The 144,179-nt window shown below is 43.1% G+C and overlaps 1 non-coding gene across 1 annotated transcript; it reads left to right on the top strand.

Annotated features, from left to right (window-relative positions):
* The first annotated feature begins 4,896 nt into the window (after positions 1-4,896).
* Trnat-ugu (transfer RNA threonine (anticodon UGU)) lies at positions 4,897-4,971 on the top strand. Its single transcript has one exon. It is a non-coding gene; the product is annotated as a tRNA-Thr (tRNA).
* The last annotated feature ends 139,208 nt before the right edge of the window (positions 4,972-144,179 follow it).

Raw genomic sequence — 144,179 nt, 5'->3', positions numbered from 1 at the left:
CGAGAACAAAAGCAAGCGCAATATGTGACTCTGGTTTACTTAACTTGATGTTCCGCAAGTTCAGATAAAGTCCAACTGTTCTGTGAGACAGGTATGTTATTAACATCAGAGGCTAACTAGTAAGGCTTCCAATGCACTGACAAAACTCCAGAAACAAATTGGTCTGACGTTGGTGCAGCGTCTTCTTAATTCGGCTCCGCGCGTGCTACAGAGGGTGTGTCTCGGAGACGCACGCGGACTGGCGGGGCGGTGACATAAGTTACTGCCGGCTTCTTGACGTGAGCAGCCTGGTGCGGCATCGATAGCATAGGACACCACACGTTGCTGTCAGCGTCGTAGTCCAATTGTTTGGAACGTACGAAAGGGCAAGTGGGTAGTACACTATGAAGCAGCTGACAAAGAAACGTTACTCTACATTGAGTTCAGAGAAATAGAGAAAGGCTATAAAAACTTGGCGCGGTTTTCTGAAAAGGCAACAGCTATTCGATACCACACTCAGGCACGCTACAAGGTGGACGGGGAAGGTAGTCCAATAGTGGGACGAATAATGACAAGCAGCGATTGTAGAAGGGAAAGACGTGCCACGAATCTACAAACGAGCGGAAAAAACATCATTCGGCTTAATGCATGAGAGGAGGCAGTATGTCACACTTCCACGGTGTTGGCATGCGGTCTATGCCACGATTTGGCAGTTAACTGCTTTTAAATTTTACCGATACAGCTTGATCGCCCAGCCTTTGGTGATGGAAAATGCTTACTTTCATCTTTACTCTTTTACCCAATGCAGTCCGTGTTCCTTCCTTCAATTCCCTCCTTTATGAGGCTGAATTGAATACCCAATTTTTTAAATACACTTAGGTAGCAAATGTCATGTGATTCCACCTTTTACCTGGCATAGAGCAGGAACTCGACGTGGCATGGTGACAACAAGTCGTCAAGTCGTTGGAGGCCCCCTTTACAAATATTGAGCCATGTTGCCTGTATATCCATAACTGCGAAAGTACTGCCGCTGCAGGATTTTGTGCATCAACTGATCTTTCGATTATGTTCCATAAATGTTCGATCGGATTCATGTCGGGCGATCTGGGTGCCCAAATCATTTGTTCAAATTGTACAGAATGTTCTTCAGACCAATCGTGAACAATTGTGCCCTCGTGATATGGCACATTGCCATCCATAACTATTCTCTAGTTGCTTGGGAACATGAAGTCCATTTGTAAATGGTCTCCAGGTAGCCGAAAAATAAACATTTGCAGTCAGTGATTTGTTCAGTTGGACTAGAGAATGTAGTTTGTTCCATATAACCACAAACCAAACCATTATGAAACCACAACCAGCTTGCAGAGAGCTTTGTTGAAAATTGGGGTAAATGATTTCGTGGAATCTGTGCCACATTTGAAACCTACCGCCATCTCTTACGAAGTGAAATCTTTACTCATCCGACCAGGCTACGGTTTTCCAGCGATCTATGGCCCAACGAATAATGGCACGAGTTCAGGAGAGGCGATGTGACCTCGAGATACAGGTTGAAGGAATCACATGGAAGGGAGAGTCCAGAAGTCTTGCATCTTTTTCCGTTGAATTATCACATTTATTTACATTGCGCATGATAGCACAAAATAAAGAACAGTGTTGTTGTTGTGGTCTTCAGAGACTGGTTTAATGCTACTCTAGCCTGTGCGAGCGTCTTCATCTCTCAGTACCTACTGCAACCTACATTCTTCTGAATCTGTTTAGTGTATTCATCTTTAGGTCTCCCTCTACTATTTTTACCCTTCGCACTGCCTCCAATACTAAATTGGTGATCCCTTGATGTCTCAGAGTATGTCCTACCAACCGATCCCTTCTTCTATTCAAATTGTGCCACAAACTTCACTTCTCCACAATTTTAGTCAGTACCTTCTCAATAGTTATGTGATCTACCCGACTAATCTTCAGCATTCTTCTGTAGCACTACTTTTCGAAAGCTTCTATTCTCTTTTTGTCTAATCTATCGTCCACGTTTCATTTCCATACATGGCTATCCTCCATACAAATACTTTTGAAAGAGACTTCCTGACACTTAAATCTATACTCGATGATGATGATGATGATGTTTGGTTTGTGGGGCGCTCAACTGCGTGGTTATCAGCGCCCGTACAATTTCTCAACCTTTGCTCAGTCCAATTTCGCCACTTTCCTGGATGATGATGAAATGATGAGGACAACACAAACACCCAATCATCTCGAGGCAGGTGAAAATCCCTGACCCCGCCGGGAATCGAACCCGGGACCCCGTGCTCGGGAAGCGAGAACGCTACCGCGAGACCACGAGCGGCGGGCAGTCTCTATACTCGTTGTTAACTAATTTCTCATCTTCAGAAACGCTTTCCTTGGCATTGCCAGTCTACATTTTAATCCTCTCTTCTTCGACCATCATCAGTTATTTTGCTCCCCCAAAAAGCAAAACTCATTTACTACTTTAAACGTCTCATGTCCTAATCTAATACCCTCAGAATCACCCGATTTAATTCGACTACATTCCATTATCATCGTTTTGCTTTTGTTGATGTTCATCTTATATGCTGCTTTCAAGACACTGTCCATTCAGTTCAGCTGCTCTTCCAGGCCCGGTGCTCTCTCTGACAGAATTACAATGTCATCGGCAAACCTCAAACTTTTTATCTCTTCTCCATGGATTTTAATTCCTACTCCGAAGTTTTCTTTTGTTGCCTTTACTGCTTGCTGAATATACAGATTGAATAACGTCGGGAATAGGCTACAACCCTATCCCGGTCCCTTCCCAACCACTGCTTCCCTGTCATGCCCCTTGTGTCTTATAACTGCCATTTGGTTTCTGTACTAATTGTAAACAGCCTTTCGCTCCCTGTATTTTACGTCTGCCACCTTCAGAATTTGAAAGAGAATATTCCAGTTAACATTGTCAAAAGCTTTCTCTAAGTCTACAAATGCTAGAAGCGTAGGTTTGCCTTTTTTTAATCTATGTTCTAAGATAAGTCGTAGTGTCCGTATTGCCTCACGTGTTTCAACATTTCTACGGAATCCAAACTGATTTTCCCCGAGGTCAGCTTCTTCCAGTTTTTCCATTCGTCACTAAAGAATTCGTGTTAGTATTTTGCAGCCGTAACTTATTAAACTGATAGTTCGGTAGTTTCACATCTGCCAACACCTGCTTTCTTTGGGATTGGAATTATTATATTCTTCTTGAAGTCTGAAGGTATTTCGCCTGTCTCATACATCTTGCTCACATGATGGTAGAGTTTTGTCAGGGCTGACTCTCCCAAGGCTGTCAGTAGTTCTGATGGAATGTTGCCTACTACCAGGGCCTTGTTTCGACTTAGGTCTTTCAGTGCTCTGTCAGACTCTTCACGCACTATCATATCTCCCCTTTCATCTTCATCTACATCATCTACAACTTCCGCCTTTCTGCTTTCCCTTTTTTTTCCTAGAACTGGGTTTCCATCTGAGCTCTTGATATTCATACAAGTGGTTCTCTTTACTCCAAAGGTCTCTTTAATTTTCGTGTAGGCAGGATCTATCTTACCCCTAGTGATATACGCCTCTACATTCTTACATTTGTCCTGTAGCCATCCTAATATCTACCCCAAGGAATCAGTGCCAGCAACTAATAATAATACCTCCCTTAAAAGACATTGAAGTAAAAGAGAACTTTTGGACGATCTCCTCAAACAGTCACTTTTATTAAGTTAAGAACTGCCAATTTAGAATAAACACCCAAATGTAGCATGTGACAAACTTTGTTACTCCATAGAACGGAAAAATGACAAATTAAGTTCAAGCAAAGAACAGTGGGCTATAATTAATCAAATGGTGCAAATGGCTCTGACCACGATGGGACTTAACATCTGTCATCAGTCCCCTAGAACTTAGAACTACGTAAACCTAACTAACCTAAGGACATCATACACATCCATTCCCGAGGCAGGATTAGAACCTCCGACCGTAGCAGTCGCGCGGTTCCGGACTGAAGCGCCTAGAACCGCGCGGCCACCACGGCCAGCTTTCCTCAACACACCAAATCTATACGCAAGTATTTTAACAAAGGAGGCACTGAAAATTTTAGCTCACATATAAGCTTTTAGGCAGATGATTTAGAAGGCAAAGGAAATACATCACAGTCGTAAGAAGCTAAAGCCGAAGCATAAAGGGGCACACCACCAAGGTGAAGAGCTCCATCCTAGAAATAGCGGGCATGCCTCAAACACAGCCGGAACGCACGTGCAGCGGCATAACAACATGCCCTCGCATCCGATAGCCACCGAAATGTCTGGCTCGCGTTTCCCAATGATATGAGGCGCTGCTAACTAACACCATGTAGGTTGAATATAGGCTATAGAAATACAAGCTACATGAGCAACAATAGCCACTTTCTTAAGAGATCACGACCTTAAGTCCCAAACTTCTGTCGTAAAATTATGTAGCAAATATCACTCCCAAAAACCTGCCTGAAGGATGTGCCCGCGGTGGCTCAGATGGATAGACCATCTGCCATGTAAGCAGGAAATCCCGGGTTCGAGTCCCGGTCGGGGCACACATTTTCAAAACGCCTGCTTGGAGCTAGGGTGTCTATTTAATTATCATTTTATTTCTAGCAAAGCTGCATGGTCATCCACGGTAACTGTTCTTTCGGGAACAGATACTACCGTCATATATAGTTTAAAATATGGCTTCCCGGCCATTGACCTTCTTGCGCGAACGCACACGCTATGCCCGAACTCGTACGGGACGTGGTAGATTAATCTGCCACGAGTAATGAGTATGATGGGCAAACATTTATTAGGCGCACTACGAATGTAGTGGTGTGGACATGTTGGGAATGTGGATCTCACGGGGAGCGTGCAAGGGATAAGTCCCTGCAGACGCACTACCCTCTCTGCCCGCGGTGGCTCAGATGGATAGAGCATCTGCCATGTAAGCAGGAGATCCCGGGTTCGAGTCCCGGTCGGGGCACACATTTTCAAGTTGTCCCCAATGAAGTATATCAACGCCCGCTTGCAGCTAGGGTGTCCATTTAATTATCATTTCATTTCTAGCAAGGCTGCATGGTCATCCACGGTAACTGTTCTTTCGGGAACAGATACTACCGTCATATATATTTTAGGATGTGCTTAATTTTAATTGCCGATGGTGAATTCGGCCGTGAGCTAAGTAAAATCGGCCTCTAAGATTATTTGCAGAGGTGTAAACAGCGCGGGACTGGAGGATGTGAAGGAGGGAACGTATTATTGTTTTAGAAATTTGTAATTATTAGAGTAGCCGAGATCTCAGTGAAAAATTAAAAGTTAAGACATTCTTCGTCGCATGAAACCGTTATTACAAAGGTGACGCGTTTCACTGCATTTGCAGACCTTCTTCAGAACATTCTCGATAGGTGGCAGATAACGTCAACTACGTCTTTCAACAGACGGTACTTGCTCCGTTGAAGACCTCAGCGTGCCACCATTGTAGAAGTCGCATTACAGAGACGCTCATCTTCAGATGCGGTACTGAGTTAACCCTTTAATGCACTGTATAGCTGATGAGCTACAGAGTTCATTTCTTCAATGTATCCTATACTGAGAAAAATTTTGTAACAAATTCGTTATGTAGTTAAGTGTATACACTCTACTGCTGCTGCTAAGCTGCTAGTGGTTCTTCATAGGGATCGTAAGTGGCAGGATTAACTGAACCAGTTCGACAATCAGCTGTCTGGATGTACTTCCGCACGTTTGTTTTGGTGGTTGTGCACTGATTTGTGATTTTGAAAACTACTTTTTTATTTTGAAAACGTAAGTAGATATGGTGTAGACAGTTAACTCGAGTGTCTTTACGATAGATTTGAAATTAGGTCTTTGTGTTTGTAGCGATTGTCAACAGTAATGCTTTGTTAATTTAATTAAAAAATTAATTCAATATTTTTTTCGTAATGTAGGCACTATAAGCTAAACGTGGTAATTTTCACAGCTTCAAATAAAAAAATCATGCATTTAAGGGTAAAGACTTTTTTCTTTGGAGCCAGAGGCATAATATATGCCGGATAGCGATATTGTTATTAAAAAGGTGCACCAGAGAATCTGCTCATAATAATTAATCTCTATTAACGAGACACTGTATCGGTATTTATCATCATTGTCAAGCACCTCCAGAATAAATAGTTAATGTCATTTATGTTAAAGTGACTATATTTTTCTCATGTCTAGAATTATGTGACTTCCATATCCGTCGTTAATGGACTGCTTCACAACAGCCAATGTTTAAATTAGATGGTAAATGACGCAAATTCAATGATGACGGAAACTGAAATTGGAATTTCTGGAGGGAAGGCGGCGCTATTTTCGGGAAACGGTATTGAGAAAATTTAGAGAACGGTCATTTGAAGCTGACTGCCGAACGATTCTACTGCCACGAACATATATTGTTTGTAAAAAGGAGATAACGTACAGGAAATTAGGGCTCATGCGGAGGCTTTTGGACAACTGTTTTTCCCTCGCTCTATTTGGAAGTAGAAAAAGAAAGGAACTAACTAGTTGTGGTAAAGTGTTCCCTCCACCAACCACTGTACAGTGACTTGCGGAGTGTCTATGTCGATATGGACGTAGATGTACAAAATAATACGTTAATTTTTATCTGCCTTTTGTTTGACATATCTACTCTCATGACGTTATACATTTACAAATATCTTACAGATGAACAGAAATACTCATTAATTAACTAAATTTTGTCGTTATTATCTTTAATTTTTACATATGTCACTTCCGAATTATCCTTTTTCATGTTTTAAAAAGCTCAATAAAATATTTGAGCTTTGTCGCATCTGTGTCTAAACTCTGTATGCTCGTTTAATACTGGACATTTATACACATACACGACAAAGTACCCAAAAGAAATATTAATCTAGCATACAGAATTCAGACACAAATTGGCCTACTACCTGAAATACTTTAGATAACTTTTAGAATATGAAAATGGATGTCGGAAATAACATAATCATACAACAACCAAAGATAATCGTGACAAAAGTTAATTCATTAAATAGTATCGCTGTTCATCTATATAATCTTTGTAAGCATATAACGTTGCAAGTTGTTATTAGTAATCAATATGTTATCCGCTCCCAGAGACAACACCAGCAACAACAACTGCAGCAAAAATAACACGACAGGCAATTACAGCATCTCAACATTAGTGTTTCATATGTTGCTGACTTATAACTATCAGTTCTTAGGATTCGGCAGCCACATTATCGCGTACTTACTGTATCTGGTCTATTGGGGGCTCATAACACAGTAATTTATGTAGGTCACAAATTAATAATAAGATCGGTACACAGGAGGCACAGAGGTGCCGCCCCAAAAGTGTTAGTACTGGCTCTGGAGTAAAACAGTTCCAACATCACTGGTCTAGCCACTTCCACAATTACTAAATTAACATTTCTGCACTGCACACGACGCTGGCTTGAAGATTCACTCGCATGCGGACCATATTAGATACCTGCATTCGGAAGACGTTATCTACTGCGCGACATTTATTTTGTTGATTATTTCTATCACCATCAGTGATACTTTTGTTTGAATAACCGTACGCCGTAAGGGCAACCCACTTGTCGTAACACTAAGCTCTGATCACTGTGGTTAATCTCATATAGATCGCAAAGCTAAAGGAGAAGTCGTGGACGATATCTAATAAGATAGATGTCAGAAGGGAGGAGGGTTAGCTATTAGAGTGTGTCAGGTACTGGTGAAAAGGCAGTTTACATAGAAAAAAAGATACAAATTGACTAATTGCTACAACATGTGGCGACGACCAGGAAACAAATTCGGCGTTTCTTTAAAGCTTTGGTTGCGCGGCTCGCCACACTGACGAAATGCCTAGTAATGGAAGAAATCCTTTCGGCTCCCACCTCGCCAACCGTTGACAACATGATTGACACTGACCAATTCGAAAGTGATGGCCCTCACTTCATGCAATCTTTCATAAATTTTGGAAATTTGTGGTAAGGTCTTATGGGACCAAACAGCTGACGTCATCGGTCCCTAAGCTTACGCACTTCTTAATGTAACTTACACTAACTTACCCTAAGGACAACACACGCCCATGCCCGATGGAAGACTCGAACCTCCGACGGGGGGAGCCTCGCGGGCCGTGACAAGACGGCCAAGACCGCGCAGTTACACCGCGCGGCCAACCTTTCATATTAACTGAGCTGGAAATAGCCATTATGTCACCCAAAAGTTAGCATCCAAACTGAACAACCATCTTACGCTCAATTTCTTCCCCTCGCGGTGCAAACAAATATTATTACGCACTTAAACGCCATGAGGAAGTATCAAATTAGGATAACAGATGTGAACTCGATAAGCATCGCGCTCATATTAAAGAAATGGAAAAACGCATTGCAAGGGATATTATATCGACCGATGTCCTTATCAGTATTAAATTCTGGAACTTATGTCTATGGAAGGGTATATCCAGTTTTTTGAAGTAGTACCCACTTGTCAACTAGGTTTCCGATGTAGGCAGCACACGACGAATTTGTTATCGCACCTGATAGTGGACATTGTTATGTGTTACTCCACGAATAAATATTTAACAGCTAGTTTCCTGATATAATGGATTTGTACAGTAACGTTACCTTACCTATCCCTGCTTAGAATCTGAGACGCAACTACCAAAAAGTTTCGTCTACATCTTCGGTCCTTCTTACAATAAAGAAAGTTTGTAATGTTTAGGCAACAGGGTTCTATTGGACCGATGTTCACCAAAACGCGGTTGACGCAAGGAACAGTTGCTGAATGAATATATCAGAGATCTCTGCTGTATCCCGTTAGACACGGTGTGAATATTTCAAGATGCAGGCGATATGTGCACGTAAACTGCTGATGATGCCTTGGAGACAGTTAAAATAATTTCGATGAAACAACACACCACTTCGTACACTTGCTACAGGCGAACGGACTTATCATTACACACTTTACAAATTGCCAGAATTTACTCACCATTCGACTAGGTGGTTACCAGATTCCCTTCAGAAGATGCGTTAAATATCTAGGCCTCTATACCGGGTGTCGCAGAAGGAATGGCCAATATTCGGGGATATGGCAGGAACTATGAAACGAAGTAAAAATTCTAGCAGTCATGGGCTCTAAAATGCATAACTTAAGATCTGTGACCACTTCTTCATCTTCGGTAATGTGAACTCCAAACTCTTTGCTTTGCTCTTTTTGAGATGCTGCATTATGGATCAAAACAAAACAAGAAAAAATTGTCTAGTAGACGTGGTCTCCAAAATAATTGCCTTACAAGCCATGAGCACTTGTTCGGTAGATTATATTACTTTCACAGTATAGAAGATGAACAAGAGTCCATAACTCTTAGGATATGCACTTCAGCGCCCAGATTTACTGGACATTATGTATTCGTTTTGGTGCATATTAACAGCTCTCAGAATTTGGAACACAAAGAGCTTGATATGGAAGAGGTTTGTTTCACAACATAGAAGATGGAAAAGTGCCCATACCTCTTAAGGTACGCAGTTTAGAACCCATGTTGAACAGCCCTTTTTTAACTTCCAATGATCGTTCCTGTCATATATCTAACTGTTGAATATACACCTAGTATAGACAATAAACTTCGACTGTGCTGCCATACAGACAGCATTAAAGCTTAGCGTTAAAGCGATCTGAACATACTTCTTGCTATGGCGGTGTATCGATCCTTTAATAGCTTTACGTATGTATGGTGCGCTGCTACCACCCTCGCCTCTGTTACGCCTGCATGTTGTATGGCACCGCCTCCAAGCAACTGCGGAAGTTAGTCGATTGGCGTCAGTACAAAGCACTATGTATAGGAGCTGCCGGATTCACACCGAGGAACTCCCTGTTAGGCGAAACAGTGACCGCACACTTGTCAGTATGTAGAAAATAGCAGAAAATTTATCCTGTAAAACCGCACACCCCTTGAGGATGAAATGGCGAATAAAATTTGTTACTTATCAGCGCGGTGCTACATCGATCGCTTTTGAACTAATAAACCAACATCTACACTCTTGGGAGACTTTTCAACGCTATCATACCAGCACCTAATTTGAAGAACCAGATGTTACCGTACTTTGAATAAGATCACGACCTTGTCAATGTGGCACTGGGTGTCTGTATCCCCCTGTTCTACTCCGCGAGCCTGATAATGAATAACAGCAATTTAGAAAATCTTCTAGAGCAATGGCCAAGTGCTTTGCGTATAAATACCGGCGAGTCTAAATATAATTAGTTTGTCGGCTGTGTCTATGTCAAAGTTAAAAACAACAAGAGTAGATTATTTCATCAACCGAAGGTGGAGTCATTTTACACGGCTGAACTCCTTGCTACCGACATTGTTACAGTAAGACCACAGAGCCTTGTCATACTGACGAATTCGCTCTCCGTGATGAAAGCGCTGGTAAGTGCAAAGGTAGGTGTTAGTAACCGCACCGTACAGCAGCTGCTGCATCGGAGCTGCCCAGAACAGGTACCGGGTACTGTTTGTGTGGATCAGGAGCCTTGCTGGAATTGTGGGGAATGAAATAGCCGACAAATTGGCTAAGAACGTGGCGGCAAATGGCACTAAAAAGCAATGAATGCCAGCGGATGATCTCAGTGTTGTAGTTAGAGACAAAAAGTGAATGGAACAAGGTTTTGAGCACCGAAGAACTGCTTAATTCTAACGAATTTAACGAAGCACCGTTGGTATGTTGAAAAGAGGGCTCTGAAACAGCTCTCAGCTCGCACAGGAAACGAGAGAGTTTGCGAGGCTCACAGCCAGGTCGAAATTCAACCATGGTTGAATAAAACAACATGTCTATATACTCCATCTCATATCGTCGTGATATTGCAACTATGGGGAGGTCCAGGACACCAATCACATCTTCTTCGGCTGACCTGGGTACAGAAGAGAATCCGACTGGCTAGTTAAAGTGTTAGTCCGCATGGGCCTATCACTTCCTTCACATGTGTAAATCCTGCTGCGCATTGAGTTGCATCAACTACTATACAAATAAACTGATGGCTTTTCGACCGACTTAGTGTGATCCTCTTCAGGGCGGTTGATTTAGAAAGAGAAGCGCAGCAAGTCGGTCGAATTGTCGGCAGTTAAGTTGTATAGTAGTTTACAATCACGCAACCCAATACCTAAAATTATTCTGTACAAAATGACACCACTAGGCCGGGTAAGTCTACGAGCTGGTTGCGTTTGGGTTTGTGTAGTGTGTGTGCTTGTGTTCTTATGTATTTTTTCGAACAGTTTTAAATCTGATTTTTAACACGCGAATGTATTTATATCTATATTCTCTCTGTATTATTCACAATGTAATATTACTATGCTTCAGCTTTCTAAGAAGTTGTAGGGGAGAGTTGTCCAAATTGTTCTTTTGAGATGTTATTTGTTGTAGCCGAAACAGTTAGTTGCAAAAATTTTGTTAAACAGCGCCGTCACCATCTGCAAGGTACTGTAGTTAAACGATTTATAGAACGGAAATTATTAGAAAAAACACACTCCACTTAGTTTTCTAAATGTCTGCAAGTGTTACAAAATAGGAATGTTGTTTCCTAATTTGCACAAGTAGGCCCGTAAATTGTACTACCCTTATAAACTACCTTGCTAATACTGAAAATATATTTCGGGAAGTTTAGGGAAATGTTCCTCATATTAGTTCTTACATCAGTATTTACAGGTATAGAAACATAAACTTTGCTTCCTTGCCGGCCCGAGTGGTGGAGCGGTTCTAGGCGCTACAGTCTGGAACCGCGCGACCGCTACGGTCGCAAGTTCGAATCCTGCCTCGGGAATGGATGTGTGTGATGTCCTTAGCTTGGTTAAGTTTATGTAGTTCTAAGTTCTAGGGGACTGATGACCGCAGTTAAGTCCCATAGTGGTCCGAGCCATTTGAACCATTTTTTGCTTCCTTTTCCCACCTCTACACACTTGACATTAATACACATTTAGCACTTCAGGCCCCTGATCATTTCTTCCATTAGACCTTTCTCAAACAACTCTCTATACCATTCCTTTATTTTACGAAAGAGTTTCTGTGGTAGCTTCCTCGCAAATTCTCCAAATACTTCCTTTTGACAGGTTGACGTATACCTGAAGATTTCTTCTACTTTGCGTCTTTTTCTTTCTTTTTTTTTTTTTTGTTTGGTGTTATTTCTTGAACTGACGCCATCAGTCCAGTTACTGTCTGTCATGGCTCCTACTGAGTTGAAACTTTGGGACAATCCGTTTCCTTCTACGGATTCGGACGCCAGTTTTCTTATGTTTGACATGTTTAAATTGAGCCAGACTTTACATGGGCCGATAACTTTAAATGCCAGTTTAAAGTTTCTTATTATTTACAGGATACCTTTTGTGTATACACATTTAATATATGATCCCCATTTAGGTAACAGCAAATTGCAATTCATCTATGCTTCATTTTCGATAACGCCTTTCTATTACTTTACTGAAATACAGAAAAATTATTTACTTAATATCTCAGGCTAAAGAACACATTAGAAACCCACCATATCATCATTAAACCCTAATAATTAAACTATACGCTTAAGTTTCACAAATTGTACCGGCACAATATCGGAAACGTACATTGCAGGTAACATCGCTATTTTCTGTCTCTCAGTTTCCTACAAATGAAAGGAAACGCATACAGATTCCTGATAGTATAAAAACTATGATCATTTCATGTGGATTCAGCCGCAAATGAAACCTTATGATTTTCTTCGCCATGTACACTAAAAGTTAGACCAAAACTGCAACAAAATCAACGCCGTCTTCATATTACCTATTACTCAACACACCCGAGCTCGTAGTTGATAATAAGGCTCCAAGAAGCACGTAGTTCATCGTACTGAAATGTCGGTTAGTTTTATAGGAGCAGTACAAATTAGTAGCCGGTAGCAAGACTTGCAGGAAAACCTCAATATGTCGCTCTCAACGGAGCAAAATCGAAAGATGTAAGGGTGATGTCCGGAGTACTCCAAGGAAGTGTAACAGGAACATTATTGTTTACGGTGTGTACAAACGATCTAGTAAAAAGCGTCGGGTGTCTTTAAGACTGTTCGCAGATGATGCCGTTATTTACAGAGAAGTACCAACGTCATAAGGCAGAGTCTATCTGCAGAACGACCTGCGGAGGACTCATGAATTGCGCATGCTCTGACAGTCGACACTGAACGTAAGTAAATGTAACATGTTGCACATTTATTTAAAAAGAAAGCCACTACTGTACAACTACACTGTTGATGACAAACTGCTGGAAATTGTATCTACCGTAAGATATCTAGAACCAACTATCCAGGAGTGGAGTAGCCATAGAAAACGAATGTGGGAAGGGTAGATAACAGACAGACTCATGGCAAGACTCTTAAGGAGATGTAATTCATCCATGACAGAAGTGGCTTATAAGGCACTTGTTCGTCCGATTCTTGAGCGTTGTCCATCTATATGGAATCCTTACCAGGTAGGACCGGTAGAAGAGAAAGAAAATTCAACGAAGCGCCCCGCGTTTCGTCACGGGATAATTTAGTCGACGTGAGAGCGTTACCGATATCCTGAACAGATTCCATTGCTAGTCGTTATAAGAGGAGCGTTGAGCAACCTGCAGCAGTTTACTATCCGTCCGCTTACATCTCGCTCAACGACCACGAAGAGAAAATTTCCACGTACTTTTCACTTAATGAGCAAGGAGAGAAATTTAGAAAAATTAGAGCCAATACAGAGGCTTACCGACAATCGTTCTTCCCAGGCACCATTCATGAATGGAACAGGGATGGGTGGCTCAGATAGTGGCACCAGATGTACCCTCCAGCATACACCATTAGGTGGCTTGAGGAATATGACGTAGATGTACAATGTAGGCGACTCACTTATACAATTGGTTTTCCAAGATGTATGGCTGGCTGTATGGGTGCAGCAGAAGGCCAATAACAAAATACCATGGGCTCGGGTGAGACGAGAACTACGCGAACAGTTCGGCTGCAGTGACGCACAGCCTGCCGTTCCCGGAGCGGCAGCGTTGTGAATGTTTCAGTCCCTATTGCCGCCCTCGACTGCTAGTGACTCGGCCGTTCATAATTCAAGTGCAGCTCGCAGCCCCGAACACGGTATTTCCTGCAGTGCTCTCGTGCCGCATCACGCTCTAGCGGAAGCGGCCCTTCCCCTTCAGCAAATCTCGCTTAATACGCGCGTAACGAGGAAAACTTGAGCCTTGTTAGGCGCCCGGCGTCCTACTCTGAGCTCGCGTCGTTTGACGCGAAACCGTCGAACGTGGCAGAGACGCTTTAACTGCGTTACCTGCCAGAGACGAACTTTGGGAAGCGTGTAAGAGTTCCCTGCCGCCTTCCACGTAGCGTCACCAAACCGGGTTGTTACGACAAGTTGTAATTGCAGTACGTAACAACGGTTAACACAGAACTGAAAGAAAATTAAGTTTGAAGTTGACAAAGTGAGGAAGCCACTCGATAGCAGACTGGCGAGAAGAACTATACTCTCTGCGGCGCCCTCGATCACTGAACAACTCAGGTGTGAGGAAAATTCTGAGAGGCCTTCACCAACTCGAATCAATATAACCCAACCTGGGAGTATCTATCGATAATTACCAACCTATTTTCAGACGTTCCTCCCCATATTCGTAACTGTAATAGAAACCAACGAAAAACAACTTATTATTAGAGAAGAGGAAACCTTATAATGCAGTCAGAGTATATGGCTGATTATTGGTTATCAGAGCGGATAAACAGAATCGTACTGTCGTTTTGTACACAGTGGAATACTGCAGGTAGTTGGAACAACTGTTGGCAGAGACAGTATACCAAGAGCTCAAATCTGATCCGACGAACAGGATCGTAATAAAACAGGAATATCTGTTATCGGGCGCCTGAATGGATAGTCTGAAGCCACGTTCACCTGTTTCCACTAGAATACACAGTCCTCAGCAGGTTCACAATGAAATACTTCCGCTAACCTTTACTCAAAAAAAAAAAAAAGAAAAAAAAAGATACAAATGGCTGTGAGCACTATGGGACTTAACTACTGAGGTCATCAGTCCCCTAGAACTTAGAACTACTAACTAACTAACTAACCTAAGGACATCACACACATCCATGCCCGAGACACGATTCGAACCTGCGACCGTAGCGGCCACGCAGTTCCAGACTGTAGCGCCTAGAACCGCTCGGCCACCCCGGCCGGCTAACAGCTTTACTCAACGTGATTAATTATCCTATGTACTTTCTAGCTACTTATTTTGTGAAGGATTCAAACACTCGCAAGAAGGGTTACACACAGACATCAAATCTTTATTTACTAACATCCCACTATGGAGATTATTGCCAGTAACATTTTTCCAGATACGTGTGATCTGGTCGAAACCATCTTGTTGGCTCCACTATGAGGATGACATTTTTGTTGTATGGCCAGTCAGTAGAGAAGGGCTACAAGAATATTCATCTGGAAATCTGTTTCACTGTGGAAATGGAGAGTGAGGTCGGCTTGTCGTTGTTACATGCGTTCATCTAAGGAAGACATGGCAATACTCCGGAGCCAGAGTTTATAGGGAGCCCACCACTACCGATCCCAGAAGCACAGCACTCTGAACACCCCGTCTTCGAGTGCATTACACATCAGTGACAGAGGTTGCTATCGGAGCTAGATTTCCCGAGGGATAAGCTGATGGTCAACGACCGTACAAGCTTAAGCTTACCGTTTCATACCACAGCAACCGATCACATGGGTAAAATCCTTCAGAAGAATGGTGTAAGGACAACATTTTTAGTCAACACGAAACTTTCGGTCTACAGCGGCCGTGCCTGACTATTTGCACTCTGCCGGAGTACGTCTCATCCAAATTGGAAGGACTGTAAGACCGCGAGCACGAGTCCAATCCACGTTAAACACACAAAACACAGTACAAAACCAGCTATAGTAGAGCACTAGTTTTGTAACGGCGACCGGAACGGTCGCGGGGTAGTAGTGACGGAAACGCGGCGGGACCAGCGGAGCGGCCCGCGAACAACAACACAACGGGAGAGGACGGACACGACTAATTGAGGACCTTAGAACACAGCAAGAACAGACAACAGAGTAACGAACCAAACAAGACAACCACGTCCACTGCAATAGAAACACGAAAGTCAATACGCTGTCTGACGCGATATGTCCTGAGACGCACGCTATGTTAGACTGCTGGCTGAGTTTTTTTTTCCCCTTTATTGTGATTTTAAAACCCGTTGAACAGATAGGCTGGCAGCAGCACAATACGCCGCGGTTCAGCCAAAGATAGTACGATGATAAAAACAGAGAAGATACATGACTTGGAACAAAACGGCGGGAAAAAAACAGGAGACACATGAACATAGAAAAACATGAAGCCGTTCACACTCGATGAAAATCCACACTTCAAACTGTTGACACGAGACACAAACACTGAAGATGACGATGACACTGGTGAACGATGGAGTGTGACGATGAACACTGAACACGACGGCACTCACGAGACACTGATGGCGATGATCTCCGGCGCGCGAATGTCCACTTAGCATGTGGGAGTCCGGGGACCTGCCAAGAGGGGAATAAGGGTGAGGGGGGAGGGAGAGGGGAGAACAAGGATGCCAATGGGTGAGGTGATGGGGGGAGGAGGAGAGGGACAGGGGAGGGGAAGCCCGGGGGAGGAGTGGGGAGAAATGGAGGAGGGAGGGAAGAGGGAGAGAAAGGAGGGAGGGTGCCCAGAGGAGCAAACACAGGAGGAGGGTGGGAGGCTCAAAGTTGGTAGGAGGGGTAAATGGAGGGGAGGAGGGCATCATCAGGGCGAGGGAGCTGGCGGAAGCCACCTTGGGAGAGGGTAAGGAGGGTGGTGAGATGGAGACTGGGTGGGACGTGGGAATACAGGCGCGGCAGCTGGCGGGGGGGGGGGGAGAGGATGGGGGAGACTAGCAGGTGAGGAGGATCGAGTTTGCGGGAGGTGTACAGGATCCGTATCCTTTCAAGGAAAAGGAGGAGGTGGGGGAAGGGGATGAGATCGTACAGTATACGGAGGGATTTATGAAAGGTAGAGGGGGGGCGGAGATCCTAGCCGGATGGGCGTAACAAAGGATAGGGCGGATGAGTGATTTATAGGTGTGGAGGATGGTGGAGGGGTCCATACCCCACGTACGGCCTGAAAAGAGCTTGAGGAGACGGAGTCGGGAGCGTGCCTTGGCTTGGATTGTCCGGAGAGGGGGAGTCCAGGAGAGGCGACGGTCGAGGCTGGCTGAGCGCGAGGCAGGCGCTTAAGTATGCTATTGGGGGCGCCGCCAGTGGCCGCTGGGACCACGTGTTCCACTGTGGCACCCTCACACTAAAAGCAGGCCAGGAGGCGCGCGCCACCACAGCTTACGGCGCGATGGTGCAGAGATCTCTAGGGTCTTGGACGTCCATGACGTCTGCCGCGGATTCAAATTCCGCGGCGCGCGGTACCAAAACTAGGAAGAATGTGACCAAGCTACGGATTTTGAGAACGCACGAGTATAAACCACAGAAAAAGATATTTGAAGAAATAATGTCGATGAAGCACTTGAAAATTCGTAAGCCGAGTAAAATTTCATTACAGATTACGGCTGCTGGCTTCTGTAGCAATTCGTTATCATGGAAGTAAACACACGCAGCCACAGCGAACGAGGACCATGAGTGATCAGGAAGCAACCGAGACACACAATAACTACATCTGGAATTCTCTGTCTCTTTTAGTATCTGCTTACAATGATGAGGATCCAATGATAGTTGCCTGAAGATTTTTGCATGGTAACTCCACCTTTCCGGAAAACAAGAGACCAACCTTCTATAAATGAGTACAGCACTGTTGTTCGACAGTGTTCAGCCTTCCATGGCCGCCAGTGGAATCGAGGTGGAGATCCCATTTACTGTAAAGATCATTGGGTAGAGGAAGTTCTCAGAGGATGTATTGGACGCGTAGTTAGAGGCAATAAGTTCTTAACAGGCATTCGGGAACGAGGTATTGTGGGAAAGGGAACCATGTGTAGCACAGAAATAAGTAGTTGATATGCTGGAAGTAGAAATTGCTAAAAAGGTACGCAATGAGGAGTAACCAAAAAGAAAAGCTCTCTCTACTGATAAAGTCCACCACTCCTCAATGTAATTTTCCTACCAAGCAACATCAATTCTTTGAGAAAGCAGTAAACACAATAAGCATTCATTTCAACAACATGGAATTAAATTTGCAAAAAATTTGGGGCTTAAATATAACATTGCCATAAAACTTGATGGAAACAATGTAAAAGACATAATCTTGAACACCAAAATAGCCTGTATGTCTGCAGAATGTAGAAAAAATTATTAAAGTGCTCTAGTCCATGAAGCAAACAAAATAATAATGAAGAACTTAAAAACAGAGAGACTCCACAGTAATGTTCATGATGAATCTGTAACACTGATCCAAATTAATAAATGACTAACAAATACACTCCTGGAAATTGAAATAAGAACACCGTGAATTCATTGTCCCAGGAAGGGGAAACTTTATTGACACATTCCTGGGGTCAGATACATCACATGATCACACTGACAGAACCACAGGCACATAGACACAGGCAACAGAGCATGCACAATGTCGGCACTAGTACAGTGTATATCCATCTTTCGCAGCAATGCAGGCTGCTATTCTCCCATGGAGACGATCGTAGAGATGCTGGATGTAGTCCTGTGGAACGGTTTGCCATGCCATTTCCACCTGGCGCCTCAGTTGGACCAGCGTTCGTGCTGGACGTGCAGACCGCGTGAGACGACGCTTCATCCAGTCCCAAACATGCTCAATGGGGGTCAGATCCGGAGACCTTGCTGGCCAGGGTAGTTGACTTACACCTTCTAGAGCACGTTGGGTGGCACGGGATACATGCGGACGTGCATTGTCCTGTTGGAACAGCAAGTTCCCTTGCCGGTCTAGGAATGGTAGAACGATGGGTTCGATGACGGTTTGGATGTACCGTGCACTATTCAGTGTCCCCTCGACGATCACCAGTGGTGTACGGCCAGTGTAGGAGATCGCTCCCCACACCATGATGCCGGGTGTTGGCCCTGTGTGCCTCGGTCGTATGCAGTCCTGATTGTGGCGCTCACCTGCACGGCGCCAAACACGCATACGACCATCATTGGCACCAAGGCAGAAGCGACTCTCATCGCTGAAGACGACACGTCTCCATTCGTCCCTCCATTCACGCCTGTCGCGACACCACTGGAGGCGGGCTGCACGATGTTGGGGCGTGAGCGGAAGACGGCCTAACGGTGTGCGGGACCGTAGCCCAGCTTCATGGAGACGGTTGCGAATGGTCCTCGCCGATACCCCAGGAGCAATAGTGTCCCTAATTTGCTGGGAAGTGGCGGTGCGGTCCCCTACGGCACCGCGTAGGATCCTACGGTCTTGGCGTGCATCCGTGCGTCGCTGCGGTCCGGTCCCAGGTCGACGGGCACGTGCACCTTCCGCCGACCACTGGCGACAACATCGATGTACTGTGGAGACCTCACGCCCCACGTGTTGAGCAATTCGGCGGTACGTCCACCCGGCCTCCCGCATGCCCACTATACGCCCTCGCTCAAAGTCCGTCAACTGCACATACGGTTCACGTCCACGCTGTCGCGGCATGCTACCAGTGTTAAAGACTGCGATGGAGCTCCGTATGCCACGGCAAACTGGCTGACACTGACGGCGGCGGTGCACAAATGCTGCGCAGCTAGCGCCATTCGACGGCCAACACCGCGGTTCCTGGTGTGTCCGCTGTGCCGTGCGTGTGATCATTGCTTGTACAGCCCTCTCGCAGTGTCCGGAGCAAGTATGGTGGGTCTGACACACCGGTGTCAATGTGTTCTTTTTTCAATTTCCAGGAGTGTAGTAATGCCCTTGTTGTTAAATCTGACAAAGGCAACACATCTGTGATAATGTATGAATCAGAATACATTAATAAAACTTTACAATTTCATAACAGTAACAACATAACTGGTTTGAATTCTGCCCACTCACAAATACCAAGCTAACATAAAAAAAGATGTATTAAAGAACTGCAACTTTCTGCTAACATCCACTGAAGACAAACAATATGTAATAATGAACCCTACAGTTCAAAGACCCAGATACAACCCAAAATCCATAGCACTGGACACCAAATATACCAAGTTGTAAATTCAATAAATAGTCCTGGCTACAAATTCACCAAAAAGCTGCATTGAGTACTCTAGAGAAACTATACCTTCCAAACCAATTACTCCATCAAGAACACTAATGAGATGATCAACAGCATCAGAGACACCACGATAACCAGTTCACCAACTTTTCATCCCTCAACATAATGAAGCTGTACACCAACGTACCTATAGTAGACACTTCGAATAATAAAAAAAATTATGCATCATAAATAGCCACGTTATTTAGTAGTCTATGAGCTAATGTAGTTGCTTGAGTCAGTGCTGTCACACTCTTACTTAACCTTCCGAAACAAAATATATATTCAATATGATGGTCTAGTAATGGGCAGTACGTTGCTGATATTTGCTGACACTTATTTCAATGAACTAGAAAACAAATGCTTTAAAGCAAGAAAAAGATAAAATCATTTACTATAAACAGTATGTCTATGAGGTACTGTTGCTATTTGACGGGACAACCAATTATATTGACACATCAGCTGCTACACTTAATAATGTTATCCCAAAATACAGATTACAGTAGAATATCAAATTCAGTCTGGAATCAAGTTCCATGAGTTTAGAATAACAAACCACAACAAGAAACATAGATTCAAAATGAATAGGAAACTACATCAGATGTCATAATTAACTTCATGACACCCAAATCAGCATAAACTAGACATATATAAGTCATCACTCAGGCGAATATACAAAATTCAAGCTGAACCTGCCATAAAAATTAATGAAATAAATATTTTAAGAACAATGGCATCGATCAGAAGGCCTACATATGATCAACCATAGTATATAAGTTGGATGCAAATTAAATCCAATGAAACAACATCAACAAGCTAACCCACAGCAGGAGAAGAAACCAAATATGTCTTTATCCATTTTTTTCACAATATCTCGCACGAACTTGATAAGTTGTTCAAACAACACAATTTTAAAATAAATTTCGCACAAACAACAAAATACAAAACGAGACAGTCCATAATACTAAAAGAGCCATCACACTTTTCACGAATCTGTCATATGTAAATTAACATTTGATAGCTGGTCCTGCTGTTACATAGGGGAAATAGGAAGAATCTTTGAAACATGATACAAAGACCACACTGATGTACTCTGTCGAAACAAATAGATCCATGTTTGCCACCTATACCGCAGGAAACAAACACTCTATTACAGACCTAAAAACCAACCTCTATATCCTACACACTAAAGATAAAGAAATAAAGATGGACCTTCTCGGTCAGTTAGAGATTTTCACCCACAAACACAAATCGCCCCACAATATTTTAAATTAACAGACAGACACAAATAGCAAATAACCCCTTCTTTCTGAATTTGAAAGACTCATTAAACTTGAAGAACTAAACTGTCATTCAGAAACAAAAACGCCCACACACACACACACACACACACACACACACACACACACATACGCACACACACTCAATCCACCATCCCCTCTGCCAATCTCTCTCCCTCTCTCTCTCTCTCTCTCTCTCTCTCTCTCTCTCTCTCTCTCTGACTCTCTTCCTCCCTCCCCCTCCTCCCTCCACCACCGCCTCACTGTCGCACTAACAATGTCTCTCCTTGTCATTCAGCCTTTTACCACTCCCTACCAAATGCGCACATTACTTATTAATTTTAAATTAACCACTAACCTGCTAATCCCAAGTACTGTATGTCTAATTTAGCCGACATGTCAAGCAATAAAATAGCTGTTCAAAATAGTCGCAGCACCAATACTCTTAATTGTAATAGAAATACTATCTATATATCTAGTTTTATACACTTTGTAAGATGCACATATTAATTTGCACTATAATTTTTACTAATTTAAGTTAATTTGACATTTATATTTCTTATAAGAGAGATATAGTCTTCATTAAAGAGATAAAAATTACTAATTTAAGTTAACGTGGCAATTATATTTCATGTAAGATATGACTTTCATAACTGTGAGTGTTAATCAATAATGTCTTTGCTTCAACATGAAATCTTTGAGCCGGTAGTTCAATGATATTCTTTGTTTGATTTACAATTTATAAAATGTGGACGTTGGTACTTGTTGCAAAGTCTGTAGTTTGTAGTGAGTAAAAGCAATTCGAAAACTTGAATCATGTTTTCCAAAGTGCTACATGAAACAAATATATATCTGCAGAATCTATTAACTGTAATACCTTTAAGTAGAACTCGCATAGTAAATATTTCGTTAAATTGTACTACATGTAGCGCTTATTTCCTGTCTTTTCTATCTTGCTACAGATATGCAATAAGGCTCACAAAGCTACCACAAAACAGCGCAGAATGTGTATATATACGATGTGATGATAGGCTGCTAAGCAGCTCGAAACCGGTCATGGTTTACTGAAATGCTTCTATTTAAAAAGGAGACTGACTCTGGTAATTTCGGTAAACATTTTCCTATTGCAGTCGTAGTGTTCCACATCTCACTATGGATAAAAGTTTGCTTAGGTTCCCGTGGAGCCTCTCAGGTTTTGTCAGATTAAAATGTCTGTGTCGTAGGACGTCAGCCTTCTGGCCTGCCCGCCGCATCACCAGACTTGTCGTCAGTCGAATAAGTGTGAGATATGGTGAAACGAATGGTGCAGCGCTGTGACATAATGCCAACCTTCACAGCATGGATGGATGTATCACAGGACGCCATACGCGCCATATACGCATCGATGCCATCACGCAGGGACAAGTTTTCAGAGCCCATGGAGGACCCTGTGCCTACCAGACAACAGGACTCATCCAGAAACCAGGTGACTGAAATTCTAATCATTTCAGCAGAACGTACTAATGTACGCTTCCTGTGAATAAGAACGTCCTACCTCTAGTCATTGAACGGGTTCTGTTTTTTTCTGAATATGAGTGCATTAGCGTACATTAGTAGTACGATCAAAAGGTGTTTCAGTAACTACCGGTTGGTTACAACTAAAATGCAGCTACTTACGAAGGTCCAGTGTGGGACGTGATTATCATACGGCTGCGAAACTTGGTAGATATGCTAATGTGTTAAGGGGAAACCGATGTACCGTGGAACAAAATTAGTTCCTACTTTTGCTACCAGGTGCAAATCTGGTGCTGTACACTTGGCGTGACGGTATGACATCACGCCGTCATTTGAGACCCCAGAACGTGAGTGAACAGTATGGATATCGGGAAGAGAGACTTGCGCTGTTAGTGAAACAGTTTCGTGTGAAGGGCAGCAATTGCACTGCTGCATTGAGAGGGTACCGTTGACGGAAACGTTTGAGAAGATGCCCGATGTCACAAAAACAGCTTAAACAAGATGAAAGTGAAATTCGAATATATAATATAGAAAAGGAAAGCATCCTGTCCCAGTGGAAGGTACTGACGATCTTGCTGTTGCTGTAACTCAGCATGTAGCACGTGCCCCGGATAGTGCTAGTGTTCGTGCAGTCTCACGAGAATTCTCCATCCCACAGTCAACAGCACGGAAGTTTTGTGGACCGTTTTAGACTGTTGCCCATACCAGACTATGCAGCAACTTAAACCTCATGATCCGCAACAACGTTCTGAATTGGCTTTCCGATTTCTGGCACGGATCGACGTCGATGACATGTGGTCAGACAATATTCTATGGAGTGGCGAGGCAAATTTTCCACTACATTATGCATTAAATACTCAGAACTCCTGAATTCTGGGTACCGGTACTTTTAAACAGCATATTGTGCACGATGAGCCATTGTACTCGCAATAAATGAGTAAGTGGTGTGGATTCAAAAACACCTTTATTCACGATCCGGTCTTCTTTGAACAGTATATACCCAGACGACCTGCCATGTGCACCGTGTCGTATGTACGTTATAGAAACGTCCTTGTACAGCAAGCGATTCTTTCTTTCGAACAGCGCAACTGTGTGGAAATGATTGTTTTCATGCAAGACGTAACATCTCATGCTGCTCGCCTAGTAAATGATCCGCTTCATGCAACGTTCCACGAATGAGCTGTTTCAGAGTTTTTCCAGATACATGACCAGCAAGATCACCTCATCTGTACCCATGCGACTTTTGGCTTGGGCAATATCTAAAAGAATCCGTTTACAAGGGACAGGTTCGGTCTCTGTCTGATCTGAAGACTAGTATACAACAACACGTTCCTCAGATTTCATCGGAACTACTGAGAACAACTGTTGATGACTTCGTTTTAAGAATACAGCATCTCAGCGACGTCTCATATTTAACAAACTGTATAAGCGGTGGCCAATAATATATGCAAGTGGCCCTTCTCACTTATTTAACCGTTTCTACCCACGTTCCTCTCCTAATCCATCACATATGGAAACATTTCTTTACGTCTTTCTTGCAGCTTCAGATCAGAGCCTGGTAGGCAAAATTGGAACTAATCTTTTTCAGCGTTTAGTCCTTTCTGCATTAACATATTAGAAGTCCACCAAGTTTCGCTGCCATGCTATAATTACCCACCTTGGACCTCTGTGACTATCTACACTTTAATTATAACCACTCGGTACAAATGAGAGCAGAAAATTCATGTGTGAATTTTCTTGGGAGTAATATTAGTTTCACATCATATCGACTCCATAAGTAAGTGGATAATATCACTGCTTTACTCCAGTAATATAAGTATTCCAGTAAGAGATCAAATAAGTTCGATAGTAAGTCTAATTCCAAACAACGTTAACAACAGAGAGAGGTAGACAAAGAATCTGTCGAGCCGAAGAAAAATAAGTTAATGCTAATGACAGAAGGAGAGATCAACCACGCAAAATGCCGATTGATATGTAGGGTATATTCTGGGTTAACACGTGTAAAAGATCAATTCATATATTCCTTAACAGAAGTTACGTAAAATAGTATTTGAAGTCTACTGTCTGGCCTGTTGGGTAGGTGGCATATATCAGCGATGGAGAGTCACATTACAACCTGGTACATGTTCTACAGGATGTACTACAGTCCAATGTAACTAGAGTGCTCTTTAAAACGAGCTTTGTGTGGTGAACGTTTGACATGGTCATTTGTGTAGTTAATTCAGGTATACAACTATCAGCGGGAAAATGCTCCGGCCGGAATGGCCGAGCGGTTCTAGGCGCTACCGTCTGGAACCGCGCGACCGCTACGGTCGCAGGTTCGAATTCTGCCTCGGGCATGGATGTGTGTGATGTCCTTAGGTTAGTTAGGTTTAAGTAGTTCTAAGTTCTAGGGGACTGATGACCTCAGAAGTTAAGTCCCATAGTGCTCAGAGCCATTTGAACGATTTTTTTGAAATTGCTCCTATCGGAGCAGAAACAAAGGCGAGTCTGCATCTCTTTATCAAAAGAATGAGTGAAAAGTGGAGTACCAGCTATCTCATTCAACCTCCTCAGCACCTTTAAAATGTTTCGCAAAAATGTTGGCATGTGAACATTTTCGCTCTTTCTTATCCTGGGAGTGCAGACAACAGCCAGCGGAAAAGAGACGGAAAAGTCATAGATACTGGAATACAGTAGATAGGGGTTGTGGTAGAACGAGAGAGAGAATCGCAGTGTGAGGGAAAGAGAGGGACACCACGGCAATGGAGCATAGCAGACAGTGGGAGAACAGTGCTACGAAAAGAGCGAAGGAGACAGTGCAAGTGGGAGAGGAATGAGGGAGAAAGTGGTACTGGTTGAGAACTAGTGATAATGAGAGACAGAGTCTATGACAGAGACCACGAAGAAGAAACAGATAGTGACACTGATAAAAGGCACCAGCAAAGAGAAGGAATGAATGAGGCAGTATCAGAACAAATTTTACACCTCAGATCGGATTTTACATCACAAAAAGTATGCATGTGCTTCAGCGCTACAACGTAAAGTTTCCGGAACCGTTATGATGATAATGGAGACTCTTTACATCGTGTTTCTCCGTGCCACGTAATTTTATCAAAAAATGTTTCCACTTCACACGGCATCTTACCTGCGTAATTTACGTGCACAAGTAGGATAACCTTGAACCTCTGTATCTCGGAAACGAATAAAGATATCTAGAAAATTTTCAAGCTTCTTACAGACCAGCATCGTAGAACTACATCGTAAAAATTGCAGACGATGCTGTGCATAGCCGTATTGGAGTTTGAGACTGGGATTTGGCCCTCTGCTGATGGCGAAAAAATGGTGAAAAACCTTTTCTCGACTTTTGTCAGGAACCTCCACGAATTAACGATATTGCCTCATTCGTTCATTCAATCATTAACTCATTCATTCATTCACGGTTATACCCGTCAGTTCAATTAAATCATGGGTTTATCACGGCCACAACCGTCATCAATCATTTAATTTTTTTGTGACTTTTAATTTTTACTTGCATACTTTACGTACACGAGAAGGGCAACTTTGAATCTCCGAACCTGCGAAAGGGATGAACGTAACAAGAAAACGTATAAGATTGTTCGAGATCCGGACCTTACGAACATATCGTATAAAGTTAAGCTGTCTGTTGTCATACCCATCTTGGAATCTTGGGCTGGGTTTTGCCGGCTGCTGACGGCGAAAATATTGTAAAGAATTCTTTTTTGGGGTTTTCTGAGGAACCACCCATGAACAAATAAAAAGTAGCGCCTCCATAATTCCCATAAAGCTCAAAGTAGAAAGAGAACCATCCGATATTCTCCATCTCTCTAAGCAGGAGCAAATTTAACCACGTACCGTAGGAGAGCAAAACTAAGATGTTCCTTCCGTTGGGTATACAAATGGTCCCTAACTCAAGGACTATCCAGAAGACTGGGTCCTACGTTTTTATCAGAAATAGAACCGGAGGTATGAGCACCGAAAAATCACGTTATCACGGGCAGCATTTTGGAACAAATTGCTACACATGCTAGCACAAGCCTACCGATTCCGTGTAATGACTGAGACGCTTAAGCCATTTGCCTTGGGCTACTTACGAGAGAGTGTGTATCGTCAAAGAAGAAGAGGATAGTATACCCAGGAAAAAGGGAGATTCGCCGATAGCGTGAATTTAGCACCCGGAGTAGCCAATTTTAACAGGAGTACGAGATTAGCAGAATCTTATCGAGAAGCAACGCGGGTAAACCGCAACGAATGCTATTAACGTAGCATCTGTCCAGTGAGGCCATTATGGAAATGTGATCACGCCGGTGGGTGCCAACGAGCCGTGTTTAATCAACGGCCGAAGGCTGCGGCTGGACCAGACTGTACCGGCCGGGGTGTCTGGGCAACGCAAAAAGCGCCGCGAAGCAACGCCGCGCCGGTAGCTGTGCGCGGCTCAGCAAAGCACAAAGGGAGGCAGGCAGGGGCCCGTGCCGCCCACCGGCGCCCCTCTGTGGGCGGCGCGCAATTAAAGGCGCTCCTCTGGCAGCGGCTGCACCCCGTCTGGATCCGCTGCTCTGGCAGTCGCTCACTCTACTGAGCGTGATATCCATTGTGGGCGGAAAAGACTTTTCGGGTTATTTGAAACGTTGCCAATCACTGGGAGGCCACATGAAGAGAAAAATATCATGGGTAGTTGAAACATGCCTGTTAATAGAGGGAGAATGTGTTAAATTAACTGAAGTGACGAATATTGTGTCGGAGCTTTCTCGCCCGGCGTAGTGTAGCAACTCGACGTGACATGGATTCGACAAGTCGTTGAAAGTCCGCTGCAGAAATACTGAGACATGCTGCCGCTATAGCCGTCTGTAATTGCGAAAGTGATGCCCAGTGCAGGATTTAGTGCACGACATGACCTCTCGATTACATTCGAGAAATGTTCGATGTAAGTCACGTCGGGCCCCAAGCGGGATAGTGTGGTGGTTAGCGCACTGGACTCATATCTGGGAGAACGACGGTTGAAACCCCATCCTGATAAAGGTTTTCCGTGATTTCCTTTTATCACTTAAGCCAAATGCCAGGATGTTTCCTTCGAATGGGCACGGCCGTTTTCCTTCTCCATCCTTCGCTAATCCAAGTTTGTGCTCCAATGACCTCATTGTCAACAGGACACTAACTACAAAACTGCGTCGCCTCCTCTTCAAGTCGGGCTATGTGGGTGGCAAAATAATTCACTCGAACTGTCCAGAAATGTTCTTCAAACCTGTCACGAACAACTGTGGCCCTGGGTCATGGCGTATTGTTATCCAATATGAACTCAATGAATGGTTGCAAATGGCGTGAAAGTAGCCAAAAATTCGGGCGACTCAGTCTGCTTGTAGGGAAGCAGCCTAATCATGCCATATAGGGTCATATGCTTTCCATTGTGTGACAGCCTAGTCCGCTGTAACTAGCTATGACGTCACGAATGTTGCACAATACCTCAAATACAAAGTAAATAATCTGAAAAGTTAATAGCATGTCAAGAGTGATGCTAAAATAATAATGTGTTTGGTAACTTTAACAGTTTTCGAAATTTGGACATTTTACATAAAAATTATCGGCGCAACAGGAAGGAGCTAGAAACTTAAAAATTTATATTGAGATTACTTTTTCATTGTAATTTAATGGAAACAGCATGCTGGATCTCACAAAGTATAATTTTGGTTGAAATTCATGATTTTCTGTTTTTGTGTCCTAAAAGTTCGGATGCAAGATAGATTAAGTAAGTGATTAGATAAAGATAGGATGTTTATATTTAGGTATAATGGAGATACGCTATGTAAAAAGGATGGGAGAAGTTTCAAAAAGGTAGCTATAAAACTATAGCTGTAGCGGCTCTCCAAAGGGCAAGTTCAGAGCTCATCTACTGCGTGCAGTACAACTAAAATAATTCTTTCGCCAAACGTATTTAACCTAGCCACATCAGAATTTTACTGTAGATACTTACCTGTGTGCTGATTGCACAATTAAATCAAGAGCTTCATTGGCCTTCAGTAACTTGAAATGGTGTTTTGCTAGCCCAGCGGCTAGTCGGTAAGGAAAATGTTGTCGGCTGCGCCTTCGGCGGTCCGCACCATGACTATATAAATAAAAGCGTGCGAGCTAGATTAAGGCTTCAGTATTCTTCTAGATTCATATCAGCGCGCACTCCGTGTCGGAAGCCGCTTCGCATTTGTACAGTTGCCAGGAACAGCCTTGGATGCCGTAGTACGTAACTCGGTATGCACGTAACAATGAGTTCGCATTGGGGTAAAAAGATAATAGTGACTTAGTCTCAGTTTGCGTATGTCGTATTTTCACGTGTCGCCGCAGGACAGAGCTTCTATCATTAGTAGCGTGACGTTTGATGAGTATTAACATCAAATTATGGCAATCATTAACTTTGAACATTTACATTGATAACAGTTATTGAACAGTTTCGTTATCTATGGATAATAGGATACGAGCAATAGACTCTGAACAGCTCTGGTAGTACAATAGCTTATATAGGTACGCATTTGTCTGGAATTTTATGCTCTATCGTTTTCAGAATACAGTGAAAATTGTTATAACAAACTGTATTTTCTATGAATCCCAGACATCATCCTAAATCCTCAGAGTAATGAACTTCAATAATCAATGTTTTTTATTCTCCATCAGAGTGGGCACAGTGAACTCTAATTACAGGCATCAAGTTTTTGCCAATCACTTTCTGGTTGCCAACATTGTGGTTAGAGAGCCTGTGCTGAGAATGGCAACTTATATATAATAATAATTCTTAATTTCACACCCGCCGCCTCACATTTTCCATGGAAACACAGCTCACACTATTATAGCGCCACCACCAGCTTGCACAATGCCTTGTCAACGCCACACTCGAACCATATCATTAGCTCTTACCAACTGAAATCATGACCCATATGACCAGGCCACGATGTTTCAGCTATCTAAAAAGATGTGGTCAAGAGCCGAAGAGAGGCGCTGCACGCGATGTCGTGCTGTTAGCAAAAGGACTCACGTCAGTCGTCTACTTCCATAGCCCATTAACGACAAATTTCGCCACACTGTTTACACAAACGCCGCTGCTATCGGTCGTCAAGTGAAGGCCGTCGGCCACTGAACTGTCCGTGCTGACAGGTAATGCCTGAAATGTGGTATTCTCGAACCGCTCTCGACACGGTGACCGCGGATTATTGAATTCCATAACGATTTCGGAAATGAAATCCCCATGCACCTAGATCTAACTACCATCCACGTCCAAAGTCCGTTAACTCTCGTCTTGCGGCGATGACCATGTCGGAAAGCATTTCACACGAACCACAAATGACCACTCCGATATTGCACTACCCCTTCATACCTTGTCTATATGATACTACCATCATCTCTGTGAATATTGCCATCCCATGACTTTCGTCACCTCAGCTGATCTATCTTTGTAGCGTAAGCTGAAAAAAGTTGGTAGAGCACTTGCCCGCGAAAGGCAAAGGTCCCGAGTTCGAGTCTCGGTCCGGCACAAAGTTTTAAACTGGCAGGAAGTTTCATATCAGCGCAAACTCCGCTGCAGAGTGAAAATCTCATTCTGGAAACATCCCCCAGGCTGTGGCTAAGCCATGTCTCCGCAGTATCCTTTCTCCGCAGTGCTAGTTCTGCAAGGTTCTCAGGAGAGCTTCTGCAAAGTTTGGAAGGTAGGAGACGAGGTACCGGCAGAAGTGAAGCTGTGAGGACGGGGCGTGAGGCGTGCTTGGGTAGCTCAGTTGGTAGAGCACTTGCCCGCGAAAGGCAAAGGTCCCGAGTTCGAGTCTCGGTCCGGCACACAGTTTTAATCTGCCAGGAAGTTTCATATCAGCGCACACTCCGCTGCAGAGTGAAAATCTCATGCTGAAAAAATGTTATCCTTTTTGTGGGTACACAAGACAACCGTCAATTTATGCTATGGATATGTTCAAAGTAAAGTGGCTAATGTAAGTATGTGTAGTGTATCGACTGTATTCGGTCGAAAAGTATGGCAGAACGGGAGAGAGTTGCTACAGACTCAGCCACAGGGAGGCAAGATTTATACGCGCTGCGAAGCAAAGCGTGGCTGACAGGTGCTGTGAAGCAGAGCCGCTTGAGTGCAGTACAGCAGCAGAAACTGCAGTCTTCTAGCAGAAGGATGGAAGTCTTTCTTCACTTGCCATCACAGAACTGTTTAGAGTACGTGCCTTACGCTCTAAGTAAACACAATCTGGTGCTCATTCGTCTACTAAAATATTTTTGCTTCAGTATCACAGCCTACGCTACGAGCCTGTGACACCCTCAACAACATCCCAGAGCGCAGAACAGAACCCAATGTTCGACCACAGGATGGGGCATCCTGCATTCAATCATGAGAGCATCTGCCGCTAGAGCAGAGAGCTCTTCGGTGGAGAGAGGTCATCATGGTCGCAGACAGAGATATTGCCAATAGTGGCATTCAAGTGACGTCAAGGTCGGCCAAGCCCACTGCACTGTCAGCTGTGTCAGAAATCTATTGTTTCAGATGAGAGGCAACTGGACGTCTCCATCAAGCTGTTCCTGATGTATTACAACCGAAAGCCAGAATAAAAAAAGTTAATTAAACAAATCTATCGTCGTCATGAAATCTTATTTCACTCTACATGGGTAGCAACCATTGATCTGGTGTGAGATCGTTGATATCACCCTCTTAGAGCAACGTCTGAACCTACAGTCTATAGTACGGTGAGTCCAAAAAATTTTCAGACCTGCGTCCGGCCATCCTGATTTAGTTTTTCCGTGATTTTCCTACATCGCTTCAGGCAAATCTCGGGATGGTTCCTTTGAAAGGAGATGGCCAACATCCCTCCGCATCGTCCCCTAATCCGATGAGGCCGATGACCTAGCTGTATGGTCCCCTCCCCCAAAATCAATCAGTCCAAAACATTTTGATTGTGCTTTGGTCGTGCAGGAAAGGTTTGACGGTCGTGCGTTTTGGAAAGTAGATTTTATTGCGAGTAGAGAACCTGTGGATTAGTCTAGTTTTAGAGGTAACGAAAGTGTCTGTTAGATGTGCGCAGTGTAATCTTGCCCATACAGCGCCATGTACAGAATCAGTTCCAGTAAAATGTTACACATGTAATCGTTAAGGGCATATGGCTAGTCAATGCTCATGATTAGACGTAAAAAAATGATTTATTTTGTTTTCTTGCCTTGTGAATGGTAGTTCTCTAAGTAAGTGCTGTGAAGGAAAAAGATTCCACAGGACCTGACAAACAACGTGGGTCAGAGCTGGAAACAGTGCGTATATTATTAGAAAAGTTAGCACAATTAAGAGCCGATAATATAGAACTGCACAGGATGGTAGAATCGCAGTCGTCAAATCGGGATGTAGATCTGTCAGTCGCAAGTTTAATTGCTCCTCTTTCATGTCAGGCAATCGAGTATGTGCAGGCCTTTGTGGGAGACCTTTAGAATCTGGATAAGGTGGAAGGTTGGTCTGATAAGGAGTTACTGAGTGTTGCCAATCTGAGACTAACAGGTGAAGCTAAAACTTATGTAGGATACACAGAAACTATTAACGGAGCCAGAATATTCGGAGAATTTAAAGAAGTGTTCATTCAGAGATATACGAAACGGAATAGTGCCGACTATAGGGAACAATAGGGGAAATAATTAAGAGAAATACATGAACTGTGAATCAGTTTGCGAATAAGGTAAGGACAATTAATGATGTACATATGAATTATGACAGGATACTGCAGTCAATGAAATTGTTTTGCAGAACCTGAGCAGAGGATGCTCGATGCTTTTTTCAAGAGGGTTGCATTGGCCGATATTCGCACAGCAGTTAGGTTAGCTATAGAGTTGAAAGAGATCGATTTGTTGACTGTAATTTAAGGTGAACGGATAGTGTTTGCTGCTAATATAAAATGTTTAAGGTGTGGACGAACGGGGCATGTGAGGAGGCAGTGTCGCCAGACTTAGACTTTTAGAAGTACACGACCGGGGAAGAATAAGTTGTTAATGGCCAACGGCAAAGCCAGGTCCTCCTATGGTCATTCCCAGAAAGATTGGATGCTGCAACGTGGTATGCAGAGGTAGACTGTGTGATAAGAGGAATAGTAGGAAAAGACAGTTGCAGGATATTATTGGACGCAGGAACGCATGTGTTAGTCACCAACAGTTAGCAGTGTGTAGTGTGGATAAAGATGTCACTACATTAGGATTGGTGAACATAGACTATTGTCTGGATTCTATTCAATTTAAACAATGTGTACAACTTGTGCCACATGTGAGTGAGGGCTGCAACATGATTCTAGGATTCCTTACATCGGCATTGTGCCATAATCGATCTCGGCAACGTAGGAAGGAACTTGACCGAAAAATGCTTTAGGTGGGTGAAGCTATTGTCAGTGTAGCGATGTGGATAGAGGAGCCTGTCGCGAAAGACTTGATTCACGCGACTATATACACTCCTGGAAATTGAAATAAGAACACCGTGAATTCATTGTCCCAGGAAGGGGAAACTTTATTGACACATTCCTGGGGTCAGATACATCACATGATCACACTGACAGAACCACAGGCACATAGACACAGGCAACAGAGCATGCACAATGTCGGCACTAGTACAGTGTATATCCACCTTTCGCAGCAATGCAGGCTGCTATTCTCCCATGGAGACGATCGTAGAGATGCTGGATGTAGTCCTGTGGAACGGCTTGCCATGCCATTTCCACCTGGCGCCTCAGTTGGACCAGCGTTCGTGCTGGCCGTGCAGACCGCGTGAGACGACGCTTCATCCAGTCCCAAACATGCTCAATAGGGGACAGATCCGGAGATCTTGCTGGCCAGGGTAGTTGACTTACACCTTCTAGAGCACGTTGGGTGGCACGGGATACATGCGGACGTGCATTGTCCTGTTGGAACAGCAAGTTCCCTTGCCGGTCTAGGAATGGTAGAACGATGGGTTCGATGACGGTTTGGATGTACCGTGCACTATTCAGTGTCCCCTCGACGATCACCAGTGGTGTACGGCCAGTGTAGGAGATCGCTCCCCACACCATGATGCCGGGTGTTGGCCCTGTGTGCCTCGGTCGTATGCAGTCCTGATTGTGGCGCTCACCTGCACGGCGCCAAACACGCATACAACCATCATTGGCACCAAGGCAGAAGCGACTCTCATCGCTGAAGACGACACGTCTCCACTCGTCCCTCCATTCACGCCTGTCGCGACACCACTGGAGGCGGGCTGCACGATGTTGGGGCGTGAGAGGAAGACGGTGTGCGGGACCGTAGCCCAGCTTCATGGAGACGGTTGCGAATGGTCCTCGCCGATACCCCAGGAGCAACAGTGTCCCTAATTTGCTGGGAAGTGGCGGTGCGGTCGCCTTCGGCACTGCGTAGGATCCTACGGTCTTGGCGTGCATCCGTGCGTCGCTGCGGTCCGGTCCCAGGTCGACGGGCACGTGCACCTTCCGCCGACCACTGGCGACAACATCGATGTACTGTGGAGACCTCACGCCCCACGTGTTGAGCAATTCGGCGGTACGTCCACCCGGCCTCCCGCATGCCCACTATACGCCCTCGCTCAAAGTCCGTCAACTGCACATACGGTTCACGTCCACGCTGTCGCGGCATGCTACCAGTGTTAAAGACTGCGATGGAGCTCCGTATGCCACGGCAAACTGGCTGACACTTACGGCGGCGGTGCACAAATGCTGCGCAGCTAGCGCCATTCGACGGCCAACACCGCGGTTCCTGGTGTGTCCGCTGTGCCGTGCGTGTGCTCATTGCTTGTACAGCCCTCTCGCAGTGTCCGGAGCAAGTACGGTGGGTCTGTCAATGTGTTCTTTTTTCCATTTCAAGGAGTGTAGGTAAGGGTACTGGGATAGTGTTGAGTCTAACTTGCCAGTTGGATGTTCGTAAGTGGTATAACCATGAGAAGAGAGCTTAGTTAAAAGAGGTATTGTACACATACAAGAAATAAAGAGTGAAAAGAAGGTACCTGCTTCTATAGATAATTTTGCGCAGAGGACATACGATTAACAAGAGATTTGTTAATCACTAATATGTATATCACGGAGAACGAAGAATGGGACATGGTGGGTGTCAGCCAAGGATATCCCCTGAAACAGCATTACGAGGAAAGGTGTAACAACTAGAAGGGAAAAAGGGAAGAATGGGACATGATGGGTGTCAGCCAAGGATAACCTCTGAAGCTGCATTACGAGGAGAGGTGAAACAATTTGAGGGAAAAACAGATAACACATGGAAAAAGTCCTTTCGGAATATAAGGATTTATTTTTTCCAAAAGAAGCATTACCAGCTACGCATGTTACACAGCACGAGATACCAATGGGAAATGACTCTCCAGTTTACCGCAAACAGAATTCCTAGGTACTTACAGCCAATTTTGGAGAAATTTATCGATCAACAGCTAAAAGATGAAATAACTGCGGCAAGTAACAGTGCATGGGACGCAGAATATTTATTGTGGCAAGGAAATCAACGAATGGAACGCGAAAATAGAAATAAGATTTTGTTGTGATTACATGTATCCAAATGCGAAACCCATAAAGGACCCAACCGTTAGCCAAACATAACAGAAACCTTGGGCCATTTAGGGCAATGCAAATATTTTCAACATTTGAAGAGCGGTCATCATAAGATAGAGATTACACCGCAGAATCGACACAAAACAGCGTATTCTGCACCCTGGGTACACTTCCAAGACAGAAAAATGGCATTTGGATTAAAAAATGCACTTGCAACGTTTCAGAGATCGTTTAACGGAGTACTCAGAGGTTTCAAATGCCATGCTTAGTGTGTCTCGATGATATTATCGTCTATGGTAATGATGTGGAACAACATATGGAGAAACAGAGGGAAGCATTCCTAAGGTTAAAGGCAGCGATGTTAACACTGAATACAAAAAAGTGTAATTTTGTAATGGAAGAGGTAGCATACCTAGGTCATACCATAAGGCCGTTAAGACAGACACAAGATTAATTAGAGCTGTAGGGGGATTTCCTGTATCAGATTCTGGAAAGAAGTTGGAATCGTTCTTAGTAGCCACAAATTGTTACCGCCGGTTTGTAAAAGGATTGGCGGGTATTGACAGTCCTTTGACGCGGTTGTTAAAAAAGGGTAATAAGTTTGTGTAGTCAGAAGATTACAGTGTGCTTTTGAGGAGCTAAAAGAAGCTTTAACATTGAGTCCGATATTGTTATTTCCCGATTTTAATAGAGAACATGTTTTGTCATGTGATGCATCAAACCATGAACTCGGCTGTGTGTTGTCACAAGAGCTAGAAGGTGTAGAACGTTCGGTAGCTTAAGCATCTAGACAACTAAAGAAATTAATTCACAACAGAGAAAGACATGTTAAGTCTTATTCAAATGTTATCCGTACAATAAAAAGTTTAGAGCAACAAAACAGATCATGTGCCATTACAATGGTTGTTGGGGGTTAAAACATCTTTCTAAAACGTTGACTCGATGGGCAGTAAGACTAAATGAATTTGATTTCGAAGAAACGTATAAATCTGGGAAGAAGCACGAAAATGCCAATAGATTAAGTAGAAAAGTAGCAGTATTACGTATTGGGGGTAGTGAGCATTAAGAATTGCAAACTGTCCAGAGAGCGGATGACGGATCTAACCATTATTTCAAGCAATCATGGTTTTGTATGCAGGATTGGTTGCTATGCAGAGAAACCAAGTTGGGACTGCAGATACTGATAAGAGGGAAGCTAAGGAATAGAGTGCTACAAGAAGCCTATGATACATTGGTGGATCATGGAGCTTGAAGATCCACCAAGAGAAGATGAGGAGATCTACGAAAACAAGTACATCTACAGGATTATTCTGCAATTCACATTTAAGTGCTTGGCAGAGGGTTCATCGAACCACAATCATACTATCTCTCTACCATTCCACTCCCGAACAGTGCGCGGGAAAAACGAACACCTAAGCCTTTCTGTTCGAGCTCTGATTTCTCTTATTTTATTTTGATGATCATTCCTACCTATATAGGTTGTGCTCAACAAAATATTTTCGCATTCGGAAGAGAAAGTTGGTGACTGAAATTTCTTAAATAGATCTCGCCGCGACGAAAAACGTACTTGCTTTAATGACTTCCATCCACACTCGCGTATCATATCTGCCACGCTCTCTCCCCTATTACGTGATAATACAAAACGAGCTGCCCTTTATTGCACCCTTTCGATGTCCTCCGTCAATCCCACCTGGTAAGGATCCCACACCGCGCAGCAATATTCTAACACAGGACGTACGAGTGTAGTGTAAGCTGTCTCTTTAGTGGAATTGTTACATCTTCTAAGTGTTCTGTCAATGAAACGCAATCTTTGGCTCGCCTTCACCACAATATTATCTATGTGGTCTTTCCAACTGATGTTGTTCGTAGTTCTAACACCCAGGTACTTAGTTGAATTGACAGCCTTGAGAATTGTACTATTTGTCGAGTAATCGAATTCCAACGGATTTCTTTTGGAACTCATGATACTGGTCATCGGATGACCTTAGTAGACGGTAAATTACAACATCACCTGCGAACAGCCTAAGAAAACTGCTGAGATTGTCACCCAGGTCATTTATATAGATCAGGAACAGCAGAGGTCCCAGGACGCTTCCCTGGGGAACACCTGATATCACTTCAGTTTTACTCGATGATTTGCCGTCTATTACTACGAACTGCGACCTTCCTGACAGGAAATCACGAATCCAGTCGCACAACTGACACGATACCCCATAGGCTCGCAGTTTGATTAGAAGTCGCTTCTGAGGAACGGTGTCAAAAGCTTTCCGGAAATCAAGATATACGGAATCAACCTGAGATCCCCTGTCAATAGCGGCCATTACTTCGTGCGAATAAAGAGCTAGCTGCGTTGCACAAGAGCGATGTTTTCTGAAACCATTCTGATTACGTATCAATAGATCGTTCCCTTCGAGGTGATTCATAATGTTCGAATACAGTATATGCTCCAAAACCCTACTGCAAACCGACGTCAATGAAATAGGTCTGTAGTTAGATGTATTACTCCTACTACCCTTCTTAAACACTGGTGCAAACTGCGCAATTTTCCAATCTGTAGGTACAGATCTATCGGTGAGCGAGCGGTTTTATATGATTGTTAAATAGGGAGCTATTGTATCAGCGTAATCTGAAAGGAACCTAATCGGTATACAATCTGGACCTGAAGACTTGCCCGTATCAAGCGATTTGAGTTACTTCGCAACCCCTAAGCTATCTACTACTAAGAAACTCATGCTAGCAGCTGATCGTGTTTCAAATTCTGGAATATTCCATTCGTCTTCCCGGGTTAAGGAAATTCGGAAAACTGCGTTCAATAACTCCGCTTTAGCGGTACAGTCGTCGGTAACAGTACCATCGGCACTGCGCATCGAAGGTATTGACTGCGTCTTGCCGCTTGTGTACTTTACATACGAACATAATTTCTTCGGATTTTCTACCAAATTTCGAGACAATATTTCGTTGTGGAACCTATTAAAGGCATCTCGCATTGAAGTCCGTGCCAAATTTCACGCGTCTGTAAATTTTAGCCAGTCTTCTGGATTTCGCGTTCTTCTGAACTTCGCATGCTTTTTCCGTTGCCTCTGCAACAGCGTTCGGACCTGTTTTGTGTACCATGGGGGATCAGTTCCATCTCTTACCAATTTATGAGGTATGAATCTCTCAATTGCTGTTGCTACTATGTCTTTGAATTTGAGCCACATCTCGTCTACATTTGCATAGTCAGTTCGGAAGGAATGGAGATTGTCTCTTAGGAAGGCTTCTAGTGAGACCTTTATCCGCTTTTTTCAATAAAATTATTTCGCGTTTGTTTCTGGTGGATTTGGAAGAAACGGTATTGAGCCTAGTTACAACGACCTTGTGATCACTAATCCCTGTATCAGTCATGATGCTCTCTATTAGCTCTGGATTGTTTGTGGCTAAGAGGTCAAGTGTGTTTTCGCAATCGTTTACAATTCGTGTGGGTTCGTGGACTAACTGTTCGAAATAATTTTCGGAGAAAGCATTTACGACAATCTCGGAAGATATTTTATGCCTACCACCGGTTTTGAACAAGTATTTTTGCCAACATATCGAGGGAAGGTTGAAGTCCCCACCAACTATAGCCGTATGAGTGGGGTATTTATTTGTTACGAGACTCAAATTTTCTCTGAACTGTTCAGCAACTATGTCATCGAGGTCTGGGGGTTGGTAGAAGGAGCCAATTATTGACTTTGTTCGGCTGTTAAGTATAACCTCCACCCACATCAATTCGCACGGAGTATCTACTTCGACTTCACTACAACATAAACCACTACTGACAGACACAAACACTCCACCACCAATTCTGCCTAATCTATTGCTGGAGCAATAGGCAGACGGATGTAAACCAGTATGTGCGGAATTGCATACAGTGTGCACAGAGAGTGAATTTGTGTCGAATAGGAGAACCATTACCGAGATTACGTGAAGCATTAGCACCATTCTAATATCTAGGAATAGACGTTTAGGTGAACTCAATAAAACACCTACAGGGAATCAGTATGTACTCATAATTATACATCCTTTTTCAAGGTATGTAGAAATAGTCGAGATTTCAAACCAGCGTGGAGCAACAGCAGCATAAGCACTTGTGAATATGTGGATACTGAAGATTGGAGTACTTGAAACAGCAGTGACACACCAGGAACGAACTTCACATCAGATATACTCAAAGAATAGTGTATGTTATTAAATGTGAAGAAGGACGAAGCATCTCCATCCACAAGCCAATGGAAGAACTGAAAGAGTGCATAGGACAACTGTAACGTTGCTTGAATACTACGTTCACTTAAATCGCACCATCTGTGATGTCTCTTTCAAGTATGTTGTCTCTGCCTGCAACTAAGAATAGCGTATGAACAAAGGGTTTTCGCCATATGAAACAGTATACTGTCGTAAAATGCCATGACCGTTCAATATACTGAAAATGAAGAAAGAGGAGACAGGAGAGTCTGTTAAGAAATTTGCCAGAGTGATCAGGGAAATTTGGAATAGAGTGTGCAGGGCAAGAATATGAGCACTGGACAAAAAGGAAGAAGCAAAAAAAAAATGGTTCAAATGGCTCTGAGCACTATGCGACTTAACTTCTGAGGTCATCAGTCCCCTAGAACTTAGAACTACTTAAACCTAACTAACCTAAGGACTTCACACACATCCATGCCCGAGGCAGGATTCGAACCTGCGACCGTAGCGGTCACGCGGTTCCAAACTGACGCGCTTAGAACCGCACGGCCACACCGGCCGGCAAGGAAGAAGCAGTGAGCCATAGTATAAGGCTGGTCAGTGAGTGATGCTATCAACAAAACACCGAGGGGTGGCATACCAAGTGATAGAGATGTCACCAGTAAATGTCAAGATTCAGTTCCAACGAGAACGACAATTGGCGTGTAGAGCAGTTGAAACCGAACAGAGTCTTAAGTTATTCCAGCGATAGGAGATGTGGACTGGAAAGGATGAGTGAGAAGAAAGGTATCAGAAGGTACACAACAGATTGTGAATGAAACGGTAACGAAGAGCCCGTATTGATTAAGTCCTAGGCGATATTTATTTACTGCTTATTAGGTCAGGTATAGATTTAGTGTCTTTAGTATAAGCAGCTACTGAGTGAATTTAAGTGGGAGGAAAATGATAGGTATTCCTGACCATAAATGAGGTGCAGAGAAGGCGAGATGATGACGTTCACAGTAGGACTAGTGAGATTCGTCAGGGTGAAAGCGTTACGGAGCCAAAACTGGAAGGGAAAGGGGGTTGCTGTTCGCCTAGCAGGAAGACGTAGTTATCACCAGCCATCGCTGGGTAATACAGGTGATATTCATCGGATGGCAGGATCGTAACGAGGTGATAAGGTTGGATGAAGTATTCGACAAATTCCGTCAGTGAACGGAAAGGCGCGGGTACCCAAAGGAAATGCTACGGTGTATGAGGCAGTACATGGAACGTACAAGAAAGTAAGGAGCCAGATGACCCAGGTACTGGGGGTTATTCCATATACGTAAATGAAAAAGGTTTGGATAAACATTGAAAGTCGGCTTATGAAAACAATATTTGGCACAGCTGATGAGCAAAACATCCGAAGCGTGAACGACACCGTAGAAGAGTCCAGTCAGTGGACAAAAGGGAACAAAGCCGTGAGTCATTGCACTACTCTGATTGTAAGTTTAAAGAAGCACGTATTTAATAATACACGACTACTATGACAACTGACGCTAGGAATAATGCGGTATGCCTGAGATACAGAAGAGGTAACAACAAGCCGAAATACAATCCTTAGATAGGGAAGAAGTAACTACAAAATGGCTTCATTTCGTAAAAGACAGAGTTTGGGAGGCACGATGCAAAGCGACAGTGCTACATTGTGTGAGGTCTGCTGGAGGGAGGGGCGTAAACTTGTTGTCGCCAGAGCAGTATTTAGAGTGCCTAAGGAAAGTACAGAAAGAACTACCATCAGAGTTGTGGTTAGTATTAGAGCCCTAGCACACAAACTTACCTTTATATTTCAAGGGAGCCACAGTATTGGTGAGAACTGGTGAAGCGGAAGTTTACAATTCCGTTTTTACACCAGTAGCAGGCAAACAAGCACGTGCAACATAGTTCGTATGTATCCTGTCAAGTGGGGGATACTGAAGTAAAGTAAGAGTAGAAACACAGCGACTATTATCAATTGCAAAAGAGAAGGGAAAATATGTAGAAATAGAGGGAGGAAAATTATAAATATGCTACCGAAGGAAGTCTGTCCTAATATGGTAATAAAAGAGAGGAAGGATTCCTGCACAGTGAATTTGGTATTGGAACAAAAGGAGATACGAGAATACCATAAAGAAATGACGGAGCCGGAACTGTACTTTCGGCAGGTAGAGGCGCATTAGTTGCTTACGTCAGCAAAGAGGCTAGAATTAAACAGGAATGGTTTGTTATTAAATGGAATAGTATGCGAGATAATAGGGCGTACTTTCTATCTGCCTGCAATTTCAAGGATAACTCATGTGAATATCTCGTTAACTCCAGGGCTGGAATTTGTGCATGCTCCTGAACTAGCGGGAGGGACGAGTCTCCATGGAAGCCTTAGCGCAGCATGTAAATTTGCATCAGGAAAATTTGTATTGGAAAGAGACAATATTTACTATCATCATACCAGCCACCATAGCGACACATGTTCTGCTGAGCACAGTCGTTGTTTTGGTATGTAGAAGACGAAGCGCAAGACTGAGTTCAGACCCAGCAATTGTTTCAGATTCCAGTGGATTGGATATCCCAACCATAAAAACAACAAAAGGAAGATGAACGCACAAGAGGCTACTATTGAGAAGAATTGGTTCACTTTATCTTATAGTCTGGACTAGAGAGTTAGATATTATTGTGCAAGACGCCTAGAAACGAAATAATTTCCATAGTATTGGGGTTACGGAGCAGGGCATGGGGCCCTTCAGAAATGTGTAAGATTAAGTGATAGTGTTGAGGAAAGCAACTGTTAGAATAATGCTTAAGATGTGAAACGGGGCCAGAAAGGCCAGTCGCCAGGAACTCTAGTGAAACGGATAAGCTGGTTTGGTCGCCTGAGGGTCTGGGTCTTGATAAAAAGGAGGGTAATGTGGTGTAACAACAGTATTTAGTCAAAAAATACGCCAGAGTGGGAATGAATTGAAACAGAGCCAGCCACAGGCAGGCACGAGTGTTTCTTATTGCGAAGCAAGACACGGCTTTGTGAAGCAGAGCCATCTAGACCCGGTATCGCAACAGCCGATGCTGCAACACACTAGCGAAGGGACAGAAGCCTTTCCTCACTTGCCAATCACAGACGTGATTAGAGTATGGGCCTTAAGCTCTAAACGAACACACTTAAAGTGTATAACTGCTCAGATATTCATGTCCTAAAATAATCTTGTCTCAGTATTACAGCCTACATAACGTGCCTGTGACACTGCCTGTGACACCCGGAGCGACATTCCGGAATGTAGTATAGGGTATGCTGTTCGACCAGGGGATGGCGCAGCCTGCCCTGAGTCACGTGTGCAGACGCTGCTGGAGCAGAGAGATGCCGACTCGCTGGAGGGAGGTCACGGTAGCCTCCATCTACATCTACATCTACATCCATACACCACAAGCCACCTAACGGTGAGTGGCGGAGGGTACCTTGAGTACCTCTATCGGTTCTCCCTTCTATTCCAGTCTTGTATTGTTCGTGGAAAGAAAGATTAACGGTATGCCTCTGTGTGGGCTCTAATCTCTCTGATTTTATCCTCATGGTCTCTTCGCGAGATATACGTAGGAGGGAGCAATAAACTGCTTGGCTCCTCGGTGACGGTATGTTCTCGAAACGTCGACCAAAGCCCTTACCGAGCTACTGAGCGTCTCTCCTGCAGAATCTTCCACTGGAGTTTATCTATCATCTCCGTAACGCTTTAGCGATTTCTAAGTGATCCTGTAACGAAGCGCGCTGCTCTCCGTCGGATCTTCTCTATCTCTTCTATCAATCCTATCTGGTATGGATCCCACACTGCTGAGCAGTATTCAAGCAGTGGGCGAACAAGCGTACTGTAACCTACTTCCTTTGTTTTCGGATTGCATTTCCTTAGGATTCTTCCAATGAATCTCAGTCTGGCATCTGCTTTACCGACGATCAACTTTATACGATGATTCCATTTTAAATCACTCCTAATGCGTACTCCCAGATAATTTATGAAATTAACTGCTTCCAGTTGCTGACCTGCTATATTGTAGCTACATGATAAGGGATCTTTCTTTCTATGTATTCGGAGCACATTACACTTGTCTACATTGAGATTCTATTGCCATTCCCTTCTTCATGCGTCAATTCGCTGCAGATTCTCCTGCATTTCAATACAATTTTCCATTGTTACAACCTCTCGATAAACCACAGCATCATCTGCAAAAAGCCTCAGTGAACTTCCGATGTCATCCACAAGGTCATTTATGCATATTGTGAATAGCAACGGTCCTACGACACTCCCCTGCGGCACACCTGAAATCACTTTTACTTGGGAAGACTTCTCTCCATTGAGAATGACATGCTGCCTTCTGTTATCTAGGAACTATTCAATACAATCACACCATTGGTCTGATAGTCCTTATGCTCTTACTTTGTTCATTAAACGACCGTGGGGAACTGTATCGAACGCCTTGAGGAAGTCAAGAAACACAGCATCTATCTGGGAACCCGTGACTATGGCCCTCTGAGTCTCGTGAACGAATAGCGCGAGCTGGGTTTCACACGATCGTCTTCTTCGAAACCCATGCTGATTCCTACAGAGTAGATTTCTAGTCTCCAGAAAAGTCATTGTACTCTAACATAATACGTGTTCCACAATTCTACAAGTGATCGACGTTAGAGATATAGGTCTTCATAGTTTCATCAGCGGTACTGCCATGCTGTAATCGAGGTCGCAGATGTACTGCCGTCCTGGCTTCTCATTTCACTCTCCATGGGTAACAACCCAGGCGTCATCTAACATGTGGTTAACTATCCTGGTTAGGCAAAACCAAAATAATGTCAGAGGTGATCTAGCTACCGAATTAATAGCAAAAACACTCCAAGAAAGTGCAAAATTAAAGAATCGAAGCGTTTCAGACGTACAGCTATAAAAGGATCTAAATGTCCGTTCCGTTCTTTCCACGTAGGGGTTCGATTTTGATGTAGGAATGGTGGCCATTGCATGTAAACCGACCTGACTCGATTTCAGATTCCATTTCAAAACTAAGTTACTCACTACACAGTCACACGAATCAGCAAACACATTCACGAACGTCGCGACAGATGTCTCACTCGCTACCGACATGAATTTCAACTTGATCACGGAACCGGAAGGGTAGCGCATGCGCAGGATGCAGGAATTTTGAAACTATTCTCGTGTGACTTTGAGTTTTCTTAATTATATTCCACGATAATTACACAGACTGGGTCGTTCGCACGTCAAGCAGTAGCAGATTTTAGCGTACAGCAAATACCGCCAGAGACAGCTGCAGCACGAAGCACATTGGCCCGTTGTCGTTGACCCGGATCTCGAATGAGATGCTAAGCGCCGAAACCGCGGCCAGTGGCGGCAGATGAGGGCAGCGGGAGCCACAGTACCACAGCCCACGACACCGCACCGCACCGCACCAAACCACACCGCCTGTGTGGAGCCACCACCGGCCACAGGCCAATTACGGCGGACCGCTACACCCTGCGCCAGGAACACGGCACCACGGCACCACGGCACCAGAGCAGAGCCGCTACTCTCAGCTACGTCGAACATCATCATAAACATCATCAACAACCATTATAAATGTTTGAAGGAAACACTGGCGCCGATAATTCAGGTCCGTGCCGTATTTCTTGTGTCATGCAAAGAATTTGACTCGGTTTGGCACCCACGCTAACTAACAAGAGTACGATCATATGCGATTTCGATCGAAATTTGTGGCTAAGGTTTTCTTTGTAAGATATATGGAGCATGTTATCTTGGATGGTAACTTGTTATTGTGACACAAACTGGTGCGGGAAGAATGACCATTTTGCATATCAGTAGGAGTGCTGCAAAGTTGCTGTACTACTCACTAAATATTCTGATTCCCTAATGAATGCCACTGAAAAGAAGGAATCTTCGGTGAAAGACATCTTCAATTGAATACAGCCTCTAAAAAACCACTTTATGGCCGGCCGAAGTGGCCGAGCGGTTCTAGGCGCTAAAGTCTGGAACCGCTCGACCGCTACAGTCGCAGGTTCGAATCCTGCCTCGGGTATGGATGTGTGTGATGTCCTTAGGATAGTTAGGTTTAAGTAGTTCTAAGTTCTAGGTGACTGATGACCTCAGAAGTTAAGTCCCATAGTGCTCAGAGCCATTTGGACCATTTGAACCACTTTATGCAATTACCTCTCATTCAGGACGACATAGTGAGACTATTGCACGTGCCTTTAGGAAAGTGAAATTGCAGATTCGTTTCCGTATACGCGAGAAATATTGCAGGTTCTGTGTCGGAATTCTGTTGATGACAAACCTGATAAATAAAACAGCTTAGGCGTTTACAAAATTAAATCTGGTTCCAGTTATTCAAATAACGTGCTTCTACATCTACATCTACATCTACGTCTACACCTACATGATTACTCTGCAATTCACATTTAAGTGCTTGGCAGAGGGGTTCATCGAACCAGAATCATACTATCTCTCTACCATTCCACTCCCGAACAGCGAGCGGGAAAAACGAAACCTAAAACTTTCTGTTCGAGCTGTGATTTATTTTATTTTGATGATCATTCCTACCTATGTAGGTTGGGCTCAACAAAATATTTTCGCATTCGGAAGAGAAATTTGGTCACTGAAATTTCGTAAATACACACCTGGAAATGGAAAAAAAGAACACATTGACACCGGTGTGTCAGATCCACCATACTTGCTCCGGACACTGCGAGAGGGCTGTACAAGCAATGATCACACGCACGGCACAGCGGACACACCAGGAACCGCGGTGTTGGCCGTCGAATGGCGCTAGCTGCGCAGCATTTGTGCACCGCCGCCGTCAGTGTCAGCCAGTTTGCCGTGGCATACGGAGCTCCATCGCAGTTTTAACACTGGTAGCATGCCGCGACAGCGTGGACGTGAACCGTATGTGCAGTTGACGGACTTTGAGCGAGGGCGTATAGTGGGCATGCGGGAGGCCGGGTGGACGTACCGCCGAATTGCTCAACACGTGGGGCGTGAGGTCTCCACAGTACATCGATGTTGTCGCCAGTGGTCGGCGGAAGGTGCACGTGCCCGTCGACCTGGGACCGGACCACAGCGACGCACGGATGCACGCCAAGACCGTAGGATCCTACGCAGTGCCGTAGGGGACCGCACCGCCACTTCCCAGCAGATTAGGGACACTGTTGCTCCTGGGGTATCGGCGAGGACCATTCGCAACCGTCTCCATGAAGCTGGGCTACGGTCCCGCACACCGTCTTCCGCTCACGCCCCAACATCGTGCAGCCCGCCTCCAGTGGTGTCGCGACAGGCGTGAATGGAGGGACGAATGGAGACGCGTCGTCTTCAGCGATGAGAGTCGCTTCTGCCTTGGTGCCAATGATGGTCGTATGTGTGTTTGGCGCCGTGCAGGTGAGCGCCACAATCAGGACTGCATACGACCGAGGCACACATGGCCAACACCCGGCATCATGGTGTGGGGAGCGATCTCCTACACTGGCCGTACACCACTGGTGATCGTCGAGGGGACACTGAATAGTGCACGGTGCATCCAAACCGTCATCGAACCCATCGTTCTACCATTCCTAGACCGGCAAGGGAACTTGCTGTTCCAACAGAACAATGCACGTCCGCATGTATCCCGTGCCACCCAACGTGCTCTAGAAGGTGTAAGTCAACTACCCTGGCCAGCAAGATCTCCGGATCTGTCCCCCATTGAGCATGTTTGGGACTGGATGAAGCGTCGTCTCACGCGGTCTGCACGTCCAGCACGAACGCTGGTCCAACTGAGGCGCCAGGTGGAAATGGCATGGCAAGCCGTTCCACAGGACTACATCCAGCATCTCTACGATCGTCTCCATGGGAGAATAGCAGCCTGCATTGCTGCGAAAGGTGGATATACACTGTACTAGTGCCGACATTGTGCATGCTCTGTTGCCTGTGTCTATGTGCCTGTGGTTCTGTCAGTGTGATCATGTGATGTATCTGACCCCAGGAATGTGTCAATAAAGTTTCCCCTTCCTGGGACAATGAATTCACGGTGTTCTTATTTCAATTTCCAGGAGTGTAGATCTCGCCGCGACGAAAAACGTCTTTGCTTTAATGACTTCCATCCCATCTCGCGTATCATATCTGCCACACTCTCTCCCCTATTACGTGATAATATAAAACGAGCTTCAAACTGGTACGATCTTTGTCAACACACTTATAAAAGTAGTTCTGCGCTCGGTTGCCATTTATCACAGGAGGGGCACCTGATATTACCCATTGATAACTGCAGGAGCTCACTGCTCAGACAAACGGGCGTAAGCTGGATTTATTAGAAGTGTCGGATAGCCATATACATCAGTCGCGGAACCAATCTTTAACTTTGAACGAAAAACTCTTTATAGACACAAGTGTTGCTTTAACATATTCATTGAAACACTGGGTCTGTAATTACAATTATTCCCGCAGGTATTATCCCATTCTTTACATCTCTGACGCCATGCAGCTATTTTCCATACTTGTTGCTATTATTATACATGTTTCTGAGGTTTCGAGTCCCCGGCGTCCTTGACATCAAATATTGTAATTAATGCTCATGTGCCGAACAGATTGCTGTAACCGCTTAGCCTAATGCTTTTGAAAATTATATTACGCCCTATGCTATTTTATTATTACATCATTTACTTTATTTTTGACAAGTTTTACTTTCATGATCTGCCTTAGCTAGTTTTGCTACTGTTTGAATCCTGGCCCTGTCTTATGATTGCTATTATTATTTCTGTTTTACTGTACTTTATTCAGTTATTCTCCTTCACTTGCTTTAATTATGTTATTTTGTATGAAGGTTTGAATATATGTAACTGCTCTGGAAATTTTATTTTATTTATCTGTCATTTTATATCTACTTTTTTTGTTGATGGTAATTTCTATATAACTCTAAATGTCTAATCTACGTTCATTTTATTACTCATACTTGATAAACTTATGAAAAATTTAATTTTGTCTACTACATTTGTTATGAAACAGAAAATTTTCTTCTGCTCTTTTTGCTGCTTGCACTATTTTTTTATTCATCACTGTTCTCTGGCAGCTTCAGTTGTCTTCCTCGTTATCGTGTTGTTATGTCTCTTTGTTTGACACTTACTGTCTTTATATTACTAATTGCGAAGATGTTCATTTCAGTTGCTTACTTTTGACGATATTTGTAGTTTCATATTCTCGTACGTATTTCTCGTTTGCTGCGCATCTGAGAATGGGTTTCACCCGTTTGTTTATAAGCTGGAACCTTTTTATTTAGTGAGCAATAAAGCAACTGCTTTATTACTAATGATTTGGATGGGAACTTTATGCTATACATTAACTTCATGTCATATATATTAAAAAACTTGTAATATGTTAGACTACGTCATGTTTTTCAATTTCTTCAACACGTTTGTCGTTTCAAACCCTCCGTTTTTTTCAGGCCCTTGTGGTGTCCACTGTAGGCACAGTTACCACAAGAAGATCCTGTAAAACATCCCAGCAGAGGGGTGGAAAGGTCGATCCTGTAGAAGAAATCGAAGAGCGCGTCGCAGACTAACATCCTACAAGATTTTAGCAGGGAAATTAATAGCAATTTTAGATATTTCGCTAATGATACGATGATCAAGTACTGTCTTAAAACAGCCACACAAATGTTCAGTCTGATTTCGATATCATAATAATAGAAAGATGATCAATTTCTTTCAGATATTGAGATATTCAAAACTGAGAACATCACAAAATAACACAACATAGTAACCTATCACTACAGTATTACCTATTCGCAAGTGAAACAGGTTGACTCGTACAAATACAAACTGAAACACGGCAAAGGCCCATTAAACTGTATAGCAAACAAAAAGGTTTTTACGTATTATTGAATTATTTGAATCTACTTGAGCAACGGTTGGTGTGCCACAATAGTGTATGACCAACGACCTAAGGTTCTCTATTTAAATGCGGTCAGGTTTCATCAAACTCTAAAACAATTTAAATACAACGAAGGCATTAAGAAAAATTGCAACAGCGGTGTGTTACCTGAACATTACAGTCAAAACATAACCAGAATATGAAAATTTTAGTTTCATATTACTCTTTATACTAGCAAACTTTTATGAACTAACAAAGGCAGATTGTTTCACAGCAAGTTGATTACGTATATCCCCGAATGACCAGCGACATCTGATGAATATAAAGTATTCGGGAACATCATCTGGTACAAAATCCAATGGTCCACACAGGTCTCTTGGCAGTTTAACTTAGTATACACAGGTAAAGGCTCAGAACCCTACAACAAATAAAGCAGTTTTCTGTGTCAGTCACTTGTTTACTTTGCCATTATGCGTTTCGATGGCTCACGGGGAACTATTTACTTACATCGCTGGTGTTGGTGAAGAGTACAGACGTCTTTTCACAGTAGAAGAGCAGGGGCAATGTATGTTATGTTGCGTCTTCTGCTAACAACAAAAATTTTTTATTTAGGAAAGGCACTTTTGAGCTTTAAAAACGTAAACTTCTGATAGCAGATTATACTTATAGTCACGGCAGAGTCGTAAAAGTCTGCACACTGCTGCCTTTCGTATGTTCTCTCCACTGTGTATTATGTTTTCACTGTCACTTCAAAGATGTTACAGATATGGTTGCTTACAATCGACACAACGATAAAACATAAAATGATTTCTGCACAACTGTGTGTCTTTTTAAAGAAAAACTTACTTATGTAGGACCATTTGACCTTTCATCTTCATAAAAATTTAAGCAATCATATCTGTAACATGTAAAATATCTTTGAAGTGATAGTGCGAACATAACACACAATAGAGAAAACATAAGAGCACAGTGCAGCAGTATGTAGACTTTTTACTACTGTATCGCCCCTGTAAGTACAATTCGGTGTCAGAAACTCATGCTTTTAACCCCAAATTGCCTTTTCCAAATAATCAATTTTTATCTTTATCAATAGGCGCATCTTAACCTACACTGCTCTTAGTCTGCGGTTTTGAAAACCCGTCTGTACTCTTCACCAACACCACCTATATAAGTAAGCAATTCTCCATCTGAATATGTTGGTGTGAACCATCTAAGCGCATAGTGGCTATATAAACAAGTGACTAAGGCAGATAACTGTTTTATTTGTATTTATCAATAGTCGCAGCCCTCATAATACCGCCCTCTATGGATAAATTATTTATTCTACAACAAAAGTAACAAGTTTAATACACACGCAATCGTAGGGAAGTCAGTCATCTGTCAAAGGGTGCATGCTAGTGACAATTAACTGCACATGAACTTGCAGTTAATTGACTCGTTAGTAAACTCAAACACGACTGTGCCGTGTGGGGTAGCTCTTTTTTTATCGCACACTATCGATTGGTGCCTCCAGCTCGCAGCACCACCGTGGTGGCAGTGCAGCGATCGGTGTTTCCGCCACTAAAGACAAGACAGCGTCGCGAGACGTACGACTTAAGTGTAGCCACAGTGAGAAGCGTGTGACTCAGTTACTGCCGCAGGCTGTGAGCTGCTGTTAGGTTATGTGTGTCAAATCTTATGGGACTTAACTGCTAAGGTCATTAGTCCCCGAGCTTGCTCACTACTTAACCTAAATTATTCTAAGGACAAACACACACACACCCATGCCCGAGGGAGAACTCGAACTTCCGCTGGGACCAGCCGCACAGTCCATGACTGCAGTGCCTGAGACCGCTCGGCTAATCCTGCGCGGCTGAGCTACTGTTAGGGAACTGCGTGTAGCGAGGGCAGTGACTTCATGGCCGTTGGTACGCTTGTGTGTCAGTTACGTTTAGACGGTAGTCAGTGCTGGTCCGAAGTGTTGGTTGCTGATTATGGACAGTGAACATCGCCATGTGGAGACCTTATTCCGACGGGACGGTTGGACATTTACTTGTACTCGGAATTTGAGTATGCGGCAGACCCAGTCTCAGCTTTTCTTGGCGTGTTTGCTACCTGTCAGTCAGTTGCGCTCATTGGCCACAAGGGCTGCCTGTGGATTACTTCCTGGTCGGTCCTGTACGACAGTTTTTTTGTGGAAACGCCTGCTAGGTTCCAGTCTTTGTTATCTGGCCTGCTATTTATTTATACGCCAATGTTCTGAAATTACTGCGAGCATTTATTCTTCCTTTAGAATGGAGTTATATGTTGCTGTGTGGTCTTAACGCCTGTGATTCTCGCCGTCCAGGGTACTTAATTTTATCAGAAGCACAGCAGAACCAGTTACGTCAGTTTGTTGATGTAGTGGTTTTAAAAATTGGATCAGATGGCTCTGAGCGCTATGGGACATAACATCTGAGGCCCTCAGTCCCCTAGAACTTAGAACTACTTAAACCTAACTAACCTAAGGACACCACACACATCCACGCCCGAGGCAGGATTCGAACCTACGTCCGTAGCGGTTGCGCGGTTCCAGACTGAAGCGCCTAGAACCGATGGACCACAAAGGCCGGCGTAGTGATTTTCTAGAGACTGTCTGTAATTCGTCTTTCGGTACTAGTGGAGCTGCTTGGCATAGCTCTATCGTGTTGCTTGAGGATCCCGTTCCAAATTGTGAGCCTCATGTCAATTAAGTCACTACTGTGACGTGGTAGTTAGAGTGTATTTAACGCTGTGTATCGTACCTCTGAGTACGACTGGTTCTTTTAACCTTAAGTTGTTTTGTTCTGTATACATGCATTTTGGTATTACTTAAAAAGATTTATCTGCGTTTTGAGTGTTACAGGCAAGGGCCTTCTGATTCCTTCCGTTTAGTTGGTGTATCCATGGACCCCGGTACCGGTGCCAACGGATTATAAGCAACACTACCGAAACGGCTGTTAACTTGCAACAGAAAAAGCTTTATGTTATCCTTAAGCTGAACACTGACAAGGACGATGGGATATCGCTTAAGACATCAGGGAATTTTTGTGGCATTAGAAGGAGCTGTAGAGGGTAAAAGCTACAATGGAAGACAAAGACTGGGAAAAAACCAGTAAATACTTAAGGATGTGGGCTCCAAATGCTGCTCTGAGATGTAAAGGCGGGAATTCATGACAGTGAAAAGCGACAGTATGACAAACGGCGACTGACAGAGATCAAATCGGACTTCATGAAGAACAATACAAGAAACTTCTACAGAATGTTCAGAGTAAATATGACTGGATATCAACCACCCAACTTGTGCTTCAGAAGACCGAATGGAACCCTAGAAACCAATACCAAAAACACTTGTGACATTCTGGCAAAGTACTTTGAAAAACTGCTCAACACGGACCCCCCTATGGAAGAAATGATGACAGAAACGAGCACATACAATCCAGATAATGAACCTCCAACTCTAGAAGAAGTTCAAGAAATAATCAAGTTACTCAAGAATCGTAGAGCACCAGGAGAAGACGGCATCATCGCGGAAATCTGGAAGTTACAAGACCCAGTACTCACCAAAGATATCCACAGGATCTTGGAAGACATCTGGAAGACCATGAAAATTCCTGACGACTGGAAAATTGCCCTGATACACCCACTACACAAAAAAGGTGACAAGACTGACCCGAACAACTACAGAGGAATATCCCTACTACCGGTCACATACAAGATCCTCTCTAAAGCTTTACTGAACAGACTAGAATGCCAGACCGACCACTTGATTGGGGAATACCAAGCAGGCTTCCGTAAAGGGCGGTCTTGTGCGGAACAATTTTGGAACCTGAAAATGATTTTACAACACAAACAGAACCTTTGTTGACTTCAAAAAGGCGTACAACTTTATCGACCGGAAACTCTCTTCAAAATTCTAGCAGAATACAAAGTAGACAACAGAACACGCGCTATCATAGAGCAAACTTTAACCAACACGACCTCCAAAGTAAAGATCTGTGGGGAACTATCAGAGCCCTTTGAAATTCGCACAGGTGTCCGACAATGCGATGGCCTCTCACCTCTCCTTTTCAATCTGGTGTTAGATAATGTCATAAAAGAATGGGAAACATCACAATAGGGGATAACCTTAGGAAACCTACAGATTAAATGCCTGGCTTTTGCAAACGATTTGGCGATTGTCACGAAAGGTATAAAGGAAACAAAAGACGCTATTGAAAAAGTGCACGAAATCGCTTCCAAAACTGGACTACAGATCTCTTACGAAAAGACACAGTTTATGAGCACAAAGAAACTCTTATCTCTGAACACAAAGTATGGCACGATTTACAAAACGGCAAACTTCAAATACCTCGCTAAAACACTTCAAATGAGTGGACATCACAGAGACTCAAACGAAGAAAGAAAGACTAAACTGGACAAGGCATACAAAGTAGTGTGGAATCATTACAACAAGAAGTCTATCTCACAAAAAGCCAAATTACGCCATTACGACACTGTGGTGCTCCCCGAGGCACTATATGCAGCAGAGACCACACTAATCCTAGAGCAACACGTATCAGACAATTAGAAAAAATAAAACGGAAAATACTTAGGAAAATATTTGGCGCAACTAACAACAATGGAATACGGATCAAGAAACCTACAGAGGAACTGTACAAACATACGGAGACAATCACAGAAAAGATTAGAAAACGCAGACTAAAATTCTATGGACACCTATACCGAATGCCATCACACAGGCTGACCAAACAGATCTTTGACTGGGTAAACACTAGAAACAACAAATGGATGGCAGAGGTAGAAAACGACCTGAACCAACTCAACATAACAGCAGACACAATAAACGACAGAATAAAATTCAGAAACATCATTAAGAAAAGTAAACTACCTGAGATACAATGTGACAAACGAAGAGGCATAAAATGAACCGAAGGACGCAAGCAAGATCACAGCCAGATGATGAAAGAAATATGGGCAACCAAAAAGGCAATCAAGATGAAGCCGAAGACACAAAGCCGACAAGAAGCATGGACAGAGGACCGGAAACAGGAACACAGCGAGCGAATGAGGGAAGTTTGGGCAGCAAGGAAGGCAGCAAAAGGAACTGGCCATGTAGTTTAGTCCAAATGCGCTCTTTAAGGGCGAAACACCAATAACATACACTCCTGGAAATGGAAAAAAGAACACATTGACACCGGTGTGTCAGACCCACCATACTTGCTCCGGACACTGCGAGAGGGCTGTACAAGCAATGATCACACGCACGGCACAGCGGACACACCAGGAACCGCGGTGTTGGCCGTCGAATGGCGCTAGCTGCGCAGCATTTGTGCACCGCCGCCGTCAGTGTCAGCCAGTTTGCCGTGGCATACGGAGCTCCATCGCAGTCTTTAACACTGGCAGCATGCCGCGACAGCGTGGACGTGAACCGTATGTGCAGTTGACGGACTTTGAGCGAGGGCGTATAGTGGGCATGCGGGAGGCCGGGTGGACGTACCGCCGAATTGCTCAACACGTGGGGCGTGAGGTCTCCACAGTACATCGATGTTGTCGCCAGTGGTCGGCGGAAGGTGCACGTGCCCGTCGACCTGGGACCGGACCGCAGCGACGCACGGATGCACGCCAAGACCGTAGGATCCTACGCAGTGCCGTAGGGGACCGCACCGCCACTTCCCAGCAAATTAGGGACACTGTTGCTCCTGGGGTATCGGCGAGGACCATTCGCAACCGTCTCCATGAAGCTGGGCTACGGTCCCGCACACCGTCTTCCGCTCACGCCCCAACATCGTGCAGCCCGCCTCCAGTGGTGTCGCGACAGGCGTGAATGGAGGGACGAATGGAGACGTGTCGTCTTCAGCGATGAGAGTCGCTTCTGCCTTGGTGCCAATGATGGTCGTATGCGTGTTTGGCGCCACGCAGGTGAGCGCCACAATCAGGACTGCATACGACCGAGGCACACATGGCCAACACCCGGCATCATGGTGTGGGGAGCGATCTCCTACACTGGCCGTACACCACTGGTGATCGTCGAGGGGACACTGAATAGTGCACGGTACATCCAAACCGTCATCGAACCCATCGTTCTACCATTCCTAGACAGGCAAGGGAACGTGCTGTTCCAAAAGGACAATGCACGTCCGCATGTCTCCCGTGCCACCCAACGTGCTCTAGAAGGTGTAAGTCAACTACCCTGGCCAGCAAGATCTCCGGATCTGTCCCCCATTGAGCATGTTTGGGACTGGATGAAGCGTCGTCTCACGCGGTCTGCACGTCCAGCACGAACGCTGGTCCAACTGAGGAGCCAGGTGGAAATGGCATGGCAAGCCGTTCCACAGGACTACATCCAGCATCTCTACGATCGTCTCCATGGGAGAATAGCAGCCTGCATTGCTGCGAAAGGTGGATATACACTGTACTAGTGCCGACATTGTGCATGCTCTGTTGCCTGTGTCTATGTGCCTGTGGTTCTGTCACTGTGATCATGTGATGCATCTGACCCCAGGAATGTGTCAATAAAGTTTCCCCTTCCTGGGACAATGAATTCACGGTGTTCTTATTTCAATTTCTAGGAGTGTATATATATATATATATATATATATATATATATATATATATATATATATATATATATCTGCTTCCGTTGCTATATAACGGAACCAATTTACAGACAGATTATTTAGTACCTTTGCACTGTTTCAGGATATGATTAGCGGTGTTGTGTTTTAATTACTCAGTAGTTTTTATGGTCCTTCTGTTGACAGTTGCTGCATAATTTTATGATTATTCTATAAAATTTTGCCAGAAGTTGTTTCACTAACGCTTCTGTACCAGATTCTGTTGCAGTGGTTGTGCGAATCGTTGCTGTCCTTAAGCTGCAAAAGAAAATCTTGTTGGCAGTGGTGCTTAATACTGGTGCTTTTAATTTGTTCGAACTAAAAACTGCCGAGTCTTGTTTTCATAAAAAAGCAAGATTTTTAGTAAGTTCACCCATCAGATCCCTTTTGATAAAGTATCATTAGTAATTTCTGGCAGTAGATGCTGCTCTTATATGATGCGTTCTAAGCTCGTCTCTGAATTTGTGTTGCATGTATTCACAGTACGCACAGGGTGCTTCAGCTGCCCCTTGGTGCTTTGTTCTGTGCAACCCGAAATTCCTTCAAGTATCACAAGCAAGATTTTCATATTCTCTAGCTCTCTACATGCACATTATAAGCCCTACAGAATAAATGAATGGGTCCTTTTTGTAGGACATTTGACGTATTTAAATATTGTAGTTTGATATGTTTTCGATGGGGGCCACAGTTTCCGGGTTATTGAAGACAAACTCGTTCGGAGGTCACTTTTGCACGTTCTTGAGTAGTTAGAAATCTACAGGCTCTAGCAAAAACATATCTCAGTACATAATTTAATTACACTGATTTTCGTAAAAAACGGTACTGTTCTTTTTTTCTGAGGGACTGACAATTTACACATAGCAAATGAGAGGGAAGATCTTGCACGTGCTGTTTGCAAGCGTTTGTACCCAGGGAGACTATTTTTACATCCGGAATATTTTACCCAAGAGGATACTATTATCATTTAACCATACAGTAAAGCTGCAAGCCCTTGGTAAAAATTGCGGCAGTATTTTCCCCTTGTTTACTGGCGTTCACAGTACCAGCACACAGTAACACATTATCAGGACAGACATTAACACGTAATTCCACAAGGTAATGCGTAGGCTGAGAGAATGTAATTCAGTATATGAGTTAAACAATGAGTCCATTAACAGTCGCCTATTAGCTGATGCAGGATCACGGATTCTTTCTTGAGATCAGGTTGACATAGCTCCCTTTAAAATAGAAGCGGAAGCTCTCCAGTTATACGAACAGACGGAGAGGATGATGGCAGCCTCCACTGGTTCGCACTACGACGCAGTACTTGCTGCCCGCACCACGACGGTCCAGCCCAACAACACACGGCGTTGAGCTTGTGCCCATCTCGCGCCGGTCGAGAAGGTTAGCCTCAACATCCAAATCCGTCAACGTCAACATGGGCGTGGCAGCGTTCAGGTGGCCACCGCTGCTCTTAGACTTACTTGCCCAAAGTTATCCATGATCCAACTCTGACCCTTATTGCACTTGCTCACCGTGTAATGTCTCTTGCAGCTGTCTCTCCGTGATATTTTCAGAAATTTTTTATAAATTACATAACTCAGTACGTATCTCGAAATATCTCTTCTTATCTTACCGATTCCTAAACTTTAATATACGATGATTATCAATGCAGAGTAGTTTCAAGCCCTGTTATTCCTTGGAGCGTCCATTTACTCCATGGAATAGCTTCTCTGCTACCTATGTTTTCTCTTATGAAAAGAATGAAGGAGATCTTGCTGATTAGCCGTGAAAGAACGAAGATGTATTTGTATGTATTGTTCAGCTAGTCGCCATCTTGATGAGATTCTGTATGAGAAGGAATTTAATACAGGAACTAAACTGAAGTAAGTGTATTCGCGTATTATTTAACTGATTATTATTGACAGTCTCTGCTTACTACGCTGTGTTGCACGGGATCAGTGGGGAGCGTCTGATTTACACTGGACGAACCTGTCGTTTTGTATGCTCAAGATATTCAGTTTATTACTTCCAATAAATAGGCTAACACGGTCTTACCAGCAGATCTCCGGTCTTCCCCATGTGATCACCGAAAGTTAATAATTATTACAAATGTTTTCAGGAGATCGACTGACAATTTTCGTCGCACCGAGACTTCGAAATTGCTTCAGTGCCTTATGGAATGTAAGTTAAGCTCAATTTAATCAGGATAGAGCAGTATTGAACTGTGTGAATGTGATAAGTCTGCTTTGTGAATGAAAATTCCCTTAATATACACATGTTTTTTTACCATCCTGATCAGTGAAGCTAAATCAGGCAGGTGTGAGAGAGGTTTCTACATTTTAGATCCCACAAAAAATATTAAAACCGGCTTCAAATGGTCTCTTGCCGTGGCACGCACCCTCGACACACCAGAAAGAAGAGCAACTGCAGCGCACGTGTTGTTGGTTGGCGATGTATCGACAACAACATATAAAAAAAAATAAAAAAAAGAGGTTGCAGAATCAGTTTGTGCTCCCGCGATGTCAGCTTATGTGACGTATACTCTGACACGCAAAACATGAGATTACGTAGTTCGAAGAAGTCCATCACGTAGACTCGGTTGTTCAGTAAAGAAAGTGGAAGCCTTCGGTTCAAGGGTACAAAAAAACGAAAATGCAATCAGTCTCAAAAGGCGATTGCTTAGAAAAACGAAAGGTGGAAGAATCAGCAAAGATCAACGGCATGAGGGTGCAGAAGGCAATGCAAATCACTGTAATAAAGACACGTGTACCCAAAAGACATGTAGCCTGTAACAGAAAAAGTGTCAAGATGATTTATCCATTGGCAAACATTTCGGAATAAACAACAGTTCCGATGTACGGAAGGCGACTGCCAAGAGGGAAGTGACTATGACAAAATGACTGAATAATCTACGAAGTGATAACTTTCTACGAATCGGAGCGTGGAACATCAGAAGCTTTAACATGGTAGGGAAGTTATAAAATCTGAAATTGGAAATGTAAAGGCACAGTCTATAGTAGGGATCAAAGAAGTGAAATCGAAAGAAGACAAAGATTTCTGGTCAGATGAATATAGGGTAATATCGACAGTGGCAGAAAATGATATATCAAGCGCAGGTTTCGTTATACACTAAAGGGCCAAAGAAACTGGAACATTTCTCTAATATCGTGTACGAACCCCGCGAGCACGCCGAAATGCCACAATACGACAAGAAATGGACTCGATGAATGTGTGAAGTACTGCTGGAGGGAACTGACACCATGAATCCCGCAGGGCAGTCCATATATCCGTAAGAGTACGAGGGGGTGGAGATCTCTTCTGAACAGCACATTTTAAGGCATCCCAGATATGCTCAAAAATGTTTATATCTGGGGAGTTTGGTGGCCAGCGGAAGCGTTTAATCTCAGAAAAGTGTTCCTGGAGCCACTCTGTAGGAATTATGGACGTGTGGCAGGTCGCGTTGCCGTGATAGAATTGGCCAATCCATTCGGAATTCGTAATGGACATAAATGAATGCAGCTGATCAGACAGGATTCTTACGTACGTGTCAACTGTCAGAGTTGTATCTGGACGTAACACGGGTCCCATATCACTCCCACTGCACATGTCCCACACCACTGCACAGCCTCCACCGGCTTGAACACTCCCCTGCTGTCATGCAAGGTGCATGTATTAATGAGGTACTCTCCATATCCGTACACGTCCGTCGACTCTATACAGTTTGAAACGAGACTCGTCCGACCAGGCAACATGTTTCCAACCCTCAACAGTCCAATGTCGTGTTGACGACCCAGACCAGGCTTAAAGTTTTTTGCCGTGCAGTCGTGAAGGGTACACGAGTGAGCCTTCGGGTCCGAAACCCCAAATCGATGATGTTTTGTTGAATGGTTTGCAAGCTGACACTTGTTGATGGCTCAGCATGTAAATCTGCAGGAATATATGGAAAGGTTGCACTTCCTTGACGCTGAACGATTGTCTTCAGTCTCCGTTGGTCCCGTTCTTGCAAGATGTTTTCCCGGCCGCAGCGATGTCGGAGATTTGATGTTTTACCGGATTCTGGCCGTTCCCGAAGCACTTGTGAAACGGTCATACGGGAATATTCCCACTTCATTGCTACCTAGGATATGCTGTGTCCTATTGCTCGTTCGTCGACTATAACACCACATTCGAACTCACTTAAATCTTCATAAACTGCCAACGTATCAGCAGTAACCGATCTGACAACTGCACCAGAAATTTGTTGTCTTATGTAGGCGTTGCTGACCGCAGCGTCGTTTTCTGCCTATTTACATATCTCTGTATTTGAATACGCATTCCTAAACCAGTTTCGTTGGCGCTTCAGTGTATATTGGAAGGTACGGAGGAGGGTGCGGTACTGTGACTAATTCAGTGATAGGAGTATTGTTATCAGAATCGACAGCAAACAAACACCGACAACTATAGTCCAGGTATATATGCAAACGTCGCAAGCTGTATATGAAGAGACAGAGATAGTGTATAAGGATATTGAAATGGTAATATAATCAAAGTGGACGGGAATGCAATGCTAGTGGAAGAAGTAGACGAAAAGGTTACAAGAGAATATGGACTTTGAACTAGGAATGAGAAACGAGATAGGTTTCAGCTAGTATTAGCGAATACTCTGTACAAGAATCACAACAGGAGTAGGTATACATGGAAAAGATTGGGTGACAAGGCAGATTTCACTTACATTACATCATGGTCAGACAGAGATTCCGAAATCTGATACTGGAATGTAAGGCGTATCCAGAAGCAGACATAGACTCAGATTACAATGTACTAGTGATGAAATGTAGGCTGAAGTTTAAGAGATTAAACAGGAAAAATCTATTCAAAAATAAATGGGATACAGAACTACCATGGAATGAAGAGGTACCGCTGAAGATCTCTAAGGCTACAGATACAGCACTATAGAATAGCTCAGTAGGCAGTACATTTGAAGAGGAATGGACATCTCATAGAAGGGCAGTCACAGAAGTTGGAAAGAAAAAGCTAGATGCATAGAAGGTAACTGAGAAGAAACCATGGGTAACAAGAAATATTTCAGCTGAACGATGGAAGACGGAGGTACAAAAATGTTCAGGGAAGTTGAAGAATACAGAAGTACAAGTCACTGAGGAATGAAATAAATAGGAAGAATAGAGAAGGTATGACAAAATAGCTGCATTAAAATGTGATGAAATCGAAGAAGAAATGATTGTCGGACGGACTGACACAGCGTATAGGAAAGTGAAAACAACATTCGGTGACATTAAAAGTAAGGGTGGTAACATTACGAGTGAACCGGAAATTCCACTTTTAAATGCGATTAGGAGCGCATAGGTGGAAAGAGTTCACCGAAGACATCTTTGAGGAGGAATATTTCTCGGATATGATAGAAGAAGGCCGGCCGCGGTGGTCTAGCGGTTCTGGCGCTGCAGTCCGGAACCGCGAGACTGCTACGGTCGCAGGTTCGAATCCTGCCTCGGGCATGGGTGTGTGTGATGTCCTTAGGTTAGTTAGGTTTAAGTAGTTCTAAGTTCTAGGGGACTTATGACCTAAGATGTTGAGTCCCATAGTGCTCAGAGCCATTTTGATAGAAGAAGAAACACAAGTCGATTTAGAAGAGAAAGCGAACCGAGTTTTAGAATTAGAATTTAATATAAGGCAGAAGGGGTCGATAATATTCCACCAGAGTTTCTGAAATCATTGGTGGAAGTTACAGCAAAACGAATACATTGGTGTTTAGAATGTAGGAGACTGGTTACATACCATATGAATTTCGGAAAAATATAATTCACAGAACTCCGAAGGCTGCTAGAGCTGACAAGTGCGAGCATTAGCGGACAATCAGCTTAATAGCTCATGCATCCAAGTTGCTTACAACAATAATATACAGAGAAATGGAAAAGAAAGTTGGGGATGTGTTGGATGACGATCAGTCTGGCTTTAGGAAAGGTAAAGGCACCAGAGAGGCAATTTGGAATTTGCGGTTGGTAATGGAAGCAAGACTAAAGAAAAATCAAGTCACGTTATAGGATTTGTCGATTTCGGAAAAGCGTTCGACAGAGGAAAATCGTGCAAGATGTAGGAAATTCTGAGAAAAATAGGCTGTTAACAGCCAACTGCCAAACACTACAATAGCAAATTCCAACAATGCAAATCACCCACAGACTGCACACAGCACACAGTCAGTGATTTTCATATACGCGCTACATGGCGTTATCAACATAAAAACCTAAACAGCCCACTTACATCAGTTAATACACAATATGTACAAGAACCAAGTGGGAATAATGAGAGTGGATGGCCAAGAAAGAAGTGGTCGGATTAAATAGGATGTAAGTCAAGGATGTAGTCACTCGCCGCTCGTGTTGAATCTGTACATCGGAAAAGCAATTATGGAAATAAAAGAAAGGCTCAGGGGTGGAATTAAAATTCTGGGCGAGAGGATATCAATGATACGATTCGCTGATGACATTGCTTTCCTGAGTGAAAGTGAAGATGAACTACGTGATATGCTGAATTGAATCAAAACTCAAATGAGTACACACAATATGGATTGAGAGTAAATCGAAGAGAGCCAAAGTGATGAGAAGTTTCAGAAATGAGAACAACGAGAAAATTAACATGAGGATTTATGGTCACGAACTAGATGAAGTTAGGAGACGTCTACTACATACGCAGCAAAATAACCAATGTCAGATGGAGCAAGGAGGACATCAAAGGCAGACTCGCACTGGCAAATACGGCATTCCTGGCCAAGAGGAGTCTACTAGTATCAAACAAAGGGGTTAACTCGAGTAAAAAATTTCTGAGAATCGAGCACAGCACTGTACGGTAGTGAAACGTAAACTGTGAGAAAACCGGAACAGGAGAGAGTAGAAGCATTTGACGTGTCGTGTTGAAAATTACGTGGCCTGGTAAGGTAAGGAATGAGGAGTTTCTGCGCAGAATCGGAGTGGAAAGGAATCTGTGGAAAACACTGACAAGGGAGAGGGACAGGACAGCATCAGGGAATGACTTACAGGATGGAGTTGTGGACGCTAAAAACTGTAGAGGAAGACATCCAGAAAATAAATGAAGACGTAGGTTGCAATTGTTACACTGAGATGAAGAGGTTGGCACAGCAGAGGAATTCATGGTGAGCCACATCTAACTTGTCAGAAGGCTTATGACTGAAAAAAAGAAGAAATCGTCAGGACAAGCACGTACACAGCAAAGAAGGCATCTTCGGAAGGGCTATAAGGGAAGATTCGAAGCAAAAATAAATTAAAAGATAAAATAAAATAAATAAATGGAAATGTGAGAAAATTAGCTCAGTGAGTCGAGGCAACGCCCTGAGGAAGGATATGCAGACACGTCTACGTCCGAGTAACATTCGCGCCAAAGTATTTTTCCGGTTATATCTAATTAAAAAAAGGTCAAGTCGTAGCTGATTGCCATGTGTGAGACTCGAGTTTCATTCCCAGTACTGTCATCGTTTCGTACTTGGTGGGAGGACTCGAATGCGCTGCTCTCAGTTTCGTGAGGCCAACTGAGAAGCTACTCGAGCTATTAGAAGCGGTTCCAAGGTCAAGAAACCCGACGACGATCTTGAGACCGGTGTGCTGACCAAAAGACCCCAAGACACTGGATCCCATAACGCCGTTTGCAGAGGGGTGCACGGGCTCTCGGTCGTACCGGACTCTCCTGTCAGGAATGTTATCATTGTATTTTCAGTTATGTTTTGTTGTAAATGCATCGCTAGGCACCTTACAGAATCTTCGTATGATTTCTACGCACCTAATGTCTCCCATCAATTAAATAGCAATGAAATAAAACTTTGGATGATTGTTAAAATGACTAATTCATTGACAAAGTCCTCTTTTCCTCGAGGGATACCTTGACTCGTGGTGCCAGGAGAGATGTTGTTCAGTAAAGAGGATACAAATTTGTTATTCCCCTTACTCCAAGGTTACGAAAGGGAGAAATGCTGACGGTGTCTCCCGAAGAGGGTGGTCACGTAGACGTAGTGCTTCTTGCACGTCAGGGCGTTGATCCAGATGCTTAAATGATGGACCTTGTAACCTGCCTTATAGTCTTAGCTCATTTTGCACCGATTTTATTTATATTATTACACGACGCAGCCAACGGAAGACATGGGCAAGGTAACAGCACCTGATACGCTAATGCCCGCGTAGCACATCAGTTTAATACTAACTAGCACTTTTAAATAACAATACAAATCCATGCCTTTATTCAGAATGTAACACGTGTGAATTCACATTTAGTTTTAATAAATCAGTGTCCGTTCTAATTATATGTAACGAATTATGAGTGACGACAGTAAGAAAAGTCAGTACAGAGGAATGCACAATTGGCAGAACAGTGAGTATTTGTATGAATCCATTACCATTTTCTTTACTGTAACATGTTTGTGTAAATGGGAAAACAATGGCGTACTTTGCCACTTAACGCAGCTCAAATGTAGTAGGTGTCAAATGGTAAGCATTACGATGCAAGGAATCAAGGAAACACGATTCCAATAACAGCGGCGCCTGAAAGTAAATTGCTTCATGGGGCAAGACAAATCGGATTACAAGTCGAGAAATGAAATGAAATTAACTGATATCCAAAGGGCCCAGGCCGGAGAGACAACAGGAAGCAGTACTTTATGAAAGACGTATCGGAAGGGAGAGAGATGAAGTCAATTTATTAAATCGTGACTGAAATTAAATTGCTTCGTTACTCCGACGATTGAAGGAAATTGAAGCTACTTACGGGCGAAATCCTGTCTCCTACAAGATGTAAATCAATTTAATGTCAAGCAAATTCTCCGCCCCGTGTAATACATTGGAGTTGTATTTAATTTTACGCCAGTTTCCAGCACCTCCGAAATGTGTATCTTTTATATCATTGCTGGCATGGTCTTTCCAGCGCGAACATGATATCGACTCATCTGTCCAAAATAAACTCTTTCTGCCGCTAATAAATTAATTTGCAACGTAGATCGTTAACAGTTGTCTTCATAAGATTACTTGTCCTACGTTAATTGTATTTCGCTCGAAACGGGTATTTCAGATAAGGCTGCAGGACACCCTATGAGCGCTAATGACAGACGTAGCAAGAGACTACGAACTTCGTCTCATTTGAGGTTTAGTAGACTGTGATTTCAAATGGTTCAAATGGCTCTGAGCACTATGCGACTTAACTTCTGAGGTCATCAGTAGCCTAGAACTTAGAACTAATTAAATCTAACTAACCTAAGGACATCACACACATCCATGCCCGAGACAATATTCGAACCTGCGACCGTAGCGGTCACGCGGTTCCAGATTGAAGCGCCTAGAACCGCACGGCCACACCGGCCGGCGACTGTGATTTCATCACAGGTTTCTACTACCTTGGAGGCCATGAGTGATATTCATTCGTCGTATTATATAGAAACGTTTTCTTTGCCCTTTTACACATTTCTGTCTCGATGTGATTTGTATCTTCTGTGCATCAGTTTAGTGTAGTGTTATTATGTACGCACCTGCACAACATTGTGTTGTTCTAGAAGATACACGTTGTCTTCAGAGAAACTCTCCGGCATACCTTGAGGGACTAGCAGTTCGCAAATAAAAGATATTTACGAAGACATGCCTTAACCGCAGGCCGGCCGGAGTGGCCGAGAGGTTCTAGGCGCTTCAGTGTGGAACTGCGCGACCACTACGGTCGCAGGTTCGAATCCTGCCTCGGGCATGGATGTCTGTGATGTCCTTAGGTTAGTTAGGTTTAAGTAGTTCTAAGTTCTAGGGGACTGATGACCACAGATGTTAAGTCCCATAGTGCTCAGAGCCATTTTGAACCTTAACCGCAGCCCGGGGCATTGTTTCCTGAACTAAGTTTCATTCTCCAGTATAGAGTGTGCTGAACTGATACTTGCTACCAGTTTAAAAGCGTGTGCCTATCGCATGAAACTACACTATCGACTGAACTCTAAAAGCACGTCCCACCACCGGCCCTCACAGCTGTAGTTTCGTCGGTTTGGTAAGTAAGAGATTTACTGGAACTGTGGGGATGGGCTGCGAGACGTGCTTGGAGAGTTCGGTTGGTAGCTCACTTTGAAAGGTGTACGTAATAGGAGAAACTAATATCAAAGATGAATGACAGTTTGTTTGGCACATTTGACAGTTCATTTGGAATGTTTACCACTATGAGCATCTAAGAATGTTTGAACACATGAGTGGTAAGTGTTCTTTAACTACCAGAGATTGTAGTACTACTGTGTAGAGCTCGGGTAACAGAAGTAGTCGGAAGACAGGTTTTACGGCAGAATGAGGAGCTTGGATGGCAGACGCACCACACAGAGAATGCAATTTTATTTTGGACGTTACTTCACGTGTAACTGAGGATTACGGATAAAAAAATGTTCAAATGTGTTTGAAATCTTATGGGACTCAACCGCTAAGGTCATCAGTCCCTAAGCTTACACACGACTTAACCTAAATTATCCTAAGGTCAAACACACACACCCATGCCCGAGGGAGGGCTCGAACCTCCACCGGGACCAGCCGCACAGTCCATGACTGCAGCGCCCCAGACCGCTCGGCTAATCCCGCACGGCGATTACGGATAAAGAATAATCTGAGGTGACTATATAGAGAGGTGACATATTTGGAAAAGGTGACATACACTAAGTATTATTTGCTGCAACCTCCAATCGCGAAGTATTGTAGTGTGAAGCTTTCATTATGTTTAACAATTTCTAAGCGTTGGTATCCAGGATGAATTATCAGTCATGTGATCAGAATTCTAGTTACACAACTGTTAGTAAAAAGTATTTCCTCGATAAAGGCAAAGACTAATTTTACGTAATTTAAGTAGTCTGTACAAAACTAGTTTTTAAGGTATATGACAAAGCTGAGTCTAGGTTATTGATCATGTTATTTCGATTTGTTTTGTGTCATTAATGGGAATGAACTCATTCCGATACATCATATACGAACAAAAGAAAAAGAAATTACAATTAATACGTCCAGTCCACCACAGCGCCGATAATTTTTTGTCTCCTCCAAGGCACGTTTCAAACCAGTTTTCCTCTTATCCATATGGAAGAGACCTTCACAAGCGTCGAATTTGCGTTGACAGCTGTTTAAAAGTGAACACAACTTCTTTCTTTGCAAATTCTTCTTCATGTATGACCTTACATTTTCGGTATTATTATCGTCAGGCGACCATGAGGGCCAATCAAGTACCTGCATTCCTTTGTCCTATTTCCAGTCGCAGCAAAGCCTGCTGCAGAGTTCCGGATCATTGTTCTCCTGCAGTATCCAGTCTTCATTTTTTTCTATGAACCAACGTTTCGCAGTCGGCATCGGACACATTTGATAAATGCGACGCGTAAGCTCCAATCATTCTGAGACAAACAGGAATAAGTTTTAAGAAGAAACGTCTAATATACAATATGTACAAGAACCAAGAGGGAATAATAAGACTGGCTAACCGAGAAGGAAGAGCTCGGATTAAAAAGGAACGGGACGGAAATGTAGTCTCTCACATCTACTGCTGCATCTGTACATCGAGGAAGTAATGATGAAAAAAAAGTTTAGGAGTGGAACTAAAATTCAGTGTGAAATGATATCAATGATACGATTCTCTGAGGACATTGTTATCCTGAGTGAAAGTGAAGAAGAATTACATGATCTGCTGAACGGAATGAGCAATCTAATGAGTACAAAATATAGATCAAGAGTAAATCGAATAAAGACGACAATTAGAGGAAATCAGAAAAGCGAGAACTATAATTGACAGTCACGAAGTAGAAGAAGTTAAGAAATTCTACCACCTCCGAAGCAAAATAACCAATGACGGACGGAGCAAAGAGGACATCAAAAGACGGCTAGCACTGGAAAACATGGTATTCCTGACCAAGAGACGTCTACTAGTATCAAACAAAGGCCTTAATTCGAGAATTCTGAGAATGTACTATGGATCTCAGCACACACTCCTGGCCGGCCGCAGTGGCCGAGCGGTTCTAGACTCTTCAGGCCGGAACCGCGCGACTGCAACGGTTGCAGGTTCGAATCCTGCCTCGGGCATGGATGTGTGTCATGTCCTTAGGTTAGTTAGGTTTAAGTAGTTCTAAGTCTAGGGGACTGATGACCGCAGATGTTAAGTCCCATAGTGTCAGAGCCATTTGAACCATTTTGAACACACAACTGGACTGTGGGAAAAGCGGAACAGAAGAGAATAGAAGGATTTGAGATGTGGTTCTACAGACGAATGTTGAACATTATGTGGACTGATAACGTAAAGAATGAGGAGGTTCTGCGCAGAATCGGAGAGGAGAGGAATGTCTGGGAAACACTGACCACTAGAGGGAGCTGTAGAGGGTAAAAGCTGCAGAGGAAGACAGAGACTAGAATACATACAGCAAACAACTGAGGACCTAGGTTGCAAGTGCTATTCTCAGATGAAGAGTTTGCCACAGGATAGAAATTCGTGGTGCGCCATATCAAACTAATCAGAAGACCGATGACTCCAAACAAAGTCAATAAAATAAAGAAAGCTCATCTCATGTAGTTACTTGTGTACCTCAGTCAAGAATTCAAGATAAACTGATACTTTATGGACATTGCATGAAGGATATTGGTTACATCTGTTGGGTTGTGAACGAACTAAGGTGATATCTTTGACCGTTTTAGTGTAATACCAACCACGCTCGTACTTAACCGACTGTATACATCCACATGCTTTCCCATTCATTCATAAATATTTAATGATGCTTATCACCTACTATTAGACGATAAATACACAAATGAAAAAAAGGTTTGCATCAATAGCTTCCCAGAACCCCTGAAGACAGACGATTGTGGATATTGTATCACAGACATAGTCCCTTTGACTGTTCAGAGATTAAACCCGTCCAATGATGTAAACAACCATGCATGAGCAGTGACTATTAGACGGAGAGGGTCCGACGGCCTATCAGTTCCAGACATTCCACGAGGAAGGAGGTACACGGATCGTGTTGTCTCTAGTCCAACCGTGCCTAGACGGTAAATACCGCCGTTCGATCGCGTCCGCAATGTTACTTTGTGCCCGGAGGAGCTCTCAACAAGGGGAGTGTCCAGGCGCCTCGGACTGAAACAAAGCGATGTTGTTCGGACATGGAGGAGATACAGAGAGATAGGAACTGTCGATGGCATGCCTCGCTCAGGCCGCCCAAGGGCTACTAATGCAGTGGATGACCGCTACCGAAGGATTATGACTCGGAGAAAGCCTGACAGCAACGCCACTGTGTTGAACAATGCTCTTTGTGCAGCCATAGGACGTCGTGTTACGACTCAAACTGTGCGCAATAGGCTGCATGATGCGCAAGTTCACTCCCGATATCCACGGCAAGGTCCATACAACGCGGTACAGAGGGTCCTAACAACATGTCGAATGGACCGCTCAGGATTGGCATCACGTTCTCTTCATCGATGAGTGTCGCATATGCCTTAAGCAAAACAATCGTCGGAGACGTTTTTGGAGACAACTCGGTCTGGCTGATCGCCTTAGACACACTGTCCAACGAGTGCAGTAAGGTGGAGGTTCTCTACTGTTTTGGGGTGGCATTATGTGGGGCCGACGTACGCCGCTGGTGGTCATGGAAGGCGCCGTAACGACTGTACAATAAGTGAATGCAATCCTCCGCAGATAGTGCAACCATATCGGCAGCATGTTGGCGAAGCATTCTTCTTAATGGACGACAATTCGCGTCCACATCGTGCACGTCTTCTGAATGACTTCCTTCACGACAACGACATCGCTCGACTATAGTGGCCAGCATGATCTCCAGACTTGAACCCTGTCGAACATGCCTGTGATAGATTGAGAAGAACGACGAGACCAACCAGGCACTCTGAGGGATCTATGCCGAATCGCCGTTCAGGCCTGGGCAAATCTGGACGAACAGTGCCTTGATGAACTTGTGGATAGTATGGCACGACGAATACAGTAAATGCAAGGGGAAGGGCTGCTGGGTATTAGAGGTACCGGTGTGCGCAGCAATCTGGACCACCACTTCTGAGGGTCTCGCTGTGTAGTGGTACAACATGTAATGTGTGGTTTTCATGATCAATAAAAAGGGCGGAAATATTGTTTATATTGATATCTATTCCAATTTTCAGTACAGGTTCCGGAACTCTCGGAACCGAGGTGATGAAAAACGTTTTTTTTTTTTTTATGCGTGGAACTGTGGTCAAACCTGCACTATCACGTCTCGTACTGTTACGTGGATAGTAATCCAAATTATCTAAAAAGAATCAAAATTTAATTTGATAATGCAGCCTCAGAAATAAAATAAAATAAGATACGGCAGTTTGCCCAGCAGTGGTTGGTTACAATAACATGCATTTTAGCACCTCTCACTTTGCAGTGGGCATACACGGTAGAGCCTATTTTCTCATTGCAAGGCAAGAAACAATTGTAGGACCTAAGTGAAATTTCAGCGAAAATTAAAAACGGTATGCATTGGAAAAGTTTTCATCTAATTCAGTAGTTGCGTTTTTCTTACAGGATACTCTTTCACTTCACAACAGTTAGCCATTGTGTGTGATTGTTTGATGATGAAAAATTTCTGAGTATTACAGATAACCAATCTTTGAATTCAATGTCACTTACAGAAGGTCAGATGCAGCTTTGACTGACTGAAACCACACACAGAAAGAAAAGATGCAGCTTTGACTGACTGAAACCACACACAGAAAGAAAGTGATTTGATCAGTTCTGTTCGTGTTACAGTGTAGAGTAGCTACGGCTATTGTAGATCAGAATCTGTAACCGGAATGCAAAAGTTATACAGTTTCCAGCTAAAACGTAACAGCTTATAACGTTCACAGAGTATTAGTAGAAGAATCTCATTTTAACAGTTTCAATCTTTTCGCGGAAGGTAAGGTTCTGTAGTGTAACGTGAAATTGAAGCGTCCCCCATCCACCAGTGTCAGCCCAGTTTGCAGGTACATATAAGTTTACTTTAGTTTTGTTTATGTATTTTTGTAAAATTTGTAATGGTTGTGGATTGTCTAAAGTTTTTGTATTTATTTTTTATGTTCCATGTACGGAGAGGGCGGCGCAACGAACGGAGACAGCATCTTCGCTGCCGGGACCAGAGAGAAAATTGCTGGCCACTATACGTCGCGGGTCGACAGCCAAAGAGCAACAGAAGATCCTGAAACCGAGTTGTTGCGTCGTGCTTCTAGAAAAATGGAAAAAAATAAGAATTTGTAATTTTTGTACAACAATGACGTCATAGAAAGTTTAATCTTGTTGAAAATGTTCAGTTCTGTCTTGTCAAGGCTCAGGTTCACGTCTATATGTAGGAAGACAATAAACTAGTGGATGCTACAAAAGTTTACATACGTGTTCCGATAATTTATTTATGAAGAATTATGTGAATTAATTAATAATATATTTGACAAGATTATTAATTTTTGACAACGTTCATCGCGAGTTTGAATCTCGAAAGTTTATTCAATGTGGTTCTAATATTTATTAAATCAGATAACGTGCATTAATATAATATCTGAGGAGAAATAAACGACATCTAAATTGAAAAAGTTTCCGCAAACCAATTGGACTGAGTGACGAAATTCTGCGCATACGACTCAAATGATGTTTTACAGTTTCGTTCAAGAACCACGCTGAGACAATTTAAAAAGAATATAAATAATTTTGAAGTGTGTTGTAACTGACGTAAGTGACGAAGTCTACACATGGTCGTATGTCAAAAGAAAATCATTTATAAAGAACTTACGTCGTTACACTGCAGTTCCCAGGTCGGAGTTTCCGGTCCCCTAGGCAGCTTTAATCTATCAGAAAGTTTCAAATCAGCACACACTCTGCCTTAAAGTGAAAATTCTTTGTGGTAGTGAGATTTTGTATTTAACCAGGCCTACTGGAGTAGGATTTGCTGACCAGAAACATATTACTTCTGGTGTCAAAACTTAAGTCAAATCGTTTCATCATCTGGGCCAGAACTGGAAGGAGCGAGACCATACAAGTGGAAGCTAAACATCTCGTCAAGGATGGCACATTTCAATGTCTATATGGCTGTATCATTGTAGTCTCTAGTCTCTGAGGCTGTCGTATGATGTTAGTAGGTTTTCGAGTAGACGCTGCATTTTTTGTTACGTGAGTTTAACTCACCCTCCATTGATGTCTTCTACCGGAGAAGATAAATCTTTTAGTTTGTTAGAAATCTCTGCCAAACCACAAAATTACTAAACAAACTAAGTGAGGAACCATATGGTGTCTCCATCACTAGCAGTTGAGTCTGATTTATAGCTCCTACGTAGCTGATACATTCATACTGATAAAACAGAAATAGCCATTTTAATTAAGGCTGTAAGCATATCATTAATTAAATAATAGCAGGAAACACAAATGCACCAGCTAGCCAGTTTCATAGTAATTGCTATTTCATTGAATAATATACACTGAAAAGATTGCATCGTGTGTAATTAATGTATCGAATGGAGGCCGCAGCTGTACCAACATAGCACGGTAATTGGGAATCTGATTATTTTTTATTTAATCACAGCTAATAGCAGCAGTAATGTGTCGCGATAAAACGGAGAAATGAGTAACGTGCGAAGTTTCATAATGGTCTTAAGTGGAAGTAAAACGATAGTTAATACCTTGCAAACACAGTCAAAGACATTTCTAAAGTAGGAATGTACGTCATAATACTTTGCATTGAAATCCTTTGTTTGCAGTAAATATTTGACAAATTAACATTTGAACTCATAGGTTAGTGTCTTGAAGGACCACTCACATTTAATAGAGAAGATTAATATTTTTTGTGTAAGTTTTAACATTTCACATCGTTGATGAGCATCTAGTAATGTAAAATCCAATAACATTAAGTTTTGGAAATGCTAATCACTAACTGCGATAGAAATTTCTAGATGAATGTCCACTAAACACAATTAATAAGGATCACTGGACAGTTGAAAACCTCAACAGTAGTGAGTACCTCATCAACCTTAAAATGAAGAAGTTAAACTAAAGCAATAACAGGAAAAACACGGAAAGATGTTTTGGAGGGACTTGATAAAACGATCTACAGCGTTTCTGTTTGTTAATGTTTGTGTCCGTGAATGTGGTTTATGTTCCTGAACTTAAAATTTGTGGAATTTTGATACTTTGTAGTGTCATCAGTATTTCAGTATTAGGAAGGGACTACATTTCAGTTATTAATGACAGTCGTTGTTGGTAATTGTTCCCTTAATGTAAATTTTTATGAACATTGTTTTAAGCAGTTAATCAATATATTTTCGCGTACTTCATTTGAAGCCAATGATACATTGTAGATGCGCAGTAGATCATAATCAATATAGACTATACAGAAAAAGATTATTTCTCATACTGAATTCCTGTAATTACAAACAACTGTAGGTATACTCTTTTGCTATTTACTTTACAGATTGAGTTGGTGGCGAAACAGAGGGTGTGACCGAACGACGTATGGTATTTACTGTATAACAGGATTTAAACTACTTATTTGTATGAAGGCATGCCGAAAAGCAATGCCTCCGAATTTTTTATTTTGTACTCAGCATCGGTTGAGATGTTGCATGTCGTGCATTTTACTTAGTCTACTTTCTCGCTTCACAGTCGCAAGTTGCAACCGTCTCCCGCTAGGGAACTCCGAATTATAAGATGTAACGTGGTGGTGTTTAACGTATGTCGGTGCTTGTAAATAGCGTGCTGTAATCTATTTTCGAATTCGAAGAGTTTTTTCACACATGGAGCACTCAGTTCTTCAGCCTCCTTCAGCTAAAAAATGCCAGACCACATACGAGCGCTGTGACATCTGCAAAAATCCGACGCCTTTGGTTCACTATTATCGATCATTCTGCATAAGGTCCCCGATTTGGCTCCATCCGATTTTCAACTCATTTCAAAGCTTACTGAACCCTTCGAAGAAAGGTTGTGGCTCTGTCGACAAGGTAAAACATTCTACAATGTCGGTATCAACGGCTCGTTAGCATAAACGTTTTCGTCGCCACAGTGATTAAGTTGATAATTAATGTGTAGACATTAAGAATACACGTAGAATAGTAATAAGTTTTATATACACTATTGTTAAAAAAAAAAACAGAACACCTTGAAAGAACGGAGATAGAACGTTGTAAGTAGGCTGTTTATGTTTTCTAATTGGCAACGTTACGTAGCGCTCTGTATGAAGACACACAATATTTTTAGCGCAACGCAATCTGACTTTCAAAATTCCCTACAAAAGAATGGCCCTGACTAACATTAATCTATACCTTTCACAAATCACTTACCACACAAAAATCATCATTACTCGAACTACTGCAATACAGTGAGCGCCACTACTGCCAGCTAAATAAAAGATTCAAACTACTGAAGGCACTAACTACTGATAGGCATAGTTAGCAAATGAAAGATTTTAATAGAGAACAAACAATGTATTTACCTTAATAGTCATCAAAAGTCATAATATATACAGCAGCTCATTACATCCATTTTTACAAATTTCAAAACTCCGCCATCTCTTTCCCCACATCCATCACTGCTGGCGGCTCACCTCGAACTGCGCAACGCTACGCGCTGTTCACATCCAGCTGCCCAATACTACAATGGCAGACAACAATGCAAACTAGCCACAGACTGCACACAGCACAGCCAGTGATTTTCATATAGAGCGCTACGTAACGTTGCCAATAAGAAAACATAAACAGCCTACTTACATAAAGAAAACATAAACAGCTTACATAGCCCCCATGCTCTCCACAAAAAATTTTACAAATTGTTTTGGGCAGTGGCCAATAATGATTTGAAAAAATTTTTCATAATTACAATAACAAAGATATCAAATGCACACACTTATTTATACAATGTTGGTCAAAAGCTAAAATTTTCTCACAGTCCATAAAGACAGTCCTGTGTCAAGAGTCAGCACTTTCTTTCCGTTGGAAGGACAACACTACTTCTTCAAGACTGCATGGAAATCCACTACTTCTGTGTGCAGTTTCTTTTACTAATGAGACTTTGTGAAAAAAAACTGTAATTACTATTATGATGAATGATCAGGACTACCTTTATGCACTGTGAGAAAATTTTAGCTTTTGACCACCATTGTTTAAATAAGTGTGTGCATTGGATATCTTGGTTATTGTAATTATGAAAAATTTTATCAAATCATTATTGGCCACTGCCCAAAACAATTTGGAAAAATTTGTTATGGGGAGCATGGGGGCTATGTAAGTAGGCTGTTTATGTTTTCTTATTGGCAACGTTACGTAGCGCTCTGTATGAAAATCACTGGCTGTGCTGTGTGCAGTCTGTGTCTAGTTTGCATTGTTGTCTGCCATTGTAGTGTTGGGCAGCGGCAGCTGGATGTGAACAGCGCGTAGCGTTGCGCAGTTGGAGGTGTGCCGCCAGCAGTGGTGGATTTGAGGAGAGAGATGACAGAGTTTTGAAATTACATATATTATGACTTTTGATGACTATTAAGGTAAATACATTGTTTGTTATCTATTAAAATCTTTCATTTGCTAACTATGCCTACTAGTAGTTAGTCCCTTCAGTAGTTTGAATCTTTTATTTAGCTGGCAGTAGTGGCGCTCGCTGTATTGCAGTAGTTCGAGTAATGAAGATTTTTGTGAGGTAAGTGATTTGTGAAAGGTATAGGTTAATGTTAGTCAGGGCCATTGTTTTGTAGGGATTATTGAAAGTCAGATTGCGTTGCGCTAAAAAAAATATTGTGTGTCAGTTTAAGCACAGTCCTGTATAAAATGTTTTAAGGGGACGTTTCAACGTTTATATCCACGGGACATGTACATTAATGTGTTCTGCAGAAATGAAGAAACGATTAGCATATCAGTCAGCACGGTTCACCACGTGCCCTGTTACGTAGTAGGCACAGGGTCGACGTGGGCCCTGATAGTGTGTTCCATGGGTGATGGCATCGAGGCGTATATGTCGCAAATGGCGTCCTGTGGTGCAGCCATCGATGCTGCGTTCACCTGACTCCAAAGTTCATCTGTGGTGGTTGGCTTTGGGTCACAGTGCTGCTGCCCTCGTCCCATCCCATTCCACACATTTTCCATTCGCGACAAGTCTGATGATCAGATGGGTCATAGCGAAAGACTAACATCCTGTGCCGCCAAGAAGAAGCGTGTTCCTGCAGCAACGTGTAGTCTCGATGAAAAATGACGTCTGGGGTACTGTGTAGAAAGGCTACGGCTACAGATCGCAGGATGCCACTCACGTCAGAGTGTCCTGGACACCCACCAACCGTCATTTGTGGTTGTACCCAATAACACGCCACACAATAAGGCCTTGAGTTGGCACTGAGTCTCTTGTACGAATGCAGTCACTATGATGCCGCTCCTCTGTCTACAGCGAATCAAAATGCGGCCTTCATTTTCAAAGATACAGAACCTGGATTCGCCCGAAAACACTATCCAGTGCCATTGCTGTCCGCAGTGACGTCGTTCCATACACTACTGCTGTCAAGCGTGGTAGTGCACATTCGTCAAAGGAAAGCGGAGAAGTCGACGACGCGGACTCAAACCACGCCGTAATAAACGGCGACGGACTGTCACCCCTGATAGTGTACGATGAGTTCCACTGTTGTGTGAGACGCGAGGAGGACGAAGATCTGTCCAGCAATACCTTTCGGATAAGGTGTCTCCGGAGGTGGCCTTGTGTGGCGCGACCTGGGCAATTTCGTCGTGTTCTACGGCCTTCCGTGAACCTTTCTATACACGCACATTGCACAGCCGAAATACTTTATCCCTCAGGAGCAGCAGTTTCCCGGATGAATGCATCACATTCTCTCACGCCAATAATGCGCCCAGTTTCAAACTCACTGATTTGACGGTACGGTTCTCGCACGCATCTGCGAGTCATCCTACACATTTACTCAAGTCCCACTGATCCATTGCTTTCGGCGTCCGCCCCGATAGCTGAGTGGTCAGCGTGACAGATTGCCGTCCTACGGGCCCGGATTCGATTCCCGGCTGGGTCGGGGATTTTCTCTGGTCAGGGACTGGGTGTTGTGTTGTCTTCATCATCATCTTATCCCCATCCGGCGCGCAGGTCGCCCAATGTGGCGTCGAATGTAATAAGACCTGCACCAAGGCGGCCGGACATGCCCCGTAAGGGGCCTCACGGCCAATGACGCGAAATGCTCATTTCCATTTCCATTGCTTTCGGTTTATAGCGACGACGAGAGCACCAGGGACATTTTACCGTAAGGCGGTGTTGCGCCGCCACATCGATGTTGATCTTGAAATTGCGGGCACGTACTAATGTACATATTCTGTGAATATGAATGTTCTATCGATACTCGTTCAATGTGTTCTGTTTTTTTTTTCTTCTGAACATGAGTGTATTTCGAAAGCTATAAGACTTTTTGCATAAAATAATTCTGTGGCAGTACTTCTCAGTATGCCGTCGTAAACATAAAATATGGTCATTATTAAATTAAGGTTACACTGTTGTAGATAATAAGCTGCAGTACAAAACTTGTAGTGTAATAGCACTGCAGTCATATCAGTTCTGTTATGAACATTTAAACGGGCACTGGTCCTCACTTGATTGCAACATAGGAGACTTGCCGTATGTTCCTAATATTCTCCCTCTACGTGAAGTTCTACGCTGCTGATCTAAGAATTGTCACAGCCATTTGCTGGCATGCAACAAATAGTGGGTTTGAAGCGTACCAGTTGCTTCAAAAATACATTGTTCATATCTAGGCAAAACCACATAAACTAAGTAAGGATAAATCATTTAAGTTCCGTATGCTCGAAATTCTTGCCCCACTTTGTCAATAGGGGCGCAATAGCCAACTGGTATTATAGTATTTCTTTAAACTGTCGTTACAATACAAGACATACAAAGAAAGTAGGCGGCAACAAAACCGTCGTATTTCCACAAACACCTATGTGCTCTCACATTTTCGAGCGAGAAATGGCACATATTTCATGTTTTCTTCTTAGTGAAACTGAATTTTGCTTGCTCAATATATATTGTTGTGTAGTCGAAGGAAACACATTTACTAAACAGGTAAGTAAAACAATGTCTGTATATCAACGATTACTTTTCTACTGTATACCGATGTAAAAATCTAAAACGTTTTCGTATATGAACCAGAATAATTCCAAAATGGCGATGCTGCTCCCTGTCCAGCTTAAATAGTCCCACATCAACGCACGTAGCCAAGCTGCCTTGCCCTTTTTGTAAGAAACTACTCTTCTTTAGTAGGTCCAACTCAGTCAAATTCTAGATCATAGCCAACAGAACTCAGACGTAAGGAAATTGTATCCTGCATTGACTTTACACTGTGTTGACAAAAGTCATGGGATAGCGGCAAGCACAAACAGAAGTGGTGGTAGCACCCCATGCAGAGGGTATGAGTAGGCCGTCAGTTGACGGAGCTGTCATTTGTACTCAGATGATTCAAGGGAAAAGGTTTCCCACGAATTTATGACTGCACGGCGGGAATTAACATACTTTGAACGCGAAATGGTAATAGGAACTACACTTTCTTGAGCCATTTCTTCTCTCTGGATATCGATTCTTCACTTTTTTTTTTTCATCAGTCTACTGACTGGTTTGATGCGGCCCGCCACGAATTCCTTTCCAGTGCTAACCTCTTCGTCTCAGAGTAGCACTTGCAACCTACGTCCTCCAATCTCTGTCTTCCTCTACAGTTTTTGCCCTCTACAGCTCCCTCTAGTACCATGGAAGTCATTCCCTCATGTCTTAGCAGATGTCTATCATCCCGTCCCTTCTCCTTATCAGTGTTTTCCACATATTCCTTTCGTCTCCGATTCTGCGTAGAACCTCCTCATTCCTTATCTTATCAGTCCACCTAATTTTCAACATTCGTCTATAGCACCACATCTCAAATGCTTCGATTCTGTTCTGTTCCGGTTTTCCCACAGTCCATGTTTCACTACCACACAATGCTGTACACCAGACGTACATCCTCGGAAATTTCTTCCTCAAATTAAAGCCGGTATTTGATATTAGTAGACTTCTCTTGGCCAGAAATGCCTTTTTTGCCATAGCGAGTCTGCTTTTGATGTCCTGATGTTAAGTTTCTCGCTGTTATCATTTCTACTACTTCTCATTACCTTCGTCTTTCTCCGATTTACTCTCAAACCATACTGTGTGCTCATTAGACTGTTCATTCCGTTCAGCAGATCATTTAACTCTTCTTCTCTTTCACTCAGGATAGCAATGTCATCAGCGAATCGTATCATTGTTATCCTTTCACCTTGTATTTTAATTCCACTCCTGAACCTTTCTTTTATTTCCATCATTGCTTCCTCGAGGTACAGATTGAAGAGTAGGGGCATGTTTATCCACGAGGGCGTGGTAGACGGATGTTGGCGCGCTCTAGCGGCGATTGGGTTGAAGCTAAAGGATACGGCTCATCACGATGACGAGGAGAGCTGAGAGTTGGCAGGTGGGGGAAGCGGAATGCTCCGTGGGAGGGAGACAGAGAGAGAGAGAGAGAGAGAGAGAGAGAGAGACGGTCCGTGCGGCTCCCCCCGTCGGAGGTTTGAGCCCACCCTCGGGCATGGGTGCATGTGTTGACTATGTTTAAGTTAATTTAAGTTAGATTAAGTACTGTGTAGGCTTAAGAACCGATGACCTCAGCGGTTTGGTCCCATAAGACCTTACCACAAATATCCAAATTTCTAGAGTAAGAGAGACAGAGAGAGAGAGAAATGATAAAGGGGAGCTGTTTGTTTGCCGTGAGACCAATAGGGCACCTTACTTCACTGAAGGACTGCTGTTGATTCCAATAAGATTGCCACTTGTCTCTAATACAATCAGCACGTTTTGATTAGTCCATTAGTTGTATGTTGCGACGGGAAGAGGGAGTGACTGGTCCTTTACCCTTTTCCCGAACAGTGACGCCAAATGTTTTGTCAGGCTATTAAATTTCTGCTTGTCATATGTTGCCATTTATATGTTATATTTTACGATTTTTTTAAGTGATTTCTTCGAAAGCCTTGATTTAGTCTGTTGCAGGCTATTTCGTGTGCCGGGAGTCAGGTGATGTACAGGGTGTTTCAGAAATGATGGTCAATAATTCACACATGGAATGCAGTTAAAAATTTCCAATAAACATGGGTCCTCAAATCAATTGTAAACGCCCCTGGATATCGCGGTATCTGCGTTGGTATCCGAAGGTTTGGAAGTGAATATCTGTTAGTTTACGCGTGCACTACTTCTTCTCCTTCCCGCTCCGTGCACTGTGCCGTACCAGCACGAAGGACAGAGGCTACACCAATGAAGAGTACGCAGAAGGAAATGCTCCTCATGTATGGCAAAGCGAATGACGGTGACGTTGAGGCAGCCCGATAGTCGTACATTTACCCGCTACATCAATGCCTTTTAGAAACCGGGAGATTTGCGCTCCATGTACGAGAAGGTCGACCTAGATCCGTAAAAGCCGTTGCTGAGGAAAGACTATTACGCATTGCGCACGAACGTCCGAGTACCTCAACAAGGAGGACAACTACCCAAGAGCGTGAGTCATAGAAGTATGTGGCAATTTTTACATCGGCAAGTACACTGTCCATATCATCTCCAGCGAGTGCAAAATCTCAACAATGCACACTTCCCGCCTAGCGAGAATTATGCTGACTGGTGCAACAACAGTATACCCTGAATCCCATTTTTGTAAACAGTATTCTATTCACAGATGACGCTGAAATTATCTATTTTAACGATGATAACTGTCACATTTGAATCGATGACAATCCTAATGCAACAGACGTATCACGGCATAAGCAGCGTTATTCGCTGAAAGTCTGGGGACTGCTCGGGGACCGCATAACTGGACCACACTTCCTGCCACAGAGACTAACCAGACAGTAGTGCATGCGACCTCTGTGGGCTTAACTTTCCGATGTACATGGTGATGTCCCACTGAACGAATTCCTGAACATGTGGTTCATGCATGACGCTGTTCCAGCACATTTTTATTTGCGAGTGCGCCGGCTTCTAACTGGTCACGTAGAGAAGAGCCTTTTCCATGGTCTCCAAGGTCTATGGATTTAAGTCCCATGGATTTCTTTGTGTGGGGTCACGAAAATTAGAAATTTGTGCTACTAAATCTTAAAGTAGTTTCAAGAGTTCGGTCTACAATCGCTATTGTAGGAATCGTCATATTTATTGTAATTATATGAGAAAGAATGGTCACAAACCGAGGAAATATATTCAGAGCTAATTTAAGTAGCCTTACGCTAAGGACCACACACACATGCATGCCTAAGGGAGGACTCGATCCTCCGACGGGGAAAGCCGCGCGAACCGTCGCTAGGCGCCTGAGGATGCGCGGCTACCACGCACGGCGTGGGATCGTGTCAAAAGCCTGGTCTACGTTACCGAGGTCAGCTCTCTGGAGGAATTGGGCTTGCGGGTTGAAGCAGCCTTCCAACATTTAAAGTTCCCCAGGACTGCCTGAGAGGATCCGCAACCCATTTCAAAGACGAGTTCAATGTTGATTCAGAGGCATGGACATTTCGAATATCTACTTTAACGTTTAGAGATGCCATGTGTTCCTAGACACTGATGAACCGCAACATAAAAAGTGTTATATCTCGACAACGACTGGTTTGTGGACCCATGTTTACTGGAGCGTTTTAGCTATTTTTGGCCTTTACTTTCCAGGTGTGAATTATTTACTAACCGTCACTTCTGAAACACCCTGTATTTGTTAATCTGTTTCTCCTGCTCTGTAGTATTTGACTATGGTATCTTCCTTCGTGGACAATTATCGTACGTAACGTTTAATAAAACAGATTAGGTGCCGCATATATTCAATTACTCTAAGTTCATATATCTTGGCAGTCATGTGGCTCTTCAGTAAGCCAGGATTGTAATCAAGTCTGCTCATTTAAGTGTTTTTAAAGTTTCGTTTTAAATTTATGTGTGTATTCTTAAATAATTACTAACTTATACTATACTGGGTCAGATAGTCTCACCTGGGGTTATATTTAATGTTATATTCCGTTCGCCGGCCGGTGTGGCTGTGCGGTTCTAGGCGCTTCAGTCTAGAACCGCATGTCCGCTACGGTCGCAGGATCGAATCCTGCCTCGAGAATGGATGTGTGTGATGTCCTTAGCTTAGTTAGGTTTAAGTTCTTCTAAGTTCTAGGGGACTGATGACCACATGTTAAGTCCCATAGTGCTCAGAGCCATTTGAACCATTTTTTTTTATATTCCGTTCGCCTTAGTGCGGAAGCAGGCCTTATTATTAATAATTAATATTATAATATTTGTCTTATATGTTCACATGTAAGCATATATTGCTTCTCAGATTTCGGTTTGAATTGTGATCGGCTATGTCGGCGGGTCGTGGTGGCCGAAACTGCTGAATTCTACGATATTATTATTATCTAGTGGGTTTTTGTTTGTTTCGTCTGATCTCTGTCTGCTATCGTCAACCTTCTTAGTTCAGTGTGCTGACCTGTTTGTACGCCAGGTAGCCGCCTTAGCCCTAGCCCGGACTGATGGCTGCGCAACGCGTGATGAACTTTTTCTATGCATTTTCTTACCTGTTTGCTCTTTCGTGGCCGGTGAACAGAATATGACTATGACCTGGACAAGTTGCGCCAGTGCTAGGGGTTTTGTGGTCCTGCGTTCGGTCGCAGAACATGGGCCTAAGACACGCCATATCATACGGCAGGTCCGGGAAAGAAGTTACTTACCAGGTCTATTTCAGATACTTTGGCATCAGCCACTAGAGTGCAAGCACCCCAAGAGTCCGCTAGCCCTAATGTATCAAGAGATCCGTTAATAAATTGGGTTTAAGTAGTTCTAAGTTCTAGGGGACTGATGACCACAGGTGTTAAGTCCCATAGTGCTCAGAGCCATTTGAACCAATAAATTGGGTATTGATTTGTATACCTTTATCGCGTACGAGGCAACAGCCTTGCCACAGTGATTACACTGGTTCCCGTGAGATCACCAAAGTTAAGTGCTGTCGGGCGTGGCCACACTTGGATGGGTGACCACCCAGCCGCCATGCACTGTTGCCATTTTTCGGGATGCACGCAGCCTCGTGATGCCAATTGAGGAGTTACTCAACTGAATAGTTGCGGCTCCGGTCAAAGAAAACCATCATAACGACCGGGAGAGCGGTGTGCTGACCACACGACCCTCCTATCGCAATCCTGAACTGAGGATGACACGGCGGTCTGATGGTCCCGATGGGCCACTTGCGGCCTGAAGACGGAGTACTGCTGTTTATCGCGTACAGTATTTACCTTGAATGAGATTTTCGCTCTGCATTGGAGTGTGCGCTGATATGAAACTTCCTGGCAGATTAAAACTGTGTGCCCGACCGAGACTCGAACTCGGGACCTTTGCCTTTCGCGGGCAAGTGCTCTACCATCTGAGCTACCGAAGCACGACTCACGCCCGGTCCTCACAGCTTTTCTTCTGCCAGTTTCTCGTCTCCGCAGTATCCTTTCTTTCAGGAGTGCTAGTTCTGCAAGGTTCGCAGGAGAGCTTGAGTAAAGTTTGCAAGGTAGGAGACGAGATACTGGCAGAAGTAAAGCTGTGAGGACCGGGCATGAGTCGTGCTTCGGTAGCTCAGATGGTAGAGCCCTTGCCCGCGAAAGGCAAAGGTCCCGAGTTCGAGTCTCGGTCGGGCACACAGTTTTAATCTGTCAGGAAGTTTCAGTATTTACCTCGTTCTTCCTGCATGTTAAAATCCCCTTTGTGGGAGTTGTGTTGTAGATGTTATTGTCCTATTCATTAATGGCAATGTAATATTCATGTACTACTGAGTGTTGGTATACCGGAAATTGTTCCACCTAGCCGCTTATCCTATCGTAAATTTAGACGTTGCTTTCTTCCGTAAAGGTGCTGAAGCCCCAAGGTCAGGATTTTTACTATAAAATTATGTTCCAGGTTAAATTAATATTACAATTATAGTTAAATAATTTTCATAAGGATTCAAGTGCCTTCTGTGTTAAGAAACTTACGGCACACAAATTCTCTGTCCATGTTTATTAATAATGTAAAATTATTTGGCGACCATTTTGGGAAGGACTTTTATCATTGAGTAAATTGTTAAATTTAATGGTTAATAAAAATGTGTAATGAAAAGGTGAATCAGGGTTCTTAAACCCCTGGGCCAGTTCTTCCCGAAATTTCGTGTGCTCGCTATTCAATTCCATTTCGGAAATAATTAGGAAACTCAATATGCCAAGAAACACAGTGACAAGAGTTTGCCGAGAATACCAAATTTGAGGCACTATCTCTCACCGCGGACAACGTTGTGGCCGACGGCATCCATTCATCAAAGTGAGCAGTGGCGTTTGCATAGAGGTGTAAGTGCTAACAGACAAGAAACACTGCGTGAAATAACCTTAGAAAACAATGTGGGGCACACGACGAACGTATCCGTTAGGATAGTGTGTAAATTTGGCGTTAATGGGCTATGGCAGCAGGCGACTCACGCTAGTGCCTTTGTTAACAGCACGACATACCCTGGAGCGCCTCTCGTGGACTCGTGATCATATCGGTTGGACCATAGAGTGGGAAACATTGAGATGAGTCCCGATTTCAGATGGTAATAGATGATGGAGGATTACAGTGTGGAGCAGACCACCCGAAACCACGGATCCCAGTTGTCAACAAGGTACCGTGCAAGATGTCGTTAGCTTCATAATGGTCTGCGTTGTATTTATACTGAATGGACTGTGTCCTCTAATGGAAATAGCTATTTTCAGCTACTTGGAGACCATTTTCAGCCTTTCATGTTCCGCGCAACGATGTAATTTTTATGGATGACAATGCGCCCTATCACTGGGCCGCAATTATTCGCAATTGATTTGAAGAATAATGTGGGGAACGAGTCCGTGCTACGTCGAATTGTTGCAATACGCCGGGCAGTAGCATGTCCGACACCATATTAGGATGTATCGTATGACTTTTGTCACCTCAGAGTAAACCGGTAAGACAGTAACATCCAGGCGATGTTTCATTCCTTTTCCTTCTTTCTACCAAAATTCATAACGTGTGTTCAAGTATTAAGCTAGATCGATTTTAATAGAAATGGCAAATTAATCTTTATGGGACGTTTCAGGGTATACATTTTCAAGTACCAAATCTACATGTGTCTTCGAATGTGTTTATGGGTTGGCTCATTCCCGTTCAACATTTTTGTTTTAGACTGCCTCGAAATTATAAAGAGAAAACCTTAATATTTCTGAGTAACTACGAGAATAGCAGTGAAGAAAATAATGCTGCAAGAAAGATTGTTTGGGTAAGTGAACAGAGAGATCAACGTTCATAGAAAAAGTCTACAGAGATACTGTAAGAAACTCAGAAATTTAATTTATGCCGTCAGAACACAGAAAATATTCGCTCGATAAAGAGTACGTCGAAAAACGCGGTAAAATCTTCTGGAAGAAGATCACTTACCACTAGGGCAGCGATTCTCAATCCGTGAGGCGCGTCCATCTAGAGGGTTTGATAAAATTAAATAAAAAGTATGACATAAAATACTGATTAACGGACTGAAAGAAAATAAAAACAAAATAACTTCAGGCATAATCAAAAATTCAAATTAAAATTTACATTGATATAATACGTTTATGAATATCACTGTATCAGTACTGCAGTAATTAACTATCCAGTACTAAATTAAAAACAAGTTTTGTAATTATTAGTGACTGCCTTGGACCTGGCTTGTAGAGAAAAGCCATCCGAAGGAGGTTTCAATACTAGATATAGACACTCTGAGTACTTTTTCTGCAGAAATACAAGGTGAACACAGTATGTCTTGTAAATTGTTTATTCGCTATAATGAACAACCTACAAGACAGGACTGTGATCATCATATATTTTTCCAAGTATAATGTTAGTAGTTACTTTAAAAACATTTCCTATTTCTTTGATTTGCTGGGATTTATATTTTGTCTTCAAAGCAGCCGTCGCAAAAAAATAGCTGTGATGTTGAAAAAGGTAGTATACAAAACATTCTTTTTTCCAATGCAGAAAACTCAATCTATCCTTCCCAAAATTCGAAGAGCAGCTTATTAGTAAATTGTCTTTTGATTTCGCCACTTGCCGTGAAATCTAAGAAAATTTTGGCAGTTTGGGGCATTTCCGCATACTACCAGTGAGACGGAACAGTAGAGCACCAGCGAACTTTTGTACTGCGTTACGTTTATGCTTTAGGCCACTCTTTTCGAGGTTTTCGGGAAAAATGTATTCGAAGGTCACTTTTTCAAGTTCTTGTTAAATAATTCGAAAACTGCGGCCGCTAGCAAGAATATATCTCAGAAGTATTTCCTACAAAAAATATCCTGTTTATTTTCTCTATAAGACAATCAGGTTGCACATACTGAGCGAGAGAACATGGAATTCTTGCGAAAGGTATTTTAGGGTGTTGAGGCTGCATAAAACCCATCGCAAGGGACAGCTTAATTATCCTGTAATTTAGACTGTGGTATAGCCCATTCACCTACAGATCAATACATGTGGTCTTCTGTTTTGGTGTATACGTAAGATAAATAAAATTCGTTACTGTCTATCATTTTTGGGGTTACAACTTCAATGGCCAGCAGTGGAATATAGAACCATTATTTGTGAATTAGAATGTTCGCTTTCTCTGTCAGCTCATTAACTTGGGGCTCAAGTGGCGCAGGACGGACTACGGAACGAAATTCCACTGGAAGCCTCCCGTGGGGAGGGTCGAGGTGATAAGATAGCAACTTATTGGCGAGTTTATCTGCCAATTTGCGGGGACGGCGCGCAGCCTGCGACTAATTTGCACCAGAGTCGCGGACAGGGGGTCTCCTCACGCCACAGCAGCAGCAGCCGCCGCGCGGAAGCCGTACCAGATACGCGGTGCGAGATAAGTGGGCTTTACTCCACGCCCGGGGTTTCCGTAATGTCATTCCCAACTCAACTCGTAGAAGCCACGGAATATTAAGTGCTCCAAGCACTCACACACGGTTTCACTAGTTTCTTTTCCCCGGGTGTGAGTGGCGCGAGATACCGACTAAATTTAGTTTGGGAAAGTTATGCTCACTACGGAGGAGAGTACCTCCTAACAAGACACTGTCAGTAATATCATTACAGTGCAACAACTGTTCATTTCTACTACAAAACTGTAAGAAAGAGCAAATGATTGCTGCGTTGTCAGCTGCCAGACAGAAGGTAGGGGAATGAAGTCGAGCAGCCGAGGTTCTGGAACTGTTAGTGCCATATGCAGAAACGAAGGAATTCGTCACCATTGACATCGATTTGATTGTCTCTCTATCGAGCTGTACTACGGTTACACGGTTCTTCCAATTATTGCCAAGGTCACGGGTGGAGGGGGTAGGGGCTGAAGATGGTGCATTTTAGGGCCAGATTGTTTGAACATGGAACAACAACTTTAAATATAACTTCCTGAGTCACTCATGTCCTTCGCTCAAATTGAACATACACATTAAATAATTGATTGGCTTCTGATCTACATATATATCTCTCACGATATCTCCTTGTTTCCTGAAAGTGAACATTTTATTCCAAATATTACAAAATTTAACGTAATGTCGTCCAAGAATATTGACTCAATCATTCACTTTCAAACAGACATGTTATGCGCCTTTCTTTGATGACTGGTTTCGGTTCAACATGAACCACCATGAGGTTTGTGGATAACTGTAAAATAACAACTTAGCAAATACTCCACGAAATACAAGTTGCTATCATTCCATACCAACTCTACGCATCAAATTACTGGTCGTTTCACTGCGCAACAGAAATGTAGTGGGGTCATAAGGAATCAAGTCACGACAGAGACGGATATACAATAACGCCTTTGCTATGGACACCATGCATCTTTTAAATTAAAAGTATTTTATGATGTTTTATTACGTGTTTTAAGATTGAATATATTGAAGATTTTAGTTAACTACTTCCAATAACAGTACTCTCACCATAGAACAAAACTGCTAAGAATTCATTGCGGGTGTAAAAGTTATATTCAAATGTAACAAATGTACCAGATGCCACCTGCAGGTAGTAGCCTTACGGACAATATTGACAGCGCGGATTCTACCAAATCACTACTTTATTATGTGAGGCAGCAAGTAACTTTTCTGACAGTTGGAGGGTTACTCTTTTAACCGATATATTAAGGTGCGTTCTGGTACATTTGATGTCTGATGTTGGTGTGGTGAGGTAACATATTGTATTTCGTAGAGTATTTGCTGCTTAGCTATTTTATTGATGTCTACAAATTTGAAGATTGTTCGTATTGAACTGAAAATTAATGCAATGAAGATGTATAATAAATGCATTGAAGCAATGTGGTAAGTTCTTGTTAGAGCAGGACGCAAGCTTTCCAGCATCCACCAACGCAAACGGACGTCGAGATCACAATACCGAAAACGGCATACACAGGAACTATAGAAAACGGGAAACAAGCACTCAAAGCAGACTGAACAGTGATAAGACCAACTGTTAGGACAGTATCGTTGACGACGTCAAACAGCTCGCGGTATGTGCCTTTTGTTTAAAGATGACCATTCGCTGATCAAGATCGATTATAGCACTCTGAAATGTTGTATTATGACGCAGAAAGACTAAATAGCATCTCTTGAATGATGAAAATGGTTCAAATGGCTCTGAGCACTATGGGACGTAACATCTGTGGTCATCTGCCCCCCAAGAACTTAGAACTACTTAAAACTAACTAACCTAAGGACATCACACACATCCATTCCCGAGGCAGGATTCGAACCTGCGACCGTAAATGATGAAAATGTAGTACTGCATGTAACAGTCATAAGTACGAACGGTTTTAGCAGCTTGCTGGAAGGTTAAAGTAAAGAGCGTCATGATAAATACATGTGTGAAATCTTATGGGACTTAACCGCTAAGGTCATCACTCCCTAAGCTCACACACTACTTAACCTAATTTATCCGAAGGACAAAAACACACATCCACGCCCGAGGCAGGACTCGAACCTCCGCATAATAAATACAGTTAAACTAAATACGGTTCTGCACTACAGTCCAAAATGGAAAATCTTACTGACATTAAGGATTCCGTCGTGAGAACGATTGTGGTTTTAGTCTGCACGAAAAAACGAGTGAAGCACGACGTATGGAAATCTACATGTCTCGTTCATGACAACGAGAGTGCTGTACGTTAATATTAGCAGGAGTTGCGTAATACCTGATTGCTGATGTAGAAATACTCCACGGTTTCTGTAAACACGCATTACGAGGGCGCAACGGCGGCCCGGTAAGTTTCAGTATAACAGATATAAAATTTCTGTATTTTCTAGGTCAGCTGTTACAAAGCTGCCATGTGCTATTAATTGCTAGCATTGCCGCTCGCCCCTCAGCGAGATAGCGGGCACGCAGGGACAGCTGTGTTTCACACATTCAACTCGTACACTAACCACGTGGCCAACGCTGCCCGCATGCGCTCGGCCGGTGCAGAGCTGTAGCGTAGGTACCGTTCTATTTGCCCGACTGACCATCCAGAATGACTTGTGTGAGTGGACGCCCGGCTGCCAGCAGCTTCGCACACCCAACCGTTATGAGACATACACTGAGGAGCCAAAGAAACTGGTACGCCTGCCTAATATCGTGTAATGGCCCAGCGAACACACAGAAGTGCCATGGACTCGGCTAACGTCGGAAGTAGTGCCGGAGGGAAGTGACAACATGAATCCTTGCAGGGCTGTCCATTAAACCGTAAGAGTTCGAGGGAGTGGAGATCTCTTCCGAACATCACGTTGCAATCCATCCCAGCTATACTTAATAATGTTCATGTCTTGGGAGTCTGGCGGCCAGCGGACGTGTTTAAACTCAGAAGAGTTTTCCCGGAGCCACTCTGTAACGATTATGGACTGTTGGGTGCCGCATTGCCCTGCTGGAATTGCCCAAGTCCATCGGAATGCGCATTGGACATGAACGGATGCATGTAATCAGACAGGATGCTTATGCACGTGTCATCTGTCAGAGCCGTAACTAGACCTGTCAGGGGTCCCATATCTCCCCAACGGCACACGCCCTACACCATTACAGCACCTCGACCAGCTTTCACAGTCATCTGCTGACATGCAGGGTCCGTGGATTCTTGAGGTTTTCTCCATACCCATTACATGTCCATCCTCTCGATGCGAGACTCGTCCGACGAAGGAACCTGTTTCCAGTCATCAACAGTCCAACGTCGGTATTGAAGGGACAGGTTCAGGCGAGGCGTAAAACTTTGTGTCGTGCAGTGATCGACGATACATGACTGGTCCTTCGGATCCGAAGGCCCATATCAATGATTTTTGGTTGAATGGCTCGCACTGTGATACTTGTTGGTGGCCCAATATGAAAATCTGCAGCAGTTTGCGGAAGTGTTGCTTTTTTGTGACGTTGAACGATTCTCCTCAGTCTTCGTTCGTCCGGTTCTTGTAGGATCCTTGTCTGACCGCAGCAGTGTCGGAGAACTGATGTTTTACCGGATTCGTGATATTGATGGTACACTCGTGAAATGGTCGTAATGGAAAATCCCCACTTCATTGCTACGTCGGAGATGCTGTGTCCCATCGCTCGTGCGCCGACTATAATGTTGATAACCTGCCATTGTTTCAGCGGTAATCGACCTGACAGCTGCGCCAGACAGTTGTCGTCTTATATAGGCGTTGCCGACCACAGTGCCGTATTCTGCCTGTTTACGTATCTCTGTATTTGAATAGACATGCCTAACTAGTTTCTTTGCCGCTTCAGTGTATAATGATAATTTCGCTGTATCCACATGAACACCTAGTATCTTGGAAAGACCTCAAGATGATATATTGCAAAACTAAAATCAGTTACAAATAAAATTAGACCTACAAATTAGACCTACAAATCGAGTCAAAGATTTGGCAGGCTTCAGCTGGAACTCAGTCTCAGCTGAATCCTCATCCTGTTGACGAATACTGATTGGCTGTTCAAATGGTTCAAATGGCTCTGAGCACTATGGGACTTAACATCTGTGGTCATCAGACCCCTAGAACTTAGAACTACTTAAACCTAACTAACCTAAGGACATCACACACATCCATGCCCGAGGCAGGATTCGAACCTGCGACCGTAGCAGTCGCGCGGTTCCGGACTGAGTGCCTAGAACCGCTAGACCACCGCGGCCGGCCTGATTGGCTGTAATTAGATGTAGATTTGAAGAAGAATTGTAGCAGTGATCGAAACCTGCAATATAAATTACCATAAAAAGTGGCACAGAAGCTGATTGCTATTTTTCGTCATATTAGAAGTGGTAGTGGTGCCCTCAGACATAAGGTGGCCAGGCTCACAAACAGAAAAGTTCGACTCGGCTTAATATTAAACCGGGCATTTTGCTCTAAAAGTTGGAATACCTACTTCAAACAGAAATAGGGACATTAGGATATTTTCAGTCGTTTATTAATTATCCACTGAAGTCAGATTTTAGCGAGGTCAAACTTCAAGCCGCTTAAACGAAAGAAAAAGACACCTAACAGTCTTATAATCTGGCAAGTTTGCTAGCAACTGAGTGTTCACTTTTCTCAATGACTTAGTCTTATTCCCAAGATAAGCTTACGTCAAAATAGAACGTTCATCATTAACAAAAACTAAGAATTACACGTTCTTCTGGGACGGAAAACAAAAAGATATTCAGTAACTTTGCTCATTTCAGTTACATTTTGAAACCATTTCTTCAAATTCTTGACAGAAGAATTTTAAATTACACATCATCGTCTTTGTGACGGTGTAGGTTAGGAGTTTATTGCGTTCTTTTGTCCGATGTGAGTTTATGAAATAAATCACTCTTTCGACATTATGACATAAATACCAAAGTAATATTCTGCCAGTTTCAACAATGCCAAGAAAAAATCCTCCTCTTGATGTGATTTGAATTAACTGTCTACTTTTCACACAGCAAAAGCTTCCTATAATCATCTTTTTTCACGAAATTCTCGAAGGTTTGCAGCTGATGAAAGAACTGTTGTCATCCGACAGTTTTTTTTCTTTGTGCAATAGCAGTCGCTTGTATATCTACATATTCTTATAGAATATCTTCCAATTCCTCCTTATACTTACCCTTCGCGATTACGTCATCAGCTTGGAACTGACCTCATTTATGCGTTCTCTGCTTCCTCGCTAATGGACCTAACAAAAGGTAAGACTTGTACATATTTGACCGGACACGTCCGTAAAAAACCGTACATGTACGGCTAAAGGCGGAGATCTGTCAATCCTATCAGACGTCACATTTTCAATTAAAATTCATTGTCAAGAAGAGTGTTGTACACCCTTCGAATACCAAGAACTAATTGGGAAGGAACCTTCGTACAGGGCAGCACACGGGGGTGGGATCAGCATGGTGGCCCACTACGTGTGTTGTGAGAAGTCTACAAGGCGGTCGAAACAAAATTGACCTGCAAAATATTTTTCGCACCTGAAGATGTGCAACCCAACATACATCTGTCCAGGTGTGTATGGTGTAAGTACATTAAATAATAAATAAGTAATAATTAAATAAGTACATTAAATAATTCCTCAGCCAATTTAATTTGACGTTTCCTGCGAAAGCTACCCTTCGAAAACGACCGCAGATCAGTTGTGGTGGGAATGCGCAGGGCTGTTTCATTAATTCCGAACGGCGCACGCTGGTATGGCGTATATGAGGCTGTACCCATGTTGCCTCGTGTTATTATCTGGTTTTTAGTTCCACCTCTACCCCAGCTGGTGACAAATCGATCACCGACTGAAGTCATTGCTGTTACATTACTGTGGTGAATTGTCTGGTTGGTTTGCAGAGGAAGAGGCCAAAGTAGAGGGTCATCAATCCCTTATTACCGAGGTGAGCTGAGATGTGATGTGTAGTATAGTATATCTAATGAAAATGTGTAGGGTGAAAATGAAAGCAAGTTGTTTCCCTAGAGTTATATGGACATAATTGTTTTAGTTCTCTCTCATTAAAAACGTTGGCTTTTCATTAAGCAAAATTTGTAAATAACTTAGCGGTTTCTCTGGGGTTTCTCTGTGGTATTAATGGAGTTCGTCATTGTTATAATGAAAACAAATTGCTTGTCTTAATTATAAGGAACGACAAACGCACATCGATCCAACCGAGCCCGGCCGCTCCACAGTGAAACCACTGTTGTATAGTTGAAAAACTATTACTAATGTTTTTCTAGATGTGTTTCGGCTAAGGCAACTAAATGGAAGGCGGTCCGTGTTGTGCCATACGCGTTTAGTTTCTTTTTATCTGCGGTTCATCTTCAGTAGCCTGTTATATATATATATATATATATATATATATATATATATATATTGTATACAGCAAAAGTTTTACATAATAATTACAGATTTGTTACGAAATCACAATTCTGCGTTATTCTCTTGTTGTTAAGCGAGGAAAAACTTTTTGCTGCATTAGACTAGTGGTTCTCAATCTTTCCAGACCATTACCGCTGAGGATTTTCTTTGAACCTTTCCAAAGTGTCTAGTGTTTAATGTGTTACTTAAACCACGAATTAATGGGTCAGTGAGTCAACTGGTGCGACTTATTTGTAAAAATTTTTTTTTAGAATGGTGAAACAATTCCCAGTGTATCGTGAGCACTACCTACAACACCTCAGAACAGACAGTTAACTATCGAGTTAGAGTTTGTACACGAAACGCACTTCTTCTGCACCATTCGTCTTCCTAGCTACGCTTGCTTCGCCCACACCTGCACCACATTTATAATCAAGCAACTTAAAATATGTGCGCTATACTCAGTGTATGGAAATTACTTGATTCCTACTGGCAGAAATTGGGAAACTCTGTGTCAGACTATTGCCGTTAATAATATTATATAATAATATTAATATGTGTATGTCGTACAGCTGGCTGGCAACCATTACGTATGCTGTTATGCTGTTCTCTCACTTTCTGCATTTGTCGTTGTGAAGTGAATAATGAATCAATTTCTGGTCTGTGAATTTTCAACTTCTCCCGGCGTAATTCATGACGAAGTATTTCACGGTTGATAGGCTGGATGTCATTGCCCAGTGTCCACTGCCAGCTGCACAGTGTGAATTGCTGTCCCACTGTGAGAACTACCAACAACTGTGAGATAGCAGCCATAAAATATTCAAGCATATAGTATATAAAGGGTGGTCAGAAACAGTCTGAGCAGCTTGTAAGGGAAATTCAAGATATGGTGAACAGAGAAATAATTGTTAACAAGAGGATTCGATAGGCTGCGCCATTTCCGAGTCAGTTAACATCGAATTTAGCCATTCAGGTCATTGCGCGAGGAAATTCAAGCATCATGCCAGAGACGGCGTTGCCAGACGTGTCCTTCACTTGGTTTCCTACAACCTAAGAAGAGAGCGATACAAAAATTGGCTACGGGGAAGGAACTAAACCGAGCCAAAGACTGAAGAGCCTCTAGTGCTGTCATCTATTCCATGAGAACCACTGACTCTAATACTCTGTAACACCAAGCTTTCCAGAATGTTTCTGATCACCTTCTATCATAAATGCACGGTACAAAGCATTTCTGTAGTGGGAGAACTATGTCAGGAAGACGTTCACATATTCAACAAATGGTTCAAATGGCTCTGAGCACTATGGGACTTAACATCTGAGGTCATCAGTCCACTAGAACTTAGAACTACTTAAACCAACTAACCTAAGGACATCACACACATCCATGCCCGAGGCAGGACTCGAACCTGCGACCGTAGCAGTTTCGCGGTTCCGGACTGAAGCGCCTAGAACCGCACGGCTACCTCGGCCGGCCACATATTCAACCATAAAAACAGTTTTGGTTGCGAAGTTGTTTAAAGTGAATAACGCGTTTCGCCCTTTTGGGGCATCATTTGATTGTGTAAAAGAAACCCGTAAAGGCATATAAAACGGAAGATGGAGGCAACAGTAAGTGAATAAATAGCATCCATTCCCATTTTATATAGCTTTATAACGGATGGGTTACTTATCCAACTATTTTTACACAACTCATTATGCCCCAAACCGGTGAAAGGCGTCGCTGATATACAATAAATTAGCAACCGGATTTGTTTTTATTCTGAAATAACTGAAACTGGTTGCTGTAGCATACTGCCACAATGTAACGGAAAATTCTTTTGTTCACGTATTAATTTTACAATCTGTAATCTCCACAACACTGTATCACGCGTTGAGGCTAGCTTTTTTAAAAAAATGTATTTTTGGTAACGTTACACTTTCACGAAGAAGTGGAAACAGTAATGACCATTAATAAATAATTTAGTTTTATAACGGAAACACACTTGGACTTTTTAATTTTTGTCCCTAAGAAAATTTCATTTTACACCTCCGGGAGTAATGGCCGCCACGATGAGAACCAGTGCATTACAGGAACCATATATCCAAGGATACAGAAGGAATCTAGGAACGACTAAAAGCATAAAAATTTATGATTTTGTTAATGGAGGACAACTGTAAAATAACAAAGCGTCCATGAAAGGTTTCCAGACCTTTTGAGGCGTAGCGCCGTATACCGATCCCGCCTTGGAGGCAGTTAAGTGGAAGATATGTCTCAGAGCTGGATAGTGACAGATGGTGACAAGAGATTGGACGCGCACGTAGTTTATGTATCAGCCGATGTTGTTGTTGTGGTCTTCAGTCCTGAGACTGGTTTGATGCAGCTCTCCATGCTACTCTATCCTGTGCAAGCTTCTTCATCTCCCAGTATCTACTGCAACCTACATCCTTCTGAATCTGCTTAGTGTATTCATCTCTTGGTCTCCCTCTACGATTTTTACCCTCCACACTGCCCTCCAATGCTAAATTTGTGATCCCTTGATGCCTCAAAACATGTCCTACCAACCGATCCCTTCTTCTAGTCAAATTGTGCCACAAACTTCTCTTCTCCCCAATCCTATTCAATACCTCCTCATTAGTTACGTGATCTACCCACCTTATCTTCAGCATTCTTCTGTAGCACCACATTTCGAAAGCTTCTATTCTCTTCTTGTCCAAACAAGTTATCGTCCATGTTTCACTTCCATACATGGCTACACTCCATACAAATACTTTCAGAAACGACTTCCTGACACTTAAATCTATACTCGATGTTAACAAATTCCTCTTCTTGAGAAACGCATTCCTTGCCATTGCTAGTCTACATTTTATATCCTCTCTACTTCGACCATCATCAGTTATTATGGTCCCCAAATAGCAAAACTCCTTTACTACTTTAAGTGTCTCATTTCCTAATCTAATTCCCTCAGCATCACCCGACTTAATTCGACTACATTCCATTATCCTCGTTTTGCTTTTGTTGATGTTCATCTTATATGCTCCTTTCAAGACACTGTCCATTCCGTTCAACTGCTCTTCCAAGTCCTTTGCTGTCTCTGACAGAATTACAATGTCATCGGCTAACCTCAAAGTTTTTACTTCTTCTCCATGAATTTTAATACCTACTCCGAATTTTTCTTTTGTTTCCTTTACTGCTTGCTCAATATACAGATTGAATAACATCGGGGAGAGGCTACAACCCTGTCTTACTCCTTTCCCAACCACTGCTTCCCTTTCATGCCCCTCGACTCTTATAACTGCCATCTGGTTTCTGTACAAACTGTAAATAGCCTTTCGCTCCCTGTATTTTACCCCTGCCACCTTCAGAATTTGAAAGAGAGTATTCCAGTTAACATTGTCAAAAGCTTTCTCTAAGTCTACAAATGCTAGAAACGTAGGTTTGCCTTTTCTTAATCTTTCTTCTAAGATAAGTCGTAAGGTCAGTATTGCCTCACGTGTTCCAACATTTCTACGGAATCCAAACTGATCTTCCCCGAGGTCGGCTTCTACCAGTTTTTCCATTCGTCTGTAAAGAATTCGCGTTAGTATTTTGCAGCTGTGACTTATTAAACTGATAGTTCGGTAATTTTCACATCTGTCAACACCTGCTTTCTTTGGGATTGGAATTATTATATTCTTCTTGAAGTCTGAGGGTATTTCGCCTGTCTCATACATCTTGCTCACCAGATGGTAGAGTTTCGTCAGGACTGGCTCTCCCAAGCCTGTCAGTAGTTCTAATGGAATGTTGTCTACTCCCGGGGCCTTGTTTCGACTCAGGTCTTTCAGTGCTCTGTCAAACTCTTCACGCAGTATCTTATCTCCCATTTCGTCTTCATCTACATCCTCTTCCATTTCCATAATATTGTCCTTAAGTACATCGCCCTTGTATAAACCCTCTATATACTCCTTCCACCTTTCTGCCTTCCCTTCTTTGCTTAGAACTGGGTTGCCATCTGAGCTTTTGATATTCATACAAGTGGTTCTCTTCTCTCCAAAGGTCTCTTTAATTTTCCTGTAGGCAGTATCTATCTTACCCCTAGTGAGACAAGCCTCTACATCCTTACATTTGTCCTCTAGCCAACCCTGCTTAGCCATTTTGCACTTCCTGTCGATATCATTTTTGAGAGGTCTGTATTCCTTTTTGCCTGCTTCATTTACTGCATTTTTATATTTTCTCCTTTCATCAATTAAATTCAATATTTCTTCTGTTACCCAAGGATTTCTATTAGCCCTCGTCTTTTTACCTACTTGATCCTCTGCTGCCTTCACTACTTCATCCCTCAGAGCTACCCATTCTTCTTCTACTGTATTTCTTTCCCCCATTCCTGTCAATTGTTCCCTTATGCTCTCCCTGAAACTCTCTACAACCTCTGGTTCTTTCAGTTTATCCAGGTCCCATCTCCTCAAATTCCCACCTTTTTGCAGTTTCTTCAGTTTCAATCTGCAGTTCATAACCAATAGATTGTGGTCAGAATCCACATCTGCCCCAGGAAATGTCTTACAATTTAAAACCTGGTTCCTAAATCTCTGTCTTACCATTATATAATCTATCTGATACCTACTAGTATCTCCAGGATTCTTCCAGGTATACAATCTTCTTTTATGATTCTTGAACCAAGTGTTGGCTATGTTTAAGTTATGCTCTGTGCAAAATTCTACAAGGCGGCTTCCTCTTTCATTCCTTCCCCCCAATCCATATTCACCTACTATGTTTCCTTCTCTCCCTTTTCCTACTGACGAATTCCAGTCACCCATGACTATTAAATTTTCGTCTCCTTTCACTACCTGAATAATTTCTTTTATCTCGTCATACATTTCATCTATTTCTTCATCATCTGCAGAGGTAGTTGGCATATAAACTTGTACTACTGTAGTATGCATGGGCTTTGTGTCTATCTTGGCCACAATAATGCGTTCACTATGCTGTTTGTAGTAGCTAACCCGCACTCCTATTTTTTTATTCATTATTAAACCTACTCCTGCATTACCCCTATTTGATTTTGTATTTATAACCCTGTAATCACCTGACCAAAAGTCTTGTTCCTCCTGCCACCGAACTTCACTAATTCCCACTATATCTAATTTTAACCTATCCATTTCCCTTTTTAAATTTTCTAACCTACCTGCCCGATTAAGGGATCTGACATTCCACGCTCCGATCCGTAGGACGCCAGTTTTCTTTCTCCTGATAACGACGTCCTCCTGAGTAGTCCCCGCCCGGAGATCCGAATGGGGGACTATTTTACCTCCGGAATGTTTTACCCAAGAGGACGCCATCATCATTTAATCATACAGTAGAGCTGCATGTCCTCGGGAAAAATTACGGCTGTAGTTTCCCCTTGCTTTCAGCCGTTCGCAGTACCAGCACAGCAAGGCCGTTTTGGTTAATGTTACAAGGCCAGATCAGTCAAGCATCCAGACTGTTGCCCCTGCAACTACTGAAAAGGCTGCTGCCCCTCTTCAGGAACCACATGTTTGTCTGGCCTCTCAAGAGATACCCCTCCGTTGTGGTTGCACCTACGGTACGGCCATCTGTATCGCTGAGGCACGCAAGCCTCCCCACCAGCGGCAAGGTCCATGGTTCATTCAGCCGATAGAGGACAGTATTGGACAGGGGACTGTGACTTAGTTTCGATTGTGCCCACTAGAGTGCACTAAAGTAATAGAATGTTTTTCATAAACTGTCGTAGTATTTTCATGAAGTGTTATTATGTCTTTTTGTGTATTAAAATGTTATAAATGTGTTTTAGCAGTATGGATGATGCGTGATTGTGGTTTAAGGTTAATATGAAGGTAATTGTTTAACGAGATATGTAGTGGGATTAAGTGTGGGGACACTTCGAAGAAGTATGGATGTGGACAAAGGGGATTTTTGTAGAATAGGTTTGTAAGGTAAGTTTATGGTAAAGCAAATGTTAATTCAGGTATAAATAACAATAGTAAATAACTTTATGCATAAACAAAACTTCAGCATATTAGATAATTACGTTGGCAAAAAGTGCAGTCGTTAGGTTTACTAGTTTGCGATTGGTTATTGATGAAAAGCGCGGACTGAAGCGGCAGAATGTTGTTTTGCTATTGGCTGTTGAGTAAACTGACCAATATTCTTCGCGCGCCGTTCTCTGCTGGTAGAGGAGACTTAGAGTGTTGTAGAGAGGAGTCGGAGCCTAGCCATGAAACAGTTCGGAAGTGTGTAGTACAGTTCCGATGGAAATGATAAGTTGCAGGATCTAGCAGTGTTTTATACATCAAAAGTGCTGTAAAGTGGCGGCATAATTATTTCTATGGGTGTGTAGAAATTATCGGAATTTTTAAGTGAAGTTTGTGACGACAAAAGACAAAAATTCCGCGTGGCGTATTGAGCAGGTCGGTGGCTAAACACTGTGACTGCATTAGGTACCGACAGACTTAATATTTGGCGCCCATTCTCAATCAAAAACAATCCGTATTTTTTTAGCTATTGCGTTTTCAGGAAATGCAACACCATAAACTTGCTAACGTGAGTGAAAGGGATTGTGAGTGACTGTGTTAAGACTAGTTCGGACTTGGAAGTGATACTTGTTCACCGAAGTTTCAGAATATATTAATTAAGGACAAAATTTCCAACCTTTCATTTCGTGTGAAAACTTCCTCCCGAAACGTAGATTAGTGACTTTAATTGCAACCTGGTTCACGTGGAAGTACAGTAGGTTTCTCTCGGCTTCCCTACTGATGATCTGCTGAGACGATGTTCAGTAGTAGGTGCAGGTTCCTCGGTAAGGGACGGAAGGAACCGCGCCGCCGCACTTTGTGTGATTCTACTGCAGGTGATATTTATGATAATGAATACAGAGCAAATCATTGAATTAAAAGTTGTACCAAGGCCAGGATTCGAACCCAGGTCTGCTGCTGCTGATTAGACAGATGCAATAACCACTACGCCACCCTGACGCTGCTGCTAATAGCTGCACAGATGCAAACACCAAATTACACTCCAGCCCATGGCTCTGGAGGATAAATTTCAGGTACTGTTCTCTCACTTTCTTCGTACCTGCTAACAGGCTCATCTAGTTACGTGATGGAACAGCTGCCTTGTAATGTATACGCTGGAACTTGAAGTTTTATGAGAGACCGTGTCGTACTGTAGCAACAGGTTAAAACCGCGATTCAGATCAGAGTTCATCGGCAGAAGATTAACGCCGGTCGTTAGGGTAAGCGTTAAGATGGTGTCGGCTTGCACTCGGCTGTAAACAATAACAGTGACACAGAGCGCTCCGAGCTGTCAGCGGCGCCGGGCGGAATGCTGCCTGTGCGCTAACGAGCTGCGCCGTCAACTCACCGGCTTGAGGGCGAGCGGCGAGTAGGACTGCCGGCGGTAGCGATGGCTGCGTATCATGTGTCGTGGGTCGTACACAGACAGGTACTGCATCTGCAGCGCCGCCGGGGGCGCCACTGCTCCGTGGCTGTGGCCGTGGCCGGCCGCGAGCGGGTGCGGCGGCAGCGGCGACGGCTGCGGCATCCCGGCCAGAGATAAGATAGGCGGCTCCACTCGACGTCGCCGATGGTCACGGCGCTCTGGTGCCAACCACTATTCCCTCACAGCCCAAGCACCACCAGGACACTAGGATCTGTAGCACCGCGAGCCAATTCCGTATAACTTCAGGCGACTAACTTCCCTCACAATCTGGAAGCACTTTGCGCATAAACTTCACACGACAGTACAAAAATAATGGATAATCACTCGAGTGGCACTTTGATTCGACGGTTGTGTGGCACGTCCGCAGTTTTTTTCGTTTCGTAAAATAAGAAATCGTCTTGGGTCCTTTCTGGGTGCTACGTATCAAAAAGACTACTAGTAGAAAAGAAATTTGTGATAAAATAGCACCAATTTAAATTTTTGCTCCTAAAATTCAAGCGCTTGTTTCTTCAGTGTGTATGGGAAACACGACGAAATCCACAACAAAATAGAGCAATTGAAATGATGAAATGTGTCGAAGTACGTGATACACGGATAAACGCTCTGTTCATTCCAGAGTGGTGTAATGTCTGGTAAAATGGAAGATATAAAAACTACACAAGTTTCTCTAGGCAACTATTGCCTATAACGTGTGATTCATTTTCGACCAATCCTAGATAGCTGACGATGGCATCAGCAAAGTAGAAACTAGCAACATCCCGATTGGACGGTACGATAGTTTCACAGTATTTTGACAATGAGCAAATCAGGCTGTTGCTTCGAGTCCCACCATAAAGTCGTTTTCGGTTGCCTCTCTAATCAGTCGTAAGAAAAACAGTTTACTGTTTCCTAACCAGCATCTCTAAATGTCATGGCTATGATATCATTACGCCATCACAGCTGTTTAATATGTTGACTGCTAGGTTCGTCGTGACAAGTCATAATGCACATCTTCTGTCTCACATATTCAGCAACCGCAGAGAGACGTGTTCGTTTTAGGAGTGGCATTTTTGGAAACTGACCGTGATCGCTAGACAGCAGCTTCGATCTTCAGGTCGACGTCGGAAATCGGAACAGGATGAAAGCCGGTAAAGTTTTTAGCCGGCCAATGAGTGGCCTGTCGGCGGGCTGAAGCTGAAAGCGAGCGTGACGTCAGTGGTGTGGCTGTGCATTATGCATGAGGCGGCGGCGAGTGACGGGGACGGCGCTCTCTCTGTGCAGACGCCGGCATTCGGCGGCCGCGCTGCCCGGTCGCTGGCGTAGCGGCGGACCACCTGCAAAACACCAACACTCTCTCTCTGCTTCTAGCAGGGGACGCGTATCTGTGATTAGGGAAAAGGCATTCACTTGTCAGGCCTGAACCAGTTATACGTAACGTCCCACATAAACGACTCGACAAGAAACTATCGGCAAGCGATATTTTTCAAACCTCATCTCTGTTACCAGTTTGTTGAGGCCCGCCATGAATATACCTCCTGTGTCTGCCTCTAACAGCGTGTCCATCGAATGTGTCCCTGAATTTAAAATTAAGTATATCGAAAACTAAGATCGATAGACGAGTGCAACAGAGGTTGTGTTTATCGGTTTCATTCCGTTATTCACTATTCTAGTATTGCGAACCGATTATGATTTTTTTAAAATAAAGGTAGTTTCGGCTGCAAAATTGCTCTTATTATTAGCAATTACACGTTTCGTCCATGTGAGGCGCATCATCAGAATACCTGAAGTGAATAGAACAAAAAATATTTATGCAAAAAACGCAACGAAACGTGATTCTAAACTGTACATCCATGCAAATAGCGATAGTAATTTGTGTCTAAACTTATGTACAGATGTATCACAAGAGACTTAATTCGTCAGTTGCCATGAGAGCACATGAAATAAGAATAAAAATTATCGGAATAAGTCACCTGCTCATCAGCAGTCTTATAGGGAATGAAACTTTAAAAACTGAAATTAATGGGAGGTGATAAGTTGGGTTGTTTGGGGGAAGAGATCAAACAGCGAGGTCATCGGTCTCATCAGATTAGGGAAGGACGGGAAAGGAAGTCAGCCGTGTCCTTTCAGAGGAACCGTCCCGGCATTTGCCTGGAGCGATTTAGGGAAATCACTGAAAACGTAAATCTGGATGGCCGGACGCGGGATTGAACCGTCGTCCTCCCGAATGCGAGTCCAGTGTGCTAACCACTGCGCCACTTCGCTCGATCGGAGGCGATAAGTGTATAAAGCGAATAAAATACAACGTTTTGATACGTTACGTGTGTTGGTACCAGATCAGCGTGGTGTACGTAGCGTAGACTCGCATCTAACATGGATGCTGCAAGGTAGAGAGCATTTCGGTGAAACAGGTCTGCCGAGCACAACAGCAAAAGTTACTACGAGGAATGCGCCAAGAGGTACAGTACTAGCACAACCGGTGTGGGCTATATGGTGCAAGTGTCAACCACAACTGAATAAACCAATTGTCTGGACACACATAGGTTCAATCGAAAGTAACTGCACATACTTCGTGGGTGTAATGTACGCATCACAATAAGCGCAAGATGCTAAATATAGTTTCGTCTGACATTGCTTTATTTCCGAGTTACGCAGTAGAGCAGGAATCACAAGTGCAACACAAATAACACAAAATCAATTCTTCTTAGAAAGTAAATACCGAAGGGATCCGAAATTCAACACAACTACGTACTGTACAGTTACCCCGGAATATACTGAAAATGATGTCCATGTTGATGTAGACGAAGACAGTGACGCGCCCGACATCTTACCACTCTTTAAATGTTTCAGGCTCCGTTCACCTCATTCTTGCTGCCGAAGGAGATCAGTGGTCAACGTCTCGTCGACGAGGCCATTAGCGACATGCCATTTTCAGATCGCTGCTGTAGTTGTGCTACATTTGCAGTTGCAACACTATACACGAGCTGCTTGACACGGCCTCAAAGGTAGAAGATCAGGGGGTCAATATCTGAAGATCTGGCAGGCCAATCAATTGGTCCTGTTCGACCTATCCACTTAGTGGGATAAGAAACACTGAAATACTCTCTTATCTCCCGACTGAAACTGGCAGGGGAACCTTCGTGATTAAACCCTAAGTTGGTTCGCATAGCATATTGGACGTCATAAAGCAGACTAATTCATATTCCAAAAACTGTCGATACACTCCGTCAATCAGGCGCTGTGGAACAACAAGCGGTTCCAGTACCTGATTGTCCACTATATCTCTGCAAAACTATGTTGATACCAGCGTACTGTACTTCCTTGAGGATTCTCTTAACGTCCGCCCACAAGTGTATGTTACGAGCGTTCATCACACCATCACGGGTAGAGAGGCTGTCATTCGTAAACAGTACCCGACGACCGAACAGTGGATCAGCAATATGACGCTCAAGTAACCAATGACAGAAATTATGACTTTTAGGGCAGTCTTCAGGTATTAGCTACCCGTACATTCTGCAGGTGAAGTGGATGGGATTGCTGTCTCCGAAGCAAGCGCCATACAGTCAGCCCTCTGTCGTACAGGTACGGACTGGTGGCTTCTGATTTTGAATGAAAAAATGTGCAGGCTCCCTCTCAGTATTTTCTGAATGCTGGAACGCTTGAAACCAGACTCTGCTGGAATTCTTATGACCGATTTCTCTGGATTTTGCAATATAATTCAAACTATGGCTACATTTTTAAGAGTAACTACATTTACGTAGGGCCACCATTTCCCGCTAAATTATCACTCATGCTGCCTTTACGTTGGAGTGTGACGAAGAGCTTGCAAATGATTTCGCGTCCTTTAAACAGTGTTTGAAAACTGCGCCTTGCTGTAGCACTAATGTGTTCTAACCTGTAGGACTCCTGCACGTTTTTCAGAGGAATGCATGATTGCAACCTCTTTCTTAGGTATGTCAAACTCCTTTCACCGTTCATTGGTGGAACTGATCCCTGAGATGCGGCGCACTGTTTACAGGCACTACGTATTGTGATTACATCATCTGTCAACAGTTTTTGTAACTATTTCAAAACTTCCCTGTAACTTCTGTGTCAAACTCCTAGGTCTTTCACTACAAACAAGCAGTTTGTTGCACTCTTCTGTCGATTCTTACTTTTTGAGATATTTAATTTTGAACTCATGTGCTCCTTCGTTAGAAATCCTGTATGTACAAATCAATTATATGAAATACTATATGTTACATGTCTTGTCGTTTAGTTCTATGACTAACTTTGGCATCTATTTTTTAGTATAACTACAGTACATTACGATCAGATTTTGGTTGCTGTCTAATATGTTACTGCTTATTGTTTTACTGCATACTGTTTTACTATTGTGATAAAGATGCACCACTATCATGAGTTATTAGTTAACATGTTGTTTTCCATGTCAATATGATTATGTAAAATGGTATGTGGGCCGTGTTGGTCTTGTTCCTTAAGTATTACTATGTTTTATCTACTAACCTAATGATGTTAATGGATAATTTTTTCTGCACTTGATTTTTTTCTGCTTATTAATACAAATAGCGTGAGGATGTGGTTTACCGAAACAAGTACTTTTTATAAAGAAGAGTTAGCACAGCTTGTACTATGCATTTCCTACATATTAAAAGGATTTAGTAAGGGGATATAGTGTGTCGTTCCTGTACTGTTCAGTCTGCACATCGAAGAAGCAATGACGAAAGTAAAAGGTAGCTTCAGTAGTCGGATAAGGTTCACTACTGACATTGGAATCCTCTGTAAAAGCGATGTTGAATTACGTCCTGTTAAGTAGAATGAATAGTCTGATGAATACAGAATGTGCATAGAGAGCAAGCCGAAAACAGGCGAATGTCATGAGGAGTAGCAAAAATGAGATTTGCGATAAGGCTAATATTAAAATTGAAGCAATCTGTCAACTCGGAAGGAACACGTGTACGATTGACGGAGCTAGGAGGACATAGAAAGCAGACTATCAAAGGTAAAGGGGCCATATGTGGCCAAAACAAGTCTGCTATCAAATATTGGCCTTAATTTGAGTAAGAAATTTCTGTGAGTGTATTCTGGTGTAATGAAATGTGTGAAAGTGAACCATTCACTGTGGGGAAACCGGAAAATAAGAGAATCCAAGAGAATGAGATGTGGTTGGTTGGATGGTTTGCAAATTAAAGGGACTAAATGAGATGCAGTGCTATAGAACTATAAATTTGGTGGAATTACGAGATTTCCTTAGAACCGGTGCGGAGAAGAACATGTGAAAAACAGTGACAAGAAGGAGGGACACGATGGTGGCGTACATGTTATGATATCAGGAAATAACTAAAATGGTACAAGGGGTAGCTGTAGAGTGTAATAGCTTTAGGGGAAGACCGGTGTTGCAAGATATCCAACAAATAACTGAGAACGTTCGTTGCTAGAGGTACTCTGAAATGAAAAGGTTGCACAGGACAGCAAAATGGGGCGGTGCAAATCAAACTAGTCAAAACACGAAAGGAAAAAATAAGCCCAAGGCGTAAGACATGCCTTATACAGGGTGGTCCATTGATCGTGACCGGGCCAAATATCTCAAACGTCAAACGAAAAAACTGCAAAGAACGAAACCAGATGGCGCTGTGGTTAGCCCGATAGATGGCGCTGCCATAGGTCAAACGGATATCAAATGCGTTTTTTTAAGAATAGGAACACCCAGTTTTTTATTACATATTCGTGTAGTACGTAAAGAATATTGAATGTTTTAGTGGGACTACTTTTTTCGCTTTGTGATAGATGGCGCAGTAATAGCCACAAACATATGGCTCACAATTTTAGACGAACAGTTGGTAACAGGTAGGTTTTTCCGATTAAAATACAGAACGTAGGTACGTTTGAACATTTTATTTCGGTTGTTCCAATGTGATACATGTACCTTTGTGAACTTATCATTTCTGAGAACGCATGCTGTTACAGTGTGATTACCTGTAAATATCACATTAATGCATTAGATGCTCAAAATGATGTCCGTCAACCTCAATGCATTTGGGAATACGTGTAACGACATTCCTCTCAACAGCGAGTAATTCGCCTTCCGTAATGTTCGCACATGCATTGACAGTGCGCGGACGCATCTGGTCAGGCGTTGTCGGCGGATCCCGATAGCAAATATCCTTCAACTTACCCCACAGAAAGATATCCGGGGACGTCAGATCCACTGAACGTGCGCGCCATAGTATGGTGCTTCGACGACCAATCCACCTGTCATGAAATAGACTATTCAATACCGCTTCAACCATATGCGAGCTATGTGCCGGACATCCATCATGTCATGCAGTGAAACATCTTGTAGTAACATCGGTAGAACATTAGTAGGAAATCAGCATACATTGCACCATTTAGATTGCCATCGATAAAATGGGGGCCAATTATCCTTCCTCCCAAAATGCCACACCATACATTAACCCGCCAAGGTCGCTGATGTTCCATTTGTCGCAGCCATTGTGGACTTTCCGTTGCCCAATAGTGCATATTATGCCGGTTTACGTTACCGCTGTTGGTGAATGACGCCTCGTCATTAAACAGAACGAGTGCAAAAAATCTGTCAACGTTCCGTAATTTCTCTTGTGCCCAGTGGCAGAACTGTACACGACGTTCAAATTCGTCTCCACGCAATTCCTGGAGCATAGAAATATGTTACGAGTGCAGTCGATGTTGATGAAGTATTCTCAACACCGATGTTTTTGAGATTCCCGATTCTCGCGCAATTTGTCTGCTACTGATGTGCGGATTAGCAGCGGCAGCCGCTAAAACACCTACTTGTGCATCATCATTTGTTGTAGGCCGTGGTTGAAGTTTCGGATGTGGCCGAACACTTCCTGTTTCCTTAAATAACGTAACTATCCGGTGAACGGTCCGGACACTTGGATGATGTCGTTCAGGATACCGAGTAGCATAAATAGCACATGCCCGTTGGGCATTTTGATCACAATAGCCATACATCAACACGATATCGACCTTTTCCGCAATTGGTAAACGGTCCATTTTAACACGGGTAATGTATCACGAAGCAAATACCGTCCGCACTGGCGGAATGTTACGTGATACCACGTACTTATATGTTTGTGACTATTACAGCGCAATTTATCACAAAGCGAAAAAAGTGGTCCGACTAAAACATTCATATTTCCTTGCGTACTACACGAATATGTAATAAAAGTGGGGGTTCCTATTTTAAAAAAAACGCAGTTGATATCCGTTAGACCTAAGGCAGCACCATCTAGCGGGCCAACCATAGCGCCATCTGGTTTCCCCCTTCAATCTAGATGAGTTTCGTTCGTTGTAGTTGTTTCGTTTGACACTTATTTCGTGAGATATTTGGCCCGGACACTATCAATGTACCACCCTGTATAATACAGTATACCTCAACTCTTTCAAGATGAACAAGAAATAAGAAACATAAAATAAAGTTTACTTGCACTGTGGCCAGTACAGTCACGTGAAATGAAAATTATTGTCTCGATATAGTTTGTAGGCTACAGCCTGAAAGAAACCTCTTTTACCTAAAAGTTTTATTATGACCAACTCGGACTCCCCAAAATGTTTTCTGCGTTTTACTTTACTTTCACGTGTCCTCTCCAAATATTTTTGTCTACGTTTCCTCATTAGAATACCAATACAAACAGAACAGTAAGAAAGGTAAGGGCCATGATTTAAAATTGCGGGAATTTAGCTCAATGAGTACATACAACATTTATAAAATTCAGTAACGAGTCTATTACACAAATGGTATCCGACGTGAAATGGCTGAACCGAAGAACAAAGGAAATAGAGAGCACTGAATAGATTAGCATTTGGAAAAATATAATACTCCGTTTTGTAATTAAAAACTGTGAAGCTTTATTTCTGTCGCATTATTATTCCTGAGAGTTATGCATAACTGATAACGAAGTGTCGCTTACATCATTGGAGCTCTTTATAAGGATAAATCCGAGAAAATTGACACCAAGAAATAATCTAAACTAAACATGGCAAGTTTTCTTGACCACCTGCTGTCTCTTAAATGGTTCAAATGGCTATGAGCACTATGGGACTTAACTTCTGAGGTCATCAGTCCCCTAGAACTTACAACTACTTAAACCTATCTAACCTAAGGACATCACACTCATCCATGTGCGAGGCAGGATTCGAACTTGCAACCGTAGCGGTTGCGTGGTTTCAGACTGAAGCGCCTAGAACCGCTCGGCCACTCCGGCCGGCTGTTTCATAAAATGAGGTGCTTCAGTTTATAAGCACAAAAGCGAAACTTGAAGATTCTTTCGAAGGACAAAAGAACAATAAGGAACAATTTATATTCTGTGCGCCTTTATACATAGTCCGGAAAATACATATACAGGATTAGGAAATCTAACAGTATGTGCTGGACAAACAACGATAGCATATAGAGGTCAGGTTATGGAATGAGAAGATCTGCACTGAGACATGCAGGAAAAATTTCGAAGGGTTTTACACCCGAACGCTGTATAGAGCTACCAGGAGGATGCGGTTAGTAGCAAACGCGTGCCAAATTGGGAGGGGAGAAAAATGAGCCGTTAGGGAAGCGAGCCAATTACAGTTCTTACAGCGCGCCACCTGAGAATGGGAGGAGGGGGATGGGGGTTAGGCGATGGGAGAGGTGACAGTAATATATGTACTACATGCCCAATGCAAGCGGACTGCGGGGTAAGGATGCTGATATAAGAGGCACTATGGGAGAAGCTGTGTCATGTAAGTTTATTGCTTTGCTTAGAGATAATCTGCAAGAGCGAGATGTGCTGAAACATATACGTAACGTGACACAGAAATCAGAAAGTTTTACTGTTAACAGCTTTTAAGACACCTGTTTCCGTAGTAAATATCCACCCCACCTTTGGAAAATACTTTTACAGCACTTTGGGGATTTCATTTGCAGTAAGTTACCAAACTTACGAAAAGCAGGGAGTCAGTGTTGTGCTCAGATAACGGCAACATCATCTCCTACACAACATTACCGGCGGAATTTTAAAATTCGATGATGAAAATCATGATCAGATCGACGGAAGTGTACGCTAAATACTAGCTCGTACACAAACTACGTATGGGACTGGAGGTACACTATTTACGCTTGGTCACGTGGTTCTCCTGATATTCGAATGTGGCATTATTTTGTACGGTTTTTTTTCACAACTATTGCTCCTACGATTTCAGGCATGTGAAATAAGATACAACTGGCTTTCGATGTGGACATACTCTCCAAGAATAGACAGTGCGAAACAGAATTGAATAATCCTTTCCTGGAAACGTCGTAAATGTTTCTTGTTACGACACAGAGGTTTTAAATTTCGCTCTGAGGTGCCCACTATCGTCCGGTGTAAAAGCGTGGCGACCTGCGACGCCAGACTCGGGAACGGAGACGCTTCAGACAGCAAAGTGTCGATACGTGAGGAAGAAAATGCCAGAGCTGAGAAGTTCGTATGAGGTGTAAGGTGATTAACGATGCCACACTGACACCAAGTTTCATCACAATTCTGCCCATCACCTCTCCAAACGTGTTTCACAATGGGAAGGTCGTCACACCCGCTCTCCCCCGTTGTCTTACGGGAGGCCGAGGAAAACATTTGAGTCACACCACCGCTCACAATCGATATGAAAGGGCCTTAGGGGGCAGCATATTCGGGTCTATGAAATCACTCCTTTTTGTGGAGGGTTGATAATCACACATTTCGTTATCGAAAATGACAGTCCGCAGTGTGATGAGCAACAGGACGATGTAATCGACAGGCCGTGACACTTATGACACCTGCCAAATGACTCATCCCTTTTCAAAAGACATCGTAGGCTAGCGTCTCCATTGACGTGATCGCATACCTCTGGTGTTCGGTACGACTGCAGTTTATGCTATGCTGTCAAGGGAGAAACTACTGGGGATCATTCAAAATCATTCCACGAATTTTGAAATGGTGCCTATACTTTTGAGCAGACGTGTTTCGCGCCCTCTTGTGGCATGAATAGTTGAGGGGTGAGGCATCAACATATTCATGAATGGAACAGCGAAACTCCCTCTATGACCCCCCCCACCCCTCCCCCTGTCTGTCTTGCAGATAGTAAACCCCTTGACAGCCCTCCCATTCAGCATGCCTATTAGCAGGCGCAAGAACAATAGCGTAGCCCACCTGTGGGCATGTGACACTATTGTTACATTATGTACCGGCATTTCGATAAACTGGTCCTTTATTGTGGTGGGCAGTGTACGTTCAGGAAAATACGTAAGATATGGAATTTAAAATTCTGGAAAAACAGGGGAAAAATTATGCAAGTACGTATAATTCTAGCGACGTGTTATATGACGGTATAGAAGGTAATAGCAGAATGGAAGTCAACTGTGGATAATGAATAAATATCAGTAATTTGCAAAATCCATCAGAGAACTATATGAATTTTAAAGAATAAGATGTTGCCCTTAATTACAGGATAACATTACAGTCCTTGTGTATTTACATTGTTTTGGAATCAGACGAGAGTAACATAGCATAGAATCCAATATGTAGAAATTATATATTAAGCAACACTGTCAATTCGAGAAAAAAGTGTCAAAAGATAAAAGCGTGCTACTAAACTGAGTAACAGTAGGAGACCGTCAAAGAATACAGGAACTACTGGACAGGAAGGAGGAAGAGAAAGAGTAGGAGAAGGAACAGATGAAGCTAAGACAACATTCAGCAGGAACCTGGAAGAACTGCGGAAATGGCGTTTAGTCACCTGATGAAACCAAACAAAGGAACAGGAAGGGTAGACGGAATGGTAGGAGATACATTAAAATGTATTTTCATGTTTTCCATTCACAATCAGCGGAGAGAGGCTTTGAAGTCAGAAACCCCGTCATGAGCCCTCTCGTTGCATAGCAATATTTCTCTGGTTTACTATATTTTGTACAGAATATAATGGACTTATCAACGAAACAGCATGCCTATGATAGTTCAACTACTATATGCACCGAAGTAAAATTACCCATCCAAAATAAAGAGGGAAGCTTAAACATGGGCTTCAGTTAAATCTGTCGTGATGAGAAGCCATGGTCGATAGGGAAACTATTCCACGTATTGGAGAAATCTTCGGTAAAGCGGCGATTGCCTCGAAGATTCGAGAGGCCCTCGAATTTAGAAAGCTGCTTAGAGCGCACCATCCTTCGCCACGTGATACCGAATGAATGATCGTCATTACCTGCCGACATCGTTGTCAATCATCGAGAACGACGACGTCCGGCAGAATAATCTCGCATTCGGCATCGTGTGACGAGCAATGGTGCTCTCTACGCAGCTCTCTAAATTTGGGTGCCCCTCGAACCTTCACTTAGTCGCTGCTTTACCTCCGAAGATGTATAGCGTTGTAGGGGATGTGACGTCAGAGAAGAGTTTTATTCACTGAGTGGACAATTCATGAAATAGCAATATGCACATATGCAAATGGCAGTAGTATCACGTACTCCGTTATAAAGGATCTGTGCAATGGCATAACTGTCATTTGTACTCAGGTGATTCATGTGAAAAGGTTTCCGACGTTATTATGGCTGCACGACGGGAATTAACGAACTTTGAACGCAAATAATAGTTGGAGATAGACCCACGGAACATTCCCTTTCGGAACTCGAAGAGTAATCAAAACACCGAGATGCACAGTGTCAAGAGTGTGCCGAGAATACCATATTTCGTATTACCTCTCAACTCGAACAACGCTGTGGCCGACGGCCTTCACTTAACGACCGAGAGAAGCTGCATTTTTGTAGAGTTGTCAGTGCTAACAGACAAGCGACGCTGCTTGAAATAATCTCAGATATCAATGTGGGACCTAAGACGAACGATTGAAATATGCTAATAGATAGTAAAAAAATTCTGAATAGGTGGAGGGAATATTTTGAGGAGCTATTAAATTCTGAAGATACTGCGAATGTCTTTCCACATGAGAATGATACAGAGGGTGAAAGAGAAGCCGCAAACATTCAAGTGACTCAGCAAGATGTAGAAAGAGCAATGAGGGAACTAAATAATAATAAGGCACCAGGAGAGAATAGAATAACGGCAGAGATGATGAAGGTAGGAGGTGAAACACTTCAGAAAGAGCTATAGAATGTCATAGAATAAATATGGGAAAAAGAGGATATCCCAGGAGAGTGGAAATCAGCCGTCATTATCACACTGCATAAAAAGAACAGCAATGGGAATTGAAACAAATACAGAGGCGTTTCTCTCCTAAGCGTACCTTATGAATTTCTATCTTTAATAATACTTGAAAAACTTAAGCCATTTGCAAAAGATATTTAGGAGAATACCAGGCAGGTTTCCAGGAAGGACAATCGACCAGCGATCAAATTTTCTCAATAAGGCAAATCTGGAAAAAATGCTGGGAAAAACCGTCGGTTTCTGGAGACGTTTGTGGACTTCTCAAAGGCTTGTGACTGTATCCACAGGTACGTACAACATCCTGGGAGAGCTTGGTATACCAACGAAGTTAATAAGTATTGTCAAGGTGCGCACAGCGGGGACAACAGCCAAATTCAAATACAAAGGGGAGCTGTCTGAGGAATTTCATATGAGAACGAGTGTGAGAAAAAGTGAGGTTATTTCACCTCCGTTATTTAATCTGGTCCTAGAGAAAGAAATCCGAGAAATAAAAAGAGAAAACGAAGTGGTGACGCTAAATGGTAGGACAGATTTATTGTGTCATGCCGACGACATCGCATTTCTAGCAGAATCAGAGGACGAGATGGCAGAAACTTTAGAGGACCGAGCGCAAAATGCAAGTACGATCAGGTTACGGATTAATGAACAAAAGACCGAGGTAATGGAGGTATCAAGAGAAGCCCCTAATGACATTCCATTACAGGTAGAGATATGGAAATTTGCTAAAGCGAAAAATTTTAAATACATTGGTGCATGGTTCAACAGCAAAATAATTTAAAACAGGAAATAAACCAACGTATTGTGAACGGGTCTGAAACTTTTTTCAATTTAAAGCAAATAATGCCATCCAAGACTCTGTTAATTAAGACCAAACGTAAAGCATACAATTCCGTGATAGTGCCACTATTATTGTATCGGACAGAAACTCTAAGTACAAGAAAAAAATGAAGAAAACTTGTTGGTGTTCGAAAAAAATTATGAGAAGGATCTTTGGAGTGTCCAGGAAGGGTGCTCTTGGAGAGGTAGCAAAAAAACAAGAATTGTATGAACTGATGAGGCAACCGAACATCGTTGAAAAACTGACAGCGTGGAGCGTGGAGAATAAGCTTGGCAGGCCACATTGATGGGAGACCAGACACCTCCCGGGCAAAAGCCGTACTTATGGGAAGACCTGATGGTACCCGTCCAATCGGAAGACCCAGAAAGTGATGGGAGGATGAGCTACAAAAAGACCTCTGCCAACTAGCAGTCCATTACAACTGGATCCAAAGTGCACAAGATCGCCATCTATGGAAGAGCATTGTGAGGTCGGCGCATGATCTACAGGGTTCTCTATCACTGATCTGACTGATTGATTTGAATATAAAATGTCACAAATTGAACTCACTACTGAACTTCTGTAGAGAAGATAGAAAGACTTGGGATAAACAAGATATGAAAATTGTTTCAATGGCAGAGTCCAGCAAAAAATGGCCCCAAAAACGCAGGAAAATTGGGTGCTGTCTTCAAGAAGATATCTACGTTACGCAACATTATAAGAGTATTTTACTTAATAAAAGTGACTTTCTTGCATTTTTTAAATATATCGCATGGGGCTCATATTACTAGCACATTTTTCTGTATAACAAACTATTTTTCTTCCTTCAAGAATAATACCTGAAAATTTTTATGGTACTTAAGTGAAAGACATATGTACTTAGAAAGTTTGGAGTGGATAGAATTCAAACCTCGGGAGTAAGGAAAGAGGAGACTCTGTTACCACCTCTTCCTGTCATGATGAAGGTAGCCGAGTGATGTTAAGAAAGTGATTTGAAGAAATCGGAAATCGTGACATCCACTCTCCATAAGGAGTCAGTTTACTGTATACTACGGTTTATTGAAAACAGTTTTGTAAAAAAATAAAAAGCAACAGTTACTATTTCTCCAAGATATACAAATAAACAAATAAATAGATAATTTTCCTGATGGTGTCACATTGTGTTGGTTGGACAACGAATGAAGGAACTCAGTAGGGCAGGTTTGAAAGTATGATTGAAAACCATTTGCAGTAAGACTAAGACAATGTATAACTAACATATCTAAGACAAAATAGAATAAACAATGGTGTCATAGAATCAGTCAAAGTTTATTTTTACCAGTTGAACACAAAGATTCGATGGAAAGAAGTTTTGAAAATAAATGCCCAATGTGTCAGAGAAGAAGGTACTCCATGTGTAGTGCAGGTATTGACTTAATGCACTAAGATATCGAATTAATAACAATTCCAATATTGAGGGTTGTGCTTCAGAATTGCAAAGATGCGTGTAAGAATATCTTATATGGGACAAATAAATAAATAAGTATCAGTGTACAGACTGGAGAGGCTGGAGTACAAGAACTAACTATGTCTGTCATGAAAATAAAATGGAGGTGGGCTTGTCATGCAATCAACCTTACATGATAGATAGAACGAAATCCTTTGCACCATAGAAAGATATAATAAGAAAACCGAAGCTATACCCTATTCTGTAGTTGTTGGATGGCATTAGACAACAAAGACACACGTATCTGGAGAAAATACATGAGAAAGCCTGGAAGGCTTCTTAACTTGCAGCTGAAGTGTAATAGTCGATAATTACGACGATGATAATGACGTTCGTGATGAATATGTCAAAAAATGTGATGACCACTTCCCATTAATTATGACTCATTACGTATTCAAATGGTTCAAATGGATCTAATGGGTTCCGGACTGAAACAACTAGAACCGCTCAGCCGCAGCAACCGGCGCCCATTACATGTTCCGAACTCCATTTTATGTGAACAATAAAATCGAAGGGATATAAGGTTACTGTAAATACAGTGCTATAAGTTGTCCTTCTTCCAGTTACTTTATACGACAAATGTGCTATTTATTGAACGTCTTTGATGATCTGATTATTTATGGTAATGGTAGTTTGCCGTATAAGACGTGCAGAGTAAACCTTTCGAGCGTTGCTGCACAGGCTGAACATTGCAGACTAGGCGAGGTGGGTCTCGAACTAGGACTGGCGCAACTGCACAAATATTAGCCTAAATGCCGCCTAAGCCATCCATCACCCGTTTACGGAGCTTTTTCCTCCCTTGAGTATGCTAATTAAACATGTTAACTTAACACTTTTAGCTAGAACTGGCCTCAAAAACACACACACACACTCATTGACGTCTGTCCTTCGTGAGCAGAGCTCTAAAAAGCGAATCTCTTTCCAGAGAATTTCCCGGAACTCCAAATTGGTACCAGCTGCTCTCCATTGATTTCCAGTACTACGCAGGCTTGCCGAGAAGCTGGGGATAAGTCCTCAAAACCTTGGCTTCCTTCCGGGCTTTTATTGAAATCGACGTCTTTTACTCTTGGAAGAATAATAAGCCGAATTGCTGAGACGCAACAAGGGATAATCGTCAAGTGGAACATCTTGTGAGCACAGCACAAACTCAGATACTTTATATTGAGTAACTGATTACTGTCTCCATTTTCTTACATTTGTGATGTCTGGGAAAAAAATTTAACCCCACTCAAAGACCGATTTCACTGATACGCTGCCTACAAAGAAAAGCGACACTCCAAGACAACAACGAAACTTTCGAGGTAGAAGTTGAGCGATTGTGCGCTTATAGTTGCCGTATCTCGTTCAAACAATTTACATGCTGAGGGAAGATACAGGGTATCCCAAATATTGAGGGTCAAAAGTGTATAGGTGTTAGAGGCTTCTGAAGGGGGTACCAGTTTTACAAACATCAATACGTATGAATCAAATGTTTGTAAACTGCTGACGTTTCAAAACTAACAACTACCTGGCGCATTATGGTGGAGTTACCTTGTACGACCTTGCTGTATCTTTCTTTCTTACTCTCCATTTTTTTTAAGAAAGCCTGTGACAGTCGTCAGTGATCTAACCACGGCGTATGGCATCAACGTTTTTTGCAGAGCGTCCTTGTGCAAGAGCGACAAACCAGAGTTTCACCATCTTCTTCAGGAGAATTCTACAGAGAGCAAAGTTCGTTTCTTCTACACTGACATTCAAGCTTGTCATTTGTTGGGTGTGACGTCACCTTGAGGGCAGGATTAACATACGCAAACGCATATAATCGGCATTGTGGCAGTATGCCGGACAGCGGCCTTGGACGGAAGGAGGGGAAGGCATACTGTTTGAAAAAAGATTTCCACTCAGCAGCGGAATGTGCGCTGGTATGAAACTTCCTCGCAGGTAGAGCACTTATCCGCGAACGGCAAAGGTGCCGAGTTCCAGTCTCGGTCCCGCACTCAGTTTTCATTTTCCAGGAAGTTTCATATCAGTGCACAGTCCACTGCAGAGTGAAAATCTCATTCTGGAAACATCTTCCAGGCTGTGGCTAAGCCATGTCTCCGGAATATCCTTTATACCAGGAGTGCTAGTTCTGCAATGTTTGCAGGAGAGCTTCTGTGAAGTCTGGAAGGTAAGAGACGATGTACTGACAGAAGTAGAGCTGTGAGGACGAGGCATGAGTCGTGCTTGGGTAGCTCAGATGAAGGTAAGAGACGATGTACTGACAGAAGTAGAGCTGTGAGGACGAGGCATGAGTCGTGCTTGGGTGGCTCAAATGGTAGAGTACATGCCCTCGAAAGGCAAAGGTCCCGAGTTCGAGTCTCGGTCCAGCACACAGTTATAATATGCCAGGAAATTTCATAGTGCTTGAAGATTGGACGTCTTTATACAGCTAGCAGACTTGTATCCCGGTAGACAATCATCTAAGCGATAGTGTTAACCTTCGAAACTCGAGTTTCAACACCGATTTGACGCGATATCAACATGAGAAAATTTTATATAACGACCAAGCGTAATTTGGTACTGCTTGTGGTTGATGAATAGTTGTCGAAGATGGAGCGTTACTTGTTAAGTGGAGTTGCAGAAATGCTTTATTATTCGTCAATGGCAGCAGAGTGTAGTGCATGATAAAAATTGCAAAGGAGGGAACGTATAGCCCTGGACAAAAATTTACGAGTACATGAGTCGTTCAATCTACTCAAAGCTAACGAGGTACTGGTATAGGAAAGGATTCATCAATAACGACTGGTTACCTTTAGTTCTATTAAGTGAGTTTGTAATGAAACATACGATGTGACAGGCAGTCGTCGCTTTGATTAGTTGCTGCGAGCTTGAGTTGTGCTATACGGTGACAGTTCTATTTTCCATTAAAAACTATTTAGTCAGTCAGCTTAAGAAACTTCACTACCTGCATTATTTTGACGTTAAGGGATCGCTACACGATATACACGCTGCTAAACCAGAGCATCTGACAACAGAAGCTATAAATCGTGAGCCATGATCGGATATCATCAATGGTAATACAAAGCATTTACGAGGTAGGTATCCGGCTTCCAATCCCATTCCACCACGGTGCCTTCATAAGATTCATCTGTCACACTTCTCACAAAAAGAACATGTGTATCGTCCCCATCGTTTTATAAAATAGTTAATAGTGTGCTTAAACTTTGATAAAAGTCCTTTTCTAGCCACACGACACCATATTAGGGACAACCGATGTCTGCTCTCTTAATAAGTAACGAACTCTATAAATTATACTGACCTTTATACGCCTCCTGTGTGGAATTTTGTGCTCTGTGTATTGGAAGACCCATCAATGACAAAATTATTTTTCTTGTTGTGCAAGGTATATGGCACAGCATCAGACTCGATGAAGAACGTTATAATTCCCATTTTGTAAATATGTAAATTTGTGGTAAGATCTTATGGGGCCAAACTGCTTAGGTCATCGATCCCAAAGCTTACACACTACTTAATCTAACTTAAACTAACTTACACTAACTTACACCAAGGACAACACACACACCCATGCCAGAGGGAGGACTAGAATCTCCGACGGGGGGAGCCGCCCGGACCGTGACAAGACGCCTTAGACCGCGCGACTACCCCGCGCGGCCATTTTGAAAAAGGCAGGTGCTGATAATGACGAGGATTCAGTTCCATGTGCCGAAGTTGTAAACCAATAACAAAAATTTGTGATTCTTGAGTTTCTCCCGGCGTATTTGATAATCAAAATATCCACGGGTGTACTGCCGGTCTACAGGAGATAGGCACTGCGTTTATCCCATATACAGGCGCACTCTCGGGGAAAATCGCCCGCATTTTGAAGAAACACCGGGTCGGAACTGTGTTTTGTCCTCCGAATAAAACTCGTGCACTGGTGGGAAGTGCCAAAATGACCTCGGTTTGAGGAAGGCCGGCGTGTACCAGATTCCGTGTCAATGTGGCAAGTCGTATATTGGTCAGACGATGCGTACCGTCGAGGATCGATGCCGTTAACACCAGTGGCACACTCGACTGGTGCATCCGAGCAAGTCGGCGGTCACTGACCATTGTTTGTCGGAAAATCACGCTATGGAGTATGAACGTACGAGGATTCTGGTACAGACGTCGTGATACTGGGACAGCGTTGTCAGAGAGGCCATCGAAATTCGCACCAATGACGACCTCATAAACCGTGACTGTGGCTATAATCTCAGCAAGGCTTGGGAACCAGCGATTGGGTTAATCAAGAGTAAATCGAGCAAATGTATAGTTGTGACGACCACGGCGGACAGAGCCATCACACCGACGTCATCTCAGACGCCGTCGAAATCTGTTCCACCGCGCGACCGTGGCGCGGGGCGCGGACGGCGGAGTGAGCGCGCCGCGGGCGGAGGGTATTTAAATCGGCCGCCGCCGCGACAGAACCCAGTTCCCCCTGAGTAGCCATAGTGTACGGATCTCCGTGCCGGCACGTTCACAGGAGCTCAATCCGTCAGTTCACCTGATGATGGCGACATGTATGATTGCCGAAATATTGTGCCCGTTGGACACTGTAGACCGGCAGTACACCCGTGGATATTTTGAATAACAAAAATTATTTACAAAAGAATGAGAAGATTGGAAGACACCTTCTTTGGGAGAAATGAGTTTGTTTTCCGGAGAACCGCAGGAACACGCGCTGCAAATTTTACCGTTTTACCTATCTTAGATGACAGACTGAAGAAAAGTGAATCTTTATATAAAGATTTACAGAAAGCTTTTGTCAGTGATTGGAATATCTTCTTTGAATTTTTGAAGCGATCACGAATAAAGCAAAAGGAGCAAGAGACTAGCTACAACAGAATCCATATTGCAACTAGAAGAGTCGAAGAACATGAGAACAAGGGATGGTTTGATAGGCATCCACCGTGTTATTCAGCCTGTAATTTGACCACACAGTAAAGAAAATCGTAGCGGAATTTGGAAAGAGTATTACAGTTCACGGAAAAAAAAACTTAAAACATTGATAATGTAATTCTGACAGAGAAAGCACATAAATCTGGAAGACCAATGAAAGGGAATGCAGAATGCCATCGAAAGACGGAATGTATATCAACAAAAATGATACAAGCTTAATGGAGCGTAACGAAAAAGTTTAGGTGATGCTGAGGAAGTGATACAGTGAAAGAAGTTTGGCGATTTGGTGAGCAGAATAACTGCTGGTGGCTGAAATATGATTTAAAATGCAGACTGGAGACAAGGAAAACCTTATGGAAACAGAAGTATGATAACATATCACGTAAACTCAGGTGTTAGGAAGTATTTTGTGAAAGTTCTTGTCGGATACTGTTTTATAAGAAGCGAAAAGTTGTCAGGAAGCGGTATTGACGGAACTAAGTGTAGTTCTACGTAAGAATGCTAGAGATTAGATGGTTAGATCAGGCAACTGTTCAAAAGATACTGAAATGAATTGAGCGAAAAAGAAAACAACCTGACTTAAATAATTGTTGGGTTGAAGGATCAGGTCCATCTATGTGAAAGAATTATTATTTTCGTAATCGATAGAAGCTGAGAAATGGGAAGGGGGGAGAAGAAATTTAGCATTGACTACAGCAAGCAGACTGATGTTGATGGAGGTAGCATTTATGCTGAGATGCAGAAAGTTGCGCAAGGGATGGAAGTGTGAAGAGCTGCGACCCGTGGTGCCATTGAATTAGTAGACTGTTCAGTCTGGCGCCACTGGCTGAAGTGTAGTATCGACTATCCAGCTTGCGGTCCCATTGCCTATATCCATCAGGAAGAGCTGGTATCTGCACGTTGTGTCCTTAGACGGTCTTTGCTTGCCGGTATATATACAGCTTCAATGACACGATAAGAGAGGCAACAGGTTTGGGGATTGGAGGTAGCGTCGCGACAAGAGGTGGTCACGAGGTCCGAGCGACCGAAGCCACGAGCTAGGCTAGGAGACCATGCACAGAGTAAAGATACCGGGGTACGTCATCGTCGTCGGCGTCGTCTGCAAGCAGCAGACCGACATCCCGTCGGTAGGTTGGCAACATTCGTGTCGGACGACCGCTCGTGCCCTGGCTACCCCCTTCTACCTGGCAGTCATCGGCACCACTCAGTAACCGTCGCGACACACCGTGGATTCATGGAACTGCTTGCTGATAAACAGGAGTAACATGCCGTAATCCTGGTGGTTATTGGCGTCATTGTCTACCCGACCTCCTCTGTTTTCTGGTTTGTACCCGACCTTCAGAGCTTTATTTGGTCGGTTCTTTGGTCGTAAATATAGGCCGTAGTATTGTACTAAGACATTTGTTGTCGTTTAAAAATTTGTCCCGTTATTATATTGACTTTATTTATTATTTTCTGGTTTGTACCCGAACCTCAGAGTTTTACTCGGTCGACTCGTTGGTCGTAAGTGTAGACCGTAGTATTCTACTAGACATGTCATTTGAAAATTCGTTCTGATATTATATTGCCCTTCTTTCCTAGTTTATGCCCGATCATTAATGTTTTAATGAATCAGCTGCTGGTCGGAAATACTGTCGGAACAATTGTACCACGGCACAGGTTGCCGTTAAACAAATAGGGGTCTTGTATTTAGATTTAGACGTGAACCGGTTCAATTCTGTGATTGTAAATGCATTTGAGATAATCTGAACTACCTCTTGTACTAAGCTGTGCGTTTCTGTCTTTCAAAGACCGGGTCATTATTCCTGTTTTTTTAATTGGATCTTTTGGTTCCGCCGAGTGAGTTGTCTTCCAATAAGTGTTCTGCCATAATGTTTTAAAAAGTTCCTTCAGAGCGACCTTCATAACTGATAAGCAGTCGAACTTATGAAATATTAACAGCCAGCTATCACCGGGGCTTTAGTCAGAATAAGATTTTCGAAAGGGACGGTTTGGGATCCTGTCGCACCTTGGTTGCTGAGTGAAATTAAAAGGCTGCTTGCTTTGAAACAAACCTTATCATTTTCATAATTGTTTCCTGATTTGTTTAACATTTAAGCATAGGTGAGAATCTTAATCGCGAATATTTCGACATACAGTTTCCAACTAAAAAAATTAACTCCATCTGTTTGAGTAATTGAAATACTCTTGTCATCAGTATAGCTTACATATATCTTCATGTGTTGCAGAAGGGCATTTAATAAGACAGATTATGTCCACTGCGGCAGTAAACAGCACTGTTTCACTCGATAACGGGTGGGCAGCAGGTCTGGTCACCTTGTAATTATTGTCATATTGTTCTTGTTTTGATTTCTCTTGCAAAAGCTTATTCATTTCAGAAATTAGTTAATTTCGTAAAGAAAACAAATTTATGATTGTATATTGTTAAATAAACAGTTTGTGTGAAAAGGAAGTTACGTTGGTATGTCCTCCCTTCCACGTGTTACTTAATTCCACTAAGTACCACATATAAAGCTGTAGTGAACGTCTTAGAACTAAAAACAAAGGAACTCGTGCGTTAGCGGCTTATTCATGTAATTATGATTCACTTTGCCTTCATATATTGTGGTATTTAAGAAAATTGGTAAATTTTTAAACATTTTACGTGTTAAAATCTCCCTTATTTTTAAAATGTTGGTACACACTCTTGAATTCCCGGATGAGTTATAACGCATACAAAGATGTTAAAAATAACACATGGGGGATCCTCGTATCTTTGCCATCGATGGGCGATGATACGTTGATGGCAGAGACCAAAGATATCGTAAATTTAACGATCCTGCCGCAAGTGGCCACTGGCCAGACAAGTCAGCGGCATGGTGAACAGCTACATATAAATGTATATCTGTGCTCCGCTAGCAACAATATGGTGTGTGGTAGAGGACAGTTTGTGGAACGTTATCAGTCTCCCCTCTTCCCATTTCACTCAAGAAAGCTTCGTGGGAAGCGTTGTCGTTGGTAAGCTTCTGTATGAGCCCGGTTCTCGCTGATTTTGCATTCATGATCTTTTGCGGGATATATTTAGCATGAGACAATATGCTGATTATGTCTTCTAACGCCTGCAGGGGTGGCCGAGCGGCTCTAGGCGCTAAAGTCTAGAACCGCGAGACTGCTACGGTCGCAGGTTCGAATCCTGCCTCGGGCATGGATGTGTGTGATGTCCTTAGGTTAGTTAGGTTTAAATAGTTCTAAGTTCTAGAGGACTGATGACCTCTGAAGTTAAGTCCCATAGTGCTCAGAGACATTTGAACCATTTTTTTTTGTCTTCTAACATCATCGTTTCTCTTGCAACAACTGCCACTGGAACTGACTGAGCATATCCGTGTCGCTTTCGTGCTAACGAACCAGTAATGAGATGCACCGTCTCTCTCTAGACCTGTTTTCCTCTATCAATTCTGGTATGTACGCCAGACTGATGAGCAATATTAACGTAATGTGTCTCTTCGTAGGGGACCCCACTTCCTGAGGATTCCTCCAATGAATCTCAGTGTGGCATTCGCCTTACTTACTATTGGTTTTATGTGGTCGTTCACCTTTAAAGGAAGGAAAAAAAGATGTGGGTTCATGTCCCCCTTGATATCGAGGTCATTTTAGCAGGAGCTGAATAGGTTTAAAAGATAGGGAAGCAAATCGGCTGTGCACTTTGAAAGAAACCGTCCCTGCATACATCTGGAGTGATGTTCGTAAATCACTACAAAAACGAGCAAGTCCGGACGCAGATTTGAATCGTCCTTCCTAACGCGAATCCAGTATACTGACCATTGCGCCACCCAGCTCGTTCATCCAACTTCAAATATCTCCATATGAATACTGATAGGTACACTGGCTGACCGAAAGAAGAGTGAAGCACGCATAAGAACAGTGGTCAAAGAATCGAGTCAGATTTTGAAAGAACTTGGCAGTATGAGCAAAATTATGATGCTGCATCTCATCCGGCCTGGATGTATGCACCGATTCGGTTGGGAAGAGTGTCGTAAGGCAATTACATCCTCTTCTGAACCGAGATGGCCTACAACTGTAGTAACAATTCCCTGACATCATGGGTACTGGCGCAAGGAGGGAGTTGACGTCCGAGATGGTACCACAGACTTTCTGCTGGAGACAGATCTGGAGGCCTTGCTGGCTACGGGATCACATTCAGTGGTGTCATTGTAAGCCACTACTCGTACGCCCACCAGCGCGAACGTCGTTACCTGCGACCCAGAGGTGTGGCACGGAGTGGCAGTACAAGCAAACCAGGCACCGCAGCTCCCCTGTCTGGCGCTGGGAAGAAACGACGCCGATGACAGCGCAGATTGTCTCCTCGGTTCGGCAGCGACAGCAGCTGCCGATGTCATAGTTACCTATATTTGCGAGAACCAGCGCTGCTAGGAAGATAGTTTACCGTCGAGTTGAGAAAAGACTATATTAAGAGTTTGGAAGTACTTGTTATGCTCTACATGACTGCTTCTCAATAGATAAGTAAGTGTATTTGATTATTCAATTATAGCACTGTTGGTATTCTACAGTGTGCCCTTCTACTCTGGTCTGTCTCCTACTTTCTAGTCTACGAAATACTGTTGTGACCACCCGAGATACAACACCTTCTACATTGTCGCGGTCAAACGAGGTGAACTGGGTCCTTGATGGCCAGCATGCATACCTTCACGTGCGCATGATGTCTAACATGGCAGTCGCTGTCACATACGAGGCAGCACAACTATGGATGCTGCACGGTGCGATCACCTGGCCAAATGGAGACTTAGAATGAGGCTCCCTCTCAATAACGCTGATAAAGCTGCATCACACAGGTATGCGGCATCTCCGTGTCTTCCCCAGAGGTCGCTCAATTTCTGATGATGTTCATGCTCCTTACACATTCTACCAGGGATAGTAACAATGATAAACAGACAACACTAATGTACTCTGGTCTCCTGTCAGAGAATTTCAGCTTTGATTAATGTATACCCTCAGCTGGCGAGTACGTTACTATACTGACATTCGACCACTTCTTCCGTGTCTTTTTTGTCACGTACTGTATTTTATAGAGGTAGTAAAATTTCTGTCCCTATCACGCTGATAGATGTAAGCTTCTCCTATCGATTCATTTTCTTAACTTTTCGGCCGTCGGACTTGAGTATGGCAGCTTGACATAGAGAACATGCTCCACTACGAAATAAAACTGACCATGTGCCTAATACGAACACATGCCTCTTATGCTTCTCAAAAATTGAAAAATTGAAAGTGTCACTTTGAAATAAGGACAGTGCAAACAAAATCACATTATTGTTATTCAGGTACGTAATATACTTCTCTAAAAATGCCTAGACTTATCCTCTCGTGTGTTAATAGTTAAGCTCGTTACACATTTATATTGCAGTAAAACATTGCTACGCTGCATTTGCACATTAATTAAATAGATAATCTCCGATTAAGGAAGCTATTTATTTAAATTCTGTTTTCAATATGTTACACCTCGGGAGTTACTGATCAACAAACACGATAGTGCTTCAATGTTAAAGCCGGCCTTGGTAGCCGAGCGGTTTTAGGCGCTACAGTCTGGTACCGCGCGGCCGCTACGGTCGCAGGTTCGAATCCTGCCTCGGGCATGGATGTGTGTGATGTCCTTAGGTTAGTTAGCTTTAAGTAGTTCTAAGTTCTAGGGGACTGATGACCTCGGAAGTTAAGTCCCATAGTGCTCAGAGCAATTTGAACCATTTTTTTCAATGTTAAATCTCATAATAAATCCCACGTCCCTTTCTGTGAAATAAATTATTGCTCAAATATTTTTCTCCTACGAACCGATGCACACTTCCTACTCTTAGTTATAATTTCTTGCAAATTATTCGTACTACACTGGTGTCCAAAATTAATACAGACAGGACTCATCTGTGAAAAGAACATTCGGCCACTGTTCGAGCGTCCCGGTTGCATATTGACGATTCCACTCTAGAGGTCTCCTTCAGTAAAGATGTATCAAAGGTACCCATACGAATCGTATACCTTTCTTATCCTCAACGTAAACAGAATCACTTCCGAGCTCAGATCTGTGCGCTGCAACAATTTATTTAAGATTCAAGTGAAAATGTGGTACTTCTGCAAGAAATGTTCAAATGTGTGTGAAATCCTATGGGACTTAACTGCTAATCATCAGCACCTAAGCTCACACACTACTTAACCTAAATTATCCTAAGCACAAACATACACACCTATGCCCGAGGGAGGACCGGAACCTCCGCCGGGACTAGCCGCACAGTTCATGGCTGCAGCGCCTTAGACCGTTCGGCTAGCAAGAAATGTTACTTTACCATTTTTCTATTCCCGCCTTTTCTATCTCCATTAATATTGTCCTAAACTATTTAATGGTACTGCGTTATTTTACAGAGAGGAAATACCACTAATTGATTTCGGCCGAGGAATAGGCTGCAGTTTCTCTGACCTTACCTTAATTCTTCTTTATGTCCTTTACAGGATCTGGCCGTTCCACAAATCGTACGCGTTTTTATAAAGAGGATATTGATATGTTGACAGCAGGTCTCAAGGTTGCGGGCAGTGTAAGGACCAAGCCCCTGGAGGATTCACAACAAAAAAATGTATTTACCAGGCATCGAAACAACCAGCACTGGAAACAATGACATTACAACTTATTAATTGTTCAAATAACAAATGAAGTTAATTCAGCAAAATCTGGGAAAGCTACAAGCGTAACGTTTAAGAACATATGTTTTAAATTAAGACAAATGGCAATGACTTGCCTGAGTAAGAGAATTTTTTTTTTACTCGGAACTTATGCTTTCTCTTGTGACGAAACTTAGTTGCCGAATATAGCATTCTTTTCTTAATAAAGGAAAAAACGCTTTTTTTTTACGAAAAGACGTTATAGCTGTTCTACTTGTTCAATGCAGATAGTTTAGACAAAATTATTTGAAAAGAGGACTAAGAAGCCTGGCTGCTCCGAAAAGGTTTGAAATCTTTTAGAATTGTTTAAAACACCAAAGACATTATTTAAAAGCTACAGTATTAAATCAAAAAAAGTACGGACTTAGACTGAAAACGCTGTTTATTGTGGCGGCTGTGAGCGACGGTGACCGCCGCATGGTGCATCGCGAGGGGTCTTGCGAAAATTCAGTACCAAGTACTTCCAGAGGTCGGCGGTGCGGCTGCTGGGAACCAACAGAACGAAAACTGACGGTACATTTTTGTAAGTAGGCTGTTTATGTTTTATTTATGTAAGTAGGCTGTTTATGTTTTCTTTATGTAAGTAAGCTGTTTATGTTTTCTTATTGGCAACGTTACGTAGCGCTCTATATGAAAATCACTGGCTGTACTGTGTGCAGTCTGTGGATAGTTTGCATTGTTGTCTGCCATTGTAGTGTTGGGCAGCGGCAGCTGAATGTGAACAGCGCGTAGCGTTGCGCAGTTAGAGGTGAGCCGCCAGCAGTGGTGGATGTGAGGAGAGAGATGGCGGAGTTTTGAAATTACATATATTATGACTTTTGATGATATTAAGGTAAATACAGTGTTTGTTCTCTATTAAAATCTTTCATTTGCTAACTATCCCTATTAGTAGTTAGTGCCTTCAGTAGTTTGAATCTTTTATTTAGCTGGCAGTAGTGGCGCTCGCTGTATTGCAGTAGTTCGAGTAACGAAGATTTTTGTGAGGTAAGTGATTTGTGAAAGGTATAGCTTAATGTTAGTCAGGGCCATTCTTTTGTAGGGATTTCTGAAAGTCAGATTGCGTAGCGCCAAAAACATATTGTGCGTCAGTTTAAGCACAGTCTTGTATAAATTGTTCTAAAGAGGACGTTTCATATGTCGACCCTTAGCCTAGGATACCTCACTGGAATCTTCTGATTTTTTCTTGTAGTTTGTGTATTTAGTGTAGCTTTTGTTTATTGCTAGCGCGTAATTATAGAGAGAATTTCCTTGGTAGTTGTGGTTTTTCATTGTTGCACAGTAAAACAGTTGTGGCATGCATGTAGATTTGCACCAAGTATTTCGCAGCTGCAATTAACTAGATATTACACTCCTGGAAATTGAAATAAGAACACCGTGAATTCATTGTCCCAGGAAGGGGAAACATTATTGACACATTCCTGGGGTCAGATACATCACATGATCACACTGACAGAACCACAGGCACATAGACACAGGCAACAGAGCATGCACAATGTCGGCACTAGTACAGTGTATATCCACCTTTCGCAGCAATGCAGGCTGCTATTCTCCCATGGAGACGATCGTAGAGATGCTGGATGTCGTCCTGTGGAACGGCTTGCCATGCCATTTCCACCTGGCGCCTCAGTTGGACCAGCGTTCGTGCTGGACGTGCAGACCGCGTGAGACGACGCTTCATCCAGTCCCAAACATGCTCAATGGGGGACAGATCCGGAGATCTTGCTGGCCAGGGTAGTTGACTTACACCTTCTAGAGCACGTTGGGTGGCACGGGATACATGCGGACGTGTATTGTCCTGTTGGAACAGCAAGTTCCCTTGCCAGTCTAGGAATGGTAGAACGATGGGTTCGATGACGGTTTGGATGTACCGTGCACTATTCAGTGTCCCCTCGACGATCACCAGTGGTGTACGGCCAGTGTAGGAGATCGCTCCCCACACCATGATGCCGGGTGTTGGCCCTGTGTGCTTCGGTCGTATGCAGTCCTGATTGTGGCGCTCACCTGCACGGCGCCAAACACGCATACGACCATAATTGGCACCAAGGCAGAAGCGACTCTCATCGCTGAAGACGACACGTCTCCATTCGTCCCTCCATTCACGCCTGTCGCGACACCACTGGAGACGGTTGCGAATGGTCCTCGCCGATACCCCAGGAGCAACAGTGTCCCTAATTTGCTGGGAAGTGGCAGTGCATTTCCCTACGGCACTGCGTAGGATCCTACGGTCTTGGCGTGCATCCGTGCGTCGCTGCGGTCCGGTCCCAGGTCGACGGGTACGTGCACCTTCCGCCGACCACTGGCAACAACATCGATGTACTGTGGAGACCTCACGCCCCACGTGTTGAGCAATTCGGCGGTACGTCCACCCGGCCTCCCGCATGCCCACTATACGCCCTCGCTCAAAGTCCGTCAACTGCGCATACGGTCCACGTCCACGCTGTCGCGGCATGCTACCAGTGTTAAAGACTGCGATGGAGCTCCGTATGCCACGGCAAACTGGCTGACACTGATGGCGGCGATGCACAAATGCTGCGCAGCTAGCGCCATTCGACGGCCAACACCGCGGTTCCTGGTGTGTCCGCTGTGCCGTGCGTGTGATCATTGCTTGTACAGCCCTCTCGCAGTGTCCGGAGCAAGTATGGTGGGTCTGACACACCGGTGTCAATGTGTTCTTTTTTCCATTTCCAGGAGTGTATTTTCAGTGCTATGTTAATGTGTTCTCTTATTTTTGCTATTCAAATTGTGCTTTTCTGTGTTATCGTGTGAAATATTGTGACAATAATGGCGTGTGAAAAACATAACACTCGGCTCCAAAATAAACTGAGAAATAATAGTGACGACGAGCGTAGCTTATCAGCACCACTGTGTAGTGAATTAACAGACATTCCAAGTAGTAATTTGGTAATTGTGCATAGGGAAATGGAGCGGGCGGCAAACAATGGCGTAGGCAGTGAAACAATTAGTGAACAGGGAAGCATTATCGATCGATCGCTCGGCAACAGCTCGCCTCAGGAATCCGAAATGATAGGACACAATTTTGCAAAAACTGTAGATTCAGGTTTTGCGTCCTCACCGTTTTCTCAAATAAGTCAAAACACATTTTCTGCTTGTCAAAATGTGAATGTTGCTGGTGCAAATGCACTGCCGAAAAGCGTAGAGGAACAGATTCCAGACACTAATGCATTGTTATTACAATTAATGCAACAAATGGGACAAAATCTGCAAAAGTTAGACACAATGGAACAGAATGTTCAAAAGTTAGACACAATGGAACAGAATCTTCAAAAGTTAGACACAATGGAACAAAATCAGAGACAAACACAGCAAAAGCTGCAAAAGTTAGACACAATGGAACAAAATCTTCGGAAGTTAGACACCACACTTGAACAAACACGTGAAGATTTAACTACTGAGTTACATAACATTGAATCGAAATGTCAAAAAGTCTGTAATGACGTAAAAACACAAATTTGTGAGCATTTTCAGCCTATTTTTTCGCGGCATGAAAATGCATTACAGAATCACGAAGCAGCCATAAAAGAGCTGCAAACCATTGTTCATGAAAATCATGAGACCTTGTGGTCTAAAATTGACTCAGTTACATCTACCGATTCGGTTACGCAACTGGCAAAAACTCAGGAAAACTTAAAGAACACAGTAGATTCGATTTCAACACAAATGGACACTCTGAAACTTGGTTCAGAAAAACACACTGAGGAAATGTGTTCACTATCGGAGAAAGTAGCCGAACTTTCGGATCAGGTCACTAACTTATCTACAAAGGTAGATGATGATCTGAATGACACAAGACCTGTAGCCTTCACTGACACAGAAGAGTATGAACAAATAAGAAAATTCAAACAAAATCAAAATCAAATCAATACACAATACAAAAGAGAAATCCGGGAAGTACAAGATCAGTTGACGCAGGTGATACAAGAACTACATATTTCAGAGGACACTCGCGCTCCAACGCGGAAAGAGGGACATAGAAATACGGAAAAGCCACAAAATAATAACACAGGGCATTTCGGTAATTATGAAAGGAATTGGCAAGGTGCACCGAATTTTGAGATGGAACCGCCGACACGACGTAACAATGACCGATATGTGACTCGCCGACATGATGATTTTGACTATAAGCTGTTCATTACTACACGTAAATTCAAAACATTTAAGAATTCTGGCAACGACATTCATCCACAAGCGTGGCTCCATCAATTCTCTCATTGTTTCCCTCCTAACTGGTCATTGGAGCACAGGTTAGAATTTATGTGTGGCTACTTAGAGAATGAACCAGCTGTAAGAATGCGATCAGTCATTCACGATTGTCACAGTGAAGGCGAATTTTATCATGCCTTCCTCTCAGCATATTGGTCTCAAGCCACACAAGACCGAGTAAAACATGGCATCATAATGATGAAACATTTCGAACAATCTGAATTTTCCAGTCTTGTGAAATATTTTGAACATATGTTACATAAGAATCAGTATCTTTCAAACGCATACAGCCCCTCAGAACTCATCCGCATTTGCTTAATCAAACTGCCTGAACATTTGAGACATATTATTTTAGCAGGACGTTTCAAAGACGACGTTGAAGCTTTTCAGGGACTCTTACAAGAATTAGAAATTGACACAGACAGTCGCGGGATGAGAAAACGGGAAAGCAATCACTACAGGGCACAGCCGTCACAATTCCGTGACGACAGAAACAATAACTGCACACGACAAGTCTATTCTTACAACGCAAATCGTGACCAAAACAGGCACCACCCGTATGACAACCGTTGGCAGAGTAGTAATAATTACAGGGAAAGATCACCTCTCTGCGGTAATGACTATCACAGAGACAATCAGAGAAACAGACAGTATGGGAACCAAAACAATTATTATCAAGGGAGACAGAATAACTTTAGACGCAACGGTCCAGCGCGCAGTTACGATTCAGGGAGAAATTCTCCACCATGTGACCGACAAGAAAGAAACTATCGAATCTACCGACATGACGACAGACGATATGATCGTAACGACAGACCTGAATTGCATCAGAACTGGCGAGATTTAAACAGAGCAGAGCACTCTCGTCACGATGAATTTGTAGAAGTTAGGTCTTCAAATCCCAATAACGACGCGCGCCAACAAAGAGACAATAGGCAATGACTCACTCCGCTGGCAGCCACAAAACGTACTTATGAAACGTCCCCTTTAGAACAATTTATACAAGACTGTGCTTAAACTGACACACAATATGTTTTTTTAGCGCTACGCAATCTGACTTTCAGAAATCCCTACAAAAGAATGGCCCTGACTAACATTAAGCTATACCTTCCACAAATCACTTACCTCACAAAAATCTTCGTTACTCGAACTACTGCAATACAGCGAGCGCCACTACTGCCAGCTAAATAAAAGATTCAAACTACTGAAGGCACTAATTACTAATAGGGATAGTTAGCAAATGAAAGATTTTAATAGAGAACAAACACTGTATTTACCTTAATATCATCAAAAGTCATAATATATGTAATTTCAAAACTCCGCCATCTCTCTCCTCACATCCACCACTGCTGGCGGCTCACCTCTAACTGCGCAACGCTACACGCTGTTCACATTTAGCTGCTGCTGCCCAACACTACAATGGCAGACAACAATGCAAACTATCCACAGACTGCACACAGTACAGCCAGTGATTTTCATATAGAGCGCTATGTAACGTTGCCAATAAGAAAACATAAACAGCCTACTTACATAAAGAAAACATAAACAGCCTACTTACATAAATAAAACATAAACAGCCTACTTACATAGCCCCCATGCACCCCACAAAAAATTTTACAAAATATTTTTGGGCAGTGGCCAATAATGATTTGAAAAAATTTTTCATAATTACAATAACAAAGATATCAAATGCACACACTTATTTATACAATGTTGGTCAAAAGCTAAAATTTTCTCACAGTCCATAAAGACAGTCCTGATCATTCATCACAGTAAATCCGCCGTTTCTTTTATCAAAGTCTGAGCAGTAAAAGACAATGCACACGGAAGTAGTGGATTTCCATGCAGTCTTGAAGAAGTAGTGTTGTCCTTCCAACGGAAAGACAGTGCTGACTCTTGACATGCTGACAGGTAATGGGCCACAACAGAGCAAACCCACAGCAGAGTCATTCGAAGTTTTGAAGAATATTGGTAGGTAGGTCATCACAGAGCAGACCGACTGGAGTCCTGGTAGAGATTGTGGTATTGGTGGGCCACCAGAGATGCAGACCCACTGTAGTCCTGGTAGAGATTACGGTATTGGTGGGCCACCAGAGGTGTAGACCCACTGCAGTCCTTGTAGAAATAATGGTATTGGTGAGTCATCGAAGATGCAGACCCACTGTAGTCCTTGTAGAGATGGCCATCAGCCATCTGTTGTGACTGTGCAGGTGCACAATCACCATTGAAGAGTCTTGCAGATAATATAGCAAGTCCATAACCACCACTTGTGCACTCACAAATTTTTTGGAATTGTCCTTAGAACCAGCAATGCTGTTATCCAGTCCCTTGCTGAATTATCAACACACGTGCAAACACTAACAGTCCCTACTTCTCACATATTGTCCTTATACTATGACCAACGGAAACGTGTGCAGTGAAATGTAACTTACAAGTTACTAATTTGATGAACTGGTGTCAATTACAATATTATAACATGAGAATACAATTACAAAGGTACAAAATACATCATTAAAGAACATAACAATACAGATAACATTTGTAGTACAGGCTTTACAAAACAATAGAAATAGACATATACATCAGTGTTACAGGAATTATGACATAAGTACATACATAAAAGATCAGAATAACTTGCGAAAAATCAACTTCACATATGAGCAACAAAACAGAACAGATAAATAATGTCTAAGCATATTAACAAGGTAAATAAAATATTATTAATGCCAATTATATTCGAGGATAACAGTATTCCTCATCATAGTAAATGTAGCTTAGTATTAGAAGAAGAAAAAATTCTATGAAACTACACAGAGACAGGAAGAAAACAAATACACAAGGGTACACAAACACATAGTGGGATTTCTTTATGTAAGTAGGCTGTTTACGTTCTTATATTGGTAACGCCGCCGCCACGTAACGCTCTCTGTATGAAAATCACTGGCTGTGCTGTGTGCAGTCTGTGGCTAGTTTGCATTGTTGTCTGCCATTGTAGTGTTGGGCAGCGGCAGCTGAATGTGAACAGCGCGTAGCGTTGCGCAGTTGGAGGTGAGCCGCCAGCAGTGGTGGATGTGAGGAGAGAGATGGCGGAGTTTTGAAATTACATATATTATGACTTTTGATGATATTAAGGTAAATACAGTGTTTGTTCTCTATTAAAATCTTTCATTTGCTAACTATCCCTATTAGTAGTTAGTGCCTTCAGTAGTTTGAATCTTTTATTTAGCTGGCAGTAGTGGCGCTCGCTGTATTGCAGTAGTTCGAGTAACGAAGATTTTTGTGAGGTAAGTGATTTGTGAAAGGTATAGCTTAATGTTAGTCAGGGCCATTCTTTTGTAGGGATTTCTGAAAGTCAGATTGCGTAGCGCTAAAAAACATATGGTGTGTCAGTTTAAGCACAGTCTTGTATAAATTGTTCTAAAGGGGACGTTTCATCTTTTAACGTCACCACATGTCGACATGTTCCACTGGCACAATTGTGCCGATGTGGTTCTGATCAGGAGCGGCCTCTGGCACGCTTTCCCCTTCCAGGGGCGCAGAAGAAGGGCGGAAATAACGTAAAAGACGCAGGGATGTCTTGCAAGTCTCCAGATATAGTGCGGAGCTGTGGAATGGGTCTATCCTCGTGTCGTTCCGGAGAGGCGGTCCCGGTCTCGGGAGTCAGGTCGGAGAGAATGCTGGATGCTTTTGAATACTGAGCAGAAACCGAGATGTTTTCATCCGGTCTGAAGGGCAGAGGCCTCCTCCAACGACAAGTTTTCAGCACAGCAGAGAAGGGAAATCATGTCACTCCTCACCATCTTGCGTCCACGTACGCTTGGTTCGAAGTGGAGGAGGTGACTGCGCGGAAGTTACAGTGGCGAAGACCCTAGGCAAGGTTAACGGCGCAAATGCGCTACGACCATCACACTAGGGCTCTCCTTGGCCCTCAGAGACTTGATTAGGGGCAGTGGCGATCCCCTTGGTAACCAAGTAAGCTAAAGTTAGCCTTTTACGTTCATCATAAGTGTATTTTAAGACTGTGACACGACACGGTCAATTTGTACGGACATATCCACTCTCATAACATATAACACCGGTCCCTGTTCGTCTTTTGTAAATTATATGTACCCGGTATCCACACACCTGCAAATGAGAGGGAATATTCCTTTTGACCAACACGTCCAAGGATCGAACTCGACGGATCGTATTCCGTATACTCCCAAACAGAAACAGGCAAGAATGAGATTTTCGCTCTGCAGCGGAGAGTACACTGATATGAAACTTGCTAGCAGATTAAAACTGTGTGACAGATTGAGACTCGATCTTGGGCCTTTGCCTCCCGCGGGCAATTACTCTACCGAATCATGACTTACGGCCCGTTCTCATAGCTTTATTTCTGCCAGTACGTCATCTCCTACCTTCCAAACTTCACAGAAGCTCTCCCACTAACCGAGTTCGAGTCTTAATACAGCACACAGTTTTATTCTGCCTGCAAGTTTCATATCAGCACACACCCCACTGCAGTGTGAAACTCTCATTCTGAGAACATCCCCCAGGCGGCCCCTAAACCTTGTCTCCGCAGTATCGTTTCCTCCAGGAGTGCTTCTTCTGTAAGGTTCGAAGGAGAGCTTTTGTGAAGTTTGGAAGGTAGGAGATGATGTGCTGCGAGAAATAAAGCTGTGAGGATGGGGCGTGAGTCGTGCTTTGGCAGAGAAATCGCCCGCGAAAGGCAAAGGTCCCGAGTTTGAGTCTCGATATAACACGCAGTCTTAATCCACCAGGAAGTTTCAGAAGCAGGTCAGTTTTGAGGAAACTGTCAACAACTTCGGGCGGAAGGTCAAGCACCCTTTCATTCGTATATTCTACCTTAGCATTTACTAGAATAACCATACTATTACAGTCATCGCAATGAGTGAAAGGGACTTTTTGTCCGTGCCATGAAAGGAACCTGTCAATCTGAAGAAACTTAACATACAACACACACGATTCAGAAAAGAAGATAGCCGTATGAACCTGTTCTGATGTGATCTTGATCTTACCTACAAGCCACTCATGAACTTCTAATGATCTTTGCTGCACATGCAGTGTGCTCTTGTCAGAACTAAAATCGATGGTACCTGTGCATAGAAAGTTCCCGGGAACCAAGGACGACATTACGGCGCAAGACAAAGCCGTGTCAAAACTGAATCATAAACACGAGACGGAAGAAAGATGAGACGCACACGACTCACTTGACAGTGAGGACAGCGTGCGAAGCGGGAGTGACCACGAGTCAAGCCACATGTTGATGCTTGTGTACCCTCATCCGAGACACACTACGTTGTATTTAGGCTGCAACAATGTCCTCAAAGGGACTATTCCTGATATATATATATATATATATATATATATATATATATATATATATATGTATATGTGTGTGTGTGTGTGTGTGTGTGTGTGTGTGTGTATGTGTGTGTGTGTACTTTTTAACCAGTGATTACTTCAATTTTAATCAAATCTAATAATGCAGAAAACATTATAAAATTTAAAAAAGTTGTCATCATCACAATGCCAAAAAACACCATGTTTTAATAGTTTATCATGGAGTGTTTATTCAATTCCTGTGGATCAGGAGAGTTTTCTGCAGAACACAGTTTGGGTAACCCTGCTCTAGGGTAGTGCTGATATGATATTTCATTCCATTTATCTGGACGTGCCGAACGTTAAAGTCGGAGTGGCCGAGCGGTTCTAGGCGCTACAGTCTAGAACCGCGGGACCGCTACGGTCGCAGGTTCGAATCCTGCCTCGGGGTTCGTTGTGTGTGATGTCCTTAGGTTAGTTACGTTTGAGTGGTTCTAAGTTCTAGGGGACTGATGACCTCAGCAGTGAAGTTCCACAGTGCTCGGAGCCATTTTACCCATTTGTAGCGGCATTAATTTGTACTCAATTGTGAATCGGAGCTACCACGAATATTGGTCGATAAATGGGTCAAGTTTTCTTCTCTGAAATGAGATTGATCGTTTTTAACGGAGATTCTACAGCTACAAATTACTTTTACAGGAAGTGTCGCCCATTTGAACGCGATTCCTTAACCACTACGACCATGTATTTTACAGACATCTTCCCGTAAAAAAGAAGGAGATTAGCTACCACAGAATGTCCAGACAATGCAGCAGTATTGTGGCGCATTCTCCCAGCCGGAAGCCTCGAAAAGAGCACCCACTTCTCCGCAGATTGCTCGGAGACGTTGTATCCGTGAAATTCGTTGCGACGACGAGATGGGAGTTTGGCGGCGGAGGCGGCTGCGGCTCAGACCTAATCCATTACTCAGCAGCTTCTCGGGCCCGGGATCGATTCGCGGCCAGGCGGTCACGCAGGCAGGTCGGCCCGCTGGCCGCGCTGGGGCGACAAGCGAGACCGCCATAAAAGCGCCGTTAGCGCCGGCGCGAGTTGTAATGGGCGGCCGCGACGGCGTCTCGTTTGTCATCCGGGAGGCAGCCCCGGAGAGCGGGTGTTTGTGCCGTCAAACTGCCAGCCCCTCTACTCACCGGCATTAGCGGCTGTTAGGCGCGCCAATGGAAATCACGAGCGAGTAACCCACCTCGACTTGAAGGTAGCCAATGTGTCCTTATCACAAGCTACGGATCCAGGGGGTCAGTTCATTTTTGGAACACAACCTATGAAATTAAGTCAGAACTCATTAAATACAGTGGAATGTCAGGTATTAAATGGCTACACAGGGTAACTGAAATGGGATGGGAGTAGGGACAGGTTCCATCACTGGACGAAAGCAGTAATCACACCAATCCTTAAACATGGAAACAGACAGAGGTATCCCTTTAAACAGCGTTGTGGGTAAAATCTTCTCAGGTATTGTTGAACGGAAAGTACGAGTATTAGTTGAGGACAAATTGGATGAAAATCAGTGTGGGTTTTGGCCTCTTAGAGGTTGTCGGGACCAGATCTTTAGCTTACGGCAAATAATGGAGAAGTATTGCGAGTGGAACAGGAAGTTGTATCTATGCTTTACAGATCTAGAAAAGGCATACGACGGGGTTCCTAGGAGGATGTTATTGTCTGTTCTACGATATTATGGAATAGGAGGCAAACTTTTGCAAGCAATTAAAGGTCTTTACATAGATAGTCAGGCAGCAGTTAGAGTTGACGGTAAATTGAATTCATGGTTCAGAGTAGTTTCAGGGGTAAGACAAGGCTGCAACCTGTTTCCACTGTTGTTCGTATTATTTATGGATCATATGTTGAAAACAATAGACTGTCTGGTTGAGATCAAGATATGTGAACACAAAATAAGCAGTCTCGCATATTATGACTTAGTTGTGATGGCAGATTCGATTGAAAGTTTGCAAAGTAATATTTCAGAGCTAGATCAGAAATGTAAGGACTATGATATGAAGATTAGCATCTCCAAAACGAAAGTAATGTCAATGGGAAAGAGATATAAACGGATTGACTGCCAAATAGGAGGAACAAAATTAGAACGGGTGGACGGTTTCAAGTACTTAGGATGCATATTCCCACAGGATGGCAACATAGTGAAAGAATTGGAAGCGAGGTGTAGCAAAGCTAAAGCAGTGAGCGCTCAGCTACGATCTACTCTCTTCTGCAAGAAGTAAGTCAGTACCAACACTAAGTTATTTGTGCACCGTTCAATCTTTGGACCAACTTTGTTGTATGGGAGCGACAGCTGGGTGGATTCAGGTTACCTTATCAATAAGGTTGAGGTTACGGATATGAAAGTAGCTAGGATGATTGCAGGTACTAGTAGATGGGAACAATAGCAGGAAAGGTGTCCACAATGAGGAAATCAAAGAAAAATTGGGAATGATCTCTATAGATGTAGCAGTCAGGGCGAACAGGCTTATATGGTGGGGTCATGTTACACGCATGGGAGAAGCAAGGTTACCTAAGAGACTCATGGGTTCAGCAGTAGATGGTAGGAGGAGTCGGGGTAGACCAAGGAGAAGGTACCTGGATTCGGTTAAGAATGATTTTGAAGTAATAGGCTTAACATCAGAAGAGGCACCAATGTTAGCACTGAATCATGGAGGAATTTTATAAGGGGGACTATGCTCCAGATTGAACGCTGAATGGCATAATCAGTTTTAAATAATGATGATGATGAACCTACGACCAGCTTAGAGACAAAAGTGATGACACTTTCAGCAGGACCTTACCATTATTTTGCAGGACAATGCTCAAGTACGTACAGTGCAAGATTTTACTGATTTGCTTCGCTAATGGGGCTTCTAAGTGCTATACCACCTACAGCACTCCCCTGACTTCAGCCAACGTGAGTTAAACTCGAGTTCTAAACTGAAGGAAACATTTCACGGTATTCGCCTCAGAGCTGCTACAAATTCGTCGGTCAATAGACCGCGCCGTTCGAACTGTCAACACAACTGGCACTGCTAATAGTATCCTACGACTTCCATATCGCTGGCAACGGGTTACACACAATGCTGGTCACTACTTCGAAGGTCAGTAAGAGTTTGAAACACGTATCTATTTTGTACGAGCAATAAATAGTTGCCACCATTAAAGTTCCAACCCTCGTATAAATTCTCCACACTCTTCGTTCAGTTCCATCGAAAATCTTTCCGACTGAAGTGGAATGGTACGTGTTTCTTCAGAAATTTTACTATACGTCACACCAATTTCTTCAAATGCTCCATGGCTTGAAATTTAGAACAATGTGCTTCTTGATGTATAAAACTATGAATCCCGTCTGTCTCATTGTCAACTATATCCTTAACTTTTTTTCTGTATGGTAGTTGAATGTCGTTTCATAGGAAATTTTCACCATCCGTCGATTGTACGAGTTCATGACAGAAACTAAGAATTCACATCTCTCTCTTTTATCATTCCGAATCAGTATTAAAGGCTCGCGTCGCTGGATCGCTATACTGCCTCATTTTGTAGAAGCAGCCACCGAATCCGTGAACTTCTTTCATATCACTGGCAAATAGCGAAGGGAGAACACGGCTGGACCACAATTTTGCCAAACCGAAGAAATTTTTTCCGACCGAACAATGCCCTAACACACTACTAAGTGTAATATGGCGCTATACCAGGCACTTCCGAGAAGGACCGAGCAAATCCAAGACTGGCCGTGCCTCAGACCGCCCGCGGCCGGCACACCGGATAGACTTGCAGTCTGGCACGCCGCCACCAGGTATGTGCTATATAGACAATGGCACTATGGGCAGTGTTTCGTGTGGTTACCACGCATCTTCACAAATCCTCCACCCTGCACCCTTTCAAGTACACCTGGCTGTATTTGGGTTGGGACATATACATTGGTCATACTCTCCTGTCGATAGGTTGGGCATACACCGCTCCCTTTAAATGTCCCCATAAACGGAGACAATGGACTCCGGTCCGGCCTTGCTATCATATCTCCTTGATCAACCCATTTCCTACGAAACATTGCAGCGAGGTACTGTCGCTTGATCCATAGAAACGTGGCAGTGCCCAATTTCCCATAAATCACAGTCGTTTTCGTTCTGCTCTGCACCTGTTAATCTTATTGGTACAGTATAGGGTGCTATATATCTATTACCGATGCATCCTGTTCATGCGTTGATACCAAAGCGATACTCATGCCTCAGATATATAAATGCTCGAAAATCTGCTTCTGCCTACGTGGGTGTATTGGGGTAATTTTGAGAGGTTCCATGTCCTCTTTTGCATGTCTCCTCTCATTTTCATATATTTTATTAATATTCCATGTCATTGCAAGGTAGTAACAGACTGAATAAGGTTATTGTAATTAGTATTTGTACTGAGAGCTCAAGAAATACTTTTCACTTGATTCCTATATATGTTGGGTTAGTTCCATGGGTAGCCTGTGCGAAACAAGCACCGGAGGACACGGCACACGGCATTTCCGGTTGGGGGCTGCACTTCCCTGAATTCTGTGGTGTTCGGACAATAGGCTTAAGCGCCTGGCGGAACGACTGACGTCGGTCGAGTTTCGCCTGTTGTACCTGTTGTATGCAGGGCGAAATGACCGAGATGTCTGAGTGTCCCTGCAGTTTATGTGTCTACCGTTCTGGCGCGTCCGCAACGAAGATACCTGGCACCGACTGACTGCATTGTCCTCATGATTCTGAGAATACCTGTGGACTGTGCCCTGCTGGGTGTGACTGTCTGGCGCCGGATGGCCGGTGGTCTAGGCAGTTTGTTTTTGTAGTCGGTCAAACGGCAAGTTCAGTGCCCTCAACTGAATAGTTGAGGCATGACTGCTCAACTTAAACTGAGGCTAGTTGACGTCGTAAAACCCTGCTCGAAATTGGAGGGGACGGTCGCTATTGGCGCGGATGATGCTCTGAGACAGTGTGGGGGAATTTTGGAATCAGAACTGAATGCTGATTCGCAGTTTGCGAGGAGAGTGGGGAGTAGAGCAAAGTTGGCTTCGCTCTTGCTTTGCGCGGGCAGAAACATTCGGGATCTGACCTTCCTCGGAGTCGGATGGTCTTGCGAATTTGTCACTAGTTTTCGGAAGAACTTAGAATTCTCAGATAGCCTTTGCCGCCAGGCATTGACACAGAGTTGCTGCACGGCAGAAGTCGGCACCTACATCATCAGGACGCTGCCTACCGACGACAAGCTGCAGATTTCAGTACTGGTACAATATTTCGCGGCTCTGAAATTGTATTTTATACCGAATCCCTCAGCAGCACGCGCGCTCGCTTTGCTACAAGTCCAACTTGCTCGTTTCTCCATTTGATCCCATTCGAGCTCTCGCTACTAATTGCGATACTCCTATATAGTCGAGAGATTAATATTTGATAAGCCGCGCGGGATTAGCCGAGCGGTCTCAGGCGTTGCAGTCATGGACAGTGCGGCTGGTCCTGGCGGAGGTTCGAGTCCTCCCTCAGGCATGTGTGTGTGTGTGTGTGTGTGTGTGTGTGTTTGTCCTTAGGATAATTTAGGTTAAGTAGTGTGTAAGCTTAGGGACTGATGACCTTAGCAGTTAAGTCCTGTAAGATTTCACACACACACACACACACACACACACACACAATATTTGGTTCATTAGGCCCTCCAGTCATTATCGCCAATTTATTGCATCACAGAGAGTAGGAGCACCTTGTTCTCGAGCCAACTCTTGTTCTCAAAATATTTCAGTTTACCCTATCCTTTAATCTACTGTGTGTGTCGACAATCACGTGCATTTATGTTCTGAAATATACTAAATCTCATTGTAATATTTAATCCCCATATCATTTCGTAGATATAGGTAGAATCCCATTTCCTATTGTTTATTATGATAACGTTCTCCTTTTTAGCAGATTACGATTTTTATTACATTATTGTGTGTGTGCACTCCTTATTTTACCAACTAGCAGGGTCCACCATCATTTCCTTTCGTTAGCCTTGCGCGCATAATTAATTAGCTCTTAGATAAAGAGGGGATCGAGTGCAAGTCTCGTTCTCATGCAAAATTCGTCTGAATTAATGAGGTACAAACTCTTCTCGACACCAGCACCTCGCAATTTACTATGCCAATTCCGGTCACTCCTGACTCAATTGTCATAAAAACGCAGGCTGTGCACTGCAGATCTAGAAACGGGAAACTACAGGAACATTTCAGCTATTTTTGACCAATACACCTCCTAAATTAACATGTAACACTTTTTTAAAAACAGCCTGTACCTCAATTACGAAATTTGGCAACTACTTTTCGAAGAGGAGTCATTATAATGGCGAAGAAATACTGTCTACATTTAACATGGGATGCACCTCAGTTGCTAGCGTGAATGCCTGCCCAAGTGTATGCGCTTACGACCTCACAGGTAACTTCTAGCTGGGTAAATGTGTGGGATGATCACAATACAATCAACAACAAATCCAAGACTGTTCGTACGTCTGCAGGTAGAACCGACAAACCATGAGGAAAACATAAGGAGAAACAGCCTCCACTAAGAGGTATAAAAAGAAACAGCAGTGTAACTTTTCGATCGTAGGTGGAATCAACTGAAATAAACAGCAGTCGCCTCATTTACATGCCCATGTGGCCATAATTTTCAGAACTGTTTTCTCAGTAGTAGCTAGGACAGTCCGCTGCTGTTAACAAACACTTGTTAACTGCATGAATATCATCTTTTTTATCATGAATTACTGCGAGATGTTCTAGGAGAGAGCCAGCGACGTTCTGTAAGTTACTGGCATGGATGCGGAGTCATTCTGACTCCAGTGGCATGGCCAGCTGGGTTAGGTATCTTAGTTGAGGAACCATGGCACGAACAGCTCAATCGAGGTGGTCCCACATATTCTCGATTGGGTTTAGGACCGTGGAGTTTGTGTGAGCTACGAGACACGCATTGTGCCGAGGGAAAGCACTCTGCACGTTTGGGTAGATATGGACCTCAAGGATAGATGCATACTTGTCTTAATCCATTGTGCAATCTAGAAAACCGAGATCACCCAGAACATAATGGTGCAGGGTATTTGCTTTCATACGTTTCAGGCCGTGGTCAGTTTCTTAACGTTCAAATGGTTCAAATGGCTCTGAGCACTATGGGACTTAACTGCTGAGGTTATCAGTCCCCTAGAACTTAGAACTACTTAAACCGAACTAACCTAAGGACATCACACACATCCATGCCCGAGGCAGGATTCGAACCTGCGACCGCAGCGGTCGCGCGGTTCCAGACTGTAGCGCCTAGAACCGCTCGAGTTTCTGAACGTTGCACGTCTATTGGCCCATACTCTTCGCCGCTCCCGTCATTCACCTCTGTCATCTATGGCTCGTGGAGCACCACAATAGCCTCGGTGTCGGTTTAAATAGTGATATTTTGTTACGCACGGTGTTCTTTAAGCACAGTGGCACGTGAATCGTCTACAGAATTAGCCATTTCAGAAACGCTGCCACCCATGGCCCAAAAGCCCATGATCATCAGCGTCAGATAAATCGATATTCAGAGTCAGCTAAAATGCTCTGCTTCTGCATTACTACAACAACTACATTGTTTCCTGCGCCACAC

Source organism: Schistocerca cancellata, chromosome 9 (assembly GCF_023864275.1).
Source record: "Schistocerca cancellata isolate TAMUIC-IGC-003103 chromosome 9, iqSchCanc2.1, whole genome shotgun sequence".
NCBI lineage: Eukaryota > Metazoa > Arthropoda > Insecta > Orthoptera > Acrididae > Schistocerca > Schistocerca cancellata.
The sequence above is the reverse complement of the archived record's forward strand: the minus strand, read 5'-3'. Positions and strand labels throughout refer to the sequence as shown.